General features: G+C 36.6%; 2 protein-coding genes across 3 annotated transcripts; one reads left to right on the top strand and one right to left on the bottom strand.

Annotated features, from left to right (window-relative positions):
• Positions 1-32,269: 32,269 nt before the first annotated feature.
• ADAM7 (ADAM metallopeptidase domain 7) lies at positions 32,270-127,891 on the top strand. The gene is made up of 23 exons (XM_035726360.1): positions 32,270-32,332; positions 33,306-33,409; positions 37,881-37,957; positions 76,015-76,093; positions 77,637-77,713; positions 78,887-79,079; positions 81,221-81,274; positions 84,285-84,356; positions 84,955-85,012; positions 95,450-95,618; positions 98,963-99,047; positions 100,858-100,988; positions 102,547-102,721; positions 104,818-104,907; positions 105,903-106,098; positions 106,508-106,610; positions 107,609-107,798; positions 116,672-116,752; positions 117,934-118,012; positions 118,535-118,640; positions 119,009-119,108; positions 125,765-125,821; positions 126,835-127,891. The coding sequence occupies exons 1-23, from the start codon at positions 32,281-32,283 to the stop codon at positions 126,877-126,879; spliced, it is 2,373 nt and encodes a 790-aa protein (XP_035582253.1). The 5' UTR covers positions 32,270-32,280; the 3' UTR covers positions 126,880-127,891.
• Positions 71,296-72,421, bottom strand: LOC113924820 (L-lactate dehydrogenase A chain-like). 2 transcript variants are annotated; one of them, XM_027599083.2, is made up of 2 exons: positions 72,162-72,403; positions 71,296-71,987 (listed from the first exon to the last, which is right to left on the bottom strand). In XM_027599083.2, the coding sequence occupies exons 1-2, from the start codon at positions 72,401-72,403 to the stop codon at positions 71,405-71,407; spliced, it is 825 nt and encodes a 274-aa protein (XP_027454884.2). In that variant the 3' UTR covers positions 71,296-71,404. The 2 variants fall into 2 exon arrangements, with proteins under 2 accessions (XP_027454884.2, XP_027454885.2); XM_027599084.2 differs by having other exon boundaries at positions 71,296-72,421.
• Positions 127,892-144,179: the final 16,288 nt, after the last annotated feature.

Below are 144,179 nucleotides of genomic sequence, written 5' to 3'. Positions count from 1 at the left end.
GATATAGTAAACGTTTACTTTCACTGATTATATTTTACAAATTCTCAATAATTTTAAAATAAAATATTTATATTAATATTGGCACATTTATATAAAAATTACAAACCACTGGTATTGCCATTTTGTTCCCGTCTTGCAACAACCGTTTATGTACATCATGTCAGGGTCTCCCTGATCTAAAACTAATTTGGCCTCCATTCTGAATGCCTATTGAATGTCTTCTCCATTTCAGGTAACTTCTGCAAAGAATAGTCTACCATCACTGCCTCATTTTCCCACCGCTTTGTCCTTCCATAGCTCTTTGCAATCATGTTTTTGACCCCACTGCACTACTGGATCACCTCTTTGTAAAACCACCAACAGCTTCCTCTTTGCCAGAAGCTACTGGCTTTCTCTGATCTCTTCCTTTCTGCAGCTGAATCTCCTCTTTGAAACTCTTCACTCTTATATCCCACGATGCTGTAATCCCATTTCTTCCTTCTTCCCTACCTTCGCTCTGAAAAGTACATAAAGTACCCTTTATTCTGTCTGCAGCTCCTCTGAGTTAAGAAGTTATCAGCTGTCAACCCGACCCAGTTGAGCCCTGTTGAACTTAGTGTGCGTGTGTGTGGACCTGCTCTCTGAGCTGCAGGCCACGGGGATTGTTCGGCCCTACCAGATATCACCCAGCTGTCTGGTTTTCATCTCAAATGCTACATCTAGGACTGGATTTACTGCTGTTCGGGAATGCGATCACACACTTAGTAATGGCCGCAGAAAATCTCATTGGGAGAACAGGGGTAAGAGAAGAGCAGAATGAAAAGAAATCCCATTCTCCTCAACAGTGGGATCAGAAAAGCTCCCTTCTAGGCAGACCCCCCTCTGTTTCAGGAGACTATAAAATCATTCTTCATCTTGACATTAAATATCAAAATATCAGAATATGAGGGAGTCATAGCTTATCAGCTTCACCCATCTCCAAAACCACCACCACCTGGTGATGGCCTAAAATTGACACCGGTTTCATTTCTGAAGTCACATAACCTGGATGTTGGTATCTTCATAGACAAATGACAATAATCAAGAACAGATAAACCCATAAGAAGGAGAGATTCCCCCCACACAAATCAATCTTGGGGGTAAAAGAAGAAGTACTGTTTCTTCAGGTAGAATTCAGTCCATGGAGTATAAGAAAACAGTGAGAAATCAGGGTAACATGAAGTAATAAGATTTCTGTGGACAGACAGGAAGAAGCTGAGAGGGAGAATCGGGTTTGAAAGATCAGTTCTGTTGAATCAAATTAGAATCGGGCTGTTAGATAAGCTTTATGGTGATACTTATAAACAACTGAATCTATCATACAGAAAAAATCCATAACTTCCCAAATATTCTAGGAGAGGCCCTGGCTCCTCCTGAGTCCTCCTGTCCTCCTGGACTGGGCTCACTCACTTTGCATCTGCTGATCCACCATGACAACTCCTAATGTAGTTACTCCTTCCCTGTGACAAACAAATCTTAAATAATGAAAACTAAAAGCTTCTTTCTTGGGTTTCCCTTAGCAGAGCTAACTAAAGTGCTTTCCCCCAAAACTGACTTTACTGTACACTTAATAATAGCAAGAAATAAATAGCAGTATAAATCCATCATATAGGATTTATGCAATGCAAACATATAAACGCAAACATAAATACAGCCATCTTCCTAAAGTTCGGCTCTGCTCTTTCAATAAGCTCCAGCCCAAAGAACTGGTACATTTTTGTGTATTTTGCCCAGTTCCCTTAATCGTCTTATTTATTTTCGTGTAGAAGATTCCATTTTATTACCTATTAACCTTTATTGCTCAATTTCTGATTCCTGTTCATCCCTAAAAATCCCATTTGTGAACCATCTACAAGGCTCCTCCCCGTAGGTTTACAGGAAAGCCACTTACTTCCCTGCTGGAGACTCTTTTCCTGGAATGCTTCTGACTAGGAGCCCATTTAGCTGGTGACAGAAAGCATGAAGCAGATTCTCTCAGCCCAGCGTCCCTGCAGACCACCGAGCAGGGTGGCGGGCTTCTCCAAGGTCGGGCTGATCCCAGGCCCTTCTGGAGCAAGGACTTCTTGTCTTCTCATCTTTGCATCTCAGTCTACTCTACTTTTCTCCCGCATTTGAGGGGCTGTGGCCGGTGAGCTGTTGTTGAGCAAAGTAGAGGATTCCAGGGTGGGGGCAGGCGGGCTTTAGTCGGAAGTTCTGAACCTTAGAGAGGGGCTCAGGCGGGGCCCCGCTTGTTTTGTGGACTCAGAGTGGACACAAACCTTTGTAGACAAAAATCTTGGGCTTTGGCGCCCTCCTGTGGACATAACGTGAACAGCAGCAGAGCCCTTTTCTGAATCTGTTCACCTCGAAAATCCTCAGGGCTAACACAACCCTCAGAGAAACCCAGAGATTATTTAGGGCCTGCTTCTGAACCAAGTCCAACCTGCAGCTTCTACCATCAGCCCAATCTGCATTTCCTTCAGGACATTTTAACAAAGTTGATCCTCTCGGGCTGAAAGCTGCATTCCTAGCCAAGCCTTATCCATTCGGTCTGATAGAACCATCAGCTCTCTTGTTAACTATTCAGTCAGCAAGAAGTTGCCCTCTGTGCTCACCGCAATGTCTTGGTTCTATTTTTGATTTGAAACTAAATCTGGGACTTAGAGTTTAGAATAACCCTCTTCTTTATTCATTGAAGATTTGACCAGTTTCCTACCTTAGCGGTCTTTTTTTAACGTTAATTTTCATGTGTGTGGTATCAGGTAAGATCTAATGCTCATTTTCACCATGTATAAATTTGTTCTAGCACCATTTGTTGGAAAAAGTGTCTTTCCCCATTGAGCTATCTGGATGCAATTATAAAGGCAACTGTCAATGAGTATGTATGTGAGAGTCAATTTTTGGTCTCTGTTCTGTTCCTTTGATCTGTGTATCTGACCTGTGACCTTGCTAAACTTACTTACTAGTTCAGGTAGCTTTTTTCTCCTAATTTTATACTGCTTTTTCTTGTTGTATGTTGTCTACAGGACTGCAAATGCCAATGTTCTTCATCGACTTGTCACATTATCTAGACACCAATGGCCATTCCTAAATCAGTTGTGTAGCCAGTTCAGTGACTGCCAATTCTTATTTAGTCTGGGTCTGACATGTGTGTGCTGTTCCGTGTCCTGATACCTTAATCTTTCCTAATCCTGCTATGTGATGACTTCACGGTCCCATACCCAATATCCTCTCGCCCAGAACCAGCCTGATATGATCATCACTCTCTCTTCCCCATTCTCCAAGCCAGTGGTATCATCTATATTTTGCTTAGACAATAGTTTTTGCTCCATAATCCAGTTTAGAGACTGGATCTTTCAGCTTTTGCCCTGGAGAGGGTTATATCTCTATGGGAAGAAATATCCCATATTCATTGGTAATTGGTCATTTAAAAGATTTCTACTTTTTGCCTTATTTTATTATTGTCTTTGGATGCATAGAAGTGTAGGCTTGCAATGCAGCTTAGGACAATATTTCTTATCCTTGTGGAATAAATAGAAATAGAAAAGAAATATTATTTTCAAAGAGGATGTATCTATGTCTGGAATATGCCAGGATATTTTTCATAGCTCGGCTCCTGGAGGACATCTTTTCTGACACAGTACTCATCCATCTCTGTCTTACAAAGGAACATCCACCAACAAGGATGATAGTCTTAGCTAAAAGGAAGGACCCAGGATTGAGTGCAGAGATGTATTATATGAGAGGCTGCGGGCTAACTTACTTTTTAAAAAATACAAACAATAGTAAAAGCTTCTCTAAGAATGGAAGCAAAGGAAGATAAAAGCTTCTGCTGAACTGCGAGGTGAAGTTTCTCATGGTCTGCTGCCGTGGTTGAGATGGGTATTGCCCAAAGATGGTTAGCTGGTTTGTTCTCCTTGCATTTGTTGAGTGATGGGCCAAGTACCAAAGCAGCAGGCATTTGCTGTAGGTTCCTGTCAGAGACAGCAGAGAGAGTTCCTTATTTCTCTCCTAACTGTGCCAAAAATGCAGATGAAAAGGAGAGTACTAGCTCCTGTGTGCCTCAGCAAATACCCAGTGACCGCTACCATCCTTCACTACCCCAGGCGCCACTGGCTTCAAAATTCCCTACTGTTTTCTGGAGGCATCAGCCAGCAGGGGTATTGGCGCTCGGTTGTCATCCTCCAGAATTAGAATCTGTGCAAGGAAAACTGAACTGGGCAGATACTTGGGAAACTGGGAAGCAACGGCAAGGAGGTATGACTCACCTGCAAATAGCATGTGGGTCGTTACTATATTTCCCTGGTGCTAACGGTGACATTCTTTCACATTTTGACATTTATGAAGTTGAGATACTGCTTGTAGTATACTTGGATATATGTTTCTACACACGTATGTGAACATGCATTTGATGAGGTAGCATTCCTTTTTTTCCCCCTTAATAACTATTATTAAATCACTGCTGTAGCTTACCAGCATGTGACTTGTCAATAGAGGAAATGTGCTCATTATCATGTCAATTCTAACATGCTAATGGTACTAACTGAATATTTTAAAGGCATATCTTAAGGTGATTAGTGCCTTTCTGTTTTGCATTAAAACTGACTGCTTCTCTTTTATTAGGCAATTGTGACACCTGCTGTCAGAAATAAAGAACTTACTCTCCCGTTGCCAACTGGCCTTTCTGATGGATAAGAAATAAATATTGCTAGAAGATGAAAATTTCTAGGAGAAAATGGGCAAATAACGGTTGTTATTCTTGCATTTATTAAAACTATAATTATTCCCGACCATTAAAATTATGGTTTTAAGCAGGTAGCATTTGTTTTGAAACATTGTAAGCAACCCAAGGCCTATCTTTTTCCTTCCTCAATGCTTTCCTAAGGATTTGGTGCTGAGTGATTTAGTGACCACTAGATGGACAAATATTTGCAGATATCTACCTAGACTTTGACATGTAGGTAGCACTCCCAGATCCCAGGCCATCACTGACCTGCTTTCTACCACTAGAAATTAAATGTGTGTTTTCAAGTTTCAAGTAAAGGGAATCATACAGTATGTAGTCTCTATGCTCAGTATCTTTCATTCAGCCTATTTGGAAAATTCATCTACTGTTCCAGTCATTATTAATACATAACTATACATTTCAAAATTTAGTGGAATAAAACGTGTTAGTATGTTCACTGACTGTGGGTCAGCATTTCAACAGGGCACAGTGGAGACAGCAAGGTTGGAGAGGGTCCTCTAAGGTTTGTTAAGACTTGTTTTGTGGCATGACATAATCAATCTTAGAGAATGCTCCATATGCACTTGAGAAGAATGTGCGTTCTGTCGCTTCTGGCTGAAATGTTCTGTATGTCCATCTGGTCTAATGTGTCATTTAAGGTCACAGTTTCTTTATTGATTTTCTGTCTGGATGATCTATCCATTGATGTAAGCGGGTATTTAAGTTCCCTACTGGTATTGTATTACTGTCATTTTCTCCCTTTAGGTCTGTTAATATTTGGTTTATATATTTAGGTGCTCCTATGGTGAGTACATAAATATTTACAAACATTATATGTTCTTTTTGGATTGACCTCTTTATCATTATGTAATGCCCTTCTTTATCTCTTATTATAGTCTTTGTTTTAAAGTCTATTTTGTCTGATGTAAGTATAGCTACCCCCGGTTCTGTTGGCTTTCATTTGCATGGCATATCTTTTCCTATCCCTTCATTTTCAGTCTTTAGGTGTCCTCACATATGAAGTGAGTCTCTTGTAGGCAGCATAAAAATGGGTCTTGTTTTTTAACCTATTCAGGCACTCTCTGTCTTTTGATTGCAGAATTTAGTCCATTTACATTTAAAGTAATCATTGATAGGCATGTACCAGTAAATATAAATATCAATATCAATCAATGCTTGTTATGTGCCCTTCTCTCTCTAATCTAATCTATAATTCTATCTACACCAAGTTACTTATTCTTATACCACATAGTTAAAATAATTTTTAAGGTAACTCATGATACATAATGTACAAAACAAAAATATAAATTTGAAGTAGACAAGAATAAAAAAATAAACCTTTGAATTTTTTAATATTCCGCTTTTTAATTTTATCCTCAATGTGAATAAGAGGCATTCTGGATCAGTGAGAGATTATTTATTACTATTTCCAGAATAATAACTGTATTGCTTCCTTTGTTCCCACTCCTACCCTGAGACAACAGTGAGAGCCAGGTGGGAAAACATATTTGGGGAGCCAGACACTCCCTATGCAAGGGCCAGAGAAAAATGAATTTTTTTCTGCTAATATATAAGAGAAAGATTCAGCTGTCTTTCTCTCCACTCCAAAAAGAAGGGAGAAAATCCCTTGCTCCTTAGAAACAGAATAGAAAGGATCCTGGGTTCTCACTCTAATCTTTTGGAATGTAAATACATCACTCCAAAAGCCAGATATGCCCCCAGACTTTCAGGCTTTAATGGCCTTTAGGAATATATCCCAGGTCTCAGGCCTCATTTTCCCTTGAAATGTAAATTCATATCTATGGTGTAAATTAACTTCTCAAGACTTGTTCTTAAGCCAGAGTATGAAATTTCTACAAAAGTTATTCAGAAAACCACAGATCTGCAGAAACACAAAATAGTTACTCAATTCCTCAGAAATATAATGCTAAGGTCATAAAATGTATATTAACAAGAAACATAAAAGTTATGCTAGGTAAAGTCCTTGAAGCTGCCCTTTTTAGTAAACCCTAGAGATCTCAACTAGTTTCTGAGTTAATTGACTCTCTTTAGAGTCTCTTCTCTCCTATGCATGTACACACACACACACAAAATGAATAAGCAGAAAAAACCCATTATTTTTATTCCAAAAAAATGTGACTGCTGTTTTGTTTTTTACTTCCACTTGGGAAATTAAAATAGGCTTCACAGAATTAGAGACGCAAAATATTTTATTGTAAAATGGGGGAAAACTCATTAGGTTGACTTAAAATGTTCTTTTAGTGATTTTATCCTTTCAGATTAAGTGCTTTTGCCCAGGGCATGTGGTTGAAGTCAGATTTCTTTATTAGGAACAGAGCATTTTAGAGCCAGGAGAGACTTTCAATATCTAACAACCCTAATGGATTCAGAGCTAATTTTAGAAATAGATATAGCTGGCACACATATTGATTTGCGGTATTGATGAGGTTTGTGTTTCTTCAGAAATATGTACTTCCAGTTATTTTTCCATTTTCCTATCACCCAAATGAGATTTCTAAAACCTTGAATCATAATTCTTGACAGGAGATTCATGGTTGAGATTTTGTTTTTCAGTTACTCATCTTTATTAGAATCAATGTGGTATCCTGAGAAGTATTGACTTTGTAGAAGATAAACTTGGTTTGGAATCCTTATTCTGCCGGTTACTACTTGTATGGAATTGGAGAGTGAAATTGGTTTAGTCATTTATGAAATCACTCTCTCTCTCTCTCTCTCTCTCTCTCTCTCTCTCTCACACACACACTCTCTCTCTCTCTCTCTCTCTCTCTTTTACAGATGAGGACACAGCTGTACACATATTAGAGGAAGTCTGTCTACATGTTGCAGTCTTTGGAAGTTTAATAAAGATGTATGAATTGCTTTAGTATTGTGTATGAGCAGTAAGCATTCAACAGATGAAAGATGACATTAGTGTATAACAGTAATAAAAATTGCTTTCCTCTTTGTCCAATCTCAGATGGAATATCTAAGCATTGCTTATTTTCCATACTACCACTATCTTCCCCATCAACAAGAGGATCACTCAGGACACCCTTAGAAAGTTTCTTTAAGCACGTCTTTTGAGGACTACATTCTTCTGCATCACTTATACTGCCACAATCATTTATACATATTTGACAAAAAGTGGTGCCCCAGAGTCCATGGAAAGAATGCCTAGGAAATTTATTAGATATTCTAAGACATAAGCTTTTTTTCTAACAAAAAAGATATAGCATTAGCTGACCCAGTGGACAAAATAAAGTGTTCCATGCTGGTTTCATCATGTTTTCTTTTTTCTTGTCTTTTCAATTTTTTCTCTATGTGTGCATGCACATGTCTGTGTTCATATGTGCAGTACTCTAACTCTGGCTATTTGAGATGGCTTTTCTTCAGTTGTCCATTTAAGATCTTCTTAAGAGTTTTGGTCAGCAAAAGGCAATGCAGGGACCATCTAAGTAGAATAAATACTTTGAAACAAAACATATCTTTAGAAAAATGATTCCTCCTTCTCTCCCCTATGCCTGTAATAAAAATAAATGAGTTATGTAATAAAATAATGAGTTATAGTCATGCCTGCATAATTAGTAGAAAATGTATTTTAGAAGAAATAACCTGAAGCAAAGAATTTCATAGCTATATGTTTCTACTGAATATTTGTTTCAAGTTTAGTTTGCTTGGCATTACTTTTTCTCCTGGGGGTGGACCATTGCTCTTAGAAGTAACTGAGAGCAGATATTTTGATAAATCTCAAGTCCATACTTAGTTTAAAATCCTTACTGGAGTTAACCTGAAGGATTATACTCTTGCCTGGCCATCAAACACATTTATCTTTCTCTTGCCTCTCTAGAGTAAGGTCCATACAGCACATAGCATCTGCTCTAGGATTAAAATACATACACATAGTCCCTAATTTTAATTGCATTGCTTTACCTGGTCATCTCTGATCTTCATTTAACCAACAAATAGAGTGACTACTATGTGTCAGACAATTTGCCAAGCACTGGAAATACAACAGTAGTCAAGCAGACAAAATTATTTTTAGGTGATAAAGTCAGGCAAGTAAACAGGGTTCAGAGAAGCAGGACCTTGTGAATCAGGATAAGATATTTAGCTTTTCTTTTCAGTTTGTCGAAAAGCCATTAGAAGGTTTTAAGCCATAAAATAAATTGACGTGGCTTATATTTTAAGAAAAGAAAATCATTTGGTTGCTGAATGCAAATGACGTCTTGAGAAGGGTTGAAGGGGCAGGAAGTCTAAATGCTTTTCTGACCCCCCATAAATAGAAACACTGCTCTCCTACCAGGATCCAGGATCATGCCATGTTTCCAAACATGGTCTCTTGAAACTGTTTATAGGTACAAATACTGGCTTGTTGCTCACTAGCTATGTGACCTTAACAGGGTTACATAATCATCTTATGTTACACAAACATTTCAATTTCATCCACAAAATGGGGATAACAATTTTACCTTCCACCAAGTGTTGATATTAGGATTAAATACTGATACATATAAAGCTGAAGCAGTTCCTAGCACACAAAAAACTTCAGTAAACAGCGGCTTCAAAAAAACTTTATTCATAAAATCCATTGACTACTCTCTGTTTTTGTTGTGTGGACTTTGGAATATCTTACCACAGTGACCACAATTCCCTTCCAGCTTGATTAGTCTCTTAAAATATTGAGCTACCCACTTGTTCTTGCCTGATCTGAGGTATCTCTCTTGGCTTGATAGATTGCCTGACTATATGATTAGTATGTACCAGTCATCACATTCTTCATCAAAGTCAGGGTTTTAAACTTCTTGATTCCACTGGGCCTTTGCAACTACCTCCCCCCCGCCCCAGTGTAAATCTACACTTATACTCTTCGTGTGTTTAACATCAGAGACATCTTATATAACTTTTGCTGCTATAGTATCTTTAGTGTCTGAGGGTCATGTTCTCATTTAAACCATACATATTCTCATGTCCATTTTATAATGGATTGTTTATATCATCAGCGTAGTTGCTGATTTTCACCATTTGTATCACTACCTTTCCCCTCTAGCCTCAAAAACAAGAATTCTAACTGCCTTATTGTGTTTGTGGTGTTGTAAAGTCTTAGTCTAGAAATATGTTAATATATAAGTCTTGGATTTCAGTGTAAGGGGAGGTATATGCAAGCGACCTAATACAGAGAGCTCTGGAGAAATGGGTTGAATTAAATCATCTAAGAATGAGCCTCCCAAGTGAGTTGCCAGAAGTTCAACCAGCCTCCTAATTTCACTGTTGTGACCCTCCAGTATAGCCAGGCTCCCTGTGGTGGTCCAAAATTATAATATTTTGTTCTTTCTTCACATCCTGAAAGTTTGGAGAATGTCTTTTGTGACTGGGGTTTTGTACGTTTGAATTTGAGGTTAGCTAGAGATTTTCTGATGAAATAAATTCACATTTGTTTTTACATCGAGTAATTGGCTATGATTTAAAATCAATATAAGTCATAAAAACAAGTATTAACCTTTTCTTATATCACAACCACTGTACTGTGCATTTTATATGCATAATGCCATTTAATTCTATTATTTTTTCAACCTCCTATATAGAGTTAGTAGAGATTGAGAAGCAAATATAATCATTTCTATCAGAGATCCAGTGTCAAATAACACTCTTGCATTATGTCTATATGTCCCTGGCCTAAAATGTTTTTGCAAATGCTAGCCCAGGATCTCAGCAACATAAACACTGTTGAATATTTATCTTTTCAATGATTCAAAACTCTTCCAAACTTAAAAAAAAAAGAAAGAAAAAGAACACTGACATATAAAAACAATATTGCTTAAAACAGGAGTTGGTATACATTTTCTGTAAGGGTCTAGATTGCATATAAGTGTTTCATGGGCCATATGGTCTCTGATGCAAGAACTACTTAGCCATTGTAGTATGAAAGTAGCCATAGAAGATACATAAACAAATGGGTGTGGCTGTGTTCCAATAAAACTTTTCTTGTGAATCCTCCTTAACAATTAGGGATAAATGAGTATTATTCTTAAAAGAAGAAATTTTGATGAAAGAAAATTTTAAAACTCTTGAATTTTTATTTATTTCTAATCGGGGGCACAAACAGGCAGCAGGAACACCCACAAAGCACAGTAGAAAACAAAGGTTCCAAACACTTCACATGACTTGTGGTTGAAATTTAAAATTGAAAGGGAGTGTATTCCTTAATTTCAAACCTTGTGCAGATGCTGGTTACTTTGAGATATTAAAATGTTTTTCTGTGTGTGACTATCACTAATACAGGATTTCTCTGTGATACTCAGAAGTAAGAAGTAGGATGGCATAGTGGAAATCTCATGAATTAATGGTCTAAGATAATTGGGCTTACACAAACCTCCACTGGTCACTGGTTATCTCCGAGCAGGCAAATTTCTCTTTTGAGGCTCAGTTTTTTCACTTGTGTAATGACTAAATAATAACTACCACATATTGTCAAAACTTAATGAGCAAGTCCCTGACAGAGTAAGCGCTCAGGGTATAAGTTTTACTTCATCACCAAGTAGTAAGGTTTATTTCAAGCCTGAATCAAGATTGTGTGTTCTGAGTTTAGGGACATCTGGATGCCAATATTTCCTCCCTTAACTTTCTCTTTGAAGACAACCTGGATGTGGGGAGTTTCTGGCACAGGTTTGAGGGCCATACTGAGCCTCTTCCTCATGATTAATGGAGTACTGCTGGTACAGGCACACAGTGATCAAGCTGTGCTGGAAGGTACAGTTGTGGGTGAAAACAATCTACAGAATTTGAATGGACAGACTGTAGAGATGCTATCACATTCATTCCTACCTTCAGGAGAAAGGCACGACAGTTGCCCAAGCTATTAGAAATATTAATGTAACCTCAACTCCTAGTATTTGATGGTGCCTGAATAGCTCTTTGTCACAGGTGAGTCTGGAGCTTTCAAGCAGCCTTGGATTAGCTATACAGAGACCCAGAGAAGCTTGATTTTCAGGAAAATAAGAGTTGTGGAATTTGTTTTCAGTCATAGTAAATCTATAATGTTTATCATCTATTCTATGAACTGAGTACAGCAATAAAGTTATGATAAATTAATAAACTTCTTTACTATTTACTGAGTCCCAACAATGTGCAAGGTCTGGAGTTGTTAGACCCTGTAGGGGACAAGTGCATATTGGCCATGGTCTCTGTCTTCAAAGGGCTTACACATATTTCAGAAGATAAAATGAAAATTTTACTAATAATTCCTGACTTTGCAAATGTTTGAGAGCATTAATAGTCAGAGGACAAGCAACGTCAGATATATCACTTTATTAAGATCTGGACAAACTTACTAAATACCTCAGGTTTCACTACATTTAGTCTAAAAATCAATTTGGGGAAAGAAACAAAACTCCCTCAAAGGTACTCACACACCTACCTACAGACTGTAAGGCAGAAGAGGTAGTGTTAGGAGTCAGGGAAAGAAAAGATCAGTGGTGGGTAGCAGAAGTATCATGAAGAATGTAGTACTAGATGTGTGGATTGAAGAAGGGTGGGCAGGGGATGGCCCTTCACCCCAGAGTGACTTACCATATTTGTCAAATCAGAGAAGAGTGGCCTGGAATGAAGATATGATTAAGCCACAAAGACTGATGAGTATACTGAGTTCTGCTCAATCAACCCTGAAAAAGATGGTTCAGTTGAACCTGTAGGAAGATGAAAGGAGAGCTCAGCAGGTGTGCTGAAAAAAGGAGCAGGGGCAGCAAGACCTGAGCAGGCCAACCAACCAAATGACCTATTAGCTAAAAGTAAAGTCCCTAGTTTTCTTTAGTTGGTGGTCTTAAAATATTTTGTAAAAAGTGTTTGGATGTGACAACTTAGGTCTCCTTACATTTGGCCATCCATGCTATTGAGAAATTCCCGTCAGAAAGGCAGAAGGGGACAGAGTCTCAGTCATTCACTGGTACTACTCAGTTTCTTGAACAGAAAATATAAACTTTAAGGAAAATATCTTTAAGTAAAATTACTCTAAACACATTTATTGAGAGTCTACCCTGTGTGAGATACAATTCTAAACCTTGAAGATATAGCACTGAACAACAGCCAATATTTTCTGTATTGCATTCTAGTACAGTTAGATAGATGAAAATCAAATACATAATTAAGTCTTCACTGATCAGGTGCTTAGTCTTCAATGACCAAGTGGGAAGGCAGATAAGGAGAGCATAAATGTTTTGTATTAAGGGTGTGTATTTAAAATAGAGCAAGTAAAGAGAGACTTGCTGAAAAGGTGTATTTGAGGAAAGAACAAACAGAAGTGAAGGATGGAGCCCTGAAATGACAACATGTTGTCATATTATTTCTGTGTAGAGCAAGAAGGGGGGAGTAGCTGAAAAAAGCCAGGGAGAAGAGTAAGGTCTGAGAGCAATAAGGCACCAGATCATGTAAGGACTTTAAGAGCATTTCAAGGAATTTAACTTCTACTCAGTTAGATGATAAACCACTGAAGGATTTTACACAGAGGAATGACATGCCATCGCTTCCATTTTAAAAAAGATTTCCAACTACTTTGGAAAATAGACTATGAGAGAGGCAAGGACAGAAAAGTAAACCCACTGATCAGGAGGTTGTGGCAGTCATCCGTGCAAGAGGGAGATGATTGTGGATTTGCTCAGAGTGGTATCAGTGGAGCAGATGAGAAGAGGTTAGATCCTCACTACATGCTGAAGGAAGAGCCAACAGGATGTCCTGACAGATTGTATATGGAGTGTGAGAGAAAGAGAGGTGGCAAGGACAATACCATGATTGGCTTGAGTGGTTATATTGATCTATAGCATTATTTCCTGAGATGAGCAAGACATTTGGAGGAACAGTTTTGGGGATGCAGATCAAGAGTTTTGTTTTGGTATAAATTAAATTTTTGATGCCCACTAGATATCAAAATGAAGTGTCAAATAGATAACAGAAGCTAAGGAAATATTTCTGAAACATATAAATTTGCAATCAACAGCATAGCAAGAGTTTTTAAGACATGTGATTTGTTGAGCCCTCCAAGGGAATAAATGTAGATAGAAAAGAGAGTAAGTTCAAAGAGTGAGCCCTAGGACTGTCCAATGTTTAAAGGTTCGGGTTGTGAGGAGAAATTAGTGCAGAAAGGCAAGAAGAAACAGCTATTTGAGGGAGAAAATGCAGGGTAGGAGTCAAGAAAGGAAAGTGTGTCAAGAAAGAAAGAAAAGAAGAAAGAAAGAAAGAAAGAAAGAAGAAGAAAGAAAGAAAGAAAGAAAGAAAGAAAGAAAGAAAGAAAGAAAGAAAGAAAGAAAGAAAGAAAGAAAGAAAGAAAGAAAGAAAAAGAAAGAAAGTTCAAATAACAAACCAAACATGACCAAGAAGTGAAATTAAGACTGAAACTTGATGATTGAATTTAAAATCTGGAAGTCATTGGTGACATTGATGAGTAATTTCAGTAGAGTAGTGGGGACAAAAGAGATTGTCTTTTGTCCCTGATTGGAGTGGCTCAAAGAAAGAAGAACTAGGGAAAGTGATTGTAGATAATTCTTTGAGAACATTTTGTTGTATCAAAAAAAGTATTCAAGCTGTTGGATGGGCATGAGAGATCAAGAGACTTACTACAATTTGTTTAAAGATAAAGAACATTACAGTTTGTTGAGGAGTGAGGAGAAGGTGTGACATAGTCCTATAGGAATATGGGACTTATGAATAGAGTCATGAGTGCTGTCTTCTTGGTCTTGCCTATCCAACAGGAGAAAATCTAATTATATTGCATTTCATTTTATATCCTGTCACCATTTAGCTTTTAAGTTTATGTTCTTTAAACCATTTTGACCTTGCTAAATTTAGTGCATTTCTTAAAGCTGTTATGAAACATAAACTGAAGGTGAGAAATAATGTCAACCCCTCAATAAAATTGTTATATGTATTATGCACAATTCATTAATTATCTCAATCTATATAGCAACCCTATATAAAAAATTCTCTCATTTTTAGTTTATCATGAAGAAACCAAAACTCTAGGAATAGTAAGTAACTTGTTCAATGTCACTGGCTAAGGAATGTGATTATCAGAATAAAGGAGTGAAATGACTAAAAACTCTGTTCACCCTGGGTCTGCCGTTCCCCAGGAATAACTTTGTCCCTTTGGGTGGCAGAGCTAGGTAATTTGTTATGACTTTTGTTGCATTTATCACATGATGTTTGCTATGCATGTTAATTGATAAATCTGCAATTAGAAATAAAAAATATGGTAGTGATAAAAAAAATCTCAAATTTGTCATTATTCTGCCAAGTCAAAATTCCTACTTAAAATGAAGGTCTTAGAAAAGGAAAGAAAATTTAGTAAACATGGCAACAGCATTTTGATGATAAAAAAATCTTGGAGTTCAAACAATCTAACAATCTCAATTTATAAAATAGGTATGAGGGCCCAGAAAATAAGTGATTTGCCTAAGGTAGTGGAATTAGTCACACAAGAACATAGAGCTCCTGATTTTGAATCTACTGTTCTTTTTGATGCACTTAAAACACAATTAATGGGCTGAAATTAGCTTCTACAAAGAGAATTACAAGTTTCCTTTGATTAATGTGGTTTTGGAGTACTTGAAAATAATATTTCTTTTAAAGCCAGACAGAAAACGCTCATTTTTATTCCAGTATTTCTATGTGAAACTTCTCCCATTTCTATTAAAATTTAAATATTTTTCTTTATTCACCTTATTCTCTTCATTCACTTGGATTTGTCACCCCTTTTCTTCATGTTTCTCTTCACAAAGTTGGTACAAGACTAAACATCTGGGGTGTACAGTGTGGGCTGCTTCTCATTTCTGATTTAGAATACATTCTACATCATCTGTCATCCTTCCTGGGACATCCACCACTGAATACACTCCTTTAAGTTTTTAAGAGGGTCTAGGGGATTGGTTTCCAGGTTGCTAGCTAGAAGGAGAGTGAGAAAAACATTGAGGAAAGAGAGACAGAGGAAGCTCAAGAGGGCAAGCCTGAAGAGTATCTGGATTGTCAAAAGTAGAAAGTGAGCAAGCTCTGCACAAAGCTGGGGGCCTCCAAGACTGTTTTGTACAAGAGCCGATCCTCGTGGTGATATGGAATGAACACAAGAATCTACAGCCTCAAAAACCTCTCATGGAAACCACAATGAGAGTAGATTAGAGAAACTCCTATGAGAGGTTGCTTCACTAATTTGTAGCAGAGAAATAAGAGAACAGAACATTCTCATACATATCTAATCTTCTTTAAAATATGCTTTTGTCTGACATTTGGACTCCATGGAGTCCCTTTGATATTGAAATATGTTCCAGGGTTCATTGCTTTTTGAAAAAAAGTTTCATATACTTTAGCGATCATGTTAATTTAAACAGAAAACTCTGACTGGGGAGTGAGAATAATGTATAGACTAGTTATATCATAATATTGCACTATACTACGCTAGTCACTTGGTAGAGTTTGGAATTGAGTATAACATTCTCCAAGTTTGAAAGATTGATTATGGTGTGATTATGAGAAAGAGTAAAGCTTATTTTTTCCTCTCAAAAAAAGGGACACCAGTATATGATAGAAAGAACATAGAGTCAGGCAGAAATTTTCTTTTAATTTCTGCTTTCCATTTATTGATTATGTAGCTTGAATAAATTACAAAAACTTTTCTTCTTCGAAAATGCTTGGTTGTTTCACCTGGCTTAACCATAGATAATGCTGTATCTGTAATATTTTAGATATGCTAGAAAGCTAGCCTAGATGTAACTAATGCACAAAGACAGCAGACAAGGGCCTCAAAACCTTTTCATTTACCATGACACTATAAAAAATTGAGATTGCACAATTGGTATTTTAAAAATGGTTTATTTCCCACAATTTTGACTGTAACTAAGGCAAGTTCAATATAGTTCCTGTCACCCAATTTAAAATGCTCTTTTCAACTGTCACAACGAATAAAGCTGGCAAATTCCATTTGATGTGTGGATGAGTATTTGTTTGGTTTGGTAATGGATCAAATACCCTGAGGACATTCATGAGTCTTCAATTCTCTCTTGCCATTGCCCTGAAAGAGTGACAGAAATTCTACCAGTAAATGATCATTTAGATTAAAGTTCTTTTGATTATGTTCGAAATTTCTGGAAATACATGAGCATGTAACCAGGCAATAATCATGTTGTAAATTTATTTTTTGCATTCAACAAATTTATATTAAATGCAGTGTCTATATGCAAGACAATGCTAGGTTTGTGGTACCAGAGTAAGCACACAGAATCTTTCCTGTCTGGATATTATAGTCTGTGAGAGGAAACAGATAATCAAATAATTGGACCAGTAAGTGTGTGATAAACTAACAGAAGTTTTCAGAAAAAAAAATAATAAAGTTTGGCATAAAGTTATCTGAGCTAGGGCTTTATTTTGGAAGGAAGAGAAAGGATCATCTGCATAAAATTTCATTATTTTTAATAGAATGGTATATTCAAGGTTTCTGTTTCTTCTTGTGTCAATATTGACTTTTACATTTTTTCCAAAAACTAATATGTTAAATACAGGTTTCAAAATTATTGATGTATGGATATTAATGATATTCTTTTGTGGTATAAAAGATAACTATTATATCCTTTTTTCCTAATTCTATCAACTTGTTTTCTTTCATCTTTGTCAATTAAATTATTTTCAATTTAGGGGCGGAGCAAGATGGCGGTGGAGTAGGAGACCTGGATTACGTCTGGTCTCAGGAATCAGCTAGATAGGGATCAAACCATTCTGAACACTTATGAACTCAACAGGAGATCGAAGAAAAGAATAGCAACAACTCTGACAGAAAAGCGACCACTTTCTGGAAGGTAGGATGTGCAGAGAAGTGAATCTGAGGAAATATTCGGGAGGATAGATGGAGGTGGTGGGGGCCTCCGTCCGCCACTTCTGGTAAGTGATAGAGCACAAAATAGGAACTGAAGTCAGTTCCGCTGAGGGACGTTGCTCCAGTGGCTACGCGGGGGGTGGTACCCTTGTGGGATAGTGTGGTCTCAGGACCCTCAGGGTCACAGGAAGACCGGGGGTGCCTGAGTGCAGCAGAGCTCCTGGGTATCAGAGTGGGGAAGCTGGCTGCAGAGACGGAGCTGAGGCGCAGGCTCTCAGCTCGGGGTTCCCATAAACTGTGATCGGTGACACAGTCGGGCCACTGCTCCTCCAGCAGGGACCCAACAAGCGGCAGATCCAGGGAGACTCCCCTTCCTCCCCTGAGAGGAGTGGCACAAGAGTGCACTGCAGGGATCTGCTGGGTTTGGAGACTCCACACCGAGGAGGGTACCAGTGATAGAAATGCTTGGTCACAGGCGGGGTGAGACCGGGGAGACGGGAGTGACTGCTTTTCCCTGGGGGTGCACTGAGGAGCGGGGCCCTGAGTTTTCAGCTCCTCCAGGGCGGAGATTGGGAGGCCACCATTTTCACTCTCCTCCTCCAAAGCTGTACTGAAAGCTTACAGGGAACAAAAGCTCCCGAGAGCAAACCCGAGCAGATTACATAGCCTGGACTGGCAAGGGCGGGGCAATTCCGCCTCCGGCAAAGACTTTTGGGAACAACAGCAACAGGCCCCTCCCCCAGAAGATCAGCAAGAACAGCCAGCAAGCCAAGACCAAGTTTACCGATCAATGAGAAAGGCAGAACTCCAGCACTACGGGAATACTGCACATAGCATTCATGGCTTTTTTTTACCATGATTCTTTAGTCTTTCAAAGTTAATTTTTTTAACTGACTTTTTTTTTTAATTTTTCTTTTCCCCTTTTTCAACCAACATCTTATCAAACCCTTTAAAAAAAACATTTTTATTATTCATTTTTATAGTCATATTCTATCCCTTCATAGTAGTTACCCTTTTTGGCATATATATATAAGTTGTTTTCTTTAAAATTTTGAGATACAATTTCTTCTAACAGATCAAAATACACCCTAAATCTCTCATATATGGCTTTGTTCTAGTCTCCTGCCTGATCACATTTTCTCCCTCATTTTCTTTCTTTCTTTCTTTTTTTTTTAAATCTTCTTTCTTTTTTCAAACAACTTCTTATCAATTCCTTTATAAAATTTTTTATAATTTTCATTTTTACAGTCATACTCCATCCCTTCATCATATCAACCATTATTTTGTACATATATGTGTTCCTTTCTTTAAAATTTTGGGAGGCACTTTCATCTAACAGAACAAATACACCCAAAATCTAGTGTGTGGCACTGATCTATGCACCACCTGATCATATTTAATCATATTCTGGTTTTTTTGTTTTGTTTTGTTCTGTTTTTGTTTGTTTTTATCTTTATCTTTTTCTTTTATTTTTCTCGTTCTTTTTTCTTTCTTTCCCTTTCTTTTCCCCTGGTTTCAGGTCTTTTCTGATTTGTTTAGAGTATATTTTCTGGGGATGTTGATGCCCTGTTAGCATTTTGTTCTCTCATTCATCTGTTTTCATCTGGACAAAATGAGAAGACAGAAAAAAATCACCTCAACAAAAAGAACAAGAGGTAGTACCATCTGCCAGGGACCTACTCAATATAGACATGAGTATGATGTCGGGCCTAGAGTTCAGAATGATGATTTTAAAGATACAAGCTGGGCTTGAAAAAAGCATGGAAGTTATTAGAGAAACACTTTTTGGGGAAATAAAAGAACTAAAATCTAACCAAGTCAAAATAAAAAAGGCTATTAATGAGGTGCAATAAAAAATAGGGGCACTAGCTGCTAGGATAAATGAGGCAGAAGAGAGAATCAGCAATATAGAAGACCAAATGATGGAAAATAAAGAAGCTGAGAAAAAGAGAGATAACTACTGGATCATGAGGGGAGAATTCGAGAGATAAGTGATACCATAAGATGAAACAACATTAGAATAATTGGGATCCCAAGAAGAAAAAAGAGAGAGAGGGGCACAAGGTATATTGGAGCAAATTATAGCAGAGAACTTCCCTAATGTGAGGAAGGAAACAGGCATCAAAATCCAGGAGGCACAGACAACCCCTCTCAAAATCAATAAAAATAGGTCAACAACTTGACATCTAATAGTAAAACTTAGGAGTCTCAGAGACAAAGAGAAAAACCTGAAAGCAGCTCAGGAGAAGAGATATGTAAGCTATAATGGTAGAAACATTAGATTGGCAACAGACCTATCCACAGAGACCTGGGAGGCCAGAAAGGACTGTATGATATATTCAGAGCACTAAATGAGAAAAATATGCAGCCAAGAATACTATATCCAGCTGGGCTGTCATTGAAAATAGAAGGAGAGGGGGCGGAGCAAGATGGCAGAGAAGTAGGAGACCTGGATTTCGTCTGGTCTCAGGAATTCAGCTGAACAGGGATCAAACCATTCTGAGCACCTACGAACTCAACAGGAGACCGAAGAAGAGAGTAGCAACAACTCTCTGAACAGAAAAGCGACCACTTTCTGGACGGTAGGACGTGCAGAGAAGTGAATCCGAGGCGATATTTGGGAGGATAGACGGCAGGGGAGGGGGCCTACATCAGCCACTTCTGGCAAGTGATGGAGCTGCGGAGCACAAAATCGGAACTTTTAGAAGTCAGCTCCACTGAGGGACGTTGCTCCAGTGGCTAAGCTGGGGGAGGCTAAGCTTGTGGGACAGTGTGGTCTCAGGACCCTCGGGGTCACAGAAAGACCGGGGGTGCCTGAGTGTGGCTGAGCTCCCAGGTATCGGAGCGCAGAAGCCAGCTGCAGAGACGGGGCCGAGGTGGGGCTCTCAGCTCGGGGTTGCCATAAACTGTGATCGGTGACACAGTCAGGCCACTGCTCCTCCAGCAGGGATGCGACGAGCAGCAGATCCGGAAGACTCCCCTTCCCACCCCAGGAGGAGTGGCGCGGGAGCGCACCGCAGGGATCTGCTGGGTTTGGAGACTCCACACGGAGGCGGGTGCCAGAGATAGAAATGCTTGGTCACAGGCCGGGTGAGCACAGAGTGCAGCTGGAGACCGGGGAGACGGGAGTGATTGCTTTTCTCTGGGACTCACTGAGGAGTGGGACCCCAAATTCTCGGCTCCTCTGGGACGGAGATTGGGAGGCGCCATTTTCACTCTCGTCCTCCAAAGCTGTACGGAAAGTTTTCAGGGAACAAAAGCTCCCAAGAGCAAACCCGAGCAGATTACTTAGCCCCGACCGACAAGGGCGGGGCAATTCCGCCTCCGGCAAAGACATTTGGGAACCACAGCAACAGGCCCCTCCCCCAGAAGACCGGCAAGAACAGCCAGTCAAGACCAAGTTTAGCGATCAAGGAGAACGGGAGAACTCCAGTGCTAGGGGAATACTGCACAAAGAATTCATGGCTTTTTTACTATGATTCATTAGTTTTTCAAAGTTAATTTTTTTAACTTTTTTTTTGAATTTTTCTTTTTCCCTTTTTCAACCAATATCTTATCAATCCCTTTTTGAAAAAAAATTATTTTTCATTTTTAGAGTCATATTCTATCCCTTCGTAGTAGATACCCTTATTTTTGGCATATATATATAAGTTGTTCTCTCTTTAAAATTTTGAGATACAGTTTCTTCTAACAGATCAAAATATACCCTAAATCACCAGTGTATGGCTTTGTTCTAGTCTCCTGCCTGATCACATTCAGTCCCTTTTTTTTCTTTTTTTTTTTAATCTTCTTTCTTTTTTCAAACAGCTTCTTATCTTATCAATTCCTTTTATAAAATCTTTTATAATTTTCATCTTTATAGTCATATTCCATCCCTTCATTGTATCAACCCTTATTTTGTACATATATAAGTCTTTCTTTCTTTAAAATTTTAGGAGGCACTTTCTTCTAACAGACTAAAATACACCCAAAATCTAGTGCATGGCACTGATCTATACACTAACCTGATCATATTTGATCATATTCTGTTTTTTTGTTTTGTTTTATTTTGTTCTGTTTTGGTTTGTTTTTATCTTTTTCTTTTTTTTTCTCTTTCCTTATCTTTCTTCCCCGTTCTTTTCCCCTGGGTTCAGGTCTTTTCTGAATTGTTTAGAGTATATTTTCTGGGGACGTTGTTAACCTGTTAGCATTTTGTTCTCTCATTCATCTATTCTCCTCTGCACAAAATGACAAGACGAAAAAAATCACCTCAGCAAAAAGAACAAGAGGTAATACCGTCTGCCAGGGACCTACTCAATACGGACATTAGTACGATGTTGGACCTAGAGTTCAGAATCATGATTTTAAAGATACTAGCTGGACGTGAAAAAAGCATGGAAGTTATTAGAGACACCCTTCCTGGAGAAATAAAAGAACTAAAATCTAACCAAATCGAAATCAAAAAGGCTATTAATGAGGTGCAATCAAAAATGGGGCACTAACTGCAAGGATATATGAGGCAGAAGAGAGAATCAGCAATATAGAAGACCAAATGATGGAAAATAAAGAAGCTGAGAAAAAGAGAGATAAACAAGTACTGGATCACGAGGGCAGAATTCGAGAGATAAGCGATACAATAAGAAGAAACAACATTAGAATAATTGGGATCCCAGAAGAAGAAGAAAGAGAGAGAGGGGCAGAAGGTATATTGGAGCAAATTATAGCAGAGAACTTCCCTAATGTGAGGAAGGAAACAGGCATCAAAATCCAGGAGGCACATAGAACCCCTCTCAAAATCAATAAAAATAGGTCAACACCCCGACATCTAATAGTAAAACTTATGAGACCCAGAGACAAAGAGAAAATCTTGAAAGCAGCTTGGGAGAAGAGATATGTAAGCTATAATGGTAGAAACATTAGATTGGCAGCAGACCTATCCACAGTGACCTGGCAGGCCAGAAAGGACTGGCATGATATATTCAGAGCACTAAAGAGAAAAATATGCAGCCAAGAATACTATATCCAGCTAGGCTGTCATTGAAAATTGAATGAGAGATAAAAAGCTTCCAGGAAAACAAAAATTAAAGGAATTTGCAAACACGAAGCCAGCCCTACAAGAAATATTGAAAGGGGTCCACTAAGCAAAGAGAGAGCCTAAAAGCAGCATAGACCAGAAAGGAATACAGACAATATACAGTACCAGTCACCTTACAGGCAATACAATGGCACTAAATTCATACCTTTCAATAGTTACCCTGAATGTAAATGGGCTAAATGCCCCAATCAAAAGACACAGGCTATCAGATTGGAGAAAAAAACAAGACCCATCTATATGCTGTCTGCAAGAGACTTATTTTAGACCCAAGGACACCCCAGATTGAAAGTGAGGGGGTGGAAAACAATTTACCATGCTAATGGACACCAAAAGAAAGCTGGGGTGGCAATCCTTATATCAGACAAATTAGATTTTAAACCAAAGACTGTAATAAGAGATGAGGAAGGACACTATATCTTACTTAAAGGGTCTATCCAACAAGAAGATCTAACAATTGTAAATATCTATGCCCCTAACATGGGAGCAGCCAATTATATAGGCCAATTAATAAAAAAGCAAAGAAAAACATTGACAACAATATAGTAATAATGGGGGACTTTAACACCCCCCTGACTGAAATGGACAGATCATCTAAGCAAAAGGTCAACAAGGAAATAAAGACTTTAAATGACACACTGGACCAAATGGACTTCGCAGACATATTCAGAATATTCCATCCCAAAGAAACATAATACACATTCTTCTCTAGTGCCCATGGAACAATCTCCAGAATTGATCACATCCTAGGTCACAAATCAGGTTTCAACCACAACCAAAAGATTGGGATCATTCCCTGCATATTTTAAGAACATAATGCTTTGAAACTAGAACTCAATCATATGAGGAAAATCAGACAGAACACAAATACATGGAGGCTAAAGAGCATCCTACTAAAGAATGAATAGGTCAAAAAGGAAATTAAAGAAGAATTAAAAAAAATTCATGGAAACCAATGAAAATGAAAACACAACTGTTTAAAATCTTTGGGATGCAGGAAAGGCAGTCCTGAGAGGAAAGTATATAGCAATACAAGCCTTTCTCAAGAAACAAGAAAGGTCTCAAATACACAAACTAACCCTACACCTAAAGGAGCTAGAGAAAAAACAGCAAATAAAGCCTAAACCCAGCAGGAGAAGAGAAATAATAAAGATCAGAGCAGAAAACAATGAAATAGAAACCAAAAGAACAGTAGAATACATCAACGAAACTAGGAGCTGTTTCTTTGAAAGAATTAACAAGATTGATAAACCCCTGGCCAGACTTATCAAAAAGAAAAGAGAAAGGACCCAAGTCAACAAAATCAGGAATGAAAGAGGAGAGATCACAACCAACACCAAAGACATACAAACAATTATAAGAACATATTGTGAGCAACTATATGCCAGCAAATTAGATAACCTGGAAGAAATGGGTGAATTCCTAGAGATATATCAACTACCAAAACTGAACCAGGAAGAAATAGAAAACCTGAACAGACCTATAACCACTAAGGAAATTGAAGCAGTCATCAAAAATCTCCTAACAAACAAAAGCCCAGGGCCAGATGGCTTCCCAGGGGAATTCTACCAAACATTAAAGGAGAATTAATACCTATTCTTCTGAAACTGTTCCAAAAAATAGAAATGGAAGGAAAACTTCCAAACTCGTTTTATGAGGCCACCATTACCTTGATCCCAAAACCAGACAAAGATCCCATCAAAAAGGAGAATTACAGACCAATATCCTTGATGAACAAGGATGCAAAAATTCTCACCAAAATACTAGCCAATAGGATCCAACAGTACATTAAAAGGATAATTCACCACGACCAAGTGGGATTTATCCCTAGGCTGCAAGGTTGGTTCAATATCCGCAAATCAATCAACGTGAAACAATACATTAACAAAAGAAAGAACAAGAATCAGATGATCCTCTCAATAGATGCAGAAAAAGCATTTGACAAAGTACAGCATTCTTTCTTGATCAACTCTCTTCAGAGTATAGGGATAGAGGGTACATACCTCAATATCATAAAAGCCATCACGAAAAGGCTACAGTGAACATCAGTCTCAATGGGAAAAAGCTGTGAGTTTTCCCCCTAAGGTCGGGAATGTGGCAGGGATGTCCACTCTCACAACTGCTATTCAACATAGTATTAGAAGTCTTAGCTATAGGAATCAGAAAACAAAAAGAAATTAAAGGCATCCAAATCGGCAAAGAAGAAGTCAAACTCTCATTCCTTGCACATGATATGATACTTTATGTGGAAAACCCAAAAGACTCCACCCCAAAACTGCTAGAACTCATATAGGAATTCAGTAAGTGGCAGGATATAAAATTAATGCACAGAAATCAGTGGCGTTCCTATACACCAACAACAAGACAGAAGAGAGAGAAATGAAGGAGTCGATCCCATTTACAATTGCACCCAAAACCGTAAGATACCTAGGAATAAATCTACCAAAGAGGCAAAGGATCTGTACTCAGAAAACTATAAAATACTCATGAAAGACATTGAGGAAGACACAAAGAAATGGGAAAATGTTCCATGCTCTTGGATTGGAAGAACAAATATTGTGAAGATGTCAATGCTACCTAAAACAATGTACACATTCAATGCAATCCCCATCAAAATACCATCCACTGTTTTCAAAGAAATGGAACAAATAATCCTAAAATTTGTATGGAACCAGAAAAGACCCCGAATAGCCAGAGGAATATTGAAAAAGAAAAGCAAAGCTGGTGGCATCACGATTCTGGACTTCCAGCTCTATTACAAAGCTGTCATCATCAAGACAGTATGGTACTGGCACAAAAACAGACACATCAATCAATGGAACAGAATAGAGAGCCCAGAAAGGGACCCTCAACTCTATGGTCAACTCCTCTTTGACAAAGCAGGAAAGAATGTCCAATGGCACAAAGACAGTCTCTTCAACAAATGGTGTTGGGAAAATTGGACAGCCACCTGCAGAAGAATGAAACTGGACCATTTCCTTGCACCACACACAAAAATAGACTCCAATTGGTTGAAAGACCTAAAGGTGAGACAGGAGTCCATGAAAATCCTAAAGGAGAACACAGGCAGCAACCTGTCACCTCAGCCGCAGCAACTTCTTCCTAGAAACATCGCCAAAGGCAAGGGAAGCCAGGGCAAAAATGAACTATTGGGATTTCATCAAGATAAAAAGCTTTTGCACAGCAAAAGAAACAGTCCACAAAACCAAAAGACAACCGACAGAATGGGAGAAAATATTTGCAAATGACATATCAGTAAAGGGCTAGTATCCAAAATCTATAAAGAACTTATCAAACTCAACACCCGAAGAACAAATGATCCAATCAAGAAATATGCAGAAGACACGAACAGACTTTTTCCAAAGAAGACATCCAAATGGCTAACAGACCAATGAAAAAGTGTTCAACATTGCTCAGCATCAGGGAAATCCAAATCAAAACCTCAATGAGATACCACCTCACACCAGTCAGAATGGCTAAAATTAACAAGTCGGGAAACGACAGATATTGGCAGGGATGTGGAGAAAGGGGAATCCTCCTACGCTATTGGTGGGAATGCAAGCTCGTGTAACCACTCTGGAAAACCGTATGGAGGTTCCTCAAACAGTTGAAAATAGAGCTACCATACGATCCAGCAATTGCACTACTGGTTATTTACCCCAAGGATACAAATGTAGGGATCTAAAGGGGTACATGCGCCCTGATGTTTATAGCAGTAATGTCCACAATAGCCAAACTGTGGAAAGAGCCAAGATGTCCATCGACAGCTGAATGGATAAAGAAGAAGTGGTATATATATATACAATGGAATATTATGCAGCCATCAAAAGGAATGAAATCTTGCCATTTGCAACGATGTGGATGGAACTGGAGGGTATTTTGCTGAGTGAAATAAGTCAATCAGAGAAAGACATGTATCATATGACCTCGCTGATATGAGGAATTCTTAATCTCAGGAAACAAACTGAGAGTTGCTGGAGTGGTGGGGGGAGGGTTGCTGGAGGGATGGGGTGGCTGGGTGATAGACATTGGAGAGGGTATGTGCTATGGTGAGTGCTGTGAATTGTGCAAGACTGTTGAATCACAGATTTGTACCTCTGAAACAAATAATGCAATATATGTTAAGGAAAAAAAAGAAGAAGAAGATAGCAGGAGGGGAAGAATGAAGGGGGGAAATCAGAAATCGGATGAACCATGAGAGACAATGGACTCTGAAAAACAAACTGAGGGTTCTAGAGGGGAGCAGGGTGTGGGGATGGGTTAGTGTGGTGATGGGTATTAAAGAGGGCAGGTTCTGCGTGGAGCACTGGGTGTTATGCACAAACAATGAATCATGGAACACTACATCAAAATCTAAAGATGTAATGTATGGTGATTAACATAACAATAAAGAATTTAAAGGAAAAAATTATTTTCCATTTAAAAAAAAGAGAGAATCTTGTTTCAGAATGAAACTTTGTCTAGACTCTGGGATTGGGGAAGGCTTTCCTGAGAGAGGTATCCTTGAACTGAAAACTGAAGACTGAGGAGTTGATATGGCTACAAAGATGAAAGAAGAGGACTCCAAGTGGAGAACCACATATATCCCGAGGCCCTTTGATGGGAGAAAGAATGGTGTGTTGGGGCAAAGAAAGGAAGCCAAAGACCTTGAAACTACGAGAAAAAAAGGAAGATGAAACGTGGATGAAACTGGCACAGAAAAAGTAATAAAAACAAAAATCAACACTTACATAGTTCTTAAAAAATCAATATTCTCCCAGCTTTTACTATGCAACAGGCACTGCTTTTAGGTGACTTACATAAATTACCTCTTTTCTTCCTTACGACAAATGCTATGAGTTTAGTCTCGTTTTGGGAAATGAGAAAACTGAGGCACAGAGAGATCAGATATTGTCCAAGGTTTGCAAGTAGAAATTGCAAGTGCTGGGAACTGAGCCCAGGTGGTCTGGATTTGAATGTAAACCCTTATTTACTCTACTATAACCTCCTCATATTTAAAAGTTAAAATAATTATAGTTTAGTTTTATTAGGTGCTTACTATTACCAGACATTGTCCAACTTCTTAAATGTATTAATATATTCATTTAATAAAAATCATTTAGCAACTTATTGTTCTAGGCCCTGAAGATACAGCAGTGAATAGAACTGCCAAAAATCCTCATGGAGGATACATTTCAAGGAAGAGAGGCAGGCAGTTGAAATATAAATAAATATCTCACTTAGCATATTGCCAAGTGAAATAAGTCAATCAGAGAAGGACAATTATCATATGGTTTCACTCATATGTGGGATATAAGGAATAGTAATAGGGGAAAGGAGAGAAAACTGAATGAGAAGATATCAGAGAGGGAGACAAACCTGAGAGACTCTTAACTCCAGGAGACAAACTGAAGGTTGCAGGTAGGAAGGTGGGGTAGGAGGGGGGGTAACAGGGTGATGGGCATTAAGGAGGGCAAATGATGTGATGAGCACTGGGTGTTATACACAACTGATATATCATGAACACTATATCAAAACCTAATGATGTACTATATGTTGGCTAATTGAATTTAAATTAAAAAAAAGAAATATAAATAAATAAATAGCAGTCCAGATGACACCAAATGTAAGGCAACAGAGGGCAGCAGATGTACCAGGATGGAGGTGAGCATGTCTACTTTGCCTAGAGTTTTTGGAGAAGACCTCACTAACATGACGATATTTGAGTAGGGACCTGAAGGAAGAGAGGAAGAGAGACATGTGGCTGAAAGAAGGAACAAACAATAAGCAAAGCAGAATATGTTTGGCATGTTCAATAAAGAGCAAGGACACATGGTGACAGGATCTGAGTGGGTGACAGGAGAGTAGAAATTATAAAGCCAGAGAGCATCAAGCTAGATCATATAGATCCTAAAGGCTATCACAGGTCTTCAGCTACTACTACTCTGAGATGGGAAGCCACTAGAAAGTTTACAGCAGAAGAATCACATGTGATGTGTATTAGTGAGATCATTCTGGCTGATGTGTAGACAATACACTGCAGACAGGGACTAAGAGAACACCAGTAAGGTCAATTAAGAGGCTATTTTAATAAACCAGGCTAGAGATGATAACATGTTGGATCAGCAAAGCAGCAGTAAATGTGGTTAGAGGTGGTCAGTTTCTTGATGTCTTCTAAAAATAGACAGCTGGATTTATTGATGGATAACATTCAAAATGGGGGAAAGAGAGGAATCAAAGATGACTTCTGGGTAACTGAAAAGATGGAGTTGTAATATCCTAAAATAGGAAAGACTGTGGAAATACCAGGTTTGAAGAGGAAGATCAGATATCTAGATTTGTCCTTGTGTTTGAGATATCTATTAAATATTCAAGTGAAGATGTTGAAAAGAGAGTTGTTTCTATGAGTCTGAAATTTAACGATGTTTGGATTAGATATATAAATTTGGCAGCCATCATGTCACAGATGATATTTAAACCCATGAGACTAGGTGAGAACTACTTTTTTAGTGACTATATATAGACACAGTGCTGAGAGTTGAGCCCTGGGAATCTGGACTATTTAAACAATGGAAAGAGAAGAAGGATCCAACAAAAGCAACTAAGAAGAAGCACTGAATAAACACAGAGTTGATCCATGGTATACTATTGGTTAAACTCTTCAAAAGGTAGAAGCGATTGTATCAAATGCTGCTAAAAGGTCAAGTTAGTAGGGATTGAGAATTGACCACTGGATTTAGCAAGAGCAAATGGGGAGAGAGGAACTGCAGACAAACTGTACACTCATCTTTCAAGAATCTGTGCTATTAAAAGAAGTCAGTAATGGGACAGTAGCTGGGTGGAGGAGACAGTGATGTAAAAGGAGAGGTACTTCTTTAAAAGAGGGACATAAATGACAGCATGTTTGCAAATATACAATTCAGATGATGGAGTATCGAAAGAGAACAATTGCCAGAGTGATGACATTGGAGGGGGAAGAAGGAATGGAATCCAATATATTAATGGTGGCTAGACCTTATAGGCATGGGCAGTCCATCCATAGAAACAGGAGAGAACTAGTCTGTATTGGCACACATCTTGGTAGTGTCATAGATGTGATCATGGGAGAAGGTGAGATTTCTTTCTTCCAGTGCTTTCTCTGTTTTTCAATGAGGTAGAAAGCATGGTGATCAGGTAACATTAAATAAAGGGAGATTTGAGGTTTGAGGAGAGGAAAGAAAATATGAAATAGTCAACTAAGAGAATTGGCGAGTAAATGAACTGTGGAAAGTAAGATTGCCTTTCAGCACAGATTCATTTAATACTCATACTATCCCGATGAGATACATGTTATTATGCCCAATGCCCATTTTATAGATCAGAAAATGGGAGTACAGAAATGTTTCATACTTTGCCGAAAGCCACAGAGTTAAAAAGTAGCAGACAATTTACCTTTTGAGGTTTTAAAGCCAAGTGAATCTTAATCCCAACACCAATGACAAACTATTGAAGCATTTTCAACAGGCACATGACATGATCAGATTTGTATTTTGAAAAGATCACACTTGTTGGAGTGTAGTCAAAGGAGAGTCTATAGGAACTTGGACTAAGTAAGATGGAGGCAGAAAAGCCAGAGAAAAGAGGTCAGGGTATTTTTTAGAAGGTAAAATAAACATACTTAGTGATGGGTTGATTATGAGGGATATCAATGATGACTACTGGATTTCAGACTTGCAATGTGGAATGGATATTGACATCATTAATGAAAGCAGAGAACAAGTTGTGCACCGTCTGAGTTTTCAGGGGCTTTGAGCCCTCCCAATGAAGATGTTGAGTAGAGAGTTGGCTGTAAAGATCTATAACTCCGGTGGCTAGAAGTATAAATGTGAGGCATAGTAGTAGAGAGATGAAAATTAAACCATAACTGAAGATGAGATGGCTTTGGAACTAGCATACAGTTGGAGGAAAAGACAGTAGAGGATAATACCTTGAGGAACTACAAAATTTAAAAGTTGGATAAAAGAATATATGCCCACAGGTAGCCAGAGAGCTAGGAAAACGTTAGGAAGACTGTGTCAAGGGAGCTAAATAGAATATTTCAAGGGGGACGGTATGGTCAACAGTGCCAAATGTTATTCAGAGGGCAAGTAACATAAAGAATCAAAATATCCATTGGATATAGAAACTGTGAAATTATTGGCAAGATTAATCAGTTATATCAGCAGAATAATGAAGGCAGATGCCAGAGTACAATGTGTTAGAATGAGCTGGAGGGAAGAAAATTGCCACAAGAAGTAAAGATGAACTTTGTGAAAAGTTTAACTGAAAAGAGAATGAAAAATAAGGTGATGGCAGGAGTCTGTGGAATATAGGATTGAGGGTAGGATTTTTTGAAAGGGAAAGATTTGAATGTATTTAAATATCAAAAGAAAGCTTCTAGTTATCATAGATTTTTTTCAGTTTATGAGAATATTAGTGGGATAATCAATAATGTGAGGTAGGTGGGAAGACAGAATACCAAACACAGAGAAGAGATTGTATTGGCAAAGGGATATCTCTTCTAAAATAATAAGAGATCCCAGGCATATAGATAGGCTTATACAGGTTCTTTATACATTTGCCTATTAATATTTTATTTTTTGTATTGATTTGAAAGAGTTTTATATTATAAAGATATTTACCTTTACCTTTTATTATATATGTTGCCTACATTTCTGGTGTTTGTCTTTTAATTTAAGTTTATATGTGATTTATGGCATAAATATGTTTTCATAAATAAGTTTGGATGAAGGTGGTCAAAAGGTGCAAATGTATAGTTCATAAGATAAAGATAAGATAAATGTGTACTAGGAATTGAAAATTAAGAGAGTAGATTCCAAGAGTTCTCATCACAAAGAAAAACATGATTTTCTTTTCCTTCTTTTTTTTTTGTATCTGTAGGAGATGATGGATTTTAATTAAACTTACTGTGATACAACTTAACAATATGAGTAAGTCAAGTCTTCATGCCACACACAGATTTACACAGCATGATATGTCAGTTAGGTCTCAATAAAACTTTGGGGAGAAATCAAGTTATTTTCCCTATTCTCAGGACTGTGGGTTCTTTTATCAGGGTAGGGGTGGAGGGTGGAGATGGAATATGGATGAATATCTTGTGTTTTTATGGCTTTTTTGAAAGGCCATTATGTCCATGCCCCACATGGCATGGGCTTTTACTTAGATAGAAAAAAAATAAGTTCTCAGTATTTCTATCTAGTTTTTATCAAATTTTCCTTTATAGTTTCTACACATGGCATTCTTCACATGCACTTTCTTCAACCAGTTTCAATAAACATTCTTCAATATTTTTTCTAAGACATACATGATTTTTTTCACTTTTGAATTTTTAGTACATCTAGAATTATATTTATATCAGGCATGAAGTAGGGATCTCTGCCCAGCCCACCTCCACCACAGCACGTCAATGGTGCTTTTAATTGGTACATGATGTCCGCCCTCCAGGTTTTAGCCTCAAGCAACTCACAAATGATGCAACACAAGCAAGGAACATTTCCTTGTGCTGGATCAAAATTGCCTATCTATCTGTTGGATTCTTTGACCCTGCTGTGGAAGCAAGGGCAGGGAGGCACACACATCTTTTCTCAAGCACCTGTGCCCCTTCTCCCACCAGAATCGTTCAGAATGTTTCCCAGGAGTTTGCTTTTCATGATCGTACTCATTTCTCAGATTAAAGGTATGTCTTAATCTTTTTATCAGGGTTTTCTTACTAGGCTATGAGGTAATGTTTCTTTGGTCACACAGTTTAAATGATAAATGATAAAAGACATTAAAACCCATTGATGATTTTGCTGAGGACATAGCATAGGACTTGGACTAGTTATGGCTAATATTGAGATTCTATGATTCTATGAAATACTTTAGCAGTCTTACTCTGATTTACAGTGAGAAAGAAGGAGTGGACATTTCTGAGTATCTGCAGCACAGACACTGCGCTAGCCATTAGCCACTGTGTACATTAGCATGTGTATAATCTTATCTCCACTTTATAGATAAAGTAATTGAGAATAATGTCTACAGATGAGAGAGAATAGATACAGTATTTATGGCCATACTGCTAATAAACTGGTAAAATTTTGACTCAAATAATAGCAGATTCTAAAATCCTATGGTCTTTGTTCTATATCACTCTTCAGTGAGATAAGCAGGGCTCACCCCCAGACGACCACCACTTGTGAAGACTATTTAGCACTGATTCAAGAGTATCTAAATCCTTTCAACAAGGGAGAGCCTTGTATTTAGCTAGGAGAGTTAAGATTTCAAATACAAATGTACCTGGGAGATAAAATCAATAATTTACACTGAAACAATCCCTTCTAGTGCAGGTTTTGACAGGTGGCAGAATCCAGAGACAGGCATGAGGAGATTAAGATGATGAAGGTGGTAACTGCAGGACAAAGTAGAAAGATGGAAGAAGCTAAAAGACCTAATTTTTTTGGCCTGTTTTCCAATTTTGCTTACATTTTCCTAATTTGGAAATATCAGTCTCAGTTTCCTTACCTGTTACGTGGGGGTGCTACTTCATAATGATGTTGTACATGGCTGCTAATCATGGCTGTACATGAACTCTATGAGAATAATTGTTATCCAGTCACTGTGTGTGAATGTTAATGCCAGATGTATTTTCCCCCTTAAATGTTTCCTTTTAGAAAAGGTAATCCTTGGAGTAGAAGGTCAAGAAGTGGTTTATCCTAAAAGGCTTCCTCTGATGCAGAAGCGAAATGTTTGGCACATCCATGATTATGACATACAGGTACAGGTTTTGATTTAATAAATATGATTTATTATTTTCACAAGATATGTAGAAAGCAATCTCTTGCTCCAATCAGAAGCAAACAAGAGAAGAGTCTTAAATTTTCTGAGAACTTTCACTCAGTTTACAGCATGCACTTGGGGTGGTGTGAGAGGGGGAGGTTGGGGAGGAAGCACCCTTTTGATAGATTAGGAAACAAGATGGAGTAAAATTAGAGAGTGCCATATAAAACTTTCCAGTTCATGTGAGGATTTTCACTAACAGCTTTCCAGGCTGATTTAAGGCAACCTCATTTGTTCTGAGCTGGTGCCTATGGAATATAATCTCTGAGCATTTTGCTTTCCCAGTGAGGTAATATGCAGGTTTACTTGCCTTACAGATTAAGCAGCAAAGTTGGACAACTTTCACAGGAACACATTTGGCCTGTTGCTTAGAATAGTGTTTATTCAGGTGTTAGAATGTAAACATTTACAATTTTATTTTCAAAAGAAACAAATACTTAAGCAGACAATATGTAATACATATAATAGGAAACAAGCTTCAAAATAAGGTAATTTTCAATTTCACTACTATAGAACACATTCAAGGACTGTTCTTAGATATTTATTACCAGGCACTTGCATTTTGGGTCTGAGCTTTCTAACTTGGTCCATGAGAATACTGATTGTCATTTGCCCCAGTACTCTTTGAGAGGGCAAATTTTTCCCAATACAACTACTTTTCTTCCCTCCACCATTAGGGAAGAGAGCCTTCCAGGCTCTCATTTTTAGGTTCCTCAGTCATAAGCAAGACACATTTCAACTTTCCAAATGATCCCACTGAACGTCTTTCCCATGGCTTAAGATAATGAAAAAGCAACTCTTCATCTGCTGCCATTTGGAGATAATGTTTAACCATTTTTCTGTAATAATCTCCTTACAAATAATATTTTCTCTTGATCTCCAATTCCTTTATCCTTTATTCTTTCTTAAACTTTTTATTAATATAACGTTGTATATCAACTATACTTCAATTAAAAAAAAACTTTTATTGGTTGAAGTTCATTACTCATCTAAGATGGCAAAACCAGCCCTCTATCACCATTGTGCAAATCAAGACATCAGTTCCATTATGAATATACAAGATGAGCCTTGACTGGGGCAGGAAATATACAAGATGAATTTGGAGCATCTTATACCACCAGAAAGTAAGGAAATTCTCAAGCAAACAAACAACCCAAACTTGCATTGATGGGAGTATGTCAAAAGAACAAAGGAGTCAAATGAAGGAGCTCCCAATAGCCAAAGAAGGGACAATTTGAGCAACAAAATTAATAATGTAGTTTAGGACTATAATAAAGTATAAATTAATATCTATGAACTCATACTGGTATAAATAAATAATTGAATAAATAAATAAATGGGGAGAATAGACAAATCTCCCATACATAAGAATTAAAAAATTGACATAGACCCTCCCTTTCCCAGAAGGTGGAGCATAACTCCCCACCCTTTAAGCACGGTCTGTGCATAGACCTTTCCAAAGAGTAGAATGTGGAAGAGTGTAACCTTACAGTGGAGAAAGGCTGACTAATGCTACCTCAGCCAGGTAACCAGTAATCATCATCAATAATAAGTCATGTTGATAGTATGTACTCTTAATATGATATGTTGAAAATGGCTTTATTTTGTTGTTTTCTCTCAAATCTCCACAATTCCAGGCTGGGAATGAGAAAAATATTGGAAAAAACTTAAGGAGCAACCTATAAAATACTTGATCAGTGCTCCTTAAAACTGTCAAGATTGTCAAAAAAGAAGGGAAGTCTGAGAAACTGTCATGGTGTAGAAGAGTCTAAGGAGGCATGACAACTAAATGTAATGTGGATGGGATCCTAAGACAGTGAAAGGACATTAGACAAAAACTAAGGAAATCTGGATGAGTGTATACTTTAATTGGTAATGTCAATCTTGGTTCATGAGTTGTGACAAGTACACCATAGTAATGTAAGATGTTAACAATATGGAACTCTGAGTTGTGAGGTACATGGGAACGCTCTATATTATCTTTCCAACTTTTCTCTAAATCTAAAATGATTCTAGATAAAAACAAATTTTAAAATTAAATAAAATTCTAAAATAAAACATAAAGTTAAAAACTCTGTATAAAAACAATATTAATGACAAGATTAACAAGAATGTTACATTTGACAATATTAACAATAGTGTCTGAATATTAGCTAATATGAAACCCATAATCACACATTCAAATTTTACAAAGTCCCATTATATGACTCTATTATTCATACATGCCTGCATGTAAGTTCATCATGTTGTAAACGAGATTCAACCCTTCTTATGTGAGTAAACACCTAGGTTCTTGCCTGCCCACTGTGAATTATGTGTTTATAATGAAGTCCCAATTTTATGTTAAATTTGCAGTCAACAAATGCCCTAATGCACAACTCACATTCAACAAACACAAAACTCTCCTTCAAAGTTGCCCTTCTTCAGAAGACCCTCCTTTCAATAGCATAGTTTAAACAAACCAGAAGCCTGAGGGAATTCTTTTTTTTTTTTTTTTTTTGAGAGAGAGAGAGAGAGAGAGAATCCTAAGCAGGCTCCATGCCTAGTGCAGAGCCAGACATGGGGCTCAATCTCACAACTCTAGATCATGACCTGAGCCAAAGTCAAGAGTGAAATGCTGAACCGACTGAGCCACCCAGGTGCCCCCTAAGGGAATTCTTTACTCTTTTCTGCCTCCTCCAACAAAAAAAATCACTAAACTTTGTGCATTCTAACATGTAAATATCCTTTGAAATTATCTGCTCTCCTTTTTCCCTGCTGCCACTCCCCTGCCCAAGTGACCTATATCCCATTAACAGTCTTTAAACGCTTTTTTAAAAAATATTTTATTTATTTATTTGAGAGAGAGAGAATGAGAGATAGAGAGCACAAGAGGGAAAAGGGTCAGAGGGAGAAGCAGACTCCCTGCCTAGCAGGGAGCCTGACGTGGGACTCAGTCCTGGGACTCCAGGATCATCACCTGAGCTGAAGGCAGTCGCCTAACCAACTGAGCCACCCAGGCGCCCCCTTTAAATGCTTTTCCTGCCTACAGTTGTGATTTTTGCTGATCCATTATCTGTAATAAGTAAGCCATCTAAAATACCATACTTCTGCATTTTTTGCCTAAACCTTTTTCTTCTCTTTGCTCTTAGGATAAGGTCCAAATCTTCTTAAGTGACTAACTAGTCTGTACATGATTTGGCTCCTTCCTACCTTTCATTTCTCATATTTATTCAACTTACACTTGATTCTCCAGCCACCTTGAACTTATCTAGGTTTCTCAAACATGTCGAGCTCCTTCCTACCTCAGGGCATTTGCATGCTCTGTTCTCTGCCCCTGATTCCTCCCTCACACAGTCACGGCATTTCTCCTATTATGATGCTTATAATAGTCAATTACATTTGATTAATTTTCTTCTGTTGCCAAGCTGTGGTTTCCATAAGGGTGTGACCTGTATCTTGTGCACCATTGTATTTTCCATATTATCACTGTGCCTGAAATAACAGCTATTGAATACATGGGTTAACAATAAACTAAAGAAATGTGCTAGATGAATGACCAGTAACTGAATCCTTAAATTATAAATAATTCCTATAAATCACAAGGAAATAAAATACCACAAAAGAAAATATTTAAAGTACATAAGTTAGGAATTCACATACAAATATGTAAACAACCAACTAAACAGAAGAAAAATATCACTTCCAATGGTCATTAAAGAAAAGTTTGTCACAATAAGTTATCATTTCATTAATGTTAATATGAAAGGCAAGAAAATAAGAACCACTATAAATTTCTAGTGAAATTCTAACTTTGTGCTTCCTTTCTTCAGGGTTATCTTGCAGCACTTATCAAACATTTTTTTCCATGTTGCCAACAAAGAAATGGTGTCTAACTACAGTGAATGCCCCAAATCAAATTTCTGATCTGGATATAAGTTAAATAAATTCACATTGTGATTTTCAGCCATAAAATACATACTATAAAGGAACATTTATTGGAATAAGAAAATGGTCATGGTCATGATTTATTTTTATGTGAGAAAGTAAACTATAAAACAATACACCCCAAACTGTTAAAAGATACATAAACAAAAGATCCGTAGGTGGGGTGCAGAATTGTAAGGACATACAGCTTGTTATCTCTGGATGAGGAGAGAATATATATATTTTCATTTCACTTTATTTTATAACTAGAAAAAAATGCCCATCAAAAAATTTAATTAAAAAATAACTTACAAGGAAAACCCTCCATATATTGGCTTTCATAAATTCAGCCTAGTCCATATTTCTTATTTTGCCTGGCTGGACTGCTTGACTGCTGGGTAGACTGATAAAGTCTAATTTCCCCCTGCACCCATCCCACTCCCCACCCTAACACACACTAAATGAGCACACATTTAAGTTACATGATGGGTACTGTTTTGCAGGAAACATATGAAGAAGAATTGCTGTATGAACTAAAGCTAACTAGAAAAACCTTAATACTTCACCTTTTAAGATCAAGGTAAGTTCTATTATAATTCAATACCTTATAGATTTATTGGTCTGTAGTATTCCAGTTTTTGTAAAAACTGCCAATGAAGTGACTTCATCAAGTTATTGTTACCTATATATAGACTGAATTCCTACTCTTCTAATATAAGCCGTCACATTTCAACATCTTAACAATTACAGACACTGCCCTTCAGGTCCTGAGTTACCGTCTATTTGGGGTACTTGGAGCCCTTTGAGCTTCATACACTCACTCTAAGAAGAGAGTTAATACATTACTTCTCTGTGAGTCAGTAGATCAAAGGAAATTTGAAAAACATGGTTTCTAGAGTGACTGCTAACTTACTCAAAATAGGTATCAAACCAAGTTCTGTGGGAGAATAAGAATGGGGAAGAATTTACCTCATCAAGCTACCTTGTGTCAGTTGAATAATTCTAATGCTTTTAATTTCTTCATTAGCTTTCTCCACAAACTCTGCATTCTTATTGCTGGATTTCCATTGTTTTCCTTTGGGCCATTCCTATGCACAATAGTCCTGCATCCCAGCCCTAAACATTAAAATCATAAAGAATTGTCAAATGCTAAGAAACATGGAAGGATAAATCTATTGAACAATTGAGACTCTGACCTATTAGGTAAAAATAGCAACAAAAAATATAAAACAAACAAAGAAACAAACATTCTTTCTTCTACTCTGGAGTTACCTTTTGGACAAATGTACAGAAATATAATTAATCTAATAACATAATTATATTGATAACTTATTCAGACTCTGCATATATTCTTAGGATGGAGAAGGCTAACATCTATTGAACAATTTTTATGTGTCTTTCCTCAAAGTTCTCTCTTAATTCCCACGATATCCATACGAAGCCGATGTTGTTTTACTGAGGAAGAATCATAAGTTCACTGAAGTAAAAACTTGTCAGGATCACAATGCAGATGATGGTGCTGATTCTCTAAATCAGATCTGCCTGCTTTTGAAATTACCCCATGCTGCCTATGCCTCAAGTAGGAATCTTATTATATTAGCTATCGTTTAATTCTGTTAATCAGCCTGGAGTGCTATATTTTAGAATTGTAGACATACAATGCAGTTTGATCTGATATTGATACCTCCGAAGGGCAACATTACCCTTGTCCCCTCAGCAACATGATGTAAGTGAATTTAGTGCATATCATCGAGTTTCCCAAATCTGGGAATATTATTTATTCAAACTGAAACTTGATCTCATTAATTTAGATTTTTGTCTTGTTTCTGTAACCACTTCTTACCATACCCTATGAGTTTCATTTTTATTCATCCAGGGGAAACAGTGATTGGGTCAACTTTGTTTTCACTATAGTAAATCCATTAATAGGTGAAAAGTTACATTTGTATGTATATATGAGGCAAAAGATACATTAATTTAGAATGTATTATACAACCAATCACTTTACCAAAAGTTCTATATATGCTATTTCAAGATAAGCACAGAAATAATTGTATTTTATTTACCTGTTGTATCTGTTTCACTTTTACCAACAGTTTATAATACAAAATATTTTTAATAATTTTTTATTGTTATGTTAATCACCATACATTACATCATTAGTTTTTGATGTAGTGTTCCATGATTCATTGTTTGTGCATAACACCCAGTGCTCCACGCAGAATGTGCCCTCTTTAATACCCCTCACCAGGCTAACCCATCCCCCACCCCCCTCCCCTCTAGAACCCTCAGTTTGTTTTTCAGAGTCCATTGTCTCTAATGGTTCGTCTCCCCCTCTGACTTACTCCCCTTCATTCTTCCCCTCCTGCTATCTTCTTCTTCTTTTTTTTCCTTAACATATATTGCATTATTTGTTTCAGAAGTACAGATCTGTTATTCATCAGTCTTGTACAATTCACAGTGCTCACCATAGCACATACCCTCCGCAATGTCTATCACCCAGCCACCGCAACCCTCGCACCCCCCACCACTCCAGCAACCCTCAGTTTGTTTCCTGAGATTAAGAATTCCTCATATCAGTGAGGTCATATGATACATGTCTTTCTCTGATTGACTTATTTCACTCAGCATAACACCCTCCAATTCCATCCACGTCATTGCAAATGGCAAGATCTCATTCCTTTTGATGGCTGCATAATATTCCATTGTGTATATTTACCACTTCTTTATCCATTCATCTGTCCATGGACATCTTGGCTCTTTCCACAAATTAGCTATTGTGGACATGCTGCCATAAACATTGGGGTGCACATACCCCTTCAGATCCCTATATTTGTATCTTTGTGGTAAATACCCAGTAGTGCAATTGCTGGATCGTATGGTAGCTCTATTTTCAACTTTTTGAGGAACCTCTATACTGTTTTCCAGAGTGGTTGCACCAGCTTGCAGTCCCACCAACAGTGTATGAGGGTTCCCCTTTCTCGCATCCCCACCAACATCTGTCGTTTCCTGACTTGTTAATTTTAGCCATTCTGACTGGTGTGAGGTGGTATCTCATGAGGTTTTGATTTAGATTTCCCTGATGCCAAGTGATGTTGAACACTTTTTCATGTGTCTGTTGGACATTTGGATGTCTTCTTTGGAAAAATGTCTGTTCATGTCTTCTGCCCATTTCTTGATTGGATTATTTGTTCTTTGGGTGTTGAGTTTGATAAGTTCTTTATAGATTTTGGATACTAGCCCTTTACTGATATGTCATTTGCAAATATTTTCTCCCATTCTGTCGGTTGTCTTTTGGTTTTGTGGACTGTTTCTTTTGCTGTGCAAAAGCTTTTTATCTTGATGAAATCCCAATAGTTCATTTTTGCCCTTGCTTCCCTTGCCTTTGGCGATGTTTCTAGGAAGAAGTTGCTGCGGCTGAGGTGACAGGTTGTTGCCTGTGTTCTCCTTTAGGATTTTGATGGACTCCTGTCTCACGTTTAGGTCTTTCAACCATTTGGAGTCTATTTTTGTGTGTGCTGCAAGGAAATAGTCCAGTTTCATTCTTCTGCAGGTGGCTGTCCAATTTTCCCAACACCATTTGTTGAAGAGACTGTCTTTTTGCCATTGGACATTCTTTCCTGCTTTGTAAAAGAGGAGTTGACCATAGAGTTGAGGGTCCATTTCTGGGCTCTCGATTCGGTTCCATTGATCAATGTCTCTATTTTTGAGCCAGTACCATACTGTCTTGATGATGACAGCTTTGTAATAGAGCTGGAAGTCCAGAATTGTGATGCCACCGGCTTTGCTTTTCTTTTTCAACAGTCCTCTGGCTATTCGGGGTCTCTTCTGGTTCCGTACAAATTTTAGGATTATTTGTTCCATTTCTTTGAAAAAAGTGGATGGTATTTTGATGGGGATTGCATTGAATGTGTAGATTGCTCTAGGTAGCACTGACATCTTCACAATGTTTGTTCTTCCAATCCATGAGCATGGAACGTTTTTCCATTTCTTTGTGTCTTCTTCAATTTCTTTCATGAGTATTTTATAGTTTTCTGAGTACAGATCCTTTGCCTCTTTGGTTAAATTTATTCCTAGGTATCTTATGGTTTTGGGTGCAATTGTAAATGGGATCGACTCCTTGATTTGTCTCTCTTCTGTCTTGTTTTTGGTGTATAGGAATGCCATTGATCTCTGTGCATTGATTTTATATCCTGCCATTTTACTGAATTCCTGTATGAGTTCTAGCAGTTTTGGGGTGGAGTCTTTTGGGTTTTCCACATACAGTATCATATCATCTGCAAAGAGTGAGAGTTTGACTTCCTCTTTGCCGATTTGGATGCCTTTGATTTCTTTTTGTTGTCTGATTGCTGTGGCTAGGACTTCTAATACTATGTTGAATAGCAGTGGGGAGAGTGGACATCCCTGCCGCGTTCCTGACCTTAGGGGAAAAGCTCTCAGCTTTTCCCCATTGAGAATGATATTCGCTGTAGGTTTTTCGTAGATGGCTTTTATGATATTGAGGTATGTACCCTCTATGCCTATACTCTGAAGAGTTTTGATCAAGAAAGGATGCTGTACTTTGTCAAATGCTTTTTCTGCATCTATTGAGAGGATCACATGATTCTTGTTCTTTCTTCTGTTAATGTATTGTATCACGTTGATTGATTTGCGGATGTTGAACCAGCCTTGCAGCCCAGGGATAAAACCCACTTGGTCATGGTGAATAATCCTTTTAAGGTACTGTTGGATCCTATTGGCTAATATTTTGGTGAGAATTTTTGCATCCTTGTTCATCAAGGATATTGGTCTGTAATTCTCCTTTTGGATGGGGTCTTTGTCTGGTTTTGGGATCAAGGTAATGGTGGCCTCATAAAATGAGTTTGGAAGTTTTCCTTCCATTTCTATTTTTTGGAACAGTTTCAGGAGAATAGGTATTAATTCTTCTTGAAATGTCTGATAGAATTCCCCTGGGAAGCCATCTGGCCCTGGGCTTTTGTTTGTTCGGAGAGTTTTGATGACTCCTTCAATTTCCTTAGTCGTTATAGGTCTGTTCAGGTTTTCTATTTCTTCCTGGTTCAATTTTGGTAGTTGATACTTATCTAGGAATGCACCCATTTCTTCCAGGATATCTAATTTGCTGGCATATAGTTGCTCATAATATGTTCTTATAATTGTTTGTATTTCTTTGGTGTTGGTTGTGATCTCTCCTCTTTCATTCATGATTTTGTTGATTTGGGTCATTTCTCTTCTTTTTGATAAGTCTGGCCAGGGGTTTATCAATCTTGTTAATTCTTTCAAAGAACCAGCTCCTAGTTTCGTTGATCTGTTCTACTGTTCTTTTGGTTTCCATTTCATTGATTTCTGCTCTGATCTTTATTATTTCTCTTCTCCTGCTGGGTTTAGGCTTTATTTGCTGTTTTTTCTAGCTCCTTTAGGTGTAGGGTTAGTTTGTGTATTTGAGACCTTTCTTGTTTCTTGAGAAAGGCTTGTATTGCTATATACTTTCCTCTCAGGGCTGCCTTTGCTGTATCCCAAAGATTTTAAACAGTTGTGTTTTCATTTTCATTGGTTTCCATGAATATTTTTAATTCTTCTTTAATTTCCTGGTTGACCCATTCATTCTTTAGTAGGATGCTCTTTAGCCTCCATGTATTTGAGCTCTTTCTGACTTTCCTCTTGTGACTGAGTTCTAGTTTCAAAAGCATTGTGGTCTGAAAATATGCAGGGAATAATCCCAATCTTTTGGTACCGGTTGAGACCTGATTTGTGACCTAGGATGTGATCAATTCTGGAGAATGTTCCATGGGCACTAGAGAAGAATGTGTGTTCCGTTGCTTTGGGATGGAATGTTCTGCATATGTCTGTAAAGTCCATTTGGTCCAGTGTTTCATTTAAAGTCTTTATTTCCTTGTTGACCTTTTGCTTAGATGATCTGTCCATTTCAGTCAGGGAGGTGTTAAAGTCCCTCACTATTATTGTATTGTTGTCAATGTGTGTCTTTGGTTTTGTTATTAATTGCCTTATATAATTGGCTGCTCCCATGTTAGGGGCATAGATATTTACAATTGTTAGATCTTCTTGTTGGATAGACCCTTTAAGTAGGATATAGTGTCCTTCCTCATCTCTTATTACAGTCTTTTTTTAAAATTTAATTTGTCTGATATAAGGATTGCCATCCCAGCTTTCTTTTGGTGTCCATTAGCATGGTAAATGGTTTTCCACCCCCTCACTTTGAATCTGGGGGTGTCTTTGGGTCTAAAATGAGTCTCTTGCTGACAGCATATCGATGGGTCTTGTTTTTTAATCCAATCTGATAGCCTGTGTCTTTTGATTAGGGCATTGAGCCCATTTACATTCTTGGTAACTATTGAAAGGTATGAATTTAGTGCCATTGTATTGCCTAGAAGGTTACTGTTACTGTATATTGTCTGTGTTCCTTTCTGGTCTATGTTGCTTTTAGGCTCTCTTTTTGCTTAGAGGACCTCTTTCAATATTTCTTGTAGGGCTGGTTTTGTGTTTGCAAATTCCTTTAGTTTTTGTTTGTCCTGGAAGCTTTTTATCTCTCCTTCTATTTTCAATGACAGCCTAGCTGGATATAGTATTTTTGGCTGCATATTTTTCTCGTTTAGTGCTCTGAAGATATCATGCCAGTCCTTTCTGGCCTGCCAGGTCTCTGTGGATAGGTCTGCTGCCAATCTAATGTTTCTACCATTTTAGGTTACATATCTCTTCTCTTGAGATACTTTCAGGATTTTCTCTTTGTCTCTGAGACTCATAAGTTTTACTATTAGATGTCGGGGTGTTGACCTATTTTTATTGATTTTGAGAGGGGTTCTATGTGCCTCCGGGATTTTGATGCCTGTTTCCTTCCCCACATTAGGGAAGTTCTCTGCTATTATTTGCTCCAATATACCTTCTGCCCCTCTCTCTCTTTCTTCTTCTTCTGGGATCCCAATTATTCTAATGTTGTTTCATCTTATGGTATCACTTATCTCTCGAATTCTGCTCTCATGATCCTGTAGTTGTTTATCTTTTTTTTCTCAGCCTGTTTATTTTCCATCATTTGGTCTTCTATATTGCTGATTCTCTCTTCTGCCTCATTTATCCTAGCAGTTACTGCCCCCATTTTTGATTGCACCTCATCAATAGCCTTTTTGATTTCGACTTGGTTAGATTTTAGTTCTTTTATTTCTCCAGAAAGCGTTTCTCTAATAACTTCCATTCTTTTTTTCAAGCCCAGCTAGTATCTTTAAAGTTGATTCTGAACTCTAGGTCTGACATCATACTAATGTCCATATTGAGTAAGTCCCTGGTAGACGGTACTACCTCTTGTTCTTTTTGCTGAGGTGATTTTTTTCATCTTGTCATTTTGTCCAGAGGAGAATAGATGAATGAGAGAACAGAATGCTAACAGGTTAACAACGTCTCCAGCAAATATAGTCTGTACAAATCAGAAAAGACCTGAAACCAGGGGACAAGAAAGGGAAAGAAAGAAGAAAGAGAAAAAAAAAAAGGAAAAAGAAAAAGATAAAAACAAACAAAAACAGAACAAAACAAACAAACAAAAAAACAGAATATGATCAAATATGATCAGGCTAGTGCATATATCAGTGCCACACACTAGATTTTGTGCGTATTTTGGTCTGTTAGAAGAAAGTGTCTCCTAAAATTTTAAAGGAAGAAAGACTTATATATGTACAAAATAAGGGTTGATACAATGAAGGGATGAAAGATTACTGTAAAGATAAAATTATAAAAGATTTTATAAAAGGAATTGATAAGATAAGAAGTTTTTTTAAAAAAAGAAAGAAGATTTAAAAAAAAAAAGAAAAAAAAAGGGAGAGAATGTGATCAGGCAGGAGACTAGAACAAAGCCATACACTAGTGATTTAGGGTACATTTTGATCTGCTAGAAGAAACTGTATCTCAAAATTTTAAAGAGAGAACAACTTATATATATATGCCAAAAATAAGGGTAACTACTATGAAGGGATAAAAATATGACTCTAAAAATGAAGAATAAAAAATGTTTTTTCTTTTAAAAAAGAGATTGATAAGATGTTGGTTGAAAAAGGGAAAAAGAAAAATTAAAAAAAACAGTTAAAAAAATTAACTTTGAAGAACTAATGAATTATGGTAAAAATGCCATGAATTCTATGTGCAGTATTCCCCTAGCGCTGGAGTTCTCCCATTCTCCTTGATCGGTAAACTTGGTCTTGGCTTGCTGGCTGTTCCTGCTGTACTTCTGGGGGAGGGGCCTGTTGCCGTGGTTCCCAAATGTCTTTGCCGGAGGTGGAATTGCCCCGCCCTTGTGAGTCCGGGCTAAGCAAGCTGCTCGGGTTTTCTCTCAGGGGCTTTTGTTCCCTTCAAGCTCTCGGTACAGCTTTGGAGGACCAGGGTGAAAATGGTGGCCTCCCAATCTCCTCCTGGAGGAGTTGTGAACTTGGGGCCCCGCTCCTCAGTGTGCCCCAGAGAAAAGCAGTCACTCCCGTCTCCCCGGTCTCCGGCCACACTCCGTGCTCACCTGGCCTGTGACCGAGCGTTTTTATCTCTGGCACGCGACCCCGTGTGGATTCTCCAAACCCAGCAGATCCCTGTGGTGTGCTCCCACGCCGCTCCTCCCGGGGGAGGAAGGGGAGTCTCCCCAGCTCTGCCGCTTGTTGGGTCCCTGCTGGAGGAGCAGTGGCCCGACTGGGCCGCAGATCACAGTTTATGGCAACCCCGAGCTGAGAGCCCGCACCTCGGCTCCGTCTCTGCAGCTGGCTTCCCCACTCTGACACCTGGGAGCTCTGCCGCACTCAGGCATCCCTGGTCTTTCTGTGACCCCAAGGGTCCTGAGACCACACTGTCCCGCGAGGGTTCACCCCTCCCCCCCCACCCCGCTTAGCCAGTGGAGCGGCATCCCTCAGTGGAGCCGACTTCTAAAAGTTCTGATTTTGTGCTCCGCGGCTCTATCACTTGCCAGAAGCGGCCGACGGAGACCCCCTTCGCCGCCCTCTATCCTCCCGAATATCGTCTCGGATTCACTTCTCCGCACGTCCTACCTTACAGAAAGTGGTTGCTTTTCTGTTCAGAGTGTTGTTACTATTCTTATCTTCAATGTCCTGTTGAGTTCGTAGGTGTTCAGAATGGTTTGATCCCTATTCAGCTGAATTCCTGAGACCAAATGAAATCCAGGTCTCCTACTCCTCCGCCATCTTGCCTGCACTCCCTATAATACAAAATTTTATACATAGAGCCAAGTTGAATTTTATAGTGAATATTCATATACCCATTAATATACATATACACCCATAATCCCAACAAGATATACAAAGGCACTTAGACATATTTTTTGTCTATCCATCCATCCATCATGCTATTTTTATGCATTTCAAATTATATTGCAGACAGCATACTTTCCACACATACTTTAACAAGCATATCGTTAGAATTTAATATTTATTTAGTTTTTTCTTCTCATGAAAATTTTTATACAATGAAATGGACAAACCTTATATGAATGTTCATTGAATTTTGACAAATGCACACACCTGTGTTGCCCAAATTCTTATAAAAATGAACTATAAAATAACTCTCACTCAGAAAATTTCCTTGTGTTTTTTCCTAATCAACTCCCTCAAAACCTATTCATAGAGGTTTTTACTCACCACAGATTACTTTTGTCTGTTCTGGAAGTTCTTTTTTTATTATTTTATTTTATTATGTTATGTTAGTCACCATACAGTACATCATTAGATTTTGATGTAGTGTTCTAGGATTCATTGTTTGCATAACACCCAGTGCTCCATGTAATACATGCTCTTGTTCTTATAAAGAGCTTTACACTGCATGTTGTGTAAGACTTCTTTAATTGAGCATTGCATTAACTAAACTCATCCATGTAGTTCCATGTATCAGAAGTTTGGTTCTTTTACTTTCTGAGTACTATTCCATTGTATAAATATACTACAGTTTTTTTATTTATTCTCCTGTGGATGGACAGCCTAAGCTGTTTCCAGGATTTGTTTATCATGAGTAAAGCTTAAATGAGCATTCTTGTATAGCTTTTTATAATATATGTTTTCATTTCTCCTTGGTGAACATCAAAGAGTGAAATTCCTGGGTCATAGGGTATATATACGTTTAGTTTTATAAAAAACTTCCATTTTCCAAAGCAGTTGCACAATTTTATATAACTACCATAATGTATGAGAATTCTAATTGCTCCATGTCCTTTTCATCATTGGGTATTCTCATCCCTTTTTAATTTTACTTATATGAGTGGATTTGTGGTAATATTTTATTTTAGATAAGTTTGCAGTCCCTATTGAAAACTTTTTCATATGATTATTGACCATTTATATATCTTCTGTAAAACATCTGTTTAAATATTTACTAATTTTTAATTGGGTTATTTGTCTTTTATCAAGTTGGAGAACATCTTTTTATATCTCGAAGACCAGCTCTTTGTCAAATATATTTCTTTATATATTTGTTTGTTATTTATTTTCTTTTTTTCTTTGTCAAATATGTTTCTTGTTAATGGTTTCTTCCAGTATGTGACATTTTCTTAATTGTGTATTTAAAGAGTAAAAATTTATAATTGGAAAACAATTTTAACTTATCAAATTTTTCCTTTATGGTAATTGCTTTCTAGGAGCTGTCTTCTAAAGTCTTTATTGTTTTGGCTTTTAGTTTTGGTCTGTTATCATCTTGAATGTGTGTGTGTGTGCATGTGTGTGTGTAATTTGCAGAAAGGTCAAGGTTCTCTTCTTTCCATATGCATAGCCCAAGCCCATTTTGTTGCATTGCCTTTCTTTGAATTGGATTGCTTTCACACCTTTGACCAAAATCAAATGACTATTTCTGGGCTCTCTGTTCTACCCTGTTCATCTATGTTTCAATCTTTAAACCAAGACCACATTATCTTGTTTACTGCAGCTTTACAGTAAGTCTTAGCCAGTTTGGGTAACCTCTCCAATTTTGTTCTTCTTTTTCAGAAATTAAAAAAAAAATCCTTTCCATTTTTCTAAAATATAGAATCTGTTCATTAATTTTATTTCTTTTTAAAAAGCCCTGGAATTTTGTTTGCGATTTTATTGAATGTGTACATCAATTTGGAGAGAATTGATATTAAAATTCTTCATGTTCCATCTCTATATTATTTAGGTCTTCTCTAATTTCTACCAACAATGTTTTGTGATCTATAGTGTAGAGCTCTCATATGTCTTTTGTTAAATTTATTTCTGCATATTAAATGTTTGTGGACTCTTGTAAGCAGAATTGCTTTTCATTATTTTATTTTTCTATTAAGAGGGCTTCATCTATCAATTTATTGCTTGTTTTATAGATTACTTAGAGATTTTCCTCAGCAAATATTGACAATTTTAGTTCTTTCTTCCTAGTCATTATTCCTCCTGTTTCTATACTTTATTGCAATGACTAAGAACTCCAGTACAACTTGAACAGAAGTAGTGAGAGTTGGCAATCTTTCATTATTTCTGATTTTATGGGGAAAATATTCAAAATTGAAGGTTAATATGATATTGTCAGTAGAATTGTCATTGGTTTACTTTATTAGATTAAGATAGTTCCCTAAGAAATTTGCTGAAAGTGTTTTGTCTGCAACTATTGAAATGTCCATATGCTAATTTCACAAATTGATTTGTGAATGTCAAACCATCCTTGCACCCCTAGGAAAAAACTCTTTGCTGTATTCAGCTTACTAATATTTTGTTAAGGGTTTTTGAAACCATGTTAATGATGGATATTATTCTGTATTTTTAGTTTTTTGTAATGTCTTTGTCAGATATTTATATCAGGATTATGTTGGCCTCACAAAATGAGTAGTCTCTCTTCCTACATTTTACAAAGGATATTATTTTTGGAATGTTTGATAGAATTCATAAATGAAAATTCTGTGCCTTAAGGATTTTTTTGTGTATGTGTGCGGCAGAGGTTTCATGATAACAAATTCAATTTTATTAATAAAGGCTAATTCAAAATTTCCTTCTTATTGTGTCAGTTTTAAATTGTAATTTAAAAAGAAAATGTATATTTCATTGAAATTGGCAAATTTTGGGCATAAAGTGTTTCATAATATCCTCTTATTATTCTTTTAATGTCTATATATCTTTAGAGATAATCCCTTTATAATTTCTTTTTTTTTAAAGATTTTATTTATTTATTTGAGAGAGAGAGAGGATGAGAGATAGAGAGCATGAGAGGCAAGAGGTTCAGAGGGAGAAGCAGACTCCCTGCTCAGCAGGAAGCCCGATGTGGGACTCGATCCCGGTACTCCAGGATCATGACCTGAGCCAAAGGCAGTCGATTAACCAACTGAGCCACCCAGGCGCCCCCCTTTATAATTTCTAATATTGGTAATTTGAATTCTCTCTCTTTTTGTCATGACCAATCTAAAGTAGTTAACCAATTTGTTGATCTTTTCAAGTAACTAAAATTTTACTTTATTATTGCTATTGTTTGTTTATTTCACTGATTTCTATTATTATATTTACTATTTTATTTATTCCACTTATTTAGTGTTTACTTTTCTCTTTTTATGGAAATGTTTCATCTTTTCTGTCATAATAATTTAAAGTATTTAAAGTTATGACATCGGGTGCGTGGGTGGCACAGTTCAATGACTCTTGGTTTCAGCTCAGGTCATGATCTCAGGGTCGTGAGATCAAGCCCCACATCAGGCTCCATGCTCAGTGTGGCATCTGCTTGAGATTCTCTCTCCTTCTCCCTCTGCCCCTCCTGCTCGTGCTCTTTCTCATTCTTTCTCTCTAAAATAAACAAATAAATAAATCTTAAAAAAAATAAAGCTATGACATTTCTTTCAAGCATTACTTTAGATGCATCTCAAAAATCTTGATATGTTATATTTTAATTACCATTTATTTCAAAATATTTTCTAATTTCTTTTGAGATTTCTTCTTTGATGCATGGATTATTGAAGATTGTGCTATTTAATTTCCAATATTTCGTGTGTTTTTTTTAAATCTTTCTGTCAAACTTTTTAAATTTAATTTTATTTTTGATAAAGAATATATTTTGTATGACATCATTTGAAAAATGTATCACAATTTGTTTTATAGTCAAGCATATGTTCTAACTCATTAAACATACCATGTGCAATTGAAAAGAATATGTATTTTACAGTGTTGGTTGAAGTATTTTATAAAGAACAATTAGGAAAATGTGGTTGTTAGGAATATTTAGATCATTTTTACTTATTTTACTTGTCTATTTGTTCTGCCAACTGCTGAGAGAGGAGGGTCAAAATATTCAACAATGATTTTGAAATTGTTTTCTCCTTCCCATTCTTTTTTTCTCTTTTCCATTCTTTTAATATTTGCTTCATGTATTCTATAGCTTAACTATTACATTCATACACATTTATAATTATTTTTTATTTATGGGGAATTGATTCTTTTTTTTCCCCCAGGTTCTCAATAACTGTTGTTGTTTTTTTTTAATTCTAGTATTGTTACTATACAGTATTATATTAGTTTCAGGTGAACAAAATAGTGATTCATCAATTCCATATATTACTTAGTGCTCATCAAATAAGAGTACTCTTAAACCCCCTCACCTATTTTATCCATTCCCCTACCCACTTCCCCTTTGGTAACCATCCATTTGTTCTTTATGGTTAAGAGTCTGTTTCTTGGGATGCCTGGGTGGCTCAGTCGGTTAAGCATCTGCCTTCTGCTCAGGTCATGATCTCAGGGTCCTTGGATCGAGGCCCATATCAGGCTCCCTGCTCAGTGGAGACCGTGCTTCTCCCTCTGCCTGCTGCCCCCCTGCTTGTGCTCTCTCTCTCTCTGACAAATAAATAAAATGCTTTAAAAAAAGTCTGTTTCTTTGTCTATTTTATTTTGTTCATTTGTTTTGTTTCTTAAATTCCACATGAGTGAAATCATATGCTATTTGTCTTTCTCTGACTGACTTATTTCACTTAGTACTATTCCCCAGATCCATCCATGTTGTTGCAAATGGCAAGATTTCATTCTTTTTTATGGCTGAATATTCCATTGTATATATGTATACAATGGAATATATATATATATATATATATATATATATATATATATACCACTTCTTTATTCATTCATCTATCAATAGACACTTGGGCTGCTTCCCTAATTTGACTATTGTAAATAATGCTGCAATAAACATAAGGGTGCATATATCCTCTTAAATTACTGTTCTTGTATTCTTTGAGTAAATACCTAGTAGTGCCATTACTGGATCATATGGTTTTTCTATGTAATTTTTTGAGAAATCTCCATACTATTTTCCACAGTGCACCTACCAACAGTGCATGAGGATTCCTATTTCTCCACATCCTTGCCAACACTTTTTCCTTTGTTTTTGATTTTAGTCATTTTGACAAGTGTGGGGTGGTATCTCATTGTGGTTTTGATTTGCATTTCCTTGATGATGAAGGATGTTGTGCATCTTTTCATGTGTCTGTTGGCCGTCTGTATGTCTTCTTTCAAGAAATGTCTGTTCATGTTTTCTGCCCATTTTTTAATTGGATTATTTATTCTGTTGGTGTTGAGTTATATAAGTTCTTTACAGATTTTGGATACTAACCTTTTATTAGATAATTCATTTGCAAATATATTCTCCCGTTCAGTAGATCGTCTTTTAGTTGTTTTTTAGATTATTTCCTTTGTTGTGTGGAAGCTTTTTATTTTGATGTAGTCTCAGTAATTTATTTTTGCTTTTGTTTCTTTTGCCTCAGAAGACATAACTAGAAAAATGTTACTATGGCAAATTTCAGAGAAATTATTGCCTGTGCTCTCTTCTAGGGTTTTTATGGTTTTAGATCTCACATTTAGATCCTTAATCCATCTTGAGTTTATTTTTGTGTATGGTGTAAGAAAGTGGTAGAGTTTCATTCTTTTGCATGTTGCTGTCCAGTTTTCCCAACCACCACTTGTTGAAGAGATTGTCTTTTTCCCATTGCATATTCTTGCCTCCTTTGTTGAAGATTAATTGACCATATAATTATGGGTTTATTTCTGGGCTTTATTCTGTTCCATTGATCTATGTGTCTTTTTTGTGCCAGTACCATGCTGTTTTGATTACTATAGCATTGTAGTATAACTTGAAATCTGGAATTATGATACCTTGAGCTTTACTGGTAAATTGATTCTTTTATCATTGTGTCACTATAAAAGATCCCTCTTGTCAGGAAGTGCATTTTACCTGATATCAATATAACTTATCCTAGCCTTCACGTGTTTGCATAATGTACTATTTTTCATCCATTTTCTATTTTTATTTAAATTCAATTAGCCAACATGTAGTACATTAGTTTCAGATGTAGTGTTCCATAATTGACCAGTTGCATATAATGTCCAGTGCTCATCACATCATGTGCTCTCCTTAATGCCCATCATGCAACTACCCCATCCCCCCACCCACCTCCCCTTTAGCAACTCTCAGTTTGTTTCCTATAGTTAAGAGTCTCTCATGGTTTTTCTCCCTCTTATGACTTCTTATTCAGTTTTCCTTCACTTCCCCTGTGATCCTCTGTACTGTTTCCTATATTCCACATATAAGTGAAACCATATGATAATTGTCTTTCTCTGATTGACTTATGTCTCTCGGCATAATACCCTCCAGTTCCATCCATGTTGATGTAATTGGTAAGTATTCATCCTTTCTGATGGCTGAGTAATATTCCATTGTGTGTGTGTGTGTGTGTGTGTGTTTGTGTGTGTATATATGTGTGTATGTGTGTGTGTATATGTATATACACACCACATCTTTTTTATCCATTCATTTGTCAATGAACATCTCGGCTCTTTCCACAGTTTGGCTATTGTGGACATTGCTGCTATCAATGTTGGGGTGTAGGTGCCCCTTCGGATCACTACATTTGTATCTTTGGGGCAAATACCTAGTAGTGCAATTGCTGGGTCATAGGGTAGCTTTACTTTTAACATCTTGAGGAACTCCCATACTGTTTTCCAGAGTGGCTGTACCAGCTTGCATTCCCACCAAGACTGTAAGAGGATAACCCTTTCTCCTCATCCTTGCCAACATTTGTCGTTTCTTGTCTTGTTACTATTAGCCATTCTGACTGGTGTATCTCATTGGGGTTTTGATTGGTATTTCCCCAATGCCAAGTGATGTGGAGCATTTTTTCATGTGTCTGCTGACCATTTGTTTGTTTTCTTTGGAGAAATGTCTGTTCATATCTTCTGCCCATTTCTTGACTGGATTATTTGTTTTTGGGTGTTGAGTTTGGTAAGTTCTTTATGGATCTTGGATACTAGCCCTTTAACTGATATGTCATTTGCAAATATCTTCTCCCATTCTGCAGGTCGCCTTTTAGTTTTGTTGACTTTTTCCTTTGTTGTGCAGAAATTTTTTATCTTGATGAAGTCCCAGTAGTTCATTTTTGCTTTCGTTTCCCTTGCCTTTGGAGAAATGTCTAGCAAGAAGTTGCTGTGGCTGAGGTCAAAGAAGTTGCTGCCTGTATTCTCCTCTAGGATTTTGATGGATCCCTGTCTCACATTGAGGTGTTTCATCCATTTTGAGTTTATCTTTGTGCATGGTGTAAGGAAATGGTCCAGTTTCATCCTTTACAGGTGGCTGTTCACTTTTCCCACCACCATTTATTGAAGAGACTGTCCTCTTTCCATTGGGTATTCTTTCCTGCTTCATCGAAGATTAGTTGACCCTAGAGTTGAGGGTCCATTTCTGAGTTCTCTGTTCTGTTCCACTGATCTATGTGTCTGTTTTTGTGGCAGTACCATACTGTCTTGATGATTACAGCTTTGTAATAGAGCTTGAATTCCAGCATTGCAATACCACAAGCTTTGGTTTTCTTTTTCAAATTCCTCTGGCTATTCGGGGTCTTTTATTATTCCATACAAATTTTAGGGTTATTTGTTCCAGCTCTATGAAAAAAGTTGATGGTATTTTGATAGGGAGAGTACTGAATGTATAGATTGCTCTGGATAGCATAGATATTGTAACAATATTTATTCTTCCAGTCCATGAGCATGGAGTGTTTTTCCATTTCTTTGTGTCTTCCTCAATTTCTTTCCTAAGTGTTCTATAGTTTTTAGAGTACAGATCCTTTACCTTTTTGATTAGGTTTATTCCCAGTATCTTATGGTTTTTGGCACAATTGTGAATGGGATTGATTCCTTAATTTCTCTTTCTTCTGTCTCATTGTTAGTATATAGAAATGAAACTGATTTCTAGGCATTGATTTTATATCCTGCCACATTGCTGAATTGCTGTATGAGTTCTAGCAATTTTGGGGTGGAGTCTTTGGGTTTTCCACATAGAGTATCACATCATCCACAAAGAGTGAGAGTTTGACTTCTTTTTTGCCAATTTGAATGCCTTTTTTTTGTTGTTGTTGTCTGATTGCTGAGGCTAGGACTTCTAGTAGTATGTTGAACAATAGTGGTGAGAGTGGGCATCCCTGTAATGTTCCTCGCCTTAGGGGAAAAGCTCTCAGTTTTTCCCCATTGAGAATGATATTCCTTGTGAGGTTTTCATAGATAGCTTTTATTGTATTGAGCTATGTTCCCTCTACATCTACATTGTGGAGAATTTTAATCAAGAAGGGATGCTGTATTTTGTCAAATGATTTTTCTGCATCAATTGAGAGGCTCATATGGTTCTTGTCCTTTCTTTTATTGATGTGATGTATCACATCGATTGATTTGTGACTGTCGACTACCCTTGCAGCCCAAGAATAAATCCCACTTGGTCATGGTGAGTAATCCTTTTAATGTACTGTTGGATACTATTGGCTAGTATCTTGGTGAGAATTTTGGCTTCCATGTTCATCGGGATATTGGTCTGTAATATTCCTTTTTGATGGGGTCTTTTCTGGTTTTGGGATCAAGGTAATGCTGGCCTCATATAATGAGTTTAGAACTTTTCTTTCCATTTCTATTTTTTGAAACAGCTTCAGAAGAATAGGTATTAATTTTTTTAATGTTTGGTAGAATTCCCCTGGCAAGCCATCTGGCCCTGAACTCTTGTTTGTTGGGAGATTTTTTTATTACTGCTTCAATTTCCTTGCTTGGTTATGGGTCTGTTCATGTTTTCTATTTCTTCCTGTTTCAGTTTTTGTAGTTTTTAACTTTCCAGGCATGCATCCATTTCTTCCAGATTGCCTAATTTGTTGGCATATAGTTGCTCATAATATGTGCTTAAAATTGTTTGTATTTCCTTGATGTTGATCACGATCTCTCCTCTTCCCTTCATGATTTTATCAATTGGGTCCTTTCTCTTTTCTTTTTGATAAGTCTGGCTAGGGTTTTGTCTATCTTATTAATTCTTTCAAAGAACCAGCTTCTAGTTTTGTTGATCTGTTCTACTGTTCTTTTGGTTTCTATTTCATTGATTTCTGCTCTGATCTTTATTATTTCTCTTTTCCTGCTTGGTTTAGGCTTTATTTGCTGGTCTTTCTCCAGCTCCTTTAGGTGTAAGATTAACTTGTGTATTTGAAACTTTTCTAATTTTTTTTTGAGAAAGACTTGTATTGTTATGTACTTCCCTCTTAGGACCACCTTTGCTGTACCCCAAAGGTTTTGAACAGTTGTGTTTTCATTTTCACTTGTTTCCATGAATTTTTTTAAATTATTTTTTAATTTCCTGGTTGACCATTCATTCTTTAGTAGGATACTCTTTAACCTCCATGTGTTTAAGTTCCTTCCAAATTTCCTCTTGTGATTGAGTTCTAGTATCAAAGCACTGTGGTCTGAAAATATGCAGGGAATGATCCCAATCTTTTGGTACCTGTTGAGACCTGATTTGTAACCCAGTATGTGATCTATTCTAGAGAATGTTCCATGGGCACTCAAGAAGAATGTGTGTTCTTATCTTTAGGTTGAATGCTCTGTGAAGTTCGTCTGGTCCAGTGTATCATTCAAAGCCCTTGTTTCCTTGTTGATCTTCTGCTTAGATGATCTGCCCATTGCTGTGAGTGGGGTGTTAAAGTGCCCTACTAGTATTGTATTATCACCAATGTGTTCCTTTAATTTTGTTATTAATTGGTTTATATAATTGGCTGCTCCCAAGTTAGAAACATAAATATTTATAATTGTTAAATCTTCTTGTTGGATACATCTTTAAGAATGATATATTGTCCCTCTTCATCCCTTACTATAGTCTTTGGTTTAGAATCTAATTTTTCTGATATGAGGATTCTTACCCCACCTTTCTTTTTTTGTCCATTAGCATGACAAATTGTTCTCTATCCCCTAACTTTCAATCTGGAGATGTCTAAAATGAGTCTCTTATAGGCAGCATATGGATGGGTCTTGCTTTTTTATCCAATCTTATAACCTGTGTCTTTTGATTGGAGCATTTAGTCCATTTACATTCAGAGCAATTATTGAAAGATATGAATTTAGTGCCATTGTATTACCTGTAAAGTCCCTGTTTCTGTAGATTGTCTGTTTCTTTCTGGTCTATGTTACACTGGGGCTCTCTTTTCACTTACAGGAGCCCCTTTAATATTTCTTGCAGGGCTAGTTTAGTGATCATAATTTCTTTTAGTTTCTGTTTGTCCTGGAAGCTCTTTAGCTCTCCTTCCATTCTGAATGACCGCCTTGCTGGATAAAGTAGTCTTGGCTGCATGTTTTTCTCATTTAGTACACTGAATACATCATGCCAGCCCTTTCTGGCCTGCTGGGACTCTGCTATCAGTTCCTACCCCCGTTGGTTAAAAACCTCTTGTCTCAAGCTGCTTTCAGGATTTTCTCTTTATCTCTGAAATTTGCAAGCTTCACTATTATATGTTGGGATGTTGATCTATTTTTATTGAGGGGAGTTGATCTATTTGAGGGGGGTTCTCTCTTACTTTTGGACTTGAATGCCTGTTTCCTTCCCCAGATTAGGGAAGTTCTCAGCTATGATTTGGTCAAATATATCTTCTGTCCCTCTTTTCCCTCTTCTTCTGGGACCCCAATAATTCTTTTTTTTTATTATGTTATGTTAATCACCATACAGTACATCATTAGTTTTTGATGTAGTGTTCCATGATTCATTGTTTGCCTATAACACCCAGTGCTCCATGCAGAACAGGCCCTCTTTAATACCCATCACCAAGCTAACCCATCCTCCACCTCCCTCCCCTCTAGAACCCTCAGTTTGTTTCTCAGAGTCCATAGTCTTTCATGGTTTGTCTCCCCCTCCGATTTCCCTGACCCCAATAACTCTAATATTGTTTCACTTTATGATATTGCTGATTTATTGAGCCTCCCTTCATGGTCCATTATTTGTTTTTCTCTTTTTCTCAGCTTCCTTCCTTTCCATGAACTTGTCTTCTATGTCACTGACTCTCTTTTCTGCCTCATTTACCCTCGCTGTTAGATCATCCAATTTAGACTGCAACTCAGTTAAAATATCTTTAATTTTGGGTCGATTAGACTTTATTTCTGCACTAAGAGATTTTCTAGTGTTTTTGTGCTTTTCTTCAAGCCCAGCTTGTAACTTTATAATCATTATCCTGAATTCCAGCTCTGACATTTTACTTATATCCATATCGATTAGATCTGTGGCAGAGTATAACCTCTGGTTCTTTCTTTTGTTGTGAATTCCTCCTTCTAGTCATTTTGCCCAGAGAATAATGAATGAATGAGAGACCTAAATCAAAAATATTAACCACAACCCAAGTGGAATACACACTAGACAAATCCAAAAAGGTCAGAAACCAAAAAAGAAAGGAAAAAGTAAAAAAGAAGAAAAGAAAATGAAAGAAAAAAAGGGGGGTAAGGAGATAATATAATCTTCCAGGTGGACAAAACAGGGTGATCCTCTTGGTCCTGGGTTTACTTTGGTCTGTTAGAAGACACTAAATCCCAAAATTGTAAAGAAAGCACAAAACTTATATGTTTACAAAAATAAAATTGAATACAGTGAAAGGAAGCCAAAAATGAAGAATATGTCTATAAAATGTAAATGTAAAAATGAAAGATAAAAAAAGACTTAAAAACAAGGCATTGATAAAATAAGAAACTAGTTTAAAAGGAAAAAAAGAAAAAAGAAAGGAAAATTTTAAACTGAAAGATAAACGAATCATGAGAAAAAAACCTCAAATTCTATATAATTTTCTCCCTTAGCACTGGAGTTTTTCAGTCCTGTGTGCTCCTTAAACTTGGTAGTCACCTGTTGCTCTAGCTGGTCTGGGGGAGGGGCCTGCTGTGTTGATTCTCAAGTGTCTTTGCCTTGGCAGAGTTGCACCACCCCTTGCTAGGGGGCTGGGTTCAGTGTAAGATGCTTCTGGTTGTTCTGCGTAGCTTTTGTTCCCTGAAGGCTTTCCCCACCTCTTTAGAGGATGAAAATAAAGATGGCCATGCCCAGTCTCCAGCCCTGGAGCTGAAAGATCACAGCACCCTCTCTTCAGTAAATCTTCAGGGATAAGCAGTTTTCACTTTTGTGTGTGCCAAACTCTGCAGATTCCTGCAGTGCATGCCTGAGCCAATCCTCCCCAGGAGAAGGTGGAGGGTTGCCATGTTTCTGTCCTTTGCAAGGCCCTGAGCAGACAGGGTCACCCAATAGTGCTCGGTTCATGTTTTATGGCAAAACAAGCTGAGAGTGCCCTCCCGAGCTCTGTTCTTATTTTTTTTTTCTTTCCCTTCTTTAGTTTGGGTAATTTCTATTGATCTATCATCAAGTTTATTACCTCTTCCTTTATCAATTCCATTCTTATTTTATTCCCACACAACGAAACTTTTTATTCATGGTATTTTCAATTATAGATTGTTTTATGTTTGCTTTTTAAAAAGTAATTTCCATTTTTTAAGCTGACAGTTCACATCTTTTCATACATTTCAAGCACATTTTCTTTTACTTTGTTGAGAATAGTTATAATACCTGCTTCAAAACTTCATCTATAATTTCATCCTCTGGATTATCTTGAGGTAGATCTTCATTGACTGTCTTATTTCTTGACAATAATTTAAATTTTCCTGTTTCTTCATATGTCTAGTAAATTTAGATTGTGTACTGAACAATTTGAAAGAAATGTGGTAGGGACTTTAGATCCTTTTGTTCCTCTGGAGAGGTTTGATACTTTTACTTTATCAGGGAATTAACTTTGTTGAACTCAAAATGCAAACTCTGTCTTTTGGGTGGCAGCTCAAATTTCAATTCAGTTATTTTATTTTTAGCACCACTTGTTTATTGAACACATTAATATGTCAAATATGGTCTTAGGAACCAAAAAGACACAAGTAAAAAGGATATCAGTCCCTTTTTAAAAGTAGTTCACAGCTAGCCTCAAACATATACATGATAACATATTAGGGCAAGGCACATAAAAGCTGGTGGACCAAGCTGGGTCTATACTCTATGTATGGCCCTCGAGCTAAGAATAATTTTTAAAATTTAAAATATTTGGAATGAAAACAAAATAAAACAAAACTAAGCAAAGAACATGTAACAAAAATCATATGTGGCCCACATAGCCCAAAATGTTTAACATTTTGATGTTTACAGAAAGTTTGCTGACCTCTATAGTATAGAATAAAAATCTAGTGATCATGAAAATGGAGATTTTGGAAGTGTGAAATACACATATAGGAAGGAATTCAAAGTCCATCTGGTGTTCGGAAGTGTGTTTTGAACTGGTTTTTGAAGTTCTACAAGTTTATTATGTTGGGAGTGGGACCAAAAAGTGGCCAGGGATAATTCAAAGGCGTAAAAGAAATAATGTTAGGTTCAAGAACTTTACAAATAGTTTGTTATTTATCTATATATCTAATTTTGAGATATTTTGAACTCTGTAGGTTAGAACAACTATTACCCTCTAATTTTTTAAAATCCTTTAGTATGTTTCCTCCTACATCATCCAAGTAGTCAGTAAAATGTTGTCAGTCTTAGATCAAGAATACCATGACAAAACAACACTTTTTAAACTATACCTTTATGATTTTTCAGTTCTAAATAATTTATTATGGCTAGATGAGTCTTATTGTTTTTTTCATCATATATTATGTTTCAGTTTTTAATTTGCGTTAACCACTGGTGTCCATTCATCTTCCTGGTTAGAACTTAGATTGAAAGGATCCTACCAATGGCAAAAATATTATGCAATGATAAATGTGTTATGATTATGAAATGTGTATGTATTATGAGGTTTAAAATAACAGTAAGCATAACTTGTGGTTGTCAATTAACACAGCATAAGGATATTAGATCATATGAAAGTATGGAATTCCAAATGATATAATGTTCAATAAAATTTCTTAAAATTTATGTATCTTGATTTATAAAAGAAAATGAGGCTATGAATTTTCACTTCCAGAGAAATGGAGCAGGCATATTTTTCTCTATTCCTTCCACTAAGTATAACTAAAACTTCTGGGCATTACATATATTAAGCAAATATAAGAAGACTGACAGATGTGGAGAGAAAGGTAGACCAGCTAGGGACTTTGTTACCCAAGGAATGACAGACACAATGGGGAGTTTCTTGAGTTGTCTTTTTGCTTCATATATCCCAGACTAGATACTAGAGAAATCAGCAACCTGGAAATGCCCATGAGCACGTACAATAAACAAAAAAACGACCAAACTAAAAACCTACAAAAATCACGTTCTATTTAGCCAAAGGGCTAAAAAAGAAAGAAGCTTAGAAAGACAGGAAGTTTTTATACAATAACTGTTCTACTCTAGCACACACAGAGAGAACAGTGTCCCTACTCCCATCCCAGCCAGAAAAGGCAGGATCAAGAGACTTAGCTTCCACCTTTGACAGTCTCCACAAATATATAAAACACACCCCAACCACCCTCTCCTCTCCTGTGTGTGTTATCAGAGATGGCTAAATGGGGAACCAAGACTTTCATCTTGGCCCAGGGGTAATGAAGACCCATTCTCCCCACTGTAGTGTGACTGAAGATTATTTGTGGAGCCTGGATACCATTCCCATCCAGCAAAATAAGGTATTTCTCACCTTTCCTGCTGGGTTAATGTGAGAAGAGGCCCAGTGGAGAATTAGCAAGAACACCCCTCACAGTGTCAATGGGAGCCACATGAAGAGCATGGATGAAATATCCCACTCCTTCTTAATCAGGATGATTTCAGCAGGAGTGAAAAGACAGAATTTTGACCCTAACCAAGCAATAGCAAGGAACTCAGGTAGGACAAGTAGAGACCCTGGATTTCCATTCTTACTTGACAGTAATGAGGTGTCCCACAATAAAATGGTATCAGAAGAGATCTGTGAAAACACAAGATTTAAATAATATCTAGGGGGTTATAATATAATATCATAATACCCAAGTTTTAATTGAAAATAATTTGTCAAACCAAAAGTCAGAAATATTTCAATCTAAAAGAGTAAAGAAAATTAGTAGCTGCCAACACCAAAATGAAACAGATGTTTGAATTATCTGACAAAATTTTAAAGCAGCCATCATAAAAGTACCTCAGTGAACAATTACAAACATGCTTGAAACAAATGAAAAGATAGAATGTCTCAGGACATGAATAGAAAATTTCAGAAAAAAAGAAAATACAAGATATAAGAATCTAAAGGAAATTTTAGAATTGGAAAGTAAAATACATGGAAAAAATAAAACTCTCAATAGATGGACTTAAGATCAGAATGCAGAAGAGAGTAGAAATAATCAGTGCAAATAGAATAATAGAAATTACACAATCTGAACAACAAAGAAAATTTTCTGGAAAAAAAGACACTCTCGGGAATATGTGGGAATAAAATAAAAGATGTAAAATTGATGCCATTAGAGACCCAGAAGGAGAGGAGAGAGTATGGAGGTGAAAAAGTATTCGAATGAATATTTTAATACTGAAAATTTCCAAATTTGACAAGGAAAACACCAAACACCTAAAGAAGATGAACAATTCGAGAAGCTGAACAAATTCAAAACAGGATAAACTCAAACGATCCCATTCCAAGACTCACCATAGTTGATTTTATATATACATACATATATGTGATATATATTACCTAGAGCAACCACTAAGAAATCTATAGAGAGGTACACTGAAAAATGCTATAGATAAATCAAAATGGAATTTGAAAATATATTTAAGCAACACACAAGAAGGAAGGAAAAGAAAACTAAAACATGAAAAAGGAACAAAAAATAAAATAGCAGACTTAAGGCTTAATATATTAATAATTACTTTAAATCCAAATGATCTGAATACTCCAATTAAGAGAGAATGGCACAGTGGATGAAAAATGCTGTTTATACAATGTCTTCCAGAAAATAGAAGAGGGAACATTTCCCTTCTCATTCTATGAAGCCAACAATACTCTGACACCTAAACCAAAGATAGTATAAACAAAATTGAACTACAGACAAATATCCATTGTGAATGTAGATGCAAAACTTCTTAACAAAATGTTAGCAAATAGAATCAAACAATACACAGGAGTTATACATCATAAGCAATTTTTTTTTCAATACAAGACTTTCAATATTCTAAAATTAATCAATGTAATTTACCATATTTACAATGTAAAGAAAAAAGTCACATGATCATACTGATTGATGCAGTAAAAAACTTTTGATAAAATTCAACACCCATTTATGATTAAAAATTTTAGAAAATTGGGACCATAGGGGAATGTCCTTGACTTGATAAAGACTATTTACAAAACCCTACAGCAAACATCATACTTACTGGTGAAAGACTGAATATTTTCCTCCTAAAATCTGGAATCAGGCAAATATGTGCACGCTCACCACAGCTATTCAACATTTTCGCAAAAGGTCTAGTTAGTGCAACTCAGGAAGAAAAGGAAATGAGAGGCATATAGATTGGAAAGGTAGAAGAAGAAAAAAGTCCTTATTTGCAGATGACACAATAGTGGTTTGCATAGAAAATTCTATGGAATCTAACAAACAAGCTAACAAATAAGCAAACAAACAAAAACACCTCCTAGAAGGAATATATGGGTTCAGCAAGGTCACAATATTTTAGCATAAAAAAATCAAATGTATTTCTATACTGTAACAATGAATATGTGGAAACTGAAGTTTAAAATACAGTACCACTTGCAATTGTTCAAAAAGAAATAAAAGGGGCAGTTACAAATCTGAGAAATATATACAAACCTTGTTCACTTGAAAACTACAAAATTCTGATGAAAATCATCAAAAAGATGTAAATAGGTGGGATCTTATTTTGTGTTAATGTACTAGAAGTAGAAGACTCAATGTGTTAAAGATGCTGATTCTCCAGTTGATATACAGAGTTATCACAATTCCTATCAAAATTACTGTAAGATTTTTTTATAAATATAGACAAGATTATCCCAATATTTATAGGGAAAGACAAAGAAACTAGAGTAACAGAAAAAAAAAAAAAACAGGAGCACTCACTTCAAGACCTATTATGTAGATACAGAGTCATACTGTCAGGGGAATAGACACATAGATCAATGGAGTCAAATAGAAAACTCAGAAATAGCTCCACACAAGTAGAGCCAACTGATTTTTGTCAAAATTTGTAAAGCAAATCAATGAAGAAAGTATAGTCTCCTTACCAAATGGTGCTGAAACTATTGTATCTCCATAGCAAAAAAAAAAAAAAAAAAAAAAAAAGAAAGAAAAAAAGAAAGAAAGAGAAAAAACAAAGAAACAACCTCAACCTAAATCTCAAAGCTTATGCCAAATTTATACCAAAAATAACTCAAAATAGATCATGGGTGTCAACATAGAATGCAAAACTATAATACTTTTAGATAAAACAATATCTTTGGGATCTAGGGCTAAGGCAAAAAATTTTTAGGCTTGACACCAGATCATCTGACATGAATAATAAAAGATAAAGTTGATAAACTGAACTTCATTAAAATTGAAAGTGCTTACTCTACAAAAGTCATGTTATGAGGGTGAAAGACAAGCTGCAGATTGGAAGGAGACATTTGCAAACCACAACCAACAAGGGACACTAGTCTGGAAAATAAAGAGTTCTCAAAACTCAACCATAATAAAGCAAACAATTCAACTGGAGAATAGGCAAAAGATATGAAGATACATCTCACCAAAGAGAATATGCAGATGACAAGTAAGCACTTGAAAAGATGTATGGCATCATTAATCATTCAAGAAATGCCAATTAAACTGCAATGAAATATCATTTAATTTGATCAGAATGGCTAAAACTAAAAAAAAAATTACATCACCAAATGCTGGCAAGGGATATAAAGAAACTGGATCATTAATACATTGCTGATGGGACTGTAAAATGATATAGCACTCTAGAAAACAATTTGGCAATTTTTAAAAAACCAAACATGCAACCTCATTAGGTAAAGCAATTGTATTTCTAAGTATTATCTCAGAAAAATAAACTTACATTCACACAGAGAGCTATACACAAATATTTACAGCTTTAGTCATGATAGTCTTAAACTGGAAACAACTCAGATATCCTTCAACAAATGAATGGTTAAACAAACTGTAGTCCACCCATATCATGGAGTGCTACTTTGCAATGAAATGGAACAACTTGGGTGGATCACTAGGGCATTATGCTGAATGGAAAAAAAAAAAAAGCCAATCTCAAAAGATCATATACCATATAATTCCACTGATAAAACATTCTCAAAATGAAAAATTATAAATCTGGAAAACAGACTGGTTGTTCTGAATTGTCAGGGATTAAGGATGTTGAGGGGGGCAGGGATTATAAAAAGATAGCATGAGGGAGATTATTCTGGTGGAATACTTCTGTATCTTGATTGTAGTGGTGTAATACAAATCTACACATATAAAATGACATGTAAATACATACACATGTGTTATACTAGTGTGTTTCTGGTTTTGTTATTGTACTATAATTATGTAAGATATAACTACTGGGGAAACTGAGTGAAGGGTACACAGACATCAGACTCCGTTACGCTATCTCTGTAACTACCTATGAGTCTATAATTTTTCAAAATAAAAGTTTAAAAATGTGATACTAGTATTTTGTATTCATGAATTGAAAACTGCAGGATCCTTTATTTTATAAGAAAATAACTTTTTTAAGTATAATTTTTGGGAAAAAAGGAAAGTGATGTCCTCTATGATTCAGTCCCTGAGCTAAAATGTACATCCCGGTTGCATGCTGAACACATAATCCTACCTATTGGGACTTAATGGGAATGAGACAAGTTACGTTCATGGAACATGGGCATGCAGGGAAATCTACCAGTTCTGCTCTAGTAGAGCAAATTTTTATTATTCTACCAGCTTTTTGAGGAAAGACAAATAAGAAGGCACAGGTGGTTATTTTTACTTCAGGTTAAATATTTCCTTGATTTTGTTTTATAAAAATCTGCTTTCAAATGCATATTTATGAGATAATTAAAGGAAGCCTCTTGGATAAACAGTTATGTAGACAGAATGATGTCAATTTTAATAATGAACATGTTCATGTATTTATAACTACATAAATGTCTGTTTGTTTTTCATGTTCATATAACATAGTATGTTTTACCTCTCAAAAGTGATTTTGAGCTCATTACATTCAGTCGAACCCAAGTAATGGTACTGATACTAGGGCTTTCTCTACTCTGTCACCATTTCATCTCTAATAGAGTTAATATTCCACTTTTCTTCTTTTGGACTCATGAATGTTAAAATGGAATGGTTGTTATCCACATGGGGTAAGTCAGATAGAACTAAGTGAATATTCCACTTTTCTTCTCGTGGACTCATGAATGTTAAAATGGAATGGTTGTTATCCACATGGGGTAAGTCGGATAGAACTAAGTGAACTTCAGAGCACAGAACAATGTCTTCTTACTGAGCAAGAAATAGACAACCTATTGGCTGTTGCCAGGGATCTCACCAGATAGCAGGACTATAAACAAACTTCTTTTCCTTAGCAACTTACAATGTGCTGTTCAATGAAAAGTTGGCAGTCTTGGGGGAAATAACTTCATATCCATCCTCTTCCTGGTTCTAGGAACAGGTCTGGGGCACATTAGGAAGTCTTTGATGCTGGCCTACCTGCTTATGTGTTATCTCCATGTGCAGTTACATTCACTCCAGAGAACACAATCACCTTCCATCATCATATTTCTTCCATCCATCCCCTTCCACAAGGCTTTTCTCCTGGTCTACCCTGATAGTGGTGTAGCCTGGCTTCTCTTTTACTATTGTTGGTCTCTTATTTATGGGAAGACTACTGTGAGCTCTTCATTTTGATACTCTGGAAACATAAAGCTTAGCTCTTCTATTTCAAAAGCCTTGACTTTCAAGACTAATGTTCTAAGTTTCAAAAGTGTTTTTCAGGCTAAAATAAAATCTGATAATTTCCTCTTTTGTTCTTCTGTTCTGGTATAGCATCCATGTACAGGGGGAGTTGAGATATACAACCTTTTTTTTATGTTATGTTAAATCCCATACATTAAATTATTAGTTTTTGATGTAGTGTTCCATGATTCATTGTTTACATATAACACCCAGTGCTCCATGCAGAATGTGCCCTCTTTAATACCCACCACCAGGTTAACCCATCCCCCCAACCCCCTCCCCTCTAGAACCCTCAGTTTGTTTTTCAGAGTCCATAGTCTCCCATGGTTCGTCTCCCCCTCTGATTACACCCTTTCAATCTTCCCCTCCTACTATGTTCTTCTTCTTCTTCTTCTTCTTTTTAACATATAATGTATTATTTGTTTCAGAGGTATAGGTCCATGATTCAACAGTCTTACACAATTCACAGCGCTCACCATAGCACATACCCTCCCCAATGTCTATCATGCAGCCACCCCATCCCTCCCACCCCCCACAACTCCAGCAACCCTCAGTTTGTTTCCTGAGATTAAGAATTCCTCATATCAGCAAGGTCATATGATACATGTCTTTCTTTGATTGACTTATTTCACTCAGCAAAATACCCTCCAGTTCCATCCATGTCATTGCAAATGGCAAGATCTCATTCCTTTTGATGGCTGCATAATATTCCATTGTATATATATGCCACTTCTTTATCCATTCATCTGTCGATGGACATCTTGGCTCTCTCCACAGTTTGGCTATTGTGGACATTGCTGCTATAAACATCACGGTGCATGTACCCCTTCGGATCCTTACATTTGTATCTTTGGAATAAATACACAGTAGTACAATTGCTGGATTGTAGGGTAGCTCTATTTTCAACTGTTTGAGGAACCTCTATACTGTTTTCCAGAGTGGTTGCACCAGCTTACATTCCCACCAACAGTGTAGGAGGGTTCCCCCTTCTCCGCATCCCCGCCAACATCTGTCATTTCCTGACTTCTTAATTTTAGCCATTCTGACTGGTGTGAGGTGGTATCTCATTGAGGTTTTGATTTGGATTTCCCTGATGCTCAGCGATGTTGAGCACTTTCTCATGTGTCTGTTGGCCATTTGGATGTCTTCTTTGGAAAAATGTCTGTTCATGTCTTCTGCCCATTTCTTGATTGGATCATTTGTTCTTTGGGTGTCGGGTTTAAAAAGTTCTTTATAGATTTTGGATACTAGCCCTTTATCTGATATGTCATTTGCAAATATCTTCTCCCATTCTGTCAGTTGTCTTTTGGTTTTGTTGACTGTTTCCTTTGCTGTACAAATGCTTTTTATCTTGATGAAGTCCCAATAGTTCATTTTTGCCTTTCCTTCCCTTGCCTTTGGCGACGTTTCTAGGAAGAAGTTGCTGAGGCTGAGATCGAAGAGGTTGCTGCCTGTGTTCTCCTTTAGGATGTTGATGGACTCCTGTCTCACACTTAGGTCTTTCAACCATTTTGAGTCTATTTTTGTGTGTGGTGCAAGGAATTGGCCCAGTTTCATTCTTCTGCATGTGGCTGTCCAATTTTCCCAACACCATTTGTTGAAGAGACTGTCTTTTTGCCATTGGACATTCTTTCCTGCTCTGTCAAAGACTAGTTGACTGTAGAGTTGAGGGTCCATTTCTGGGCTCTCTATTCTGTTCTATTGATTGATATGTCTGTTTTTGTGCCAGTACCATACTGTCTTGATGATGACAGCTTTGTAATAGAGCTGGAAGTCCGGAATTGTGATGCCGCCAGCTTTGCTTTTCTTTTTCAAGATTCCTCTGGCTATTCGGGGTCTCTTCTGGTTCCATACAAATTTTAGGATTATTTGTTCCATTTCTTTGAAAAAAGTGGATGGTATTTTGATGGGTGTTGCATTGAATGTGTAGATTGCTCTAGGTAGCATTGACATCTTCACAATATTTGTTCTTCCAATCCATGAGCATGGAACGTTTTTCCATTTCTTTGTGTCTTCCTCAATTTCTTTCATGAGTATTTTATAGTTTTCTGAGTACAGATTCTTTGCCTCTTTGGTTAGATTGATTCCTAGGTATCTTATGGTTTTGGGTGCAGTTGTAAATGATATTGACTCCTTAATTTCTCTTTCTTCTACCTTGTTGTTGGTGTATAGGAATGCCACTGATTTCTGTGCATTGATTTTATATCCTGCCACTTTACTGAATTCCTGTATGAGTTCTAGCAGTTTTGGGGTGGAGTCTTTTGGGTTTTCCACATAAAGTATCATATCATCCGCAAAGAGTGAGAGTTTGATTTCTTCTTTGCTGATTTGGATGCCGTTTATTTATTTTTGTTCTCTGATTGCTGTGGCTAGGACTCCTAATACTATGTTGAATAGCAGGGGTGATAGTGGACATCCCTGCCATGTTCCTGACCTTATGCGGAAAGCTCTCATTTCTTCCCCATTGAAAATAATATTCGCTGTGTGTTTTTCATAGATGGCTTTTATGATATTGAGGTATGTACCCTCTATCCCTATACTCTGAAGAGTTTTGATCAAGAAAGGATGCTGTACTTTGTCAAATGCTTTTTCTGCATCTATTGAGAGGATCATATCATTCTTGTTCTTTCTTTTATTAATGTATTGTATCACATTGATTGATTTGTGGATATCCTTGCAGCCCAGGGATAAATCCCACTTGGTCATGGTGAATAATCCTTTTTAATGTACTGTTGGATCCTATTGGCTAGTTTTTTGGTGAGAATTTTTCCATCCATGTTCATCAAGGATGTTGGTCTATAATTCTCCTTTTTGTTGGGGTCTTTGTCTGGTTTTGGGATCAAGGTAATGCTGGCCTCATAAAATGAGTTTGGAAGTTTTCCTTCCATTTCTAGTTTTTGGAACAGTTTCAGAAGAATAGGAATTAATTCTTCTTTAATTGTTTGGTAGAATTCTCCTGGGAAGCCATCTGGCCCTGGACTCTTGTTTTTTGGGAGATTTTTAATGACTGTTTCAATTTCTTTAGTTGTTATAGTCTGTTCAGGTTTTCTATTTCTTCCTGGTTCAGTTTTGGTAGTTGATACATCTCTAGGAATGCATCCATTTCTTCCAGGTTATCTAATTTGCTGGCATATAGTTCCTCATAATATGTTCTTATAGTTGATTGTATTTCTTTGGTGTTGGATGATTTTATTTATTTGGGTCATTTCTCTTTTCTTTTTGATAAGTCTGGCCAGGGGTTTATCAATCTTATTAATTCTTTCAAAGAACCAGCTCCTAGTTTCGTTGATCTGTTCTACTGTTCTTTTGGTTTCTATTTCATTGATTTCTGCTCGATCTTTATTATTTCTCTTCTCCTGCTGGGTTTAGACTTTATTTGCTGTTCTTCCTCCAGCTCCTTTAGGTGTAAGGTTAGGTTGTGTACTTGAGACGTTTCTTGCTTTTTGAGAAAGGCTTGTATTGCTATTTACTTTCCTCTTAGGACTGCCTTTGCTGCATCCCAAAGCTTTTGAACAGTTGTGTTTTCATTTTCATTCGTTTCCATGAATTTTTTAAATTCTTCTTTAATTTCCTTGTTGACTCATTCATTCTTTAGTAGGATGCTCTTTAGCCTCCATGAATTTGAGTTCTTTCCAACACTCTTCTTGTGATTGAGTTCTAGTTTCAAAGCCTTGTGGTCTGAAAATATGCAGGGAATGATCCCAGTTTTTGGTGCTGGGTGAGACCTGATTTGTGACCTAGGATGTGATCTATTCTGGAAAATATCCGTGGGCACTAGAGAAGAATGCATATTCTGTTGCTTTGGCATTGAATGTTCTGAATATATCTGTGAAGTCCATTTGGTTCAGTGTGTCATTTAAAGTCTTTATTTCCTTGTTGATCTTTTGCTTACATGATCTGTCCATTTCAGTCAGGGGGGTGTTAAACTCCCCCACTATTATTGTATTGTTGTCATTTTGTTTCTTTGCTTTTGTTATTAATTGGTTTATATAATGGGCTGGTCCCATGTTAGGGGCATAGATATTTACAATTGTTAGATCTTCTTGTTGGATAGATCCTCTAAGTAGGATATAGTGTCCTTCCTCATCTCTTGTTACAGTCTTTGATTTAAAATCTAATTTGTGTGATATAAGGATTGCCACCCCAGCTTTCTTTTGGTGTCCATTAGCATGGAAAATGGTTTTCCAACCCCTCACTTTCAATCTGGAGGTGTCTTTGCATCTAAAGTGAGTCACTTGCAGATAACATATCTATGGTCTTGTTTTTGTTTTGTTTTGTTTTTTAAGAGTCACCGTTCAAAATTTATTTGATATTTTAGTTGGTATGACACTTAGTTGGTTGCATTGTCTTTTTATATTATATGGCCATGTACACTATATTCTGACATACATGATACACAAAGTAAGATCCTTTAGGACAGTTATGCGAAATACACGCAATATTGAATTTATACATTGGATCCCAGGATGTGACTGACTGGAAAAGATGGACTAGGCATGTCGGGTGTTGGGAGAAGGAACCCAAAGAGACAGAACACACAGTAAACACACATCTGGTGTGCAGAGCAACCACAGCTCTGGCAGTGGAGCCTCTGAGATGGTGGAGCTAAGTTACGTTAACCAATTTAGGGCTACAAAGACAGGTATCATCCAGTATCAGGATACAGCTGCAGGGTTTGGTAAACCATTCCTATTTGGAACTTTAGGAAACTGACGTTTTTTCTTAGGCTATTTTAATATTACTTGAGTAACAGATCAGATAATAAGGACAATATACACAACCTCCAACTAAAATCCTGCTATACTCTAGACAGTGAAGTGGTACATTAGAAAACTTTAAAACTGCAGCTCCTTTTGGATCCCCCAAAGTGTATCTGCACTCTTCTTCAAACGGGCCTCCTCCTCAGAAGTCAGAATCACCTTCACAACATCTGAAATTTCATTCTGTCCCAAGATGCAAGGGACACTAAGGAAGACATCATCTTTAATTCCATAGAAACCCTTAATCATGGTGGAAATTGGATGCACCCGCCTAAGATTCTTCATTATACTTTTGGCCAGATTTGCCACAGACAGCCAAATGGCCCAGGAAGTGTAGCCTTTCAGTTTGATCACCTCATAGGCACTGTCAACCACCTGTTTGTGAAACTCTTTCCACTGATCCTTATCTGCATCAGTGCCTAAGTCAGGGTGCAGATTCTTCAGAGAGACACCAGCAACGTTCACTCCACTCCATACAGGCACACTGAAGTCTCCATGCTCCCCAAGGACCCACCCGTGACAGCTTAATGGGTGAACTCCCAGTCTTTCCCCCATTAGGTAACGGAACCAGGCTGAATCCAGATTGCAACCACTTCCAATAACACGGTTTTTGGGAAAGCCACTTATCTTCCAAGCCACATAGGTCAAGATATCCACTGGATTGGAAACCACAAGCAACTTGCAGTTTGGGCTATATTTTACGATATTAGGAATGATGAACTTAAAGATGTTCACGTTACACTGGACCAAATTAAGAGGGCTTTCTCCCTCTTGCTGACGTGCCCCAGCTGTGATAATAAACAGCTTGGAGTTTGCAGTCACATTATAATCTTTGCCAGAGACAATTTTTGGTGTTCTAAGGGAAAGGCTGCCATGCTGGACATCCATCATCTCTCCCTTCAGTTTGTCTTCCATGACATCAACAAGAGCAAGTTCATCGGCCAACTCCTTCATTAAGATACTGATGGCACAAGCCACGCCAACAGCGCCAACCCCAACAACTGTAATCATATTCTGGGGGGTATGTTCTTCCTTAAGAAGATTCTGAATCAGCTGATCTTTGAGAGTTGCCATTTTGGACTTAGAACCAAAAGGAATTGGGAGTGCACGTCCGGCAGGTGGGCGTCAGTGGCGCGTGAGGTTGGATCCAGACTCGGCGGCAGCGGCTCCGACACTCCTATGGTCTTTTTTTTTTCATCCAATCTGATAGCCTGTGTCCTCTGATTGGGGCATTTAGCCCATTTATATTCAGGGTAACTATTGAAAGATATGAATTTAGTGCCATTGTATTGCCTGTAAAGTGACTGTTAGTGTATATTGTCTGTGTTCCTTTCTGGTCTATGTTACTTTTAGGCTCTCTCTTTGCCTAGAGGACCTCTTTCAATATTTCTTGCATGGCTGGTTTTGTGTTTGTAAATTCCTTTAGTTTTTGTTTGTCCTGGAAGCTTTTATTATTTTTCCTTCTATTTTCAATGACAGCCTAGCTGGATATAGTATTCTCGGCTGCATATTTTTCTCATTTAGTGCTCTGAAGATATCATGGCAGTCCTTTCTGGCCTGCCAGGTCTCTGTGGATAGGTCTGTTGCCAATCTAATGTTTCTAGCATCATAAGTTACAGATCTCTTCTCCTGAGCTGCTTTCAGGATTTTCTCTTTGTCTCTGAGACTCGTAAGTTTTACTATTAGATGTCGGGGTGTTGACCTATTTTTATTGATTTTGAGGGGGATCCTCTGTGCCTTCTGGATTTTGATGCCTGTTTCCTTCCCCAAATTAGGGAAGTTCTCTGCTATAATTTGCTCCAATATACCTTCTGCCCCCCTCTCTCTCTTTCTTCTTCTGGGATCCCAATTATTCTAGTGTTGTTTTGTCTTATGGTATCATTTATCTCTCTAATTCTGCCCTCGTGATCCAGTACTTGTTTATTTCTCTTTTTCTCAGCTTCTTGATTTTCAATCATTTGGTCTTCTATATCACTAATTCTCTCTTCTGCCTCATTTATCCTAGAAGTTAGAGCCTCTATTTTTGATTGCATGTCATTAATAGCCTTTTTGATTTTGACTTGGTTAGATTTTAGTTCTTTAATTTCTCCAGAAAGGGTTTCTCTAATACTTTCTATCCTTTTTTCAAGCCCAGCTAGTATCTTTTAAATCATCATTCTGAACTCTAATTCAGACATCTTACTAATGTCCATATTGATTAGGTCCCTGGCAGTCGGTACTGCCTCTTGTTCTTTTTGTTGAGGTGATTTTTTTCCCGTCTTTTGTCCAGAGGAGAATAGATGAGTGTGAGAACAAAATGGTAACAGGGTAACAACGTCCCCAGAAAATATACACTAAACAAATCAGAGAAGACCTGAAACTGTGGGAAAAGAAAGGGAAAGAAAGAAAAAAGAAAAGGAAAAGAAAAAGAAAAAGAAAAAACAACAAACAAACAAAAACAAAAGAAGAAAAAAACAGAATATGATCAAATATGATCAGGCTGCTGCATAGATCAGTGCCACACACTAGATTTTGGGCATATTTTGGTCTGTTAGAAGGAAGTGCCTCCCAAATTTTTAAAGAAAGAAAAACTTATATATGTACAAAAATAAGGGTTAATACAATGAAGGGATGGAATATGACTGTAAAGATGGAAATTATAAAAGATTTTATAAAAGGAATTGATAAGAAGCTGGTTGAAAAAAGAAAGAAGAGGATTTAAAAAAAAGGGAGAGGATGTGATCAGACAGGAGACTAGAACAAAGCCATTCACTAGAGATTTAGGGTATATTTTGGTCTGTTAGAAGAAACTATATCCCAAAATTTTAAGGAGAGAACAACTTATATATATATATACCAAAAATAAGGGTAACTACTAAAGGGATAGAATATGACTCTAAAAATGAAAAATTAAAATGATTTTAAAAAAGGGATTGATAAGATGTTGGTTGAAAAAGGGAAACAGAAAAATTTAAAAAAAAAGAAAGTTAAAAAAATTAACTTTGAAAGACTAAAGATTCATGGGGAAAAAGCCATGAATTCTATGTGCAGAATCCCCTAGCGCTGGAGTTCTGCCATTCTCATTGATCGGTAAACGTGGTCTTGCCACGCTGTTCTTGCTGATATTCTGGGGGAGGGTCCTGTTGCCATGGTTCCCAAATGTCTTTGCTGGAGGTGGAATTACCCCACCCTTGCCGGGTCTGGGCTAAGTAATCTGCTCGGGTTTGCTCTCGGGAGCTTTTGTTCCCTGCAAGCTTTCTGTACAGCTTTGGAGGACGAGAGTGAAAATGGTGGCCTCCCAATCTCCGCCCCAGAGGAGCCGAGAACTCGAGGCCCCACTCCTCAGTGCGCCCCCAGAGAAAAGCAGTCAGTCACTCCCGTCTCCTCGGTCTCTGGCCACACTCTGTGCTCACCTGGCCTGTGACCGAGTGTTTCTCTCTCTGGCTCACGTCCCCATGTGGAGTCTCCAAACCCAGCCAATCTCTGCGGTGCGCTCTTGCACAGCTCCTCCCAGGGGAAGAAGGGGAGTCTCCCCGGATCTGCCGCTTGTTGGGTCCCTGCTGGAGGAGCCGTGGCCCGACTGTGCCATGGATCATGGCTTATGGCAACCCGGAGCTGAGAGCCCACTCCTCAGCTCCATCTTTGCAGCTGGCTTCCCCGCTCCAGTACCTGGGAGCTCTGCCGCACTCAGGCACCCCTGGTCTTTCTGTGACCCCGAGGGTCCTAGACCACACTGTCCCACGAAGGTTCCACCTCCCTCTTAGCCACTGGAGCAACGTCCTCAGCAGAGCCCACTTCTAAAAGTTCCAATATTGTGCTCTGCTGCTCTATCACTTGCCAGAAGCGGCCGGCGGAAGCCCCCTCCCCCACCATCTATCCTCCTGGATATCGCCTTGGATTCACTTCTCCGCACGTCCTACCTTCCAGAAAGTGGTCGCTTTTCTGTTCGGAGAGTTGTTGCTATTCTTTTCTTCAATCTCCTGTTGAGTTCATAGGTGTTCAGAATGGTTTGATCCCTATCCAGTTGAATTCCTGGGATCAGACGAAATCCAGGTCTCCTACTCCTCTGCCAATTTGCTCCGAGATATACAATCTTAGTTCTCAGTCTGAGGATACCCATGGGTTTGATACAGGAGATGTGGGAGAGTACTGATTACTGATTACTCAGAATGCCATCCATTTACTTGTGTGGAGAAAAAAACTATAAAGAATTACATGAAAATATTAACAATGGTCGTCTATGGTGAGAGTTCAGGACAATTTCATTTGTACTTTTCCACGTTTTCAAAATTTACCATTATTAATACATATTGCTTTTATCCAAATATATGGCTGTTGGGTTAACATATGTTAAGATATATGTTGTGTATGTATATATGCCATATACGTCAAATATATTTTGTATCAATATATATTTATATATAATTCTTACTTAGTTAATGTTTTCTGTAGATTCTTCTCAAGTTGCTGCCTTGGCTAAAACTGTCAGAATCTTTTTCAGTCTCTTCTAGTGTTTACTAAACCATGATATCTGGGTAGAATGTCTTTTCATGTGAGTGGGATTGGTTTTGCTTATGTGTTTTTAGCATGAGAGGAATTTGCTAAGATTTGAGAATAGCGTGGAGACTTCTCTCCCCCATAACTGGTTTTATCCATTAACTTTATAGAATGAGTAAATCTCACTACCTCTCTGCCATCTTTTCCAGGGAGTTCTTAGCCTCAAATTACAGTGAAACCTACTACTCCACAAGAGGAGAGGCCATCACCAGCTATCCTTCCACCATGGTATCTTATGGAACCTTCCTATTTCTCTTTTCTGTAATTTCCTCGTGATTTTGAAACCCAATCTAGCTTTATAAGAAGCTTCAGAAAATGTTATGTCAGAAATGAATCTTGCATTGAGTACTGTCACTGAATTATCCTAGAATAGAAAGCATGACCCTCCAAACTCTAAAGGAAGCTGATTACTGCCTAACAAGCAAATCAATGACTGTTAATGTATTTTTCTTTACTAAACTGATTTCTATGTACCCAAAAGGGTGTTAAGTCTGGAGGAAGGGCAAAGCAGTATACAAAAGCAGTATAAGACACCCTGATGAGACTGTCATCAAGCTAAACAGATAAAACCTAAAGACATTGAAACACTTTTAAAACCTACATCTAATTGACCTTTATGTGAGTCATAGTCCCTGGCCTGGGACTTCTGATGCACCAACATTGAGGTCTTTCCTATTTCCAAATGAATTTTTGCTCATTTATCATTAATATTATTCCAGTGGATACAGGTTCTACTTTTACAGTCTTCCTTCCCTTTCCAGAATGTGCCCTCTGTAGCCTTCTAAACAAAGATGACATTGTTCTCTTTTATCAAAAGTATACTTTTTGAGGGTGCCTGGGTGGCTCAGTTGGTTAAGCAACTGCCTTTGGCTCAGGTCATGATCCTGGAATCCCAGGATCAAGTCCCGCATCAGGCTCCCCGCTCAGCGAGGAGCCTGCTTCTCCCTCTAACCCTCCCCCTTCTCATGTACTCTCTCTCTCTCTCATTCTCGCTCTCTCAAATAAATAAATCTTTAAAAAAAAGTATACTTTCTGAAACTTATTTCCTTTATGTAAGGCATGAGTCAACTATGAAATGTAAGTCACCATGCAATCTTTGTAAAATAGAAATGGAAGAAAACTGAATAATGTTATTTTATGCGAGGGGTGGTTGTTGGCCTGTGAGGGTCTGAGGTCACATGGGATCGTGCCATACATAGGCAGGAGTTGAACGGATGGATATAACGGAAAAGGTAATTGATTACCTGACAGAACCACTGTAGGCAGTGCACCAAGTAGGGAGTGACAAGGATACCAACTTGACTGAAGCACAGCAGCAGGAGAGAAGGGCTTGAGGAGACCTGGTTGGAGAGTGAGACTTACTTTTAGCAATCATCAAAAACCTTGGCATGATTTCATAGGAAACTGGAGGAAAACTGTAATAACAACCCAAGTACGGTAGTTTGGTAGAAATTTTAGGATGGGTTAAAGGAGAAATATTTATAAGGAAAAAAGTCACATTTCTGAGGCTTGATTCATCAACTAAGAGCTGCTGAATTCGTGAGGGAAGAATCCATATACTGCTTCACAAAATGTAATCATGCAATTAAAAGGATTCTAAAGGAGTTTCAAAATTTTCCAAATGACAGGATGCAATGAATGAATACATGAATATGTGTACAATTTGTGACAATGAAATGCTGATGTATTGTGAACATAAAATATGTATAAGTTAATATTTATGTAATATTAATATGTGTACTTATATCAATTGCCTCTTCATCTATTTTAGGATCACTGTTTTTACCAAGGATCCATCATACATGAATTCGATTCTGCTGCCAGTATTAGCACATGTAATGGTCTGAGGTATTGCACAAGTATCTATTTTGTTTATAAGTTTGCTTAATGGATTTTCAGAGACATTTGCTTCTCATCTTTCTAACAACCCTATAAATAGAAAAATTAATGGGAAAAAGCTACTGTATATTTTCACCATGAATATCCATTCTAGCCCATTGTTATGTTCATTTTTGACAAAAAGATGTCTAATGCACAGCCCTAAGCAAGACAAGTTTTTCAGTATACAATCAAGGGATTCAGAGTTAGAAGACTGCTGGGAATCATCTAGCCTGTTCTCTCATGTTAGAGACACTGAAATCAGAGACTTGCCTCTAAGCATCCAATTTGCTGGTGATAGAATTCAATCCAAAAATCAGGCTTCCTGACTTCTAGTCCTGTGAATCACCACACAACATTTCACACATTTTTAATAATCAGGAGTTAGTCTTTAGAAATTAAAGTTAGAAGTAAAGCCTATTTCAGTTCTCTGTAGATCTTGGGCTAAAGAGTAAAGGAGGAAATGTGGGGTAAAAGGTAGAAGAACAAGAAACTTCCACCTTCATATATGTGTACTTTACTTGAGTAGATCCCAACATATTTAAGAATAAGAACACCTTTGGGGGCCTGGGTGGCTCAGTTGGTTAAGCGACTGCCTTCAGCTCAGGTCATGATCCTGGAGTCCCGGGATCGAGTCCCTCATCGGGCTCCCTGCTCAGCAGGGAGTCTGCTTCTCCCTCTGACCCTCTTCCCTCTTGTGCTCTCTATCTCTCATTCTCTCCCTCTCAAATAAATAAATAAAATCTTTAAAAAAAAGAATAAGAACACCTTTAATGATAAAATTTCTAGATAATAGTTATTTTACTATCATATATTTACTCTACAAGTAATGCATGATGGACATAAAAAATTCACAAAATGTTTGCTATAACTCTGAGACTTCAAAGTAGGGATTGACCTGTCAAGTTTCTGAAAATCTGGAGGAAAGTTGACGCTTGAAAAAGTTACCAATTCAAAGGTCACATGTCACTTCATCTTTTTATCACTCAGAATACCTGAGTACATGCTCATGAGGCCTTGGTCTTATAGTTCCCATTCTTAAATAGGCCAAGTCAATAAAATGGAACAGAAGAATAATTGTGAGAAATGTAGAGGTAAAATGGAATACATCTTGAACATACATCACATTCCCATTTTCTGTAGGGGATTCTTCAGGGTATATGACCAAAGGTACCTCATTGAACCAGTGAAATATTCAGATGAGGGACAACATTTGGTGTTCAGATATAATCCAAGGATACAGTATGCTGCCAATTATTCTTGTACAGAACTCAATTTTACCAGGACAAATGATTCAAAGGATGATATTAAAATCATGGAAGACCTCAAAATCGAAGTAAGTGCTTTATTTTTAAATCACCTTAATACCAGGAAAAATGTCTCTTATTTCTTTTTTTATTTCAAAACAGAGAGATGAGCCCAACTAATGAAGTGTATGTGCTACCTGAGTCTGACTCTTCATTGTTTGAAATCTAAAATGTCAAACATTTTTTACCATTTTTTTTTACCATTACCATGTTCATTCCCAGGGCACCTGGGTGGCTCAGTTGGTTAAGCAGCTGCCTTCAACTTGGGCCATGGTTCCAGAGTCCTGGAATGGAGCCCCGGATCAGGCTCCCTGCTCAGCAGGGAGTCTGCTTCTTCCTCTCCCTCTGTCCCTTCCCTTACTTGTGCTCATGCTCTCCCTCTCTCTCTAACAAATAAATAAAATCTTTAAAAAAAAGAAAAAGAAAATGTTCATTCCGTATAGTAAATCTCAATTCGTCCCATCAATTTTAAGGAAAGGGAATATTTACAACCATACATACAGATTTATAGCATTAGGGCTTTAAGTGGTTGGAAAGAATGAAATTTGCAATGTCTTGAAAACTCTCCTAGGTAATGTCTTCCCTCATCTTCACTGCCATTTTTTTAGTTGGGGGAAGTTTATGATAAGTCAGGGTCTCCCCCTTTCATCAGTCCAAATATTCTAATTATTAATTATTAAAGATAAGTAAGTAATAGCAACTTCAATTTCTGGTGGGATGACTGCACAATGAGGGTCCTCTGTGTTTTAGGCTTTCCTGTACAACTAGGTCATATCACTTCAAATCCCCACTAGGTGTTAGCCTTTCAGATCCATGAGTGCCCATCTTCTTCACATATCCATGGTCTGGATTGTGTGGGAAACTTACTAGGTGCCTAACAGATGTTTTTGATTTACTCAATCAACTGATACATAATTACTTAGTTCACACACAGAATGACTTAGTTAAATCTTTGTACAGTATGCCTCTGGTTTATACTCAGATAATATGCATGCATCTCAATGCATAACACTGAGAGCTGAAAACAGAATTTTCTGGAATTGGTGACTTATAAAATAAAAGATCTATAATATAAATGTATAACTTTTATACGTTTCCTTGGAATTGAGGCTACTGCAAAGTAAGAGATTGGGAGACAGGAAAGGAATAGGAGGAGTACAGTCAGTCCTATTAGCCAGTCATTCCTATGTTTTGTTCTTCACTATTGGTAAGTCTTTTTTATATGAGCTTATTTAGTAAGCATTTACTTTATAAGTGAAAAAAACTAAACATTAAAAAATGTATTCATTATTCTTTATAACTCTTCTATTTATTTATTTAGAGTATAACACACAATGTTACATTAGTCTCAGGTATACATCATAGTGATTCAACATCTCCATACATCATGCTACACTCACCACAAGTGTAGCTACCATCTGTCACCATACAATGCTACTAAATACCGTTGACTATATTTCCTATGCTGTACCTTTTATTCCATGACTTATTTATTCCATAACTGGATGCCTGGGTCTCCCACTCCCCTTCACACATTTTGCCCATCCCTATACCCCCTCTTCCCTCTGGCAACCATCAGTTTGTTCTCTGTATTTATAGGTCTGATTCTGTTTTTTGTTTGTTTATTCATTCATTTTGAATTTTAGATTCCACATATGTGCGAAATCATATACTATTTGTCTTCCTCATTCTGACTTATTTCACTTAGCATAGTACCCTCTAGATCCACTCATAATGTTGCAAATGGCAAGATTCCATCCTTTTATATGGCTGCATAATATTCGTGTGTGTGTGTGTGTGTGTGTGTACTACATTTTCTTTATCCTTTCATCTACTGATAGGTCCTTAGGTTGCTTCCTTATCTTGGCTATTGTAAATAATGTTGCAATAAATATAACTCTTATTTTACCTGAAAGACTAAACAAAGAAAGGAAGGATATTCAAATATTGAATATTGTTTCAGGTTTATTAAAATCTGATATACAGGGGCACATGTTTTAATAATATATTGGGTTTTATTTAGATAAATTCCTGGAATTATTAGTTATACTCCTGTACCTGACCTTCCCGTATCAATAATATTAACATTTCTTACCATGAAAATTTTAACTTAAAACATTAAAATGAGGAACATTAACCATACTTCATTAAATTTTTCATAAATTTCCAGAACGTCCATGAAGAAAAGTATGTTGAACTGTTCATTGTTGCTGATGATAATGTGGTAAGTTTTCAGAAGAACATTTGCTCTTCGTTTATGCTTATAAAACTATAGTTGTGATCCTAAAAAAGAGGGGAAAAATATATTAAAAAGAAGTCCATTTGGGTTTAATGTTGTTTTTAGCTTCCCCAAACAGATTTATATGAGATGATAAGGTCCTTTGGCAGTATAGCAGACTAAGCCAAAATAGAATTCTCATCCCTATTATGAATATATGGAGATGATGAACAATGTATACAAAATTGAAAATATGTGCACAAACTATAGTTTAGCTCAGAAAAAAAAAAAAAAACACAAGAAATCTCCAATTCCTAAAAATGAGAAGAGAACCTCTGTCAAAGTAGTAAGTAAAATTCAAAGGCTTGGTGACATGTAATATATAGAACATATTGCATAATGCCCAGAGCCATAAAGAGCTGCCCTGTCTCTGAAAAGAGAACTGGAGAATCTCTCTCCATTGAAACTGCAAAGAGAAAGGGAATGTTCTGTCTGTCTGTAACAATGGGCAGGGAACATATTATACCTGAGAAAGCAGAAATCCTAAACTTGTGTCATGCAATGATGTGGAGCATGATATATTTTTCTTTAGATACAGAAATGCCAAGCAAAGCTTACAACATAAAAACTGAAAACTTGATAAACTGTTAAAGCTCAAGTCAAAAATGCCCTATAAAGACATTTTCATAATCCAAGATAAAACTAATCACATGAGGAAGAATCAACCAACAGTAATGGGAAGTAGAATAAGTTCTTCAAGAACTGAAAATTATCCACTCATATTTCAGATTATACACCTAACAATAAAGTAGGAAAAGATATGCAACAAGAAATAACAGAGTTATAGGGAGAGTAAGGTTCTTTTAGTTCCCCTCCAGTAGGAATGTTGGAGTTTTTCTCTCCAAAAGTGAGAATAAGATACATTTATTTTCACTGTCAATAAATTTTCTTTTGACAGATTAACTGAAAATTTTAGCCATCCTAATAAGACAAAATAAATGAGATCTATGTCAATTTAAAAGAAAGACACACATTGTTGCATTTTTTTAAAAAAGGAGAAACTTCAGTTGTCAATTTTTTTAAAAAGGTAATTGGTAAAATTTAGGCATCAGATAGGCTTACATTAATGTGTATGAGAACATGTTAACTAACTTTTAAAAGAGTGCTAAAATAAGCTTTCTTTATAATAATTTATTAGAAAGAAGTAAGAATGATGTATTAAATTTAATATTTATCCCAGATACCAGGTAAAGGTTTGCTTGATATTATTTTAGGGGCATTAAACTGGACTTTTACATGCATAGCTCTCACATATGCCACCTTAATATTGTCTTTAAATATTTAAGGGGTGTTTTTTGAGAAGTTCTTATAGTAAATCATCTATTTTCACTTAACAAATAGTTAATGAGTGTCTAACATACTAGATTCTGAGTACTGGATATATATATTTATATTATATATACACGCATGCATACATGTATATGTTAGCTGAGTATAAAGGGCAACAGCAAGAACAATGTAGAGTTCGTGTATTCTGGTAAGATGGAATAGAAAACAAAAGCAACTTTGGGAAAATATTTCAAGGTACTGACATATTTTGAAGACAGTATGATGAATTTTAAGCAGCTAAGTAGAGTAAGGATATGGATGATACACCCAGACATAACAAGTTGAAAGAATAAGCAGAACACAATTGTCTATATACTGGGAAAGACTAGCCATATAATAAAGACTTGTCAATGGAATGCAAAGACCACATACCCCTTTCTTTCTCATACCCCCATGGGTGGATATCACTGATTGTTAAAGTACCCTATCCCTGTGATCTCTAAGATAGGCTCAGGATCTTTCTCAACTGTGTATTTTAGGCAAGCACTACCAATTGGTCACCAAGAATCCTGGTGTGAAACTATATTTGCCATCCAGAATTTAAGGGGATAGTGGAAAAAAAGAAACCTCTGTACAATAAAACACTAGGAGTGATAGGGTATTAGCAACCAAAGTGATAAGAAATTTCTTAAAAGACAAAATGTTCAATATTAAAGGTGACCAGGAAGATGAGGAAAAAGTGTTCAACAGATTGGATAACTAAGAGGACATTTATGTTCCTGTCAAGAATAGTTTTAAAATAGAGGTGGTTAAACCATGATTAGTAGATTGAGGAATGAATGGGAAATGAGAAGTGAAGAGAGTCTAATGTTATTATCTTTGAGGTATTTAGATATATGAGATAACAGGAGAGCAATGGAGCAAGTAACTGGAGGATACTTGCAGGATTCAGAAAAGCCATGTTTCTTTTACTTTTTATTATGAAACAAGCTTGATCATTTGGCATTTATCCCTACAGGATACTTCTGTTATTTTTATAAGGTATATTTTATCAGGTCTAAATTGATCATGCTAAGAACCAAGGTCCTGATGGCACAAATGGAAAATCCATTTGTTAGAAGGGGAAAAAAGACAGAATAGGCTGGAGCAGGAAAGTCCACTTTGTCTTCTCAGCCTTTCTCTGGAGAGAAGGGGGAGCTACAATTTCCTGTCCTTCTCCATCACATCTCTGGCTTTAGGGTGGTCCTTGATTACATTCCTTAGTTTGTGACAACCATGAACATAGAAGGGCTGACAAAGTGTCTGCTTTTTTTGCAATATAATGGTTTCTGTGGAGCTTTAATAAGTTTTGTTTCATCAGCATGATAAATATGGACTCTAAAGAACACTTTTTAGTTCATTTACTAAATCAATGTACTGTAATATATTGTAATGTGAAAAGGGGATAAGGTTATGAAGAAAACCTTAAAGTAGTGCTAAGCTGAAGCATGTCCTTAGAAACTGTTATATCTAGTTATTTGATATCAAAAATATAATTCTGTATAATTTGCCCAGATTTTTAGCTGACCAGAAAGAATGCCAATAAGTTCCTCCCCCCCTTGAAATATCTCATAGTGAGTGAAGTATTTTGTTGAGTTTTTATTCATCTCCTATTATTAATGAATGTGATCTGATGTTTTATTTCCAGTATCAAAGGAATAATCATCCTCACACTAAACTGAGGAACAGAATTTGGGGAATGGTCAATTTTGTCAACATGGTAAGATCTAATACAGTTTAAATCAAGCTAAAAGTGCAAAATAGAAGAAACCTTTTAAGATAGATAGGTGTTGGATTTTGTGGTAATCTCAATATTGAGATAGCCCAAAATACAAAAATTCACCATGTGTATTATTTAGCCAAAATCCAATGAAAAATTCACACCAATAAATGAACCACAGCACTGAGGCTTTGGTTTTCTAAATAAATGACATTTAATATTTCAGGAGATTTCAAAGATTGGTTGCTAATCACAAAATTTATAAAGCACTGTATAAAGACTTGAATATGCACTGTGCATAAATCAAATCCACTAGTACATTTAAAATCACTGTTCCATAATTTAGCATTGTTGGAGAGCTTATTTCTGCTTCGCCCTCAACCTCAGGCCTTTATCAAAGCCAATGATCAATGGTCTCCACTCACATTCTTATCTCTTCTTCAGTAGTAATCTGTTCTTGTTTGTTACTCTGTGATTGCTAGCCTAGTTATGGGACCCAGAGTGTTTTGTTGCCCTGATCTATCCTGTCTTAGGAAAGCTCTGACATCCATGGGTCTTTGGGTAGATTATTCTCACTGTGTTCTTCCTTCATTGGTAGGAGACATTGAATGCTCTGGCCTTAGGACAGCTTCCCGCCTCTCCTCCAGGGGCAGAAGGTTTTTTTGTTTTTTGTTTTTTCCCTTTCTTTCAGCAACAATCAGTTTTCACTTGAGTTCTGGGAGCATAAAAAAAATGCCCCAGTCAACAATTGATATGTCACCCAGACAGATAACCAATAAACAGTGGTTTTGAACAACAGTATAGACCAAATGAAGCCAACAGGTATATACAGAATATTACATCCAAGAGCAACCGAATACACCATTTCTTCTCAAGAGCAGATGGAATATTTCATAGTATATTATATAGCAGGCCACAAAGCAAACCTCAACAAATTCAGAAAGATGGAAATGATATCAAGTACAATGACAGCAAGATTACTGGAAAATTTATAAATATGTGGAAATTAAAGAACACATTCCTGAACAATAAATGGATCAAAGAATAAATGAAAGGTAAAATCAAAAAAAATCTTGATACTAACAAAAATGGAAACAAAACATATCAAAACTTATGAGATGCAGCAAAAGCAGTTCCAGGAGGAGAGTTTATAGTTGTAAATGCATACATACATCAATTAAAAAGAAAATAGCAAACAAACAACTAACGTTATACCTTAAGGAACTACAAAAAGAAGAACAAACTAAGCCCATAGTTAGCACAAGGGAAGAAGTAATAATAAGATTAGAACAGAAAAAAAATATTGGCAGAAGCTTGGTGCTTTTGTGTCTCTGGAGAACAAGAGTCTGGTAGGTTTAAAGATGTTCCCAAAGCAACAGTTTTTCCTGTCCTTCAGGCCTATACCACAAAGGGAGTGTCTCTCTAGTCTCCCACTCTGTCCTGCATGGTTTAATGCACATCTAGAGGAGACTCATGGAGAAGATTCTGAGAGTAGGTGTGAAATTCCTTATGTCTGTGTCTTTCAGAAGGTCCTATACGCTCATTTTATCCCACACTTACCCTTTAGCAATTCCTTACAAATGTCTTGTGAATTCTTATGTCTTATATGGTGCTCAGCATCTCTTTTTATCATGCTCTGCCACTGGGAGATGCTCTAGTACCATCTCTCCCCACAGGAGGAACTCTCCTTAGATTTCAAGCTACTATTTGCCTTGTTACCTCAACTAACTAATGGTCTGATATATGACTTTAAATTCTCTGGCTTTTTCTTTTTGTCAGGGTAGAAGTGACATTCTTTCCAACTTTATACATCTTAGCCAGAAATAAAATTTCTCCGAATTTTAAATCTATGTCTATGGAAATTAAAAATCCTCCCCATATTATTCTAAAGGGTAGGAAAAATGTGGAATGGAATGGTTATATCTCATAGTCATCTCCGTTTTCTCCTGTTTCTTTTTATTGACTGATTGGTTGATAAGGGTTTTTGTAAGTTTATTCATGACTTGGGTCTAATCCTATTTTTCCAATAATTCTTTCAGGTTTTGTAACCATCTTTTCTCCTATCAAGGTTTTTAGGCATTTTTTCCAGTTTTATTGAGAAATAATAGACATACACTGCTGTATAGTAGATGACATACAGCATAATGGTTTGATTTACATAAATTGTGAAATGATTACCACAGTAGGTTCAGCTAACATCTATCTTCTCAAATAGATACAACGAAAAGAAAAACCCGAAAGAATAAAGGAAAAAAAACTTCTTGCGTTAAGAACGCTAAGTGTCTACTCTTTTAAAAACTTTCCTATCCATGCAGCAGTGTTAGCGGCAGTCATACGTCTCTAGTACTTATTTATCTTATCACTGGAAGTTTGTACCTTTTTACCCCCTTCCTCCAATTTCCCCTCTCTCTACACCCCACCTGTGGTAACCACAAGTCTAATAACTTTTCCTATGAATTTTTTTTTGTTTTTTAAAAATTCCATATGTAAGTGAGATCATATAGTGCTTGTCTTTCTCTGTCTGCCTTATTTCACTTAGGGTAATACCCTCTAGGGTAATCTATATTATCAAAAATGGTAGGATAGCCTTGATTTTTTATGGCCGAAAAATATTCCACTGTATGTATCTACTATAACTTCTTCCATTCATCCATTAATGGACACCTAGACTGTTTTCATGTTTTTAGTATATAATAATGCTTATAAAAACATAGGAGTGCAGATATCTTTTTGAATTAGTGCTTTTTGTTTCCTTTGATATGTTCCCAGAAGTGGAATTGCTGGATCATATAATAGTTATTTTTTAAATTTTTGAGGATCTTCCATACTGTTTTCCACATAGTGGCTATACCAGTTTACAATCCCACCAACAGTGCACAAACGTTCACTTTTCTCTACATCCATAGCAGCGTTTGTTGTCTCTTGTCTTTTTGATGATGGCCATTCTAACAAGCATGAGATGATATCTCATTGTGATTTTAATTCACATTATCCTAATGACTAGTGATGTTGAAAATCTTTTCATGCGCTTGTTGGCCTTTCATGTATCTTTTTTGAAGAAATGTCTATTCAGTTACTTTGCCCATTTTTGAATTAGATATTTGTTTTTTTGAATTAAAGAGTTGTTTATGTGTGCCAGATAGCAACCCCTTATCAGATATATGGCTTGTAAATATATTTTCCCATTCCATAAGTTGTCTTTTCACTTTTTTACTGGTTTCTTTTGCTGTGCAGAAGCCTTTTAGTTTAATGCAGTCCCACTGGACTGCTTCTTATTTTATTGCTTGTGCTTTAGGCATCATATCCAAACAATCATTACCAAGGCCCATGTCAAGGAGCTTTACTGCTATATTTTCTTCTAGGATTTTCATGGTAAAACTCAATTTAAGTCTTTAATCCATTTTGAGTTAATTTTTGTGAGTCGTATAAGTTAGGGGTCCAGTTTCATTCATTGTGAATACACAATTGACACAATGCCATTTATTGAAGAGACTATGCTTTCTATTGAGTATTCTTGAGTTCCTAGTCAAATATTAGTTGACTGTAAGGGGCACCTGGGTGGCTCAATCAGTTGAGCTTCTGACTCTTGGCTTCAGCTCAGGTCATGATTTCAGGGTCATGGGATTGAGCCCCACATGGGGCTCCACACTCAGCGGGGAGTCTACTTCCCCTCTCCTTCTCCCCTCCCCCCACTCACACACTCTCTCTCTCTCTCTAAAATAAATAAGTGAATTTTTAAAAAATATTAGTTGACTGTATATGCTTGAGTTTATTTCTGGGCTCTGGATTCTGTTCCATTGAACTATTTGTCTCTTTATATGCCAGTACCATACTCTTTTGATGACTTTAGATTTATATAAGTATAACTTAAGATCAGGAAGTGTGATGCTCCCGCTTTCTTTGTCTTTATCAGGATTTCTTTGACTATTTGAGGTGTTTTGTGGTTCCATATAAGCTTTAGGAGTGCTTTTTCTACTTCTGTAAAAAATGTCATTAGAATCTTGATAAGGATTGCATTGAATGTATAAATGGCTTTCAAAAAATAAAATAAATGGCTTTCAGTAGTATTGATATTTTAACAATATTAATTCTTCCAATCTATGAACACAGGACAGCTTTGCATTTATTTATGTCTTCTTTGATTTCTCTTATCAACTTATCATTTTTAGCATAGATATCTTTCACCTCCTTAGTTAAATTTATTCCTTAATATTTTATTGTTTTTGATGTTCATGCATATGGGATCAATCTCTTTATTTCTTTTTCAAAATTTTCTTTGTTATTGTACAGAAATGCATGTTTGCATGTTAATTTTACATCCTGTGACTTTACTGAATTCATTGATTAGATCTAACAATTGTTGGTTGTCTTTAGGATTTTCTATATTTAAAATCATGGCTGCAAATAGAGGCAATTTTACTGGTTCCTTACCAATTCTGATACCTTTAATTTTTTTTCTTGTCTGATTGTTCTAGCTAGGAGTTCCAGTACTATGTGGAATAGGGAGGGGTGGTAACAGTGGACACTTGTGTTCTTTTTTTTCTTTTTCTTTTTTTTTTTTTTTAGAGAGAGAGATTGAATACATGCAAGCTGGGAAGTGGGCAGAGAGAGAGAGAGGAAGAGAATCTTAAGCAGGCTCGATGCCCAGTACAAAGCCCAACACAGGGCTTGATATCAACCCTGAGATCATGACCTGAGCCAAAATCAAGAGTTGGATGCCCTTGTTCTTAATCTTAGAGGAAAAGTTTTCAACCTTTCACCATGATGTTAGCTGTGGATTTGTCGTAACTGGCCTTGATTATGTTGAGATATGTTCTTTCTATGCCTAATTTGTTAAGAGTTTTTTTCATAACAAATGAAATGAATTTTGTCAATTTGAGATATGATTCTTATGATTCATTGCTTTCATTCTATTAATGTAATGTGTCACATTCATTGGTTTGCTTATGCTGAATGAGCCTCACATCCCAGGGATAAATTCCACTCGATCATGTGAATGATTCTTTTAACCTGCTGCTGAAATCAGTTTGGTAGTATTTTATGGAGAATTTTTCATTTATACTCATCAAGGGTATTAGCCTGCAGTATTCTTTTCTACTAATATCATTTTCTGGCTTTGGTGTCAGGGTAATGCTGGCCTTGTAAAATGAGATTGGGAGTGTTTCCTCCTCTTTGAGTTTTTTGGAAAAGTTTGAGAATGATTGACATTAATTATTTAAATGTTTGGTATAATTCACCAGTAAAGCTATCTGGTCCTGGACTTTTCTTCATTAGGATATTGAGGATATTGTTGATCACTGATTCAATCTCCTTACTAGTAATTGGTCTATTCAGAGTTACTACTTGATTTGATCTTGGTAAGTAGTTTAATTCCAAGAATTTTTGCATTTCTTCTAGGCATCCAGGTTTTGTCATATAGGTGTTCGTAGCAGCCTCTTATCCTTTGAATTTCTGTGGTGTCCATTGTAATGCCTCTTTTTTCATTTATAATTTTGTTGATTTTAGTCCTTTATCTTTTTTCTTAGTCTTAGCTAGGGTGTGTCCATTTTCTTCATCTTTTTAAAGAACCAACTCTTAGTTTGGTTAATCTTTTCCAATGTTTTTCTGTTCTCTACTTCATGTATTTCTCCTATAATTTTTATTATTTCCTTTCTTTGGCTAAGTTTGGGCTCTGTTGTTGTTGTTGTAGATATAGTTCCTCAAGGTATAGAGTTAGGTTGTTCATCTAGGATCTTTCTTACTTCTTAATGTAGGCAATTATGATAACGAACTTTCTTTTCTCTTAGAACAGTTTTCCTGCATCCCATAAGTTCTTCATCCCAAAATGTTTTCATTTTCATTTGTCTTAAGGTCTTTTATTTCCCCTTTAATTTCTTCTTTGATCCATTGATTGTTCAAGAGAGTGTTGTTTAGTTTCCATGTGTTCATGAATTTTCCAGTTTTCCTCTTGTTATTGGTTTCTAGTTCCATGCCATTATTTTCAGAAAAGATACTTGGTATGATTTTTCATGATTTTTGAATTTGCTTACACTTGTTTTAAAAGCTAACATATGGCCTACTCTAAAAAAATATTCTATGTACGTATAAGAATATGTATTCTGCTATTATTGGATACAATGTTCTGTATACATCTGTTAGGTCCTTTAGGACTAGGGTATTGTTCAGATGCACTGTTTACTTATTGATTCTCTGTCTGGATGATCTATCCATTGTCCAGTGTAGAGCATTAAGGTTTTTTTTTTTTAATTTTTCCTTTCAATTCTCTTAGTTTTTGCTTTGTATACTTAGGTTTTCCAATATTGGGCACATAAATATTTACAGCTATGTCTTCTTGATGTGTTGACTCTTTTATCATTATGTAATGGCCTTTGTCTCTTTTTACCATTTTTAGTTTAAAATCTACTTTGATATATGTATAATTACCTTTGCTTTTGGGGGAGGCTATCATTTGCTTGAAATGTCTTTTTCCATCCCTTCACTTTCAGTCTATGTGTGTCGTTAGGGCTAACGTGTCTTTGTATGTTGTATATTGTTGGATTTTGCTTTTTTAATCCCTTCAGCCACCCTATGTCTTTTGATTGGAGAATTTAATTTGTCCATATTTAAAGTAATTATTGATAAGTAAAGACTTACTCTTGCCATTTTGTGAATTGTTTTCTGGTTACTTTGCAGATCCATTGTTCCCTATTTCTTATCCTACTGTTCGTTTTTGTATTTTGGTGTCTTTGGTATTGGTATGCTTTGGCTTCTTTATTGTATTCTTTCATCTAATTACCAGAAAATTTTCCCTTGAGGTTATCATGAGGTTTACATAAAATATCAAACTTATCAGATCCTAATTTAAACTGATAACAATTTAACTTTAATAAAATTCATATACTTTACACTTCTTTTTATCCTCCTTACCTTTTACATTATTGCTGTTACAATTTACATTTTTTAATATTTTGTAACTAATAACATTGTACCTATTGTATTTATGGGTTTTTTTGCTATGTTCATTTTCTTGACTTTTAAATTAGAGTTGTGAGTTATACACCATCATTACCAAATTGCAGAATCTAATGATGACTATATATTTACCATTACAAGTGAGATTTATGTTATCATTTTGTGTTTTTTATGATATTAACAAGCATTTTTTACATCTACTCAAAGAACTCCCTTTAGCGTTTCCTCTAAGGCAGGTCTGGTGGTAATGAACTCCCTTCCTCAACTTTTGGTTGTTCAAGAAAGTCTTTATCTCTCCTTCATTTCTGAAGGACATCTTTACCAGCCATTGTATTCTTGGTTGACAGTTTCTTTGATACTACATTATCTCCTTGCCTTAAAATTTTCTTTTGAGAAATCTGTCCATAGTCATATGGGAGCTCCCTTATATGTAATACCTCTCTTTTTTCTGCTGCTCTTAAAATTCTTTCATCTTTGACTTTTGATGATTTAATTATAATGTATCTTAATGTAGCTCTATTTGGTTTAATCTATTTGTCTTTCAGGCTTCCTGGATCTAGATGTCTATTTCTCTCCCCAGGTTCAGGAAGTTTTCAGCCATTATTGTTTTAAATATACTTTCTATCCCTTTCTTTTTCTCTTCTCCTTCTAGAATTCTCATGGAATCTCTATATTGTGTCTCATAATTCCAGTAGATTTTCTTCACTCTTTTTCATTCTTTTTTTCATTTTGCACCTTTCACTGGGTAATGTCTACTGTCTAATTCTTTCTTCCACATAGTCAAACTTCTCATTTTGTTCATGCATTATTTTCCTAATTTTATTTAGTTGTCTGTGTGTGTCTTCTTGTAGTCCACTAAACATTGTGTCCCTGACAGTTTATAGATCTCTGTTTCTTTATGGTCAGTCATTGGAGCTTTATCAGTTTCTTTTGGTGGAGTCAGATTTACCCAATTTTTCACGATCTTTGATTCCTTACATTGGTATCTGCACATTCAGGTAACAGGGAGCCTCTTCCAGATGTATAGATTTTCTTTGGCAGAGACAGTTCTTTATCAGTCAGCTCAGTTTGGCTTTCTGTGTGTGTTTGCAGATAATGTCTTTGGGAAGATTGGGCTTGCTACTATGGTCTATTTTTGGATGAGACAACTGTTTAAGCTCTGAGGATGGAGATGCAGGCTAAGAACAGTTGTACAGCCCTGCAGGCTTGGTTCCCCTGCTAAGTGAGGATGCAGGATGGACTCCTCAGTTGCCTGAATTTTTTGGTCAGGCTTACTAGATGGTTGGGACTGGGTATTATATTCAATAATAGATGGGACTATAAATTAGCTTCCCTGGACAAAGCCATGTGACTATACAGCTCATTGTTGGGGGGCCCAAGGCAGGCCATAATATGCATGGAGTTCCCTGATCAGACAAGGGCACCGGTTTTGTTCTACAGAGGAATTCAAGGGCTGTGCTCTCTGTCCAAGCGTCATTTGTATATAACGCTGTTGAATGGGCTACACAGCTTCCCATGTGCTCTGGTTAGGCTGCCTGGTTAGGCAGACTGAAGACTATATTCAGTGATGAGCAGGATTATGAATTAGATTCCCTGCCCTCATGCAGTGGGAGAAGCAGCTCTAAAACTGGAATATATCTTTGTTGTCTTGACTTAAGCTGAACTGCCCCGCAAGGTTGCCAGCCAAACAACACCACTGGCTTTGCTCTGCAGACTGTGGGCTATGTCTGCTTTTCTCTTGTGCCTTTCTTGAGTTTTCTGGGCTGCACAGTTTTCAGGTGTCTTACCAACCTTCAGTCAGATGGGACAAAAAGGCACTCTTCATAGGGGGTGGGGTATGTCTCATCTCCCTTGCCTGGGTGGCTACTCCAGGCAACTCTCAATTTCCCAAAAAAGCTCTCCAGTTAGAAGGTGCCAGAAGCTACCCTCAGCCTTGGCTAAAAATTAATCCTCCTGCCTGTATGTAGCTCAGGAAGTCTTTACACCTGGTATTGGTTTCTCCCACTATCTGAGAGTAGATTATTCCTGTTAAATGTTTCATAGGCCAAAATAGCATAAAGCTAAGAAGCAATTACTATTAATTTATATGGGAATGTTTTTGAGCTAAAAAACAACTTCTCTTAGGCTTTTCTGGTACCTTAGGACACATCTTGCTAATCAATGCACAAAATAAATTGAGATAAAGCACTGATGCTCACAGACATATTTCAAAGCTATGGTGGCTTGATGCTGAGATTCTGAGTGTGGTCCCTGGAGAAAGAGCTCAGCAGTGCCACCTACCTGAGGTGTGTGCTGCCTCTACAATGGCTCACCACAAAACAAACTTTGAGCATTAGTTTTGCTTTTTGCCCTTTCTCATAAAAGTAAAAATCCCCTTCAGATTTCTTTTGTTCAGTGAAAACAGATTTTAATGTAGGTCTTTTGTGAAAGTAAAATAGCATAACATAAACTCAAAAATCAATTGGCTTTTTTCTGAGAGTAATCAGCTCTATCCACCCACCTCTTGGCTCAAGCCATCATTGGTTCACACAGCTTTCAGGAATGTCACTAGCTCTTCTGGTCAGATGGAACCAGAAGACTCTCCCCATAGTGGGTGGGGCTGTGTCTCAGTTCTCTTGCCTGGGCTACTCTCAATTTCCCAGTCTTCAATCAGAAAGGGCCAGGAGCTACTCTTGGCTTTGTGTGGAATTAATTCCCCTGCCTGTGTGTAGCATGGAAGGGCTCATGCCTGGTACTGGCTTTGCTCTGAGGGTGATCTGCTTTGCTCCTCTGCCTCTCAGCTCAAGCTCCTCTTGTCCTGTTTCTTATATTTTGCAATTGTCTTTATCACTACCCTAACACTGATACAAATATAAGACTCAGTCTTTCTCTGGGTTCCCATCACCAAAGTAAACATAAATACAAAACTGGTGCATATTACTGAACTTTTACTAAAGATTTTCAGTTTAGATTGGGAAGTCATACTGATCCTTTATCCTCCACAGTGCCCATACTCATTATTTTACTTCATCCTCTCTCATTTATTTTCATAATGCCTTTAACCCCTTTATCTCAGAAATTTCACAGTTTTTTTCTCTACTATGAAGAGTGAATCAACTCTTCACAATCTCCCAAATATGTATATCCAAACCCATCCAAGCATTCTATAGATGCAGCATGGTTTATTTTATAGGCTATGTTCTCACTAGAAGAGAATGCCTTCATAGGATGACAAATGATAACTATTGTTTCCTTTTGTACTTTCTCCAGTTTTATGAACCTAAAGCCTACCCATGAATTATAGAGCCTTCAATGAGACCAGGTTAAAAAAAAAATTCTTGTTCTGTGGGACCTGACTCATAAGGTTTATTCCACAATAAGGTCAGGGTCAAAAGGAATGGACATTACAGGCTCCAGTATGGATTTGAGATCATGATTTGACTAAAAGTCTAACTTCATGATTGTTTAAAGGAAGCCTAGTTCTCAGGCTTATGTCTCAAAAATCCTCGTATAATATTTGCTTCAACTCTGTCTTCTTTTGTGCTGGCATCAAAGTATCTACCAAGTTAGTGTTTACAAAAGCAAATGGGAATGAGGTAAAAAGGCTTATGAGCTATAGCTGTTGGTGCCTGTTTTGAACTATCTCCAAAAAGATTTCTCATACAACAAAGTAGTTCCAAAAAATCAAACAAAATATGGCAGCTAAGCTGGTTTTTGGTTTTTGAAAACCATTATCAACATTCTATTCTGCCATAGAACCAACTAATGACTTAAATAGAGAAATAAAGAACAGTCATCCCTCTGTGTGCCACTATTAGTAAATTCACATCTTCAGGTCAGTTATAATCTCAGAGCTTTACTAAATTATTTATGCTAGACACATCTTGAGTCCAGTGTCTGTAAGGTTTATCATATTCAAAGGTAATCAGGTCTTTTTTTTTTTTTTTGTTAAGTTTTTTTGTTGGTCATGGCAATTCACCCAGTATTCTGGGCAATTTATACTACATTCTGTTTCAATATAACCATTTGTAAAATAAGGCCTACACTTTTTGTTTATGTACCTCACATGTTAAAATTACTTTATTTTATTGTAGAGGAATATAGTAATGATGAAGAATCCTTCTGTAACTTGACTCTATGAAAATTTATTTCTCCTTTGACAGATTATAAAACCTTGGACATTCATGTGACATTGGTTGGCCTTGAAATGTGGACAAATGGAGATAAAATAGACATAGATTCAAATATAGAAAATACCTTATTGCATTTTTCAACTTGGCAAGAAATAATCCTGAAAAAAAGGAATAATTTTGATCATGTCCTATTACTCAGGTATGTAAGTGCTCTATTTTCCTGCATATTTTAGGTGGATTATAAAAAAGAAAAGAAAACAAAACAAATGAACAGCAACAAAATACTTTTTAAAACAGTTGACTTTTGCATAGTACACAGTGACAAAATGTTATGTCTAGCTATACATAAAATTTCCAAATGAAATTTTTAATAATCTTTCTTTCTAATATTGATTAATACTAGAAAGCAAACATATGATATATTTACATTTCTGGTCAGGGTTGAAAATGTCATCAGATAAGTAATGTACTTTTAGAATCAATTTACTTATCAGCATCCAGCCGTAACTCCCTTAATTCTTACATGCTATGCCATTCCAAAACTCCCCCAAAACCCACCTTTCTGGGAAAACACCTCATTCTCTGGAAATTTTCCCTCAATAAAGTATCTCTATCCAATGAATAGCGCTTCAAGAGCATCTCCTCTACTATTCATAATGGTGGATAACTATTCTGCTGCAGCTTTAATATTCCTAAGTAAATGAAGTTTTGGATTTATCTACAATATTAGGTCATTCCCAAGAAAGCGGGGCCATTTTTTATCATTTTTGTAATTCAAAATAACTACCACACAACTCAGCTTATTAGGAAATGATAAATAATTGTGGAGCTGAACTGACTTTAACCTTGTGTTAACCATAGTCCTGTTATCCTAATTAAAGTATGAAAGCACAACTTTGGAGCAATGGAGTCTTTTAGCAGGTTTTCTGGTGCCCTTAAGGCTACTGTATAACAATGGTACCCGCTTTACCTACTTCACCTTCCTATAATAGCAGTGTTTCTCCTAAGGTCTGCAAACACATCCTACAAATGTACTTCCTAACATTATCTAAATGTTCTTTCAATTTGAACTTGGAACTGTGAACCTTCCAAAGCCTATAGTTGGAGATCCGGTCCAGCTCTTTGGCAGATTGATGAGAGTGAACCACATCTCTAAAGTAATATCATTTCTGATTTTCATAACTGGGATGGCCCACAATTATCTCCAGGGGATTGTTGTACCTGACTTGGACTCAGATATTCATGCACTAGTATGCACCAAAATTATAGAGGTTAAAGTAAAATATCACCATAACCTTCATTGTGCACAAGATTAGCCTCTTTGCCTATTTCTTGGACATTTTTTAAAATACTTAATAAATTAGTCTAGAAATATTACATGGCTATAAGCAAAAAACTTTTTACTTTCATGAATGTCTTTTATTCTGAGCAGTAGCTTCTTACACAATAGTATGTCTGCAAATAAGGAAATGAGAAAAGTGCTCCTAAATATCAATTGGACATCATATTTGGGACTTCTTATGTGTTGACTTTTTGTATGTCTTCTCATCTATATTCAGATAGCACTAGAAGTGGTAAGACAATTTATATGGCATTTTCATGTTGTGATTTTTGTTTTTAAGTAACCATGAGCAAATTCAGAATCCAGATTGTGCTTGCTCTGATGTTTCATCTCCATAAGTGGTATTCTTCCAAGAGCTCCAGAGTCTAGGAAGACCAAAATTCTAAATTCCTCCAAGATACATAGCCAAACACTGAGACAAAAATGTAGGACATTTCAATAGTAAAGAAAGAAATAGAGCATATCTTCCTTTTTTCTTTTTTTTTTTATTATTATGTTATGTTAATCACCATACATTACATCTTTAGTTTTTGATGTAGTGTTCCATGATTCATTGTTTGTGTGTAACACCCAGTGCTCCATGCAGAACATGCCCTCCTTAATACCCAACACCAGGCTAACCCATCCTCCCACCCCCTCCCCTCTAGAACCTTCAGTTTGTTTTTCAAATTTCATTGTCTCTCATGGTTCACCTTCCCCTCCGATTTCCCCTTCTTCATTCTTCCCCTCCTGCTATCTTTTTCTTTTTTTTTTTAACATATAATGTAATATTTGTTTCAGAGGTACAGGTCTGTGATTCGACAGTCTTGCACAGTTCACATTGGGGAGAGCATATCTTTTTGATTAAAAAAGTTGAAGACTGAAAGGGGTCATGTAGCCTGACCGCGTTTCTCATATTTGAATCTTCTTAATATATTGCAAATGTGGTCTTCCAGCTGGATGAGGGAACAGAAAGAAGGGAAATTGAGGACAAAGCAGAAGCTGACACCCCACAACCTCCCCATGGGATATATGTGACATTCCTCAGGCACTCCTGGCTGCCCTAAAGGGAAAACAAATAGTTAACTTATAGAGATCACAATCCTAGAAGACGTGAGTCTCCCTCAGTTTACAAATGTCTTAGCAATCTACAAGAACAAAGCATTCTTATCCATCAATAACTTAACTTCCAGAAGGAAATGTAGATACAATTAAATGCCCTTATAACCTGCAGCCCATTGACAGATAATTGAAGCAGCCAGAGTGTAATGTTCCTCCAGGAAGTTCCCAACTATCTTAATGTTAATGCCTTATTAGAGGGGTAAACAACCTTAACTTGACAATGGCAAGACCTCCAGTATCTTGTGAGTCTGATTTAGCATATGAAAGTTCTTTCAGAAACCTCCTTTTTTTCTTACCTCCCCCAGCCCCATAGTATATAATCAGTCACCGCTCACAACCCCGGGGCAGCAGAACTTTCTGCCCACGGGTCCTGTCCCTGTGCTTTAATAAACCACCTTTTTGCACCAAAGACATCTCAAGAATTCTTTCTTAATCCTTGGTTCTGGACTCCACCCCATTGAAACTCATCTATATCCCAAGACCCCATCAAGCTCATGATCGCTCTTTAAGGTGGTCCAACTCTTAAATGTTCTTGAAAACATGTCAAGTCTGGATTTCCTTCATATACACATCTACATCTGTCTTTTTAGGTAATCCAGGAATAGTTCACACGACAACTCTTTTAAATGTTTGATTATAGTTATCTAATCCTCTATGAGTTTCTATGGTTGATTAAAATTTTCTAAAAATTTTCACCATAGCTAATAAATTAATCATGATATTGAGTCTATTTACTTATGTTGTATTTTTCCCTCCAAACACTTTTTACCTTAAGTTTTTGGTCTTTTAAGTGGTTTTATCCAAAGCTGAGTGTAGAGTAAGCCATGTAAAATTAGACTCTCACCTTATTATTTTTTTGAAAGTACTTTTTTTAGGATTTCAACTTTAGATCTTACTGATATTTTCAATACCTCTAATATACCACAAATTTTAAATGAGCTTAATAACAAACTAAGATCATCCTCAATTCTAGAACTCCACCAAAAAAGGCACTTTTATGTGCAAACGCACTAGCATTGTGAGGATTCCCTGTAATTCAATCTTTGTGTTAATTAAACCACGGCCTCAGACTGAAGAGTGTATTTGCATCTTGTTTATAGTGGGAAGTGGCTCTACACACATGCACAAGGAACTTCTTATTCAGAGGGTATATGCCGGCCTTATTATTCCTCCAGTGTTGTTAAGGTAGGCTGTGTTTTATTTGTTATATAACTTAATCACAAAGTTTGAATTTAATTTTTATAAATTTTCTGTGTCCTATTGAAAGGAACGAGGGGCACCTGGGTGGCTCAGTTGGTTCAGGATCCAACTCTTGATCTCAGCTCAGGTCTTGATCTCAGGGTTATGAGTTCAAGCCCCATGTTGGGCTCTGCTCTGGGGTGGAGCCTAGAAAGAAAGAAAGAAAGAAGAAAGAAAGAAAGAAAGAAAGAAAGAAAGAAAGAAAGAAAGAAAGAAAGAAAGAAAGAAAGGGAAAGAGGCCATGTATTGAATTCTGTCATATATTCCCACCAAGATATGTCATGATTAAACTGTATGTTTCCTTTATTATATAGGAAAATAAATGTTTTATAAAAAACTACAGATGAACAATTAAGGTAAACCAGTGTTGTTCAGAACTTTAAAAATCATATACAAATTAACATACAGAGATTACAAAAGCTTTTTTGCATATTATATATAGTTATTTATAAGGACAGGTAAATCATACAAATTAACATACAGAGATTACAAAAGCTTTTTTGCATATTATATATAGTTATTTATAAGGACAGGTAAATTACACAAAACTTGACGGCTGAGTTAGCAAGGGAAGATAATTGTTCTTGTGCTGAAAATAGAGTGCATAAACCATTTAAAATATCATATCAAGACAACCTTGAAATTCATTTTCAGAAAAAGTAAGATGTTCAAAATGCTGACTTATCTATTTTATCTGGTATTTTTCCCAAGTCACTAAGCTTCTAGTAGATGCTGTCCAAGTAGTCTTATCTAAGTCTTATTAAGACCTTGGGGCATTTGCCTTCAGCTCAGGTCATGATCCCAGGGTCCTGGGATGGAACTCTGCATCCTTTCCCTTCTCAGCAGGAAGCCAGCTTCTCCCTCTCCCACTCCCCTGTTTGTGTTCCCTCTCTTGCTCTCTCTCTCTCTGTCAAATAAATAAATAAAATCTTAAAAAAAAAGGCCTTGAAATTAAAAACTTGTACATGATCTATTTATTACATGGTTCTTTTTATGATTATGGCTTTGATTATGGTATTTTAATAGCACAAATTTTGCATAGTAGAGTCCATATAATCTAATATAGCTGTCACCACTCCAATTATGACATTACCGTCCATCCAGAACACATTTTAAACTTCAAATGAGTAAGATGAAATAATCAAATTAGGCGACTTTTACCTTTACAGTAACCTGATATCCCACCCCTTTTTGGAAATTAAGTTTTTATACTTAATATAGAGATTAAAACGTGAAATAGAGCTACCACCAGAGGGAACAATCAACTCTGCCTTGGATTTCAAATCACTGAACTTCTGGTTTTCTTCATAGTAGAAATTTCCTCCTCATGATCACATACCACTGTTGTGCAGTGTGAGACTGTACTCTGAAAAGATGAACCTCGCATATTTTTTATTTTTGCCACCTTTGAATATCTCGTATATAAAATGTTTATTGTATTGTGTAGGACATTAGTTTATAATTTTTAGCTATCTGTAAGAATGAGTTTATAGAAATCCAACAATGACTATTACTGTGCCACAAAAAAGAATTTCAAAATGTTAGTTAAGACACTCAAAAGGTCATTTGTCTAACCTCATTATAGAATTAAAGGAACTGAGGGCAAGACAGGGAGGTAACAAAGTTCATGGCCTCTCAAATAAGTACTAGTTAACCAGAAGCTAGAAACCAGGTCTCAACCAATAGTTCTAAACACTATGTCCTAGAGTGCATTATCTTATAGAAATTTCTAATGCACATCTTTTCTTGGCCTCAGGACCTTTTGCCTGACCTAAATGTAGTTGCAAGCAGAATTGCACATCAGCTGGGGCATAACCTTGGAATGAAGCATGATGATTACCCGTGTAGCTGTAATTTTGAGAAATGTGTGATGGATTGTGGTGGAAGGTAATATTCAAACAATGTAGAGAAGACATTTAAATATTTTGGGTGTCGCTCTTGGTTAGAACTCCGTATTATAAAGATATATTATTATTATGTGAACATTTTCCTAATATATTCCATAAGGTCTATAACGAAACCAGCCATGATAGACTGTTGCCCTTTGGGGCTAAATCTCATCAGTTGGTAGTGTCTGTCCTAGTGACATGGTGAGAGAAATTCTAAAACTCCATCTGAACATATAGCAAAAATATACAATGATTAATTAGTAAATTATACTAAGGTGCCAAGGAGAGGAATACACTCTATGTGCCTTGTTTTATCATCTTCGCTATAAACTTTAATTTCCTCCTTCAACTCTTTACTCAAATGTCATTCTCAGCCAAGCTTTCCCCAGCCACCTGATCTAATTTTTCAATCCTCTCTCCTCATATACATACTATGGTATTATCCATCCCTTTCTTCTTTGTTTTTTTTTTTCCATTCTTAGTATTAATCACTATCTAATATAGTCTATGCATTACCTACTTAAGCTTGCTTATTATTTTATTCTTCCAACAAAGTATAAACTTCATGAGGTCAGAAGGTTTTGTCTGCTTTCTTCACTGTTTTATCACACTGTCTAGAAAAGTCCGTTACATACTAAGTACTCTATAAATAGTTACAGAATGAATGAATGTCCTATATCCCCCCACCATGCTGTGAATCACCTGCAGCCAGCTCCTAAACTTTACACATTTTTGAACTCCTTCACAGAGAGTACATGGTGCATTTCATATAAGGAAAGCGTTTATAATGATATCAGTGCTTCTATATATTGATTAAATGAAGTAGTGAAAGCACCCAAGTACAGTGACTGGCATAGAGTAAGAACTAAGTAACTGATATCTAATTTTATATCATTATCTACACAATTAGTAGTATTTTTCAGGGCCCCACCATTCCAAAGTAATGTTTTTAAGCCTCTAAAAGTCTATCTATCTCCATCATGTGTCAATAATGTCAAGGGAGTCAAAATAAAGACAGAAGGAGGTCTTTTTAATCTTTGAACTTTTCAGAAGGATAGTGCCTACCTAGGATGTGTAAGATATTACTAAATAAATCATTTGTTTCAACAATGTTTATAAAGAACTACTTTGTGCCAGGCATTGTACTAATTAGTACTTATTTAAAAAAAAAATACAGTCCCTGCATTGAGAAGCTTGTAATCTTGCATAAATGATAAACAAATATATAGATTGTCAAGAGGAACAAATAAAAAATGATCTAGGAGCAGCAAGCATGTTCAGTCTAAACTGTGGGCTTCAGGAAGGACTTTCTGGATGATACATAGTCAGAGTATGTTCACAAGAATATCATGTGTTGGTTGTTTCAATAAGACATTTTCTATAATAAAAGCCCACTTGCTACTCTCCTATTAACAGTAAAGTAGGAGAAGTAAATGGACTTCTGGAGTTCATCATTTATATTTATTCTTTCTAAATCCTTCATTAAAGTTTCATAGCTATTCTACCACTATGCATTGATAAAATTAATCTTTATTTTTAACTCATTTGAACTCTAGCATTCCTGCACTAAAATTCAGTAAATGCAACAGAATTCAGTATCTGCAACACCTGAAGGATTATAATCCAACATGCATGTTCAATATTCCATTTTCTGATAAATTAAGTAATTACCCATATTGTGGAAACAAGAAGTTGGATGAAGGAGAAGAGTGTGATTGTGGCCCCATTCAGGTATTTGCAAATAATGTCTTTAAATTACAAAGTTTAGGGGCACCTGGGTGGCTCAGTTGGTTAAGCGACTGCCTTCAGCTCAGGTCATGATCCCGGAGTCCTGGGATAGAGTCCTGCATTGAGCTCCCAGCTCAGCAGAGAGCCTGCTTCTCCCTCTGACCCTCTCCCCTCTCATGCTGTTTCTCTCTCTCACTCACTCTCTAATAAATAAATAAATAAAATCTTTAAAAAAAATTTAAAAAATAAACTACAAAGTTTATACTCTACTAGAACCTAGGCAGGGAGTTAACCATTAATCAACCATGATATTCCTTATAAAGTTTTAAATAATGTGGTTTTTTTTGTCTCATTTCAAAACAAGTCATTGGTGTAGCCTCATTGCAAGGCATCTTACCAAGTCATGAATTATGTATAATGATCTTGCTGGAGACCCACCGTATCACATTTGCCTGGTTTGTATAGTAATTGGCTCTTCTTGTAAGAAAGGCCGGTAGGTGCTTTTAAGTCTGATCTCATGCACAGTAGGAATTTGTCCTCAGAGTTAGTCAGTTGAGCTTTACTCAGGGCCTATGAGGCTGGTCTCTATCCCAGCTGGACAGTTCATATTATTAGAAAACTCTGTCTTAATTGAGCAGAACCCTTTTAACCGTCCAAGTATTTATTGGAGCCTTGGTCTCAGGAACATTTAGAATATGCTTTTAAGACAAATTTTAATCTGCTTTCCTCCAACATAGAAGCTATTTCTGTTAAGAGCTTATCAAATAGGTATGAGTCCTAGACAATCAGTTCTTAAATTATCGTGTGTATATACATCACCTGGGGATGTTGTTAAAATGTGGATTCTGATTCTGTAGGCCTGAAGTGAGGCTGAGATCCTTATTCCCAGCAACCTGAAAGATTATGTTGATACTGCTGGTCTGAAGACCACATATGTAGTATGTACACTGTAGACACTACAAAATTCAAAACAAATCTAATAGTTAGTGAATCAGAGACTCCATGATCAGAGTGGGGACAGTGATATGTAAAGAGGTTGCAACACCTAGTTTTCAAATGTCTCAGATTAAATGTAAAGAGGCTTTTTTTTTTAAAGATTTTATTTATTTATTTGACAGAGAGAGAGAGACAGCAAGAGAGGGAACACAAGCAGGGGGAGTGAGAGAGGGAGAAGCAGGCTTCCTGCGGAGCAGGGAGCCCGATGTGGGGCTCGATACCAGGACCGATGGCCTGAGCCAAAGGCAGACACTTATGACTGAGCCACCCAGGCACCCTGTAAAGAGGCTCTTAACTTTGGAAATTGAGGCTTTTGCCTAGGCACATTCTTTAGAATGGTTCTACGGTTTCATTCTAACACAAGAAGTACCTTACATTACATTTTTCAGACAATTTCTTTTGCAATTTTAATTTTGTTCGAGCAGATAAGGCCTATGTGTCCATCCTGCTGTTATTATTTAATGATTCATTAAAACAACAACAAAGTTCAGCTTGAAATACTCAGCATCTTGAGGAAAATGTAAAATTAGATCTTCAGAAGTTCTATTATCTCATATTAAACCTTTAGTATAGAGAAGTAGCAGGACCCTTCCAAAGAATGGAAGTCATCAGGAAAATGGAATGTCAGAAACTTTGGACCTTGTAAGCTGCTGATGAAAATTCATTAGTGTGGAGTACTGAACAGCTAATTGGGAAGAAAACAAAATAGGGGCACCTGGGTGCTTAGTCAGTTAAGCCTCCAACTCTTAATTTCGACTCAGATCATGAACTCAGGGTCCTGGGATCTAGCCCTGCATTGGGCTTGGTGCTGAGCAGGGAGTGTGCTTGAGATTCTCTCCCTCTCCCTCTGCCCCTCCCCCTGTTCATATGCGCAAGTGCTTCCTCTCTCTCTCTCTCAAATAAATAAATAAATCTTAAAAAAAAAAAGTAAAACTTCCAAAGACCAGTTACAAGCAGTCATCTTCATATATATGTCATAGCCAAGGATCATGCATTTGGATTTAACTCTGAAAGACAAGTACTGATAAATTACACAGAAAACTTATTAAACAAGACCTTAACTACAAACCACTTACTGATTTTTAATTTTTTATTATTGCCAGGAGTGCACTAATCCTTGCTGTGATGCAAACAAATGTGTCTTGAGGCCAGGATTTACTTGTGCAGAAGGAGAATGCTGTGAATCTTGTCAGGTAAGGACCTGTGCTAGAACTAGGTTCTCTGTTTTCAGTTTATTAAGTATACATAGGATGACAGAATTGGCTGTCCACTGAATGACCCTACACTACTAATCCCAGATTAGCGTTAGGCTTGCTTGTCCCTCTTCTGGGTTGTTCTGACTTCTAAGCCCTGGGCAATGCTATGGCCTGGGGAGTGGAGAAGTAGGTATCACTTGGTCTTTTAGGAGTAGAGTTATATGATAAACATTATTCTTGTTTCTTTGTAAATCATTGCCAACATATTTAACCTCAGCTCGTGTGTGGTGGTGGTGGAAGGGGTAGCATTCCAACAGTGAACTAGGAGGGAAAAGGATTATACTGGAATTGGAAAGTGAGAGTGACTAGTACATGGAGATATATCCCTAGGAAAGGCAATCAGAAATCCAAATGACTGTCCAAAGTTTTAATGACATTACTTTCAACACACTATATTGTGAACTCACAAAGGAAAGGAAGCATGTCTTATTCATTTTCAAATCTTTCTAGGACTCATTACAATTAAATGCATATTGGGTGGCTGAATAAACGAATATTTCCATGCACTGTCCTCCAGCAATGAGTCAGGGTATTTTTCCAATTCATTTGGAGTGATGTGATTTCTTGGGCGTGGAGATTCCTCATTATAGATAGGCAGGGATTCCCAGTAGTATGTGTGTGCTGGAGATGGTATGTACTGGAGCAAGATGAACAGAACTCTTGCTCATTTCTCCATTTTATGTCCTTTCCAACTCTACCCAATGCTGTTCTAATACAGATTTTCAAAAACACCATTGTGTCATTCCTGAAATTACATAAAAGCCAACACATTTACAAATGATAATAATTCTCAGTGGAATGGAGAAGAAAGTGATGATCCAAACTTAAAATCTTTTTTTTTAAAGATAAATTAAATGGGTCAACCTTCCTCCTACTTAAACTTAACCTACCTAAATGTATCCAAGATTTATTAGTCTTTTTTTCTTCAACAGATGAAAAAATCAGGGTCCATATGCAGACCAGCAAAAGATGAATGTGATTTTCCTGAGGTTTGTACTGGCTACTCTTCTGCATGTCCTAAGGACAAATTCCAAGTAAATGGATTTCCTTGCAAGAATGCAAAAGGCTACTGCTTCATGGGGAAATGTCCCACCCGGGATGATCAGTGCTCTCAATTCTTTGATAATGGTGAGAGACAATTACACTGAATGGCTGATAAACATAATAGCTATTATGTTATTATCCTGTAAAGATTTGGGGGCAAGACTGAAGATAATGCCATTTGTGGCATTCTTCCCAGATCTTACCTTGAATCTCTCTGGATATTACCTTAATATTAGTTGATATTACCTCTAATATTAATTAACTAGCTCAGTATGTAGGTTAAGGTATGTTTGTTATTTTTTTATATCCATACTCCTCCATAAAATATCTTCCTGATGCAATAAGAGAGCTTTAAAGGGATTTATTTATCCCATTCTGCCTTACCCCTACATGATACTGAAGTTCCAATTACATTAGAAAAATAAGATATTTTATGATTTATAACGTTCATGTTTTTATTATTTTACTCTAATCATTCCATTTTGAATCCTAGAGGTGAAAGACAGTTCTGATCTCTGCTATGAAATGAATAAAAAAGGAAATAGATTTGGATACTGCAAAAACAAGGAAAACAGAGTAATTCCTTGTGAAGAGAAGTAAGTAACATGTAAAGAAAAGCAAGTGCCTTCTAAGAATTTTTTTGCAAATTCAGAACTTCTCTTGTTCTGACAGCTGCTAACCTCTTTTTACTGAGGGGATTAGGAGGAGAGGGAGTGAGGGAACGTGCACACATCCCTGACTGTGTAACTGGCATTTACATACTATATTTATGAGTAGAAGGTCATGGGATATAAGGAGGAAAGATGGGAAAGAGTTAAAATTCTTAGGAAAGAAAGGGAGGAAGAGAAGTTACAAAAAAAATAGGACAGAGCAAACAGGAGGAGGAAAATAAAGTGGAAAAGGGGAAAAGAAGCCAAGAGAGGGAAACAAGTGAAGCCATAACAAGAAAAGAAGAGTAGAACTTCAAATTGGAAGGAAGGGGAGAAGTGGAAGTTAGATCTGATTTTAAAAAGTATTAGCTGTGTCATTCTTCCAGATTTGTTATACTCAGAAAGGCTTTTTTTTTTTTTTTTTCTGTGCCACAAAACAGGATTTGGACTGAAAACAACAACAGAAACCTTTGGTCAAAGGTTTCACCTATTCTAGGTGAAACTGGGCAGTCACTTAACTTCCTCTTACTTCCAGTTGTTGCCTAGTCTGTAAAATGGGTATTATATAATATCAAACTCACAGGTTTGTTGTGAGAATTAACTGATGTGCTCTGTGCAAGAAAGAAATCTTCACATCTTGATGAAAGTTAGACTAACTCAAATTACTAATAGGAAATACCCTCCTGTAAACTTGAGCTAATACTGATTTGTGAGAATCACAGAACTATAAAGAAATACAATCATTTTACATCTTCACCTACTCATCACAGTTCCCAGCATCAGGACTTTGTCTAACCTTTCACCCTGCCTCTCTTGGTGCTTCTACAGCCCATTGATAAGCCTGGGTCTAGAGAAAAGTGGCCAGACCACTTCAATGCCAGCCTCATCTCTATAAATTTCTATTTCCTGGTCACAAGTCTGAAAATATTCTCCCTTTCCTTCAGAGATGTCAAATGCGGAAAGATACACTGCAGCAGAGGGCAGCATTCATCTCTTCCTGGAAAAGAAAAGATTAATCACCTTAAGAAGATTTCAAAGCAGAATATCACCAATGAGTGCAAAACTTTTATTTTATACCACAAGTCTAAAGATTTGGGCCTGGTTGCTCCTGGAACAAAATGTGGAGATGGAATGGTAAGATGAAAGCCCTTTGTTTTATTAAAACTTCTTGGTTCAGCCACTTCAAAACATTATTTTCTATAATTGGTTCCTGAGGGCATATATATGGGAAAGCAGAAACAAATGGGCAACTTTTTTTTAATTGAGCAAAGTGATAATAACACTGTAATAAATATTCATTTTGCCTAATCTCTGTTATACAAAATGATATGTGAATGTGATAAGTGTGCTTAATTAGTATCTTACAGTAGACAGCTAGTGAAATTGTAGACATAATTTTTTAAATTAATTTGACTATGAAGTAGCCATATTTTCTTCAATTATTTTATTCATTCAGCCATATTTATTGGGCACATACTCTGGTGCCAGTAGCCATACTGGACACAAATGATGAAAATATGAGTGTACATGAGAATTTCATAAATTAAATTATATGTATTACAATCTAACACAAGTGCTTTCATAGTGGTGTAATTAATGAACATTTGAGTCCAAAGGAAGAAGTGATTGCCTTCACTTGGAGAACATGAATGGCATATTATGATGCCATTAAATGAGTGACATTTCAGCTTTGACATGATGAACATTTTTCAATTCAGACAAAATGAGAAAAGACTTTTTAAAAAGAAATACCTACGTCATACGCAAAGGTATAAAATGAATGGCACAGTCAGGTAACTGACAATTTCAGTGTGACTGGAGCTTTGGGTAAAATGTCAGAAAATGAAGTTGAGCAGCTAGAATAAGGCCAGATCAGAAGAGGTTTATCATTCCAGGATGAAAACTTTAGAATGTGTACTAAAAACAACAGCCAACTCATCAAGGTTTATAAACACAAGAATATATGGAAAACATAATACTTTTTAAAAATTAGTTATTTTGAAATAATATAGTTTCTGTCTGTGATATATGTCCTCTCCTCTCATACCACCACCCACAAACATTACAGTTTCATTCATATAATGTGATAGAGAAATGAATTGAAAAACAAAATTCAGAATGTAAAAAAGGGAATTAGAATTTAATAATTTAATGGAGACTTATATTTCAGATCTCTATACTTAACTATTAGTTTCCCATTAAAAAAACTGAATATCAAAATGATGAAGAATCTACATTTGTGAAATTTTAAGTATGTGTATCAATCACATATTAGAAAGTTCAAGTACTTTCAATGATAGTGTGTATGTGGTATCAGGCTAAAGAAAATACCAAACAATTTTCTATTCACTCCAGGTAAGAAAAATCATCCAGGAATACTAAGCAGAAGTATGACTTACCCTTCATAGAACCCCATAATGAGTGGCAGTGATTGACCAAAGGAATTTATAGGGAAGCAGTTGTTACTGAATCTTGATCTTATAAGCATGTTTGACCATATGCCACCACATAGAGTGCCTATTTTTTCAAGAGAAGTCTTAATATAGAAGTATACCAATCACAATGGTGCCAGTTATTGGGTCAATTCATAATGAGGGAATTCATGAATAAGAAATGCCAGTTTATAGACGTATCACAAAGATACTAGTTATAGGCTTTTCATCTCATTTTACATTGAGAGACTATTTTTAGATATGATTAAATTAAAATGAGTAAAAACATTCTAGTTTCTCATAATAGTTTTTCTTTCTGGGTAAAATTTGATTTGGCATAGAAAATGAGGGCAAACATATCCCATTGCCCTTGGATGCCTTTTTCCTTAGTAATATAGATAAAAAAATAAAACAAAAGGAAAACAGTGAGAATAGATGAAAAGGGAAAGATAATAGAGTGGAAAGGAAGAAGAGTAGAGGGAGAGGGGAAGGAAAGAATAATACTAATTAGTCTTCTCTGGCACAAAAGAATTGCTGCAAACCTGTCTCTGTAGTTTTCTCTTTATTAAACATATAAAAATGGCAAAACCAAAATAAGAAACATTTCAATGTTTCCTTTAGTTGAGCCTGAAGTATGTGAAAAGAGATTTACATGGGCTTTAGCAGCATTTTCCAGTGTTTATTTGATCATGTATATATGAAAATCCATTCTATAAGGATAAGCATGAAGACAAATAGCAGCAGACAAAAGAATTCAACAGTGTGAACAATGGAGATTAATCTGAGGACTCACAGATGTTAGTCCCCTATGAAACAGATACACATTAAAAAAGAGAGAAATCCTTTAGAAATAAAGTTAAATTTATATTTTAATCAGATTTAAAGGAATATTAAATCTATAAAAATGGTATTATTTGAAAACAACAAGCACTGCTTTCAAATTACAAAATAAATCATAATTACTGATTTATATGTAATTTGAGCAGTAAACCATGAAATGTAGTAAGCCACAAAAAATAGTAAATTAGAAACTAAACCTCTTAACACTCAAGAATGAGATAAAGGAACTCTAAAGAAGAAAATGAATAAAAACAGGAAAAATAGTTCTAAGAAACCTGATATAGTTTTAATAGGAATCCTAGATAAAGAGACCATAATATAGGTAAAAGTGTAATTAAAGATATAATAATAAAAAAATGTCCCTGAGCTGAAGAATGTATAAAATAAAAACTCATTTAGTACCAGGAAAAATTCATAGGAAGAAGTGAGCATTTAGACTAACCTTCACAGCATGAAGTCAACAATAAAGAAAATGTTCTATAAGCACAAAAGAAGGCAAGTATCATTTTTCAACAACAACAACAAAAAACTATCAGGTTATCATTATATTTATCTTCAAAAAGAAATGCCAGAAAATAATGCAACAAAATCTATGGAGCTTTGGAGAATGGAAGTATTAGGACCCTAAAACCATACATACAGCCAAATTATTATTCAGATAGTAAAGCAATAGAAGGACATCCTCACATTATGATGAAAAAAACTATGGTAAATTAGACAGCATTTTTTTCTGAAAAGAAAAATAGTCAAGGAAGTACTCTAGCCAACTGGGAAATGAATTAAACTAAAAAGTTAAATGAGAAGAAAGAACATTAAGGAAAGAGTTGCAAGCAAGAAAATCTATACTAATTTTGAGTAAATTCTAGTTATTTATTATTCATGTGTTTATTATAAGAGCTTAAAAAATATATTGAATAGTGAATAATAACAATATTTACAAATTTCAATTTTCTCAAATACATGAATTAAGAAGAAGAAAAAAGAATAAAAAGTGTGACAAATGTCTTATCTTATGTAAGGAAGAGTTAATGCTTATTTAGTTTTGAAAACGATAAAATGATTTATATTTAAATATTTTAATGTAAACTGAATCCATGTTTAGAAAACAAAACATAGCTTTTAAATAATTGCAGAAAAAAGTAATAAAGATAAAAAGATAAGCTAAAATGTCTAACATTTAAAATCATATAATAAGATGAAAGTAGTAAAATTAAACATATCACTTATCACAATAAATATAAATGGATTAAAATTTCCCTATCTAAAACGTTAAAGTAATTTTTGAATTGGTGGCCAGAAAGAATTTTCAGGGAATTGCATCAGCAAGATGGTGGAATAGGAAGTGTCCCAGTAATATCTCCCCACAGCAACAATAATTTGGCAGCCAGTCATGGAAAAAGTACCTTTGTAGGAACTTTGAAATCCAGGTAGGATCTTGCAAAACCATGATGGAATCCAAGACCAGAGGTCCATTTTGAGAACAGACCCATGCCTAGGTGACAGGCTTATTGACCATAGTCCTGGATACAGATCCATAAATACCCATATCTCCTGCTGCTTGACTACAGCCTCATTTGGCTTTGGTACCACCACCAACAACATCGGCCTAGGCACTCTTGGAAGACACATCCATCCATACCCCTGGAGGCAGACCTGCAGATCTTGGTCCAACCACAGATCCTGAAATGGCCCTGTAAATTCATTCCATTCCTTCCTATCCCAAGTGAAGTTCTAGACTATCCTCCTGCCCACAGGATTTCTGGGAAACATGCCTGGTCCATGCACCCAGAGGCACCTTGCTCAATGACCCAACAGAAGCCAAGAATCCAATAAGAGATACAACCACCCATGCACCTAGAAGAAGGCCAGCCATCTGACTCAGGTGCTGTGGTAGACCCTTGTCACATTGCCAGTCCACTTGATCAAGGTCACAGAGGCACTCCTGTCCACCCAGATACTATGCAGAATCCACATCTACCCAAGCCCTTAGTCACAGAGCAGTAAACTGCAAATCTTACTACAGACCAGATGGCAGCCACATAACCTGGCTCTAGTCTCACTCAACTGCAATCCTGGAAGCAATCCCATCAGCCCAGGGATCGAACAAGAGGTTTTTACCTGACAAAACCAATCTGTAAAACCTGGAAAATATGTCTGCTCCTTGAAATGCACAGACACCAATGCAACAGTACATGAATCACAAAGATTCAGGCAAACATAATACCATCTGAAGAAAACTCATAAAGCTCTAGCAACTGATCCTGAAGAAATGGATATCTAAGATTTGCTTGACAAAGAATTTAAAGTAATCATTTTAAAGAAGCTCAAAAAGATGCAAGGGACCACAGATAGATGACTAAATGAAATCAGGAAAGCAATGCATGAACAACATAAGTTTAACAAAGAAATAGAAACCATAAAAAAAGAACCAAACAAAAATTCTGGAGCTGAAAAGTACATTATAGAAATGAAAAAGTCAATGGAAAACTTCAACAGCAGACTGGATCATTCAAAAGAAAAAAAATCAGCAAACTTGAAGATAAGTCATTTGAAATTAGAAAGTTGGAGGAACAAAAGAAAAAAGAATAAAAACTAGTGAAGAAAGCATATGGAACCTATATGACACCAATGACAAAAAATGAATATATGCATTATGTGAGTCCCAGAAGAAGAAAGAGAAAGAGAGAAAGGGGAATAAAGATTATTTTTTAAAATAATGGCTGAAAATTTGCCAAATATTTGGAAGGATATCAACATTCAGATTCTGAAAGTTCAAAAAACTCCAAGTGAGACCAATCCAAAGATTATCCAGAGATACATTATAACCAAATTGTCAAAAGTCAAAGACAGAAAGAGAATTTTGAAAACAAGAGAAAAGTAACTCATCATATAAAAGGGAATGACCATAAAACTATCAATAAATTTCTCAGCAGAAGTCTCACAGGCCAAGAGAGAGTAGGATGATATATCCAAAGTACTAAACAAAACAAAATAAAACAAAAAAACAAAATAAATAAACAAAAAACAAAACAAAGAAAACCTCTGCCAACCCATAGTGCTGTATCCAGCAAAGCTATGCTTCAGAAATGAAAAAGAATTAAAGCCATTCTCAAGCAAAAACTGAAGGAGTGCAACACCACTAGACCTGCCTTACAAGTAGTGTTAAACGGAACTCTTCAAGTTGAAACAGAGGATGCTAAGTAACAACATGAAAACATTTGTAGTATAATTTTCATTGGTAAAGGTAAATATACAGTCAAATTCAGAATGTTTTTAATACTGTGAAGGTAGTCTATAAGTGTATTTTAACTCTAACATAAAAGTTAAAAGACAAGAATATTAAAAATAACTATAGCTACAATAATTTGATACTGGGTACACAATATAAAGAGATGTAAAGTGTGATATTAACAGCATGAAATATGGAAGGAGGGGAAGTAAAAGTATAGTAACCACAATGATTAAAAAAAAAAAAACGCTAGTAGATACGCAAAAGATAAAGAGAAAAAACATCAAAGCATATCACTGCAAAAAATCAACAAAGCACAAAGGAAGACAGGAGAAGAGAAAGGAAGGAACAAAGAAGCTATAAAACAGTCAGAAAACAATTAACAATGAAAATAGTAAGTTCTTCACTATCAATAATTACATTAAGTCTAGATTTATCTCTCCAAAAGACACAGACTGTTGGGTTAAAAAACAACAACCAGGATCCAACAATATATGACCTACAAAACACTCATGTGATGTTTAAGGACATAGGCTTAAAGTGAAAGGATGAAAAAATATTACATGCAAAAGGCAACAAAAAGAGAATAGTGTGGCCATATTTATATCAGACAAAATACATTTTCAATCATAATCTGTCACAAGAAACAAAGATGATCACTATGTGATGATAATGGGGTCAATTCATCAAGAGGATGTAACAGTTTTAAGTATACATAATATGCACCGAACATTGGAGGACCTAAAGATATAAAGCAAATATACACTAAACAGAAAGGAGAAATACAATAATAGTATGGTACTTTAATACCCCACTTTCAACAATGGATAAGTTATTTACACAGGAAATCAAAAAGAATACAATAGGCTTGAATAACTCTATAGACCAAATGGACCTAACAGATATATACAGAATATTCCATCCAGCAGCCAGAGAATACACACTTTTCTCAAGTAAACTTGGAATATTCTCTGAGATAGATCATATGCTGGGCTACAAAACAAGTCTCAACACATTTAAGAAGACTGAAATAATATCAAATATCTTTTCTGACCATAATAGGAAACTAGAACTCAATAACAGGAGAAAATTTGGAAAATTCACAAATATTTGGAAATTGAACAATACACTCCTGAAAAAAAATGAGTAAAGAAGAAATTAAAAGGGCAGCCAAAAGATACCTGATACAAAGGAAAATGGAAACACAACATAGCAAACTTATGAAATGCAGCAAAACCAGTTCAAAGAGGGAAGTATATAGCGATAAAGCCTATCTTAAGAAAAAAGAAAAATTTCAAATAAGCAACCTAATGTTATACTTCAAGGAACTAGAAAAAGAAGAAAAAAACTAAGTCCAAAGTTAGCAGAAGTAAGGAAATAACAAAGATTTTTTAAAGCAGAAATAAGTGAAACAAGAAAGACAATAGAAGAGATTAAAAACTTGTTTTGGTTTTTAGAAGGTAAAGAGAATTGACAAACCTTTAAGTAGACTGACCAAGAACAAAGGGAGAGGATTCAAATAATGAGATTATAAATGATAAAGGAGACATTACAACTGATATCACAGAAATACAAAGGATCATAAGAGAATACTATGAATAATTATACAAGTTGAATATTTAAAAGAAATGGATAAATTCTGAGAAATATATAATGTACCAAGACTAAATGATGAAGAAATAGAACATCTGAACAAATAGGAGATCAAAACAATAATTAATAATCTCCCAACAAAGAAAAGCCCAGAACTGGATGTTTTTGTATGTGACAACAAAAGCACAGGCAAAAACGTAAAAATAAATAAGTGAGACTATATCAAAGTAAAAGATTTCTTCAGCAAAGGCCACAATCAAGAAAATGAAAAAGTAATCAATGGAATGGGAAAAAATATTTGCAAGCCACATATCTGATAAAGGGTTAATAGATAAAAATAATAAGTAACTCATGCAACCAATAGCAAAAAAACAAAAACAAAAATAGTCCAATTAAAAAAAATGAGCTAAGGACCTGAATGGTTATTTTTTCCCAAAGAAGATATACGAATGACCAACAAGCAAATGAAAAGGAGTTCAACATCATTAATATTCAAGAGAATGCAAATCAAAGCCACTATGAGATATCACCCCACACCTGTTAGGATGGTTATTATCAAAAAGACAACAAATAAAAACTGTTGGTGAGGATGTGGAAAAAAAGGTACCCTCGTGCACTGTTGGTGGGAATGTAAATTGGTATAGCCATTATAGAAACAGTATGGTGGTTCCTCAAAAAATTAAAGATAGAACTCCCTATGATCCTGGAATCTCACTTTTGGGCACATAATCTAAAAAAGTTGAAATCGGGATCTTGAAGAGTTATCTGCACTCCCGTGTTCATTGCACCATTATTTACAATAGCCAAGATATGGAAACAATCTAAATGTCCTTTGACAGGTAAATAGATAATGAAAATGTAATATATATATATATATAAAATATCACAACAATATATAATATATAATAACAGAATATATATAATGGAATATTATTTAGCTTTTAAAAAAAGAAGGAAATTCTGTCAGTTACAACAATGTGGATGAACTTGAAGGACATTTCATGTATACTAAGCAAAATAAACCAGTCACAAAAAGACAAATATTGTATGATCTCACTTATATGTGGAGGCTAAAAAAAAGCAGAGAGTAGAATGATGGTTGCCAGGTGGGGGAAATGGGGAGATGTTGGTGAAAAAGTACAAACTTTATGTTATGAGTAAATTCTGAAGGTCTAATGTAGATCTTGGTGGCTATAGTTAATACTGTATTTTAAGTGTTCCCAGTACAAAAAAAGTAACTAAGGTGATAGATGTGTTCATTAGGTTGTTTGTGGTAATCATTTCACAATGTATAAGTATACTAGTCATCATGATATGTACTCTAAATACACACAATTTTTATTTGTCTATTATACCTCTATAGAGTTGGAAAAGCATTTCTTTGTATATGCTTTTTAAAAGAAATGGATAAAAATAAAAATAACAGGTAAAAATTAAATAAATGGGTGAAGATAAGCCACGTAATAATTATAAGCAACAAATACAAGAATTTGGTTATAAAATGTACAAAAAATAACAAACAAAATTTAAAAGAAAGCTAATAAGCATAAATAAGATTAATTGATATTGACAATAACAAAATGCCTAATCGGCAACTGTGATGTAGCAAGCATAGATCCTTATCAAATCAAAATAAAACTTGATAGAAATAATAAAAGAAATTGTTGTACCTATGATTACAGAATCTTTGATAAATTAACATTTGAAAAATTAGTAAAGATATAGACATTTTAATAATGGGTTTATATAAAACAATATTTGAATGTACCCTATATTCATTTCAAATATCTCTCAAACATTTATGGAGGATTTCTTCTTCTACAGAAGATTCTACATGTGTTTTTTTACAGTAGAAAAAATCATGTAAATTCTAAAAGCAAGTTATTAATTCATATGGGTAACTTCATTTCCAGGTGTGCAGCAATGGTGAATGTGTGAAACTTGAAAAGTTCTACAATTCAACCAATTGCTCTTCTCAATGCAATGAAAATGCTGTAAGATTTGACTCCTTTTTAAATTAATGTTTTGCCAGTCATTTATTTACATAGGACTTCATTCCTGAGTGTGATGTGTGTGTGTGTGTGTGTGTGTGTGTGTGTGTGTGTGTGGTGATTTTTAAATCAAATATACATTTGGGATCCATTTTTTCATGTATCATCCATAAAATTGATCTAAAGATCCAAACCAGTATTACACATAGATATTTTCAGTATTGCAAGTGTATATTTTATCATTGGACTGATAATCTAGAAACCCAGTAATTTATGCACATATGAAGTTTAAGCCTGATGTTTAAAGTTGGATCTATCATAATGTCACTTATAGTTTAATTATACCAATGTCAACATTAACCTAAAGCTTTTGACAAATCAACAAAAACTTATAAATACACATATTTATAATTTTTGTGTGTATATATGTATCTATATATATCTAAATATCTATATAAAATATATCTAAGTATATAATATAAGATATAATATAATATATATCCAAATACTAGCAGTACCTAGTAGTTTGCCTTTGTGGATAACATCTCTCCTTAACCCAGTTAATCAGTAACATATAGATAAAGTTTTATATGTATCAGGTACTCTTTCAAGTACCTTACATATATATTAAATTTTACAAGCTTCACAACAGCCTTAAAAGGTGGGTACTACTCCTATACCCACTTTTATAGATGGAGAATAAATCACATAATGTTATGTAAAAGGAAAAGCTGAGATTTAAGTACAGAAAGAATGCATATTCTTAATCATGACACAACGCTCTTTGATGAACTAAACATGGTGCCACCACTTTTTCTCATGTTAATATCATTTCATTACTACTAAGCCTAGCTAGATCTGGCTATGATATGTCTAACTCTAGCAGAGGGCTATTCCTTTAATAAGATTGATGCCATCTAGAAAGATAAGTCAAGCCATCTTGTTCATCTGGTTTTGAATTTGTTAGACTCATTCTCTTGTCCAAAGGCCATCTTCAGAAGTGGTTGCTTGTAATTTTGTTTGCTTTTTTTTTCAAAGGTTGATTCTGATACACAGTTTAATCAGTAGAAGTATGTGTGTGTGTGTGTGTGTGCGTGTCTGTGTGTGTGATGTAGAACTAAGCAAAGTGAGGTGTAAAACACACACATAATCTGATAAAATTATATGACTGATTGCTCTTCCAGGTGGATGGCCATGAACTTGAGTGCCAGTGTGAGGAAGAACAGGAACATGTGGACTGGGGAGAAAACTTCAATGTTACCAGTGAGCATCCTAGACTATAATATCTTGCATATATCCAAAGCCTAGACAATGAGAAAGCTTTTTGCCTTATTTTTGAAACCTAATTTGTATATGTTGTGTTTCTGTGTTGATTTGCATGGTATTTTAATTATTTCGCATATTAAAATACCCAAATTTGAATTTACAACAATTGTCTTTTAGAATCAATATATCTTCTTCTAGTTAAATTTGGATTAGATCTTCTAAGAACCCATAACACAACAAGGCCTTTTCTATAGTCAGTTAATAACTGACAGTCAAAACATTTCCTGCTGATTGTGGTTTTTAAACATAATGGAGTCTTGGGTGGATTGTCAATGGCTAATATGGATGATAATTTCTCTAATGTCTTGGTCTTTTACTTTATATTTTTTTTAAAAATTGGAGGAAGGGGGAATTAAAATCCTTTAAGGAAGGGAAAAGCTGGATTGCAACAGCTCAGTTAATATGCCACTGTCCTAAAATTGATGTCCTGGCTAAAGCTTATGTTTTTTAATGTTGCAGATATATCCATCCTGGTTGTTGTGCTTGTCCTGGTTATTATTGGTGTTGGGGTAGTCGTATTATTAATTCATTACCAGAAATGTATTAAGTTGAAGCAAATTCAGAGGTATGTATTTTCTATGTGTTGAAATGGGACCATTACTGAGAATATATAAGCTTTATCACCACTGATGATACTCCTTGGGGGAGAAGTATAACCCCTTACTGAGGACAAAGTAAGAGTAACTGTAAATCGAGCTTTTACATATTTATGTTCTCTTCTCCAAATGCTTATCCCAGTGGTTCCCAAACTTCTTTACACACTGGAATCATAGGGATTTTTTTAAAAGAATGCTAATTTTAGTTCCTACCTCAGATTTAATTGTTACAGGGTGTAACTTGAGTATCAATCTTTTAGAATTCTCCTAGATGATTAAATATTAACCACAGAGTTATCTAATTGCTTATGTCAATATTCAATTTCCTTCTTGACAGCCCACCTAGAGATACGCTGGGAGTGGAGAATAAAGGATACTTTGGTGATGAGCGGCAGGCAAGAACTGAGCCAATTTTACCTGATATTCATCCCCTCCATGTAAGAAAATGCCATTTGCAATAGTTAATTAATTGATTTAAAAAGAAGTTGCACATGTTTTTGAAGTGGAACTAGGCCTAATCTAAGTGACATGGGAGAAGCAAAAGAACAGTTTAACATAATTCCACACCAATGAAGGCTTCAATCTACCTGTGGGCAAGGAAAAGATGGCAGGACACAAGCAAACCAAGACTCTATTTTAGAGCAGCATATATTAGTTAAATAAAATATTGATTTGTGCACTATTGGAAAAATTTACAAACATAAACTATATTTTGGGACATAAAACAAGTCTTTTTTAAAAGAATTTATTTATTTATTTGAGAGAGAGCATGACCAGCAGGGAGGAGGGGCAGAAGGAGAGGGAGGAGCAGACTCCCCGCTGAGCAGGGAGCCCAACACGGGGACTCAATCCCAGGACACTGAGATCATGACCTGAGCTGAAGGCAGATGCTTGACTGACTGAGCAACCCAGGCACCCTGGGACAGAAAACAAGTCTTAACACAATTAAAAAAATTGTAGTTATACAAAATATGTTCTCAAAATAAAATTTTATTAAAAATCAGTAACAGAAAAATATTGGGAAAATCCCCAATTGAAAATTAGATAACAAATTCTAAAAAACACTTGGGTCAAATAAAAACTCAAAAGGGAGAACAGAAAATAAACTAAAGGAAAATGAAACAAAACATACCAAAATTTGTGGGAAGTAATGAAATCAATAATTAAAGGAAAGTTTATAGCACTAAAGTCTTATGTTAGAAAAGAAGAAAGGTATCAGATTGATGATATCAGCTTTTATTTTTAAGAAACCAAAAAATTAAAAAAAAAAGAAAAAGAAAAGCAAATAAAGCTCCATGCAAGTAGAGGACAGGAAAATAATAAGTACTGGGCACCAATGAAATTGAAATCAAAACAAAACAAAAATCACGTAAGAAAAAAAATGAAAGCAAAATTGTTCTCTAGAAATTAATAAATCTTACAAATTTCCATTCAGACTGAGCAGAAAAACATAAAAGAGTCAGCATGACTATCAGGAATCATAAAGGTGACATCACAGGAGAGTATACCCTTATCAAATTGACAATATTTTGAATATGGAGATTAATTTGGAAAATTACAATTTTAATATATTTGACAGTGTAATTAGTGAACTTTTTGAAAGTTGCAAATCATCAAAGCTTTTTCATGAAAAAATAGATAAACTGAATAGCTCTGTATGTAACAGAGAAAACTAAATTTGTAGTAAAAACCTTTCCACAAAAAAATGGTGAATTCTATCAAACATATAATGATGAAATAATACCAATTCTACATAAACTTTTCCAAAAAATGGGAGAGAATCAACATTTCCCAACTGCTTTTATAAGGAAAGTATTTTTCTGTTATACACCTAGAGAAAAACATTACAACAAAGAAAACTATTTGCCAATACTTCTAATAAATATGTGTATAAATATTAAATATTAGCTAATTGAATTTCACAATGCATAAAACGGATAATGCATTGTGACCAGATGAGGTTTATCCTAGGAAGGTAACGTAAAGTTAACATTAAGGACTCAATCAAGCTAATCCACTGTATTATTTTACCAAAAGTAAAATCATATGATCATCTCAACAGATGCAGGAAAAGTATTTGAAAAAATATCTAATATATATTCCTGATAAAACTCAGTAAACTAGGAACATAAGGAAACTTTCTGAACCTGATGAAAGTATCTACCAAGAAACCTAGAGCTAATATCATATTTGTGGTTAAAAAACTGAATACTTTTCCTAAATATCAGGAACAAAGCAATGATGTCCACTGCCACCACTTCAATTAACCATTTTACATGAGATTATAGCCATACAATAAGGAAAAAAAAATAGAAAGAAAAAAGTAAACTGTTTTGATTTGCTGAAGACACAATCATCTATCAAAAATCCTATAGTAAATAAAAGTGAATTTAGTAAGATTTTAGGATACAAATTCATATGCAAAAACTTATTGTGTTTCCATATATAAACAATGAGCAATCCAAAAAACAAATGAAACCACAAAATAACATTTACAGCAGCATCAAAAATATGAAATACCTAGAGATAAAGCTGACAAAATATGTAGATAGAAAACTATAAAATATTGATGAGAAAAATTTTAAAAGACCAAAATAAATGGAGGAAATACACTGTTGGGTCAGTTCTCTGCAAATGCATCTGTAAATTCAAAACAATACTAATCAAAGGATTGGCAAGAGTTTTTGTAAAACAAATAAATAAATTTAACAAGGCTATAAGAACAATAAATGAAAATTAATTATATTTCCATATACTAGTAACAAATAATGTGGAAATAAAATCAGAAATAAAATTTGAAATAGCACCAAAAATGTGAAATATTTAAGGATACTTCTGACAAAATATGAACCAGAACTATATATGGAAAATGGCAATATGCTGCTGAGAAAAATTTTAAAAGACCTAAATAAAAAGGAGTATATAGATTCACATGTATATTAATATATTGATTGATTGCCAGTTGATTTGCTAATTGATTCCTTACAAAGGTGCAAAGGCAATTCAGTGGAGAAAGAACAGTCTTTTCACAAATGGTGATGGAACAACTGGATATCCATATGTACAAAGACTAACCGTGATCCATTCCTCAAACCAATAACAAAATTAACTCCAACTGCAATATACACAGAAATATATGTATTTTTTCCTAGTAAAAATTTAAATTAAAAAAATGTACAAACTAAATTATAGTGTTGAGAGGTAAATATTTGGGGGGTAAACATACAATGACATGCAAGAGTGAGTTCATTATTTTAAGTAAGGAATGTGGCTAATTTGAGGGATGGCAATAGTGATAGGAAACTTGAAATGGCAAAGTTTTATTTCTTAACCAAGGCAGTGATTTCAAGGATATTTACCTTAAATAGTTCATTAAGCCATGAACCTGTTTTGTGTGTGTGTTTTATCTGTATTATATTTTCCTGTGAAATGATTAAAAATAAAGGACAACAATACCAATTACTAGTGGGGATATGGACAATGAAAACTCTCATACACAATTAATAAGAGTTTAAACAGTACAACTATGGGGGAAACTGGTACTATTAAAACTGATTGTACATATACCCTATGACACAGCAGTTCCTGTCATATGAATACACCCAACAGAAATCCATACATGTATATGGGAAAACATTTAGAATTATGTTGCAGTAGCATTATTTGCAAAAAGTGAAAACAATAAAAATGTCTATATACAAAATGAACAAAATCCTATATACTCATACAATGGAACATTACAGAGAAAGTGTGATAAATGAACTACTGATATCTACCACATGAATAAATCTCACAAACACACTGTTAAGATGTCAAATCCAAAAACACACTGTATGACTCAATTTTTATCAAGTTCAAGAACTGGCAAAGCTAATCTATGGTATTAGAAGACAGGGTAGTGATTACCGCAGGGGAAGAGAGAATCTTCCAAGAAGGAGATAAAGTTTTATTTTTTGATTCTGGGCAACTTTGAGCAACTTTCGTTGTGAAAATCCATCCTCTACACTTGTACTTGTGCATTTCTTTGTGTATATTTTACACTAAAGGAAAAGTTGATTGAAATCACAGCTTTAGCAATATATGAAGACCTAAGAGAAAAACCAATAATCTTGCAGAAGTCCGTACAATTAGTGGCTTGTTTACTACCTTTAACAACAGCTATGATTTCTAGTGCATTCAGCTCATTGAAAAAAACTGTAAGTGTCCAAATTAAGAAGGTACAAAGTCATTCCCTTAAAAAAAATTAACCATTGAAGAAAGCATAATTGATAAGACAATACTGATGAAATTACCCAATAGGACTGTCTTGAAGGAGGGAATATAAGCCTTAAATTCAGAGGCTAAGTATTAGCTGACCATTATTAGATGCAAATGCAAATGAAAATATGATAATGTTAGTATTTTTAAGTTAGGATTTTTTTTTGGTTAGTGGTGGCCTGGTAACACAGCTCCAAAGGTTTTGAATGCTTTGCTCCAACTCTACGTGTCACATAAGCCCTGTGTTTCTTACTTCACAATATTGCAGAACATGCTCCCACTCAACCCCCAGAAATACATATATGCTTTTACTGAACTTCACTCGAGTATTTAAGGATGGTTAATCTTTCTCTGGTTATATGATGGTTTATTATTTTTTATTATGCCATTGATGACCCCAAGATGATAAAGCAAGTCTTAATTGTCCACTGGAATGGATGGAAAATATTGTACAATAATTTTTAAGCTTAACACTTAGATTTGTTGATATGAACAACATGATGCGAATATCAATCTTGTATATTTGCCTTGAGGTTTAAATAAGAAACTATGTAAAGGTACTTATCACAGTGTTTGCTAAATATTAGCACTTAATATGTATTAACATGCTTCATGAATTAATATGAAAAACAGTTGCACTCCTGGAAATGAGAGTCCGGTGAAAAGTGGCCTGAGTATGGGATCAATGATGAATATTCACAGAAGTCAACCAGAGGTTCACATAGAGACCTTGGGGCATATTTGTTTCATTTCCAGAATGCAAGTTCCTTAATAATAATTTTAGTTAAATGAGGGAAAGTAAAAGAGGAACTTAACAAATATTTGTTAGATATATAAATAAATTAAATTCACTATTAATGGTATATGTGCCATAATATGTTATAAACACAGGTTGTATAGGAGAGTTTGTGGCACCAAATCTCACATTTAAGCTTTCTGTATTATTTGTTATAAAGTCATATAAATAACAGTGATTTAGCTGATGCTTGTTTGACACATTAGTTACCCATCAAAGGCCAGTTTTCAGCAGAATTGTGGTTTGGGAAGGGTCTTTTGATGTCCTTTCCCTGTTACATTAATGATGCTTAGGTATCTTTTTCCTCTGGCACCCAGAACCTCTCCTAGGTAGGTCCTGTTTCCACTGGATCATGCTTTCTAGTTGTATTAATGTCCACTGGGGGTTAACAGAAAATACTTTAAAGAGGACAACCTCATCCAGGCATATCTGTAAGTTCTGGAGGTCCTCAAAGACCTTCAAGGTCCAAAAAGGTTGTAGCTGGTTATGGAATTTCAGACATTCGGACAATTCGATTAAGATTTGGAGGCTGAAAGACTTGCCTTGTACAATTTCCTCATAACTCATAAAGAAACTCCCATTCTTCTCGAATTAAGTTTGTTTTATAAGTTCTTAGACTCCTTCATTATAAGAGAATAACCTAGGGAAGAATATTTTTCCCATGTGTTTTAGTATTTGTACATTACTGGGTTGTATTCCAGAGAGAGCTAGAAAATTTATACTGTGCACTTAGGAAATAGTCATACTTGCTTGAATACTAATTGCAGGTTAATAGTATCTCTTTTCACTAGCAAAGAACTGCAGAGTCCTTGGAGAGGCTTCCAACCAGTTTTTCAAGTCCACACTACATCACACTGGTATGGTCCCTTATCTCCTTTCTGTTGGTTGTACTAATTTGTGGCCATTTCAATAATAATTTTGGTGCCATTTAATCATTTGCTGGTTCCTTGAATACGTCCAATAATATAACATAGCTCTCTGATTTGAGGCAGAAATAAGACAGGTCCCATTTATAGCAGGGCTAGGATTAGTTTGAGAAGAGCATGAGAAGTTATGCTTGGTCATGCACAGTCAGATAGTACCTTTAGGTAAAATATTGACATTGTGTTCATCATGAACTCTTGGGAATTAGTTTTGATTTTTTAAAACAATGCATTAACACATTATTTATCACAATTCCTGAGTTTGTTTGTGCCCCTCAAATGGTGCTTTCGAGATGAATGCCTCACTAACTCTACCCTACCCCCAACCCTCAGGGGTCAAAACCCACTGATGGCTTCCAATGGGGCTTTATCAGCCTGAGGGCTTTCCACTGACTGAGGTGTATTCCCTGATCAATATTAATGAAAGAGAAACACATTAGTCAAATTAGCATGCAAATGTCTTAGAGACTAAGTCAAAAAAAAAAAAAAAAGAGTTATTACAGGAACTCTAGGATCTCCTGAACTGCTTAGAGTCTCTATTTCTGCATCTGTATTTTCAAGGTCCATAGTAGAGCTGGGCACTGAAATCACCAAGATTCTCAACTATGTATTTTTTTTAAATCAACAATTCTCATTATGCTTTCTTTATTTATGGCGAAAAGGGTGTGATTAAGATAGCTTTCAGTCTGTGGTTCCAAAGAATTGTCCCATCACACAAAAGGATCTCAGAGTATGCCCTACAGTTGGAGTGGAGATGAATAAGCATTTCTCCCCAATCTCCACTCAACCAGTACAGTCCATTTTTATACATTGTTTTTACTGGGATTTCAACAGATATGTTTTCTCAATGAAAGCCCTAGTGCTTGAAAAATGTTTGGAAATCTCTTACTAAATACACTGTTGGAGGATCCACCACAAAGTTTACAAGGAAAAATGGTTTCTGATAAGACTTCACTGGCCAGAACCATCCCCCATCCTCTCCCATAGCAATTTACAAACTTTCTTAGATTTTTCATGGATCAAGAAGAGATGGTCTGCATGTGTATGTCTTCATGTGTATTTGTCTATGCATGATATGTGGTACAGTTCCTGACACAACAAAGTTTATTTATTACAGAAACCTGCAAATAAAGATCCAAGAGGAATCGCTGATCCAGATCCAAGTGCCAAAATGGTAGGTTCCTGTGACAGATGGTACCACCCCCCCACTTTTTAATTTTTCAAATGTTAGCATTCTTTGTGTTCTTTACCTACTCATTGATTACATAGGGACACGCTCTGTACTTATCAGAAGAATAGGATGGTTGGAATTGTTTTCTGTTATATGCTAACATTTCTAACAGATAATTCAACAGTGCGTGTTTTAGCTCCAGAGTTTCTGACCTGACTGCAGGAGCAAGCTAGAATTTGATAGTGTCAGAGTCTTAACACATGTTAGACATAATAAAAACAAGGCTTTTCTTGTCAAGAAAACAACTTTTCTTGCCCAGGGTATACGCACTTATGGTTTTCATGAAGGATTCTAAAGGACATAATAGCACTGGTAATTAAAGAGAAGGTACATTCTTCATGAACAGTTATTTCATGATGGTTTCATCAAAGTTTCACTTACCCAGTCAATAACTAACTATATCTGAGGGATGATTTCACTCTTGAATTGCTATGGCTATGTTAGAAAATTTATCAAAAAATTGTGATTTTTGTCAAAGGGAGACAAAATGAGCATTGTTTGGCTACATTTCAGAGTTCATTCATCCATTCATTGATTTCTGTTGAGTTCTACAATGTACTGGGTTAATGTGAAGTTTCCTCCCACAAAACATTCTTCCTCCCACAAAACTTTCTCTGTTGGGATGGGGAAGGAAGGACATTTCTAATGGTCCTTCCTACTCATAATGATGGACCTGTCTCATACTGAAGAGCAGAGAGAGATGCTCCTTAGTGCAAGCAAACTCTTTGACTTCCTGTAATGAAAAACAAAATGATTTTCTTTTGATAGCTTGTTCATTTTATAATGATTGTTTAATTAGCCATGTCTAAGGAGATTGGAAAAATGTGAGTAAATGTAGTACAACAGAATCCAGAAAAGTTACTGTAATTAGCAGATAAAATTGGGTAACTGAAACATAATATGCTTAATAGACTTTAGAGAAAATAACTTCTTTTTAACCATCTGTTTCTATTTAGAGCTTGAAATTGGATATCCAAAATGGCTGTGCAAGCCTAGGTTGAGAATTCTGGAAGAAAGATCTTCACAACCTTCCCTAGACATTTGCTACACAAACCTCTGGCAGTTTTTCAAAAGTTCTTTATCAAGACAGAAAATGTTAACAAGAAACAACTTCTTTCTATAATATTTACCTATAGAATTTACAACCTCTAGTGTAGACAGATGCTACAAAAAAAATCTTAAAGTTTTTCCAATGTTTTTTAACCTAATACAAAAATAGTCTCCTTGCTCTAGTGTTTTCCTAAAAAAATGTCAATCTAGTTACTTTAAAAAGACTCAAAACCTTGAGGATATTAAATTATACCTCCAAGTCTAAGAAGCAAAACATTGCTTATAAAAGGTTATTTCTTTGGGAGCATAAAACTACTTACCTTAATTGGAATCTGACATGATTACCACTAATTCTGGTTTAAAAGAAATTCTCTCCTGCAGAAATATCAAGAAAGTCAGTGCAGGAAGTCATCTGATTCCACTAAATAATTAAAAGGTAGATGGCTGTCTGGCTTATGTCCTGTCAGTGAAGGAGGCAGAATAGTCATCTTAACTTCAGAGTCGTTCTTAAAATTGTCATGGCAGCAAAGGAAGACATGAAGTGCTCCTGGTTAAATTCCTGGACTCTAATTATAAACTCGGAAATTTCTAAACTCTTAAATTTCTAGAATTCCTTATGAACCTGACAGAAGTCAGGGAGTTATAAGAATTTCAGAAAATTAACTCCATCAGAGAAGAAATACTCACAATTCCTGTGAAGTGCTTGTGAGATCTTTATAATACACAGATTTGAGCACTTACTGTGTAATTTCTGTGCCATCTCTACCCCTCCCTGATGATGGTGTATGGGGCTTGCCCAGGAATGATTTCAGCTGTTTCTTATAAAAATGTTTCCCAACATGTTCTCTTGTGTTCTTTATTTTCTTTTTGTTACCTGTTAAAGCTATATGCAATTGTTTTTTTCATTTACTGAAATGAAGGTTTCAAGTGTGAAATGAGAATTTTCTGATTCAATAAATAAAGGCTGCAAATCAAGGAAGAAAGCTGGTTGTTCTTGATGAAACTCTTCTTGCTATTGTGACTAGTTGATGGGAGGACAGAGTGAGATCGGCAAAGGACAGCGGGGACTCAGCACTTTATACCTAGCGAGCATTTATTTATTTATTTGAATGAGAGAGTGTGTGTGCAAGAACAGTGAGGGTTAGAGAAAGAGGGAGAGAGAGAGTCTCAAGCAGGCTCGAAGCCCAGCATGGAGCTTGACTCGGGGCTCAATCTCACGACCCTGAGATCATGACCTGAGCCAAAATCAAGAGTTGGACGCTTAACAGACTGAGCCACCCAGGCGCCCTAGTGAGCTTTTAATAAACATTTGTTGTTCTAATTAAAGCCATCTGTTTAAGAAAGAATATTGGTGATTGCATACTGAAAGCCAAAGAAGCTAATTTAAATGTTTTATGCAAATTTGTGAAAAAAGGAATTCTGTGTCACATATTCTGGCCTCATGAAAGCAAATAATAGTCCTCCAATGTCCCAAATGAAGGAACAGTCACATATTTGTATTTACTTGAACAATACATATGTTGATGAACAATATATACTTTGGTGATATGTTCTTCCCCCTAAAAAAGGATCACCTTCTTGATTCATTATTTTTCTTATTGTTCTCATATTTCTTCCAAAAGACTCACTATCCCCTTTGCCTTGGGTTCCACATTCAGCCAACTACTAATTTCTGGTGATTTTATTTTTTTTTTCAAGTTTCTTCTCTCTCTCCAATTATGTCTGGTACTACCTGAGTCCTCCGGCTTCATTGCTTCCTGCCTAGATAATCACTCTGGATTTCCAATCTTCTCCCCCGTTCTTCAGATAATCCCAGAAACCTTCTGACAGTTAAGCTCCTTTTTTATTTTGGGAAATATTCTCCATGCTTGCCCCTATTACTTATCTGAGCCCCTAGAGACTTGACCTACACTTCTTTCAGATGCTAGTACTATGTGTTCTATTTCTTAGGGATCTTCTCCTTCCAATACCGTCTGCAGATTAGGAAGCATCTTCATGGTTTCTCCCTACAAGTGGTCCCTTGTAGGTCCAATGCCATCCCTGGTTATGGAGCCAATTATGATTTCGTAGCCCTAGTATTTCTGGCTCTTGTCACCCCTGAGAGTTTGAGTCCTTTCCCTTGAATGAACAGTTGCCGACATAACTCGTGTTGAGAATGGACGGACCCACTGGACCTACAGTCTAAGGACCTCTGTCTTCCTCCTCAGTGCTGTGAGCTTCTTGCTGCCCCACCCCATACACAGACAGAGAACCCTTCCTGATGCTGGAACTTGCCTCAGTTAAGACTGGGCTTGTTACAGCTCGGGAAGTTATGCTTGAGGGTAGTAAGTTATTCTCTGCATCTGGGTCACTCTACCCTCTGCCCTGGACAGAGGTGGTTTTATCCAGAAGCTAACGAAGCTTGAGTTTCAGGGGCATGTACTGCCCCTTTTAAGACCTTTTATCTAATTTTGTATTAACATTTTTTTAATGATAGTGGGCTGGTTTGGGTTGGGAAACAAGACCTCAGATGATTTATCAGCAATAGTGACTATACCTAAAGGGCAATTAGGACAAAGATTCCCCTGGGCTGGGCTGGGATGGTGGTCCCAGCAAGGGCAAGGAGAGGACCAGCCAGAAACGGGGGAATGAGAGCACATGGCAGGTGTGAGGAGCTCTCCACAAACCCCTGGCTAAGTGGAGAAAGGCTGGCGAGGCGGTGAGTCCCCAGAGAGCACCACTGAGAGGAAAATCCAAATCCAAGAGAGGAGTGAAAATGGACTGAACTTTGGCTATGTTCTCCAACCCATTCACAGATCATGACTGAGGGCCCAAGCTTTACAGGTTCACAGAATTTGAGCAAGACCTCTGTCCAAATCACTGACCACTGAGTGAGGCATACCCAGCGCAAACCATAGAAAAACAGTATAAAATACAAAAATAAGAATTAAAACCTGAGCAGAGATATTAGCAGCTGTACATCACTGGGGGCGGAGGGTGGACAATAGATTCTGCAGTTTAAGTTTGGACAAGTCCTTTTAAACACTCAGAAAAATCGGAATTCATACTTATTGCAATATATTAACTAAATACTGTGCGAAGGAATCTCAAGTATATGTTTACGTCAGTTCTGCCAGGAATGCAGCAATGGCGATCCAAAACCAAACCAAACCTAACCAGCATTCCCCATACAGCATCCATTATTCTAAATATCAACCAGGCCAGCTCAACCACGTTGCCTTTTTCTTAAGGCATCTGTGCTGCCAAATGATTATAGAATTTAAAAATGCGATTGAGATGTGCTAAAATTGGGAAGTCATATTCTTAAAAAAAATAAATAAATAAAATACTGTGATGACTTCCCTATCCGGGAGCAAATGTGTGGCGGGGCAGTCAGCACCCAACCACCCATCGATGAAGTTCCTAGAACGACCACTAGGTGGCCACAGAGCAAACTAAATCTCCTGTGAGCTGGAAACTGACTCAAGGATTTCACACACTAGACTAGCAAAATTCTGACTTGAAATAAACTTACTAAGAAGTTTGTTAAACTCTGTTCTTGGTTATTAAAGACGTAACTCTGAGAGAGTTTTGCCAGATGCCACTTTTTTTCCTCGCCAGGGTTTTGGGTTGAGGTGGAAAAACAGAGACAGAGCCTCTGAACAAAGGGAAGCTGGGCTACAGCCTGAAAAGTTGGAATGGGGATTTTAAATTGGGAAGATAAATCCTCTCAGTTCTGAAGTCCAGTCGTCTTAAAGTTAACATTTCAATAGCCCCTAAAAACCCAATCTTCTGAAAACTACTGTGGGGGTCTACTTTGGTTTTCATTTTTTAATTTTATATGATCTGTTCATTTATTGATTTAGTTTTTCAAAGGCCAGCAAATTAGCTGCTGCTGCCTTGGAAGGGAGAAGAGCTCCCCCTTTCCCCAGGGGTAAGTAATGGATAGTAAATGTCAGGAAGAGCTGCAGCCCATGAGACTTATATGACTTTGTGGTGGGCCATTCATGACAATTGATGTTCCCCTACTAATCACCACGCAGCGGTGAGAAATATTGATTAGACTCCTGAGCTTATTGGAAGCTTCCCGATCACTTTCTAGCAGAAGCTCAGGCTTTTAGGAAACTCAAGAGCCATTATGTAGGGAAGTGGCTGTCTCCTGGCCTTGACAGAATCCATTAATATCTTTCTCCAGGAAAAGCTGTAATTGTGAGCTATCTGTAATGGATATTGATTGCTAAGAAAAGAAGATACATATAATCTTAAATCTCAGGGGTCTCCAGGAACAAAAGATATGGAAAGGAGGCCTTCATAGGATCCTAGGAGTGCTAGCTGGAAAGAAACAGTACCAGAGCTGTCTTAGAGCTTAGGTTAAGTCCATTCAAAGGCCAGTGCTTCTTGCTCAAGTCTATCAGTGATTTACTGCAAGGAGAGCAGTAAAGCATTTACTGAGTACACACTATTTGTCAGGCATTATTCTAAGCACTTCATATGTATTAATTTTTTTTCTGACTTAAAATAACCCTATGAGCTAACTAGTAGTATCGTCATTTTACACTTTGAGAAAATCGGGGTCAAAAGTAAAAAATTTGCCAAAAGAGAGAGAGCTGAAGAAATAGCATAGCCAGGATAAACCCAGGAATTCTATCTCCAGAGAGTATGCTTTCAATCTCTACCATGTTGTTTGGTGTAAGTATAATTTTGAGAGGGGAAAAAGCACAAGCCCCTCCAACATTCACAGTGTGTAAAGGAAATTAATATATCTCGCTCCCATTCACATTTTCCATCCATAAACTTCCCAACCTTTGCAGCCACGGCAACAACGATGCATGAATTTATACAGCAAGGGAAGCCAGGCAGCAGGCACCTCCCGTTTAGCAGACCCTGGCTGCAATGCCGTTGTCTGTGGTAGAACTGTATTTGGGGATGCACCCGAGACTTTAGCACCTTTCATCATTCTTCTGGCCACTCCCAAGGAGGTGCTTGTGATACTGGAATGTTTTCTGTGTTTTGCTACTTCAGCTTCTGGAAGATTCTTCTCAACCAAGGTAATGTTTTGGTTCAGTTTAGCATGCCCAGGAAAGATTCTGTTGCTGCCTCCAGTGTCTGTACGCAGGAAAAACCGACAGAATGATTGACTCTCGGCAGCAGCAGGTGGATCAGGGGATGGCAAGAGTCAAGGAAGAGGCAGAGCCCTCTTGATGAAGCCTTCTTTCTTGCTTTAATAAAATGAAGACTGCACCAGACGAGTGGTCACCTTTAACACGTAGGGAAAGAGAGAGTATCTATCCAGACCTTTACACGTTTCTCATCTGATGCCCACTGCAAAGCTCTGTGTACTTTTCACAGAAAAGTAATACTTTTTTATTTTACAGACAAGGAAACTAAGGATAAGAGGTGCTCAGACACACAGCTGTAGATGGTGAAAGAGAATCTGAACGGAGCCTCAGACCAAAGCCACAGATGGTCTGAACTCACTCCAGTTTCAAAACTGATCTATCACACACCATGGTGACCGCGACGCCACAGGTGGCCGCTGAATGAATGACCTAGGAGTTTATTCCTGGGAAAGACAACTTTGATCTAGAAAAGGGGCTGGCTGACAAAATGCAGTGGGCAGGCCTGGGTTTTTGTCATAAAAAGCAAGGTATCAATTTCATTTTTCTATCTTCTTCAGGTTTTCAAAATGACGATTACAGGGGGAAAAATGTTCAAAGGTCTACTGTTGTTCCAACAAAGAGGATTCACTGGACAGAAAAATACAAAGGCTTTTAGATAAATTCTCTGGCATTTAAAGTCATTCCCATCCCATATTTAAACTATTCCTTTCTCTCATATTATCAACATCAGCCTCTGGATATAAGAGTAGATGTTCATTACCCAGTGATGATGAAATTTAAATACAAAAAAAAAAACAAAACAGAAAACTGAAGTTCTGGCTCAGGGGCATGCCTCTTCAGGTCTACCAGGGAAAGCAGCTGGATATTAATTTGATCTTAGAAATGTGTCTGATGCTCTCTCTGAAGAAGGACACAGTTTAATATATCATTATCTACTGCGGTCATTAGGCTGGTGGAGGGAAGGAAGAAATAATCTCCCAAATAGCACATTGAGCGAATTTGATACCTCAATATCGAGGCACTGCCAACCAATTCAGAAAAGAAAGAAATCAATCCATTCCATCTTGTTCATGCTACTTGGTAGTTTAATAGGTTTCTATGCTGAAAATAGCACCAGCTGGACACTGTGCCATTCAATATGCCACCTTCAGAAATGAATAATCAGACACAAGCCCAATCCAGTGCCATACGGCTCCCTGAGTTCACTTGCAATTTCAAGTGAGAGAACACTCAGGAAGAAGCATGATAAAATGGTAGATCCGCACAACATCATTTCCAGCCAAAGCTATAGCCTTCACTAGCACCCCTCAGTGACTCTTCCTTTTTTTTTTTTTTAAGATTTTATTTATTTATTTGACAGAGAGAGACACAGCAAGAGAGGGAACACAAGCAGGGGGAGTGGGAGAGGGAGAAGCAGGCTCCCAGCCGAGCAGGGAGCCTGACGCGGGCCTCGATCCCAGGACCCTGGGATCATGACCTGAGCCGAAGGCAGACACTCAACCGACTGAGCCACCCAAGCGCCCTCAGTGATTCTTCTAAAAGCAAACAAACAAAAGCTAGAAACAGAGACCAGTAGTCCTTGTAGATTTCAGAGGGAAAGAAATGATATAAAAATAACAAAAGAAGTAACAAATATGGATTGATACAGTGTAGGCTCTGCTTGTTTAATTATTCATTTACTCCATCCCTCAACATGTACTCAAGGCACATTTGCTATATTTGAGATACTGTTCTACACACAGGAAGATATATAATGTAGAAAGCTCTGCCCTAAGAAGCCCAAGCCTCCTGGGAAAGCACACAGGCTTCTAAATGGATGGTCCTAAAATAACATGATGAAGGCACAGAGGAGGAAGGCGGAGGATGGGACTGACAGGGGAAAGGGCGAGGAGGTGTGTATTATTTGGTAGAATGGAGAATCCTTCAGAAAAGCAAACGTTTATCAAGAACTTAACAAACGTATAGGATTGCCAAGCAGAGAATTAGCGTTCCAGGGAGAATGAGCAAGTCTATGCACACCAGAGTTTGATGAGTCCATTCGTAGTGAGTAATGGCTAGAACTACAAGGTCTACAGCAACGCATGAGGTGAGGGAAGGTTGAAGGTAGGCTGTGTGGGGTATACCGTGCTGTGTTTATCTTAAAGGCAGTGGAAACTATTTCAGGGATTTAAATGAGAGAGACATGATCAAACTTGTATTTGAGCAGGAAAAAGACAGTCATAATTATGAAAGGTGAATTAAAGAGAAACTAGGGGGCTGTCCAGATTAGAAAATACCAAACTTCAGAGAAACCAGGGATGGTAGAAACAGAGAAGAGACTAGCTTCACATAGCTTCTTTCTTACTGAGTGAAGGACCAGGGCTGAAGTAGATGGAAAAGTTGATATTGGCTGGTCAGTTTCTGTTTCATGTAGATGAAGCTCCATTGGTTCCTTCACCCAGAAAGAATGTAAAGAGAACCAGGCCACCCTGGGGGTGATAATGAGTTAAGTTTGAGGCATTATACTGACTCTTATGTAAATAAATATAGAGAATTAATATGATAAGAAAACAAACTGGGAAGAATTACTCAGAAAAGTTTTCCTTTAAAAAAAAAAATCATTTGGGAATGCCTGGTGGCTCAGTCAGTTGAATGTCTGACTCTTGATTTCAGCTCAGGTCATGATCTCAGAGTCCTGGAATGGAGCCCTGCGTTGGGCTCCACGCTCAGCAGGGAGTCGCCTTGAGGATTTCTCCCCCTCTGCCCCTCCCCACTCACATGCACTCACGCACCGCGCGCTCTTTCTCTCAAATAAATAAGTCTTTAAAGAAAAAAAGAAGTGATTTAAAACTACCTATTCAATTTACTCAACTATTGCTCTAGAAGCTGACTGACTATAGCAGAATCCAGTATCAGGAACACAGGGTAGATATAAAATAGGTTCATCAAACAGTGGTTTAGATTTAAAAGAAATGTTACATTTTTTAAGTAATGTAAAGAAAGCACAATGAAGTTAGGTAACTAGTGGAAAACAATAAAGATGTCAGTAATTCTGGGAGTAGTAGCTGTTCATGCAGCACCTGGTCCCCGTCCATCCTCAGACGCATTTCTGCATCAGAGTTCTCCCCCAAACTCCACAGATTCTGTGACTCTCTCTGCTGAGCTCAAGACACAACTTATTCTGAGCCCCAATAAAAGCCCTTCAAGGGAGAAAAGGCAAGGGAGAAGAAGCATTCTCCTTGTAAGATTCTGTAAACCATTTCTATTCAACAAAATCATCCTTTGTCTTGAAACAATGCAAACATTTAATACTTTTGTATATTCTATGTTTCCCCTTAAATCTTTAGATATATGAGATATAGTATCTGTTGCAATGACCTTGTCTGGTCCTTCAAAATCTGTGTCCATTCTGGTTTGGTTTTGATTGAGTTTCCTACTCATAAGGGTCATGTTCTCCTACCTCTTTAATACCTGGTCTTTGTTGATTAGATGCCATCCACTGTGAATGCCACCCTTATTGGTACTGGATTTTTTTTTTTTTTGTATTCCTATACATATTCTTGAACTTTGTTCTGAAAAGCTGTTAATTATTTGGAGACAATTTTCAGGTCTTGATTTTAAGATTGTTATGCAAACCCAGAGCAGTGTTTAGTCTAGGGCTTCTGATTCCTCACTCCTGAGAAATGCCGAGTACTGTACCAGATACCTCGTGAATTATGAGGTATCTGATGGGGCTAGCGGGAGCAGACACTATTCCCAACCTTGTAAGTGTACAATGTAATTTTCCCTTTGATTTGTGGTATGGGCTGAATCATGTCCACACAAAGATCTTGTACTCCAGGCCTCCAGAATTGCAAAGAAATAAATTTCTGTTGTTTTTCACAATACGTGTTATTGTGGTTCAAGGAAAGTAATACAGATTTTGATGTGAGGAAGTGGGGCCCTGCTGTAACAAAAACCTAAAAATGCGGAAGTAACTTTGGAACTGGACAATGTGGAGAGGCTGAGAGTCTTGAGATGCATGTTAGAAGAAGCATAGATTGTCTTTGAGAGACTATTGGCAGAAATATGACTGGTAAAGACTATTCTGGTGAAGGCTGAGAAAGAAGAGGAGAGCTGTGGAGAAAGTTTCTATTGGGAACACAGATATCATCACCAACAGGATGTTGTTAGAAGTACGAACGTTAAAGGTGCTGCTGGTGATGTCTCAGAGGGAAATGATGAACATGTGATTGGAAACTGGATGAAAGGCAGTTCTTACTATAAAGTTGTAGAACTTGGCTGAATTGTGTCATAGTGCTTTATGGAGGTAGGATTTGCAAGTAACGAACTTGGTTATTTAGCTACACAAAGTGTTGAAGGAGCCACCTGGCTTCTCCTTGCTGTTTATAGTAAAATGCAAGAAGAGAGAGAGAGAAATTAAAGAAGAAATTGTTAAGCATTAGGGAACCAGAATTTGAAGATTTGGAAAATTCTGAGCCCATCCATGTTGCAAAACTAAGAAAGAATATTCCAGAGAGAACACCAAGAACATGACTACACAATAATTTGCTAAAAGATTAGTGATGTGTATGGAATATTATGCAGCCATCAAAAGGAATGCGATCTTGCCATTTGCAATGATGTGGATGGAACTGGAGGGTGTTATGCTGAGTGAAATAAGTCAATCAGAGAAAGACACGTATCATATGACCTCACTGATATGAGGAATTCCTAATCTCAGGAAACAGAGTGTTGCTGGAGTGGTGGGGGGTGAGAGGGATGGGGTGGCTGGGTGATAGACATTGGGTAGGGTATGTGCTATGATGAGCGCTGTGAATTGTGCAAGACTGTTGAATCACAGATCTGTACTTCTGAAACAAATAATGCAACATATGTTAAGAAAAAAGAAAAAGAAGAAGATAGCAAGAAGGGAAGAATGAAGGGGAGTAAGTTGGACGGGGAGACGAACCATGAGAGACGATAGACTCTGAAAAACAAACTGAGGTTCTAAAGGGGAGGGGGTGGGGGGATGGGTTAACCTGGTGATGGGTATTAAAGAGGGCACGTTCTGCGTGGAGCACTGGGTGTTATGCACAAACAATGAATCATAGAACACTACATCAAAAACTAATGATGCAATATATGGTGATTAACATAACAATAAAAATTAAAAAAAAAGATTAGTGATGTGTGACTTATGGATCCAACCAGCCATCTCAGCAGAAGCCAGGAATAGGCATGGGTTATACCTTCAGAAACACTGAATGGGACAGAGATGGGATGAAATGAAGGAAGGCTGTTGGACTTCTGAGATTCTACAGGATGGGCTATCCTGGATGCTACACGCTATCCTTCTAGAAAATGGAAGAATGACCCTGAAGGTGGTTAAAAAGTTGGCAGGGATAGTCATTTCACCAAGGGCCAGAAGGCCAAGGCTTGAGGCCTCGGTCAGGGTCACTATCCACAGTCAAAGGAATGGGGCCACCACACTTGGACTGGTGGTTCTATGAGGCAGGGCTACTAACCAGGTGCGCCGAGAAGATGGAGCATGGAGCGAGAAAGGATAATTCCTGAAACTTAAAATCATATGGAATTTTCTCTGCTAGGTTTCAGACTTGCTTGGAACCCATCATCCTTTTCTTTTTTCTAATTTCTCCCTTTTAGAGTTGGAATGTCTATCCTATGCCTGTCCCACCATTGTATTTGAGAAGCAGTTAACTTCTCTGGTTGCACAGATTCACAGCTGGAGAGGAATTTTGTCTCAGGATGAATCATACCTTGAGTTTCACCCATGCCAGATTTAGAAGATTTTTAGATGAAATTTTGAATGTAGAGTATATAAGGGAATGAGTTAAGACATTTGGGGCTTTTGGGATGGAGTGAATGTATTCTGTATGAAAGAAGAACATGAATTTGAGGGGGTTGGGCAGAGGGTGAAGTGTTATAGGCTGAATCTCCTGAAAATTAATATATTGAAGCCCTAATCTATAGTGCCACAGAATTTGACTGTATTCAGAGATAAGCCTTCTAAAGTAGCGATTAAGTGAAAATGAAGTCATTAGGGTGGGTTCTAATCCAATTTAACAGGAAAAGAGGAGATGAGGACACTGATAGGCACAGAAGGAAGACCATGTGAAGAAATCAGGAGAAGGTGGTCATCTGCAAGAGAAGGAGAGAGGCCTCAGAGGAAACTAACTCTGATGACATTAATCTTGGGCTTCCAGCCTCCAGACCTGTGAGAAAATAAATTTCTGTTTTTCAAGCCACTCAATGTGTGGTATTTGGGACAGCAGCCCAGCAAGCTAATACAACCTTAGGTAGTATCCTGTCATATATGTGCTGCCCAGTGCCCTGTTAGACACCCTAGGGAAACTTTAGATCAGCAGAGTTCCATTTCTGTGCAGCCCTCTCCCCACCCCTGGTACTTTCTCCTATGCAGTAGCCCTACCATCATTTCATCTCCTCAGCTCTGCCAGGCTCCCCTTCCTTTTTTTTTTTTTTTTAATATTTTCTTTATTTACTTGAGAGAAAGAAAGAGCACAGGCCAGAGAGGGGAGAGGCAAAGGGAGAAGCAGACTCCCCACTGTGCAAGGAACCCAGTGCAGGACTTGATCACAGGACCCTGGGATCATGACCTGAGCTGAAGGAAGATGCTTAACCAACTGAGCCACCCAGGTGCCCCTGGGCTCCCTTTCCTTTGTGGTGCTGCCTGGAAATTCTCAAGGCATTGAGCCTGGAAACCATGTAGTTTGGCGGTTTTGCTTCCAGTTTCTCAACCATACTTCATTGTTTGCCACCTTGTGTCTTGAAAACTATTGTTTCATACATTTTATGCTTTATGTTTTAGTGGATGTTATAGGTGGGAGGGTGAATCTGACCAGTTTGCTCCAGTTAATCCTTGGTTGGATATAAGAGAAGAATGAAGTAGAACTGCAACTTCTCTTTCTGGCAATATAGTGAACTAGAACCCTAAAGAAATGTACCTGGAGCAGAATACCAAAAACGTTTTGGAAAACTTTATTTTTTTCATCATTCATTGCTGCACTGATAAGAAAGCAAAGGAAATTTTGAATCCAGGAACAATGAGAAATGTGAATTCAGAGATATAAGCTAGATAAAAGCCACTTTAATGACAAACTCAATTTTTATCTCACAGTCAGGGTCCAATGAACAGGATGTGACATTTTAGAAAATTACAAAGCAGAGTTGGAATTACGTCATCAGGAGCAAGAATCAGTTGAAAAATAACAGCAGATTAAAATATCCAAATATAATTGATGTTGGAAATAAGAGATTCAAAATATAAAATAGGCACATGTATTTAAAGAGTTAAAAGACCAGAAAACAAGAAACAAAATAAGAAATAAGAAACAAAATAACCTGTAGATTTAAATATATACATAAAGTAATTAAAATTAAAACTTCAGTGGTTGTGTTCAGCAGCATATTGGATATAACCAAAGAGAGAATTAGTGAGCTTTATGACAATTGTAAAGAAATTATCCAGAATGCAGCATAATGAGATAGGATTGAGGGAAAAAATGAAAGAATAGTTTGAGGACATAGAAGGAAGTGAAAAGATTTAACCTCTATCTAGCTATAGTCCCAAAGTAGACAACTGAGAAAACAGAGGGACATTACTCATAAAATTATGGCTAAATATTTTCCAGTAGAAGGAGATGGGAAGGAAAAAAAGGGGGGGATCAAATAGAGTATGTGACAGCCCAGATGTAAAGTACCTGTCTTAGAACTTGGAGTGAAGTTTCAAATCATCAGGTGTAAAGGGAAGAACTCAAAACCTCCAGAGGGAAAATACAGGCTATCAAGAAAGACGGAACAATCAAGGAGGCATTATACTTCTCAGTGCAGTACAGGAGGTTAGGAGAAAAAAATGATCAAGATCTTCATACGTTGAGGGAAAATGTTTTTCAAACCTAGAAGTCTAAACTCAGCTAAACTTAATAATCAAGATGAACATAGAATAGACATTTTCACAATACAAGTTACCCAAATTTTCCCTGTTGTTCACTTACAGGAAGGTAGCAGAGGATGAGCTTCAGAATTTTAAAGAGTAAAGGAATAAAGGAGACAAAAGGTTTGGTAAACAGATGAGTCAACATAGTGGAAAAGCAAAAGGAGTTTCCCAGAGGTGGGTGAAGGGAAGTCTGCTGTGCTAGGGAGCCCTGGGGAGCAGCTCTCAGATCCCAGCAAGATCACAAACAGCTCCAGAAGAGATGTCTCCAAGAGGAAATCAACAAAAGAGGACCTGGTTGAGAACAAGTGTTTTTATCATTCTGAGATATGGTTTCTGGTTCTTCTGGAGCAGTGGTTCTCAACGAGGGTGATTTTTTCTTCCTTGGTAGACTTTGACAATGACTGGAGACATTTTTGGTTGTTGCAATGAGATGGGGGTGCTGCTGGTATCAAGTAGGATGAGGCCAGTGATGCGGCTGAACATCCTACAATGCACAGGACAGACTCCTGCCCTTCACTATCCCATCAAAGAATTCTAAGACGAAAATGTCAGTAGTTCCAAGGTCAAAAACACCCTGTCCTGGAAAGTTTAGGACAAAAATTGTAGAGGAGTCTATTTTAATTCCATGGGGGGAAAAAAAGGACAAAGAAAGAAATATAATCACATATACTATACTGGTCAAATATGAGCAATATTTAAAACAGTTGTGTTATAACTATTTTGGACTAATTAGGAAACACAAGTGGTGAGAGAAAGCTGGTAAAAGAGATCTGAATCTTTATCTCTCTTAGCTGGAAGACAGTATATAATTCCTAAAACCAACATATGTACAAATGGAAGTATAAGTAACTTATTCAGAAACAGGGAGGTAGCTGAGAGTGGAAATAGCCTACAGAATTGAATGTTTAGTAAGTAGTAAATGGAAACCAACATTGGAAAGTATGGGGCAGAGGCTCCTGTCTTTCATTATAAATCTTTAAATATTATTTGATATTTGGAACCATGTTTTAATGAAAAAAATTTTAAAGCAGATACAGCAACCATCCATCATGAGATTCAGTAATCTAATCAAGAAATTAAGAGTTCTGGTTCATATAAATGAGTAAGCTACTGAGACAATTTTGGTGAAAATTTAATATCTTTATTTTCTGATGGACATGCCAAGAGATGCATTTTTTCTGACCTTCACTGTAATTTTTCCCCATTATTTCAAATTGGTTTCCCCTAGTGGAGAGCTCAGGCAGGCAGGCTGAAGCAGTGTGTTCCAGGGTTGATTCAGTAAGCAGCAAGACGGTCCCATCATCATCCTAACATGGTGCCAGAAGGACAATGTAAAATTGCAACTGGGGGACAAAATTGAGGCTGCTCCAAAGAGAGATGGGCAAAGCAGGTCCTCCACCTTATAATAGAGGAAGCATCGAGAGCCCACCTATTGAAATCAACTGGAATTGAAGAGTGCAGTAATTTGGGGAGAATTGGCTGGAATGAGGGAAATAAGAGGTGGTCTAGAAAAATTCCAGAGATGGGAGTCCTTCTCCCACCTCTAAGCTCGTATGAATTCTCCATATGTCGAGATTTGGGAGTTCCTCCATTAAAGGGGCTAGGATGTAAAAGAACATCAGATGATCAGATGAAGGGAGGACTCAAAAATTAAACAAATACACATACACACACACGTAAATAATTCTCATTTTTTCCCAAAGATTTATTTATTTATTTATTTATTTATTTATTTATTTATTTATTTTGAGAGAGAGAGCATGTGCGTGAGTGGGGGTGGCAGAGAACCTTCAAGCAGACTCCTTGCCGAGCACAGAGCCAGACACAGGGCCCCATCACAATCCGTGGTATCGTGAGATCATGACCTGAGCCGAAATCAAGAGTCAGACGCTTAACCAACTGAGCCACCCAGGCAGCCACAGCCTCTGTGAGCCACTCAAATCAATGAAACAGATGAGATTACCAGTCTGCAAGTGATCAAGATAAAACCCTTCTTTGCTGCTGTGCAAAATCAGCATCATTGTATGACAGCATCACTGGAAATCTGACTGACTTGAGCAGCATCCTGTTTTCAACTAAGAAGTTCAGCACTGAGGGCTTGCTTCCTCTGGGTAATGGGCTTGCTATCTCTTTGCTTTCAGGAGCACTGCTAATATAGAACTGTTTATAATCAAGGCTTTAATAATAACATGAGGCTTTTTAAAAGCGATTTACTATTTTAATTAGATGTGGTCATGATTAAAATCTTCTGCATTACTTCACAATATTTTGAAGATGACAGTGCAATTTTCCTCTTATCACTAAGAATAATTTGTATTAGTGGATTCAGAGAATATACGCCACGTATAAGACAAGTTGTGATGGTTTTTAGAAGAGAAATAGCTGTATCACATGGAAAATTTTTAATTCCAATAAGCTAATGATGTTAATATTTGCATTCATTGGTTAAAACCCTTCCCTTTTTCACACTCAAATTTCTTCTATGCATATGTTAAGTATATAATTTTTCCCTTGGTTAGTAGAGGTACAAAGTTGCTCCTCAGGGCAGTTGCATTTTGGCAAGATATTAGAAATAGAAGAAATAACAAGTTTTGTTTTAGTTAGTTTATTTATAAAGCCAATGATAGCCAAGGAAATTTCAGTATTTCTAATGGTAACCAGAATATGGTTGGAAAGGCCAAGACAGGGTCAGCAATGCATTTTGGTGCTGGGTGGACTAGGGTGGGTTTGGGAAGTGGGAGCATATTTGATAGGAAGCACAGAAAATAATTTAAATCATCCTGGTCCTCAAGGCACTTATGCCAGCTTGAGAATTAAGATTAATATGTAAAGAAAAAATCCCATATTAAGTGGCAAGCACTAACCTTAAATAGATTAGCAGCACAGAGTGAACTACCCCGAGTGTGAGCATTTAGGGGTTTGGACCTGAAGGACCTTGAGAAAGACTATCTTTCAGGCTCTAAACATTAATCATTATGGGGGTGCCTGGGTGGCTCAGTCAGTTGAGCATCTGGCTCTTGATCTCAGTTCAGGTCATCATCTTTGGGCTCCTTGCTCGGTGGTCTGCTTGCGATTCTCTCCCTCTTCTGCTGTCCCTCTCCCTCCAACCTCGCTCTAAAATAAATAAATGAATCTTTAAAAAGAAACACATTATTATGGGGAAGAGGACATAAAGGAGGCAAGGGGACTATTAAATTTCTCTTTATTATTTTGCATAATTTCCTAGTTAAAACTGTTGGAGATTAGGGGCGCCTGGATGGCTCAGTTGTTAAGCGTCTGCCTTTGGCTCAGGTCATGATCCCTGGGTCCTGGGATAGAGCCCTGCATCGGGCTCCCTGCTCAGCAGGAAGCCTGCTTCTCCCTCTCCCTCTCCCCCTGCTTGTGTTCCCTCTTTCTCTGTGTCTCCCTCTGTCAAATAAATAAATAAAATCTTTAAAAAAAACTGATGGAGATTACTTTTTGTAATTTAAAAAGAAATAATGTGTTTTTTAGATAGAAAAAGGAGTGATGCCTGTATTGCCTCCTCCATTCTCAGCATAGTGAATGGCTGTCTGAGTTCCTAGAACAGCCAGAACCAGAGCAAATTATCATCTCCCATAACAAAAGCATCACATCCTCATTTTCTGTTAACACAGAACATAGATCAGTGCATTTTCAGCCCCACTGCCCAACTTTCTCCTAAGCAGACAGCTACTGAGTTCTGCCCCGCATGTTCCTAGAGAAGAAGTGCTTAGGATGAAGATACTTGGTCACTGTTTACTTAAATGTGGCTTCTGTAATGAATACCATGAGAGAGAAATCCTAGTTAAAAAAACAGATAAACAAAAAACCTTGGAAGGACACTAAGTAGACTAAACAGGGAGGTTTTTATATCCAGTTGATGTGAAATGTTTGGCCTATCTTGTTTTCTCAGTTTTTCATTATTTGATTTTCAATGAGAATAGCCAATTCCCCTGCCATACCAATAAACTACATAGCACAGTCATTCGTAGAATACAGTAGTTGACCTGATTTATTCATACAGCAAAGCATTGACTCTAGCTTTGGATGATATTTCTCTTTAATTAATTTTCCATAGAAAGTACCAAAATCATTCTCATCTACTAAGCCCCATTCATGATATTCTAACATCCTTTGTTCTTACCAGACACAATCTACACCAGATACAGAAAATGTAATAGCTTTTCTTCCCCTGTTAAGTGTATGAACACTTGGG

Source organism: Zalophus californianus, chromosome 2 (genome assembly GCF_009762305.2).
Source record: "Zalophus californianus isolate mZalCal1 chromosome 2, mZalCal1.pri.v2, whole genome shotgun sequence".
NCBI lineage: Eukaryota > Metazoa > Chordata > Mammalia > Carnivora > Otariidae > Zalophus > Zalophus californianus.
The sequence above is the reverse complement of the archived record's forward strand: the minus strand, read 5'-3'. Positions and strand labels throughout refer to the sequence as shown.

Bases quoted from the DNA above. Each gene is read 5' to 3' on its own strand.
- ADAM7 (XM_035726360.1), top strand. From the start codon at position 32,281: ATGTTTCCCAGGAGTTTGCTTTTCATGATCGTACTCATTTCTCAGATT. The intron at 102,722-104,817 runs GTATTTGCAAAT...TATTATTGCCAG, and splicing joins GTGATTGTGGCCCCATTCAG to GAGTGCACTAATCCTTGCTG. The intron at 106,099-106,507 runs GTGAGAGACAAT...TTTGAATCCTAG, and splicing joins CTCTCAATTCTTTGATAATG to AGGTGAAAGACAGTTCTGAT.
- LOC113924820 (XM_027599084.2), bottom strand. From the start codon at position 72,403: ATGGCAACTCTCAAAGATCAGCTGATTCAGAATCTTCTTAAGGAAGAA.